The following is a 141,865-nucleotide window of genomic DNA, read 5'->3' on the forward strand; positions in this document are numbered from 1 at the left end:
GCGGGTCCAGGACCCCTCACGGATATCAGAAGCCGGTCTCCTCAAGTCCCAGGTGGCTTATGTAGGCCCCACCCCACAGATACTAATGGACATTCAGACACACACACACACACAGGATCGCAGAGGTTTGAAAAAAACACCTAGATATTATTCTTCAGCCCTTAAAAAGGAAGTCTTGTCGTTTGCAACAACATGGATGGTCTTTGAGGGCATTCTGCTAAATAAAGGAAGCCAGACAGAGACAGACAAATACTATATGAACCTACTTATATGTGAAATCTAAAATTAAAAACCAAAACAACCTCATAGAAAAAGAGATCAGACTTGTGGTTGCTGGGGATGGTGGAATGGGGAAGGTGGTGAAATGATGCAAACTTCCAATTATAAGATGACTAAGTTCTGCGTGGCGACTATAGGTGTATTTTAAAGTTGCTAAGGGGGAGGGGGGAGCAGGCCGAGGGCAGGCAGCGGGGACAGAGTGCGCGGGTCTCAGTGCCCCAGATTGGCCCGCAAACAAAACAAGTTGCAGGTCACGGCTGCTGGACCGGGTGGGCGGGCCACTCACCCTCATCCTGCTCCGCGGCCTCGGCTGCTCCAGCCACGGGTACGGGGAAGAGCAGAGGACCCCAGGTCCCAGGAAGCTCCCCACCACCAGCACACTGCCTAAGATGAACCCGGTCTTCAGCTTCAGCTTCCTCCGGCGGCCGGAGACGCAGCCCCGCCTAGTGCGCGCCCCAGCTACCCCCCTCCCCGCCTCCCTCCCCCTGCCCAGAATCAGCGGGGCAACCCCATTACCTTGTCACTAACTTACACTTTATCTAGGGCTGGCCCTGAGCCTCGGCCTCCGCCCCGCAGCTCAGCTCCCGGAGCTTGCAGGTTCCCAAACTCCGGGCCGTCGCGCCGTCCTTTCGGCCGGGGCCCCGCAGGGTGCCCCCCGCGGGCCGGCAGCCGCGCCCGCCGCCCCTCCCTCGCCCCCCAGCGCCGCGGGAGCCCCACCTCTGGTTTCACAGGAAGCGGCGGGGAGCCGGGCTGCCTCCGCGGCGGCGGCGGCAGCTGCACTCGGCTGGCTGAGATCCCTTGAGTGTTTTTTTCAGTTCTCCCCGGAGGATATGTTTTTTCACTAATTTCAGAGAAAGAGGAAGACAGGGGGGGACAGGGGAGAGAGAAACGCCCATGTGAGAGAGAAGCGAGGGTCAGTTGCGCCCACGGGCGCCCAGACCCGGGCGAACCCGCAGCGCAGCGTGTGCTCGGACCCGAGCCGAGGCCGCAGCTCTCCGCGCGGTGCCGGCCTCCCCGTCGCCGGGCCACCGGCAGGGCCCCTGGACTGTTTCTTTGTCACTGCTCGGTCTCGCTTTTTCACAGGGCTCCTTAAGGGGGATCGGCCCGGGCGAGGTGTGCAAATGCCGCAGGGCTGAGGAGCGCTCCTAGAAAGCCAGTGTTTCGCTTTTTCTTGAGCTGATTACAAGAAAGCCAATCAGCCGTATAACCCGCATTTATGCGCCGGCAAGTTTCTAGTCGGAGGACATGGTTTTTGCCACTCGATGGAGTTTCCTTGATTTCTGTTTTTTTAAATCCTCACCTGAGGATATTTTTTCCATTGCTCTTTCAGAGAGAGTGGAAGGGAGGAAGGGGGAGGAGAGAGAGAGAAAAAAAATCGATGTGAGAGAGACACATCCAGTGGTTGCCTCCCTCTTGAGCAGGGGTGGGGTGTGAACCCACAACCGAGGTACCTGCCCTTGACCGGGAGCCGAACCTTCAACCCTTCGGTGCACAGGCTGATGCTCTAACCACTAAGCAACACCAGCTAGGGTGTAAACAGCTTTACTTTTTGACTGTATGTCTTTTAATAATGACAACTTCTGTAGAAACCCAAGGTAGATAATGGGGTGAGTCATCACTCAAATCAAGGAATTATCTGTGCAATTAACAGCTCACAAAATGAAATAAAACAATTTAATGTAAAAAAAAATACAGGAAGTCAAAAGACCAACAGGAAACTGGGAGAAATGTTTGCAACAATATGAGAGACGATGTGCACATTTCCTCAACTCCTCAGCATCAAAGACAAAGAACTCAGTAGAAAGAAGAGGCAAGACAGTACTCGGCAGAAAAACAGACTGGCGTGGATAACAGATCGTTAAAAGCTCAGCCTCACTCACAATTTTTTAAATAAGTTACCACTTTTTACCTGTCAGAGTGACAAAGATCTGGGGACGTGTTGGTAAGGGTGGGGAGAAATGTCGGACTGTGGGAATGGAGATCAGGGGAGTCACTGTGCGAGGCCACCGAGCCATAGCTGCCCACAATTTCCTCGCGCATCCCAGGTGAGCCAGCACTTCGTCTAGGCATTGATTTCGCAGCATTATTGATAAGAGCAAATCACTGGGAACACCAGTGCGGCGGTCCTTGGATATGGTGACAGGAAAAGAGCTCCAGCGCACATCTTCAAGTGAAAAATGCACTGAGAGAAGTCTGCGCCATTTTTCAAGGTTACATACGGTATATACGCACAGGAATCATTGTACACATACAATATATATGATTATGTATACACACATATATAAAAATATGTAAACGCTTTGAAAAATTTTGGAAGGATACAGGAGATGCTGATTGCCTCTGGGAAGTAGGCCTGTGGGTTGGGGGTTAGGGAGAGAGGGTTCTGCCTTTGACTTTTCACCTTATAGTCTCCTTCCCTATTTGAATTTCTACCATGAGCATACATCGCTTTTGTAATTGTACCCAAACGCGCCCTTGCTGCTGCTGTCGTTGGTGATGGCTCAGGCTGCGGTGCAGGGAACTGAACACGGGGCTGGGAGTGCTTGTGGAGAGACACTGGCCGTCCAGATAGGACATCACCGCTGAGCTGGTGTCTGTGCAGCTGAAGAGGAATGGATTCCAATTTTACTTAAAAGGCAGCAGTACCAGGAAGCAGGGGGAAGGCTCTGGGCCCTCACAGCCACCCCCCACCTTTCTGCCCCATGGCATCCCATGTGCCACTAGACTATAAGGTCCGTGAGGACAGAGACTACATCTGTTTTGTTCTCCACTGCTCGGAACAGAGCCTGGAGGACCCCGGGAGGCTGGCAGGTGCCAGCACTGGATCAAAGAGCTCAGATGCTCAGCGTGGGAGACTCCCCGTGAGGTGAATGCAAGGAAAGGCATAGAGCATGGGGGGCCCAGGGATGACAGCAGGGCTTGAGCCAGCTCTGTCCACCTATCCCGACTGCACACTCTCACAGGGATGGCCTCAGCACCAGGTAGGAGTCTGCTCGCGCCTGGCATCTGCTGAACGAGTGTTTGAATGGGCACCACCTCCCCCAGATCCCAAAGGGTATGTTGCCAGGGCCCCTCCCGGCAGGTGCACTACCTACCTCCTCCGCCATTCTCTCCCCCTGCCCGGCCCCTGGTCAGCAGGAAACACAGCAGATTCTTCTGGCTGGGTGGACCTGGTCCACGAGGAGGGCGGCTCAGACTGCCCCTGCATCCCTAGGCCTGGCCACCGCGCTGCCCTTTGCACCTGCAGCTTACAGGAAGTGACCTTCCTCTAACCCTCAGCACCTGCAGGCCTCCAATCCACAGAGCAGGGAGCCACAGATGGTCCCAGGACAGCCGGGAAGGGGATGGCTTCTCAGAGGAGGCAACGTCTGTCTGAGCTGGGTCTTGAAGCATGAAGTGGAGTGAGCTTCTGCCAGATTTTTTTTTCTTTAAGGAAAAAAGAGGATCTAGGTGTCACAGGGAATTGGGGACACAGCAGACTTCCTATGGGGTGGGACCTAGGGCCTGACAGGGTTGGCTCAGAGGCAGCTGGACTGTGAAGTGCTGTAGAGACTTATAAGGGTGACCTCATCCCACGCTGCACCCCCTGTGCCCTGGTGTGCTCCCTCCACCTGCTGCTTCTCACACAGGCATTCACGTGGTCTGTCTTCTCTACCAGGCTCTGAGTTCCCCAAGGAAGGGCCACAGCTTTCATCTCTGTGCCTGAAGTGATGGCACACCCTAAGACGACAAATATTTGTTGACCTTTGAAAAAAACAAGGCCTATTTGTCATCGTGGTCACATAATCATAGACATAGGTCCAAACTCAGTGGCTTTCAATTTAAAATGGGTGAATGTTATTGTTTGTGAATTATGCCGCAGTGAAGCTGATAGGACATATATGCACACAATAGAGTATTAGTGCTTTGCCGTTCACCAGGCACTTTTTACGTCACTCATCTTGTGTAACCCCGCAAGAGCCCATTTCACAGATGGAGAAACCGAGATGTCAGTGGCTTTCCCAGATTCCACAGAGGCCAACGTGGGCCCCACCCTCAGCTTTCTGCTCTGCCCACAGGATATGCGCCTGAAGGACATTTTCAAAGGATATGGGCCAGGTGTGGTTGGGAAAAACTCCAACGTGCAGAGGTCACGGCTGCTTCTGCTGGTGCCAGTTGGTTCCCTTCTAATATCTGGGGACCAGGACAGTGACTGCAGGCTGGCTACTGCTGTGACTCCTATATCGCCCTGGGGAAGCTAGCCCCTGAAGGAGAGGTTGGGTATATGGGTTCTGCTCAGTGGGGCTCCTGGGTGGGCCTGGGGGACACTGGAGGACATTCCTTCTCCTGCCCCATTCCCATTTGACACAAGCTGCCTCACTTTCTCTGTGTTGGGGATCAGGGCTCTCAGATTTCCTCCTAAGAAGGAGTTCTGTGCAAATCAAGTTGCCAGATTTAAATAAAAACACATGACAGAATATTTGGGACATGCTTATAGCAAATAGGACGTTCTAAATAAGATATACTTGTGCTGAAAAATTACCTGTTGCTTCTCTAAAATTCAAATTTAAGTGGATATCTGGTATTTTATCTGGCAATCTTAACTGCAAAAAAATTTCAATTTAATTTAAAAATATAATAAAAACAAAGCTAAACAAAAATAATAAAATAAAAATAGAGTATAAGATACGATTTAAAATAATATTCAATAAAGTATAAAAATCAAATCTTAAAAATCACACCGCCAGCGGGAGAATGCCTGTGCCAGTGCAGGCACCTTGGCTGTGGCGTCTGCCAGGCCACCCTACCCCGAGCTTCAAGCCCTTCTCTGCAGCCTGTGACTCATCGGGGGGAGTGATGAGAGTGACGGCAGGCGACTCATCGGGGGAGTGACGAGAGTGACGAGAGTGACGCAGAGGCCCTCAGACCCTGCTGTGCCTCCCAGATGGCGATCGCCCTCAAGAAATGGGAGCCTACCCCCAACGCCCACCACCACCAGGTGCCCAAAGGACTGCAGCGCTTTATCAATCATGTTTCAATGGAACCGTGTGTTCTACAAACAGCTTTGTGGGGCTCGGAAAGGAGCACCCCCGCAGAGTGAGGGAACACTCTCTTTTTGGGAAAGTCGCCACCCAGCCCCCGCCCCCCTCCGCCTCCGCCGGGCTGGGTCGTGCCTTGCCAGGGAGTAGGTCCCAGGAGGCCCGCAGAGGCCCCGTGGCAGGGTGACAGCTCCTCTAGCTGAACTTTGCTGCCCCTGCTTTCTGCCATTCAAATCTCAGGTGACACTGTGTAGGTAGAAAGGGTGGGGTTTTCTTGTTTTTTCCCTACAAATCTGAGTGCAGCGAGGCACAGCGGAGTTCTGCCGGCTTGGGAAAAAGCCTGTCTGCACAAAAAGTGTCACTTTTTGCAGATGACATGATTCTGCACGTTAGAAAAGATGATAATAAAGATGCCATTTCAAAACCTGGCAAAGATAACACCCCCAAAAGAAAAACATAGGCCAACATCTCTGATAAATACAGATGGCAAAAACCCTAAATGTAATACCTGCAAACGAAATACAATAATACATTAAAAAGATAGTACATCAGGATCAAGTGGGGTTCATTCCAGAGGCACAAGGAAGTTTCGACATGAGCAAACCAATCAGTGTAATATCCCACATTAACAAAATATAAAAATCATATGATCTTATCAATAATGTTGAAAAAGCATTTGATAAGATACAGCATCCATTCATTTATGATTAAAATGCTCAATAAAATGGGTATTAGAAGGAAAGTACCCCAAAATAATAAAGGCCATATATGACAAACCCGCAGCTAATATCACACTCAATGGTGAAAACTGGAAGTTTTTCCTCTAAGCTCAGGAACGAGAAGGATGCCCACTATTGCCACACTTACTCAACATAGTACTGCAAGCTCTAACCAGAGCAATCAGGCCGGAGAAAGAAATAAAAGGCATCCAAATTGGGAATGAATAAGTAGAAGTGTCACTTTTTACAGATGATATAATTCTGTATTTAGAAAACCCTAAAGACTCACCAACTTTGGTCAAAGCCCTGATCTCGGCAAGGGCTGCAGGGCAGTGTCTCTGCAGGCAGGGCTCCTTCCCTCCCCAGACCCAGCCACTATCCCCACACGCGTGCAGGGGTTGGGAGCACCAGAGGCCACATGCATGACAAGAAAGTAAAACCCAGGTTTCTAGTGAGAGGGCAGAGGCTCAAGACCAGTAGCTAGAACCTGCCCCAGGTTGCAGAGGATTCGGATTCACCACTTCTAAATGCTGTAGTTCCTTCCAACACAGTCCAGGCACCTGGGACGTCAGGGTTGAACATGAGGGACTGGCTGAGGCTTGAATCCAGCTGTGAAAACTGCTGTTTTGGTTGTCTGCCTCTAAGAGGTCTTGGGCCATAACACCCCAAATCTTCAGGTACTTTCCTTCCAACCCAGCTGCACCCCCTTATAGGATCCCAGCTGACAGCAGGAAGAGGTGCCACTGGGGTGAATGGCTGTGGCCTTTTAAAGCATACTGGAGAGGCCCAGCCAGGCGTGGCTCAGCGGTTGAGCATCAACCTAAGATCCGGGAGATGCGGTTCAATTCCCGGTTGGGGCACATGCCCGGGTTGCGGGCTCGATCCCCAGTGGGGAGTGTGCAGGAGGCAGCCGATCAATGATGACTCTCTCATCATTGATATTTCTATCTCTCGCTCCCTCTCCCTTCCTCCCTCTGAGGTCAATAAAGATATATTTTTAAAAAATAAAAAAAAATAAAGTGTACTAGAGAGGAGAAGGGGCTCTTTGGGGTGGAGCCAGGACACTGTCCCAGGGGAGCCCCAACACCCTTGGGTATGATTTCTTTGTGGCCCCATCTCCAACATGCACTTTCTTTCCCTCTCTGCAGCCACTCCCCTGACCCCCACCCCCCAGGAATGACACCCACTGCCCATGCCTGCCACCTCTGGCCCTGCTATGTATGGTTTTGGCCTCACCACCCACCAGCCCCCAGTAGGCTTTTGTCTCCCTCCCTCCTCGATTCCACCCCAGAGTCAACCTTGCCAAACACAAGGAAGTTTCTCTTGAACCCACAAGCCTGGCCCTGGTGCTGCGTGGGATCTCTTCCCCACCAGGGCATACTGGGGCCTGGGACTACCCACCCGGGCAGTCTCAGTGGGCTGTGGACCCTGTCACTTCACAACTGCCTTGACTCCTCCCAGCCCTGACCCTTCCCTGTCTCTTCCTCTCCCTCCACCATCAAATGATACCTTGTTTAAATGCAGGAAGTTCACAGGATGGTCTTTATTAACAAAAATAGTCTCAGCAGCTCTCTCTCATATGCTCTGACCAGACCTCCCACACCCAGCTCAGATGACTCACGACTGTCAAAGCCAAAGGGCATCCGCTTCTCCTTAACCTTCAGTTAGAGTCTCTAAGATTCGGTCTGAGTGCCATCCCTTACCAGTCTTCCCCAGGCAGGCATGCCAGGTGAGCTGATTTTCAAAGTTTAGTGACCAAATTGTGTTGCTTCCACCACTTGCTCCCCCCAAAAGTCTTAAGTCTTTATTTCCCCACTGGGATTAACACAGGTTTCTGAATTGGATCAAACTAAAGACTATATTTGCTTTTTTCTGAACTGAGAGTTTCAGAGTTGAAGATAAGCTATGTGTTTTGACCACTGGGAGAAGTCAGGCAAATGTGTCAGGAACCGACCAAAATGTTCATCTACTTTGCCCCAATAAGTCTCATTTCTGGGACTGTATCTTAAGGAAAAAATACAAAATTTAGGGGGAAACGCCAACACAATGATATTTATTGCAGCTCTCTTTATAGCTAAAATAAAATGCACATTATATATATATAGAAACAAACATCCAACAAGAAAATGCCATGCAGACATTTAAAAAAAATTCTACATCGACACTGAAAAATATTGAAAAAAGGGTCAGATAAAAGTTAAATGTACATTTACAATTTTGTAAAGAAAAGTGCCCATGAAAAAAGCCTATTTTCTTTTTCTCAAAATTTCCCCTTTTAATGTCTTTCAAAGCTGCCAGCAAAGTGGTGTAGTCCTACACCTCTCCCCAAGTCTAACGTGGGAAAGAACTCGAATAACCCTCTGTTAGGGGAAGAAACCATTGGCAGGTCCTGCTTGGCACTAGCGGACAGAAAAACAGCATGGAATGCCTTGGGTCTTACAGCAGAGGTGTGGTGGGAAGTTTGAATTCAGTCTCATAGACGGTGGGGACAGGGAACTAGTGACTGTCAGGCAGGGTCATGGGGACGAAGGAGATATTGCGTGTGAAAGGGCTCTTGAAACCACAAGGCGCCGTGCACTTGCCAGACAGTTCCCAGGGCCAGGCAGCGAGAGGAACCCAAACTTGGGGTCTCAAGGGAGGCCAGCAGTACCTCTAATGGCGGTCTAGCACCTCTTAGCCCGCTAGGGCTCACTGCACTCCGGGCGGCCCCTTGCCCCCTTGGCCAGGGTTGAGGAGCCTTCCCAACGCAGGGCTGAATATGCCCATTTCCGCTGGCCCGCCACCTCACGCACCCACCCCAAATAACACGTCCTGGGCTGCCCGTCAGTGCCAACACCTTTTGACTCTTCCTTTAGGCCAAACGCCTCGGTTCGTTCCAGGGTCCCTTGCACACACAGTCCAGACTGTCTAACCACCCCGGCTGGTCTCCTCTTGACCACCCTCGTGTGTTGGAGAAACCAAAGCCCTCCGGCTCCTCTGACCAAGACACGGGCATGAAGCCCTCTCCTCTCCCTGCTCCAGTCTGAAAACTTCCATCGTTCAGCACAGGACAGAATTTGCTTTTCCAGCAAACCTGTCTCACTATAACTCATCTTTGAGCCTCAAGTCAATCACACTGTCCTTTTTTCCACCCAGTTTACAGGCCCTATTTAACGCTCAGACAGGTGATATTTTAAAGAGGAACTGCACTGTCTGGACCCAGGACTGGTGTTTAACCCTCCGGAGAAGGCTGCGAACAGTCATGTCAGGGGAAAGGAGACGCAAGACAAAAGGACATTATCGCGGTGCTTTTTCCATTTTTCTTTTTGCACAAAAACAGTCCATTTATTCAAGTGTTCTCCAGCACAAGTACATTAGAAAGGAGCTTTATTATATTCTTCTGGGCACAAAAAATGTGATGAAGGCGGAACTGACAGACTTTCTACATCTGCTGTACGCATTGACCTCTTTAATTATTTCATAAACAGCTATGTCACGAGCATCACACACAGAGATACAACAGAACACCGGGGGCTGGGCTGGGGACCCGCTCGGGCCCCTCGCACGTGCCCTGCCCGGATGCCCCAGAACCAGACTGTGAAATGTACATTATTATTGTCAATAAATAGAGAAGCAACCCTAAAAAAAAATACAGTGGTGAAAGGATGCTGGAACCAGGAAAAAAAAATATGAAAGAAACAAAGAGGAACTGAAGAGAAAGGGAAGGAGGGGGCTGGGGAGGGTCGGGGAGGAAGTCCTGCGTTTAGCTGCGTGGAATGTGGAGTGAAAGTGCTCTGCCAACGGGGTCAAAGCGAAATCGTCTGTAACAGTAAAAGTTATTCCCAAATCGGCTACGGAGTTTATTCTTCAGCATGAATACATGATTTCCCACAAATAAGTAAGCACCCGCTACTTCAATGCCTCAGCTAAAACACATGAAATCGCTCATTTAGTTTTCAAGTACAAAGTTAAAATGCCTTTTTAATAATAATATATCAGAGTAAAATAATAGTCTCTTTTAAACTCCACTACAAGAAAACAAAACAAACAGTCATTGTCCAGACAGCAGACTTAATTTAACAATATATATTTTTAATAAAATGTTTTAGCACCTTGTTGAGTCACCTCCTCCCTCTGCGTATTCTAAGGAATTTCGGCATTTTCTTTTTGGGGTGGTTGTTGTTGGATTCTAGGGCTGTGCAACCCAATCAGTCTGCGAAGTGAAATGGGACTAAGGTGAGGCTTTCGATCCCTGCTCATTTCCTCAGGTTCGGGCTGGAGGCCGCTAGACCGGGGTTTGAGAAAGCCGCCCTCCTGCGTCCCTCGAGGGAGCGCATGGGGGGAGTTTTCCAGTTTCAGGAGTCCTTGGGCCTCCGGGCAATTTGGCCAGTCAAGACTAGAAAAGGGACCCTCCATCCTTGTCTTCACTGCGTTTGACCTGGTATGCGGCCCTCCCCCAAACTCCACTGCCTAGAGTCAGCGAGAAGCAAGAGGTCACCAACCAAAGGCCACCTCACTGGGTCTCTGCAACACACAGGTGCAGGACGGGCTGCCCTCGCTTCCCAAAGACCCCGGCCTTTCTTTACCAAGATGTAAAGATTTGAGACCTGCTAGAACAGTGGAGTCCATCCTCACCTATGCTTTCTTCCCAGAGCCTCCAAACACTTGTCAGCAGGAAACGGCCAGCCCTCTATCACACCTGTCCCATCCTGGGGTAGGAGGGGCTTCAGCTGCTTCCTGCCAGAGGGCAGGACAGCTCCAGGGTCCCCTCTAATCACAAGGACTGGGAGCAACTAGATTGGACAACAGATGATAAATTCAGATTCCTTACCTCTTGGATCAAAATGGGGCGTGGCTAGAAACTCAGTTCTCAGCAGAACGGTGGCTCTGCTACTGCCCTGACAAAGGAAAGAGCCCTGCCCTCTTCAGACCTCAGTGCCAGTCAGGCCCCAGGCCCGAGCCCACAGCTCAAGGGGCTCCTGTAAGTTTCCTGAAAACGACACCTCTAAGAGATACCAGTGCCACAGCAACTCTGCACCAAGCAGGACAGCGACAGTTCAAAACGACTCTAGGATCCACTTCACATATACAATCAAAGGTATGGAGACTACCGGTTCCAGTTTTCCTGTATTTTTCCCAGATGGTTCCTCTCTGCTCCAGTTACAGACCTTCCTGTGTTGGAGATGGTGCCTCCCTCCCATCCAGGCTTCCCCAGAATTGCCAGCTAAGCAGGAAGAGCGGGGAGCCTGTCTTCGTTAGACTAGTTCAAAGTCCAACAGTCTTCCTGCCCACTGGGTCTGCCTGTCCCCATCTGCACCTTAATGATCGGCCAAAAATCACACAGGCATCTCCACCAGCCAACCACTCCCAAGCCTGTCCCAAAAGCTAAGAAGTCCTGGATGCTCTCCTGAGAAGTCTGCTAACAGAATGTCCAACAGCAAGAAGGTTCTGGGGTCTGGAGAAAAAAACTGATAGTAACACACTAATGTCATCTGCCAACAGCAAATCCTCCAATGCTGCTCCCCTAGCTTACTGTTTTCCAGCAGGTTCCACGGGGAAAGGCGTTAGCACCAGCCAGCCTGAGGCCCACGGGCTCAGCAGCTGCCTGTTGGAGACTAGCTTCCTCCTCAGACAGGCAACCAAGGGCTCCGCCACCCTGGCATGAGCCCCAGCTACCTCCCCCAGACCTCTTTGGCACCACAGTCCACTTGGCACCTGCAGTAATTAAGGAGGCATCATCCTCAGTCTCTAGAAGCCCTCGCTTTCAGGGGTAAACAGGCCTGCTCTTTAGAAAGAAAATCCCACTGGGAACATACCCCAAAATCTTCCCTGGGCCTTTTTGGTTTCTCCTGTTCCACTGTTCCACCCTCAGCCTCATCCACAGCTAGCGCAATCACCCCCACCTTAATCCTTGAATGGTTCTGCCTGTCGGAGCACAGCTCCCCTTTAGATGACCTGTCCCCAGAAGTGCCCCTATGGTTGGGAGTAGATTAAGAGCACCCTGGCAAGGCCAAGTGGGCATGTTCCCAAGGTCCCCTGCACCCACCAAGTTCTATTGTGGGACTGACCCCACAGGTTGGTTGGTGATCGTTAACTCTCATCTCTGCAAGGGGCACCTAGTCCATTCTAGGGCCTCGTCAGGTTGCTAGGCTGGAACAAGTGCTCTTAAGAATCAGCCCCAGCGAACCTTCTCTGAGCAAGCGGGCTGGCCTGCTAATCCTCAGGCTTGCCACATCCTTGGCTGCCAAGCCTCTTCCCCACACCACCCCTTGGGGTGGGGCTTGAGCCATTGGGAAAGGAAAACTTCACATGAGCAGTGGACAAAGGCCTAGGAGAGCCCCAAATGCTGAGTGTTTGCAGAGGAAGGCCCAGGCTGTCCTGACACTGGGGGCTGGGAAGACCTTAGCGCACTGGCCAGTGGGGGAGGGAGCACCTTGGGCTACCTGAGACAGCCCTCCTCCCCCCAGCCCTCCTAGAGTGGTGCTGGTGGTCTCCAGGCCAGGGAGATGGAGCCAGCTGGAGCACAAGGGGACAGGGTGAGCACCAGTCAGGTACAGGGACTCCAGAGAGGGAGGGGCAAAGGCATCCCCCCCTCCTGGCCACTCCAGCCCCCTGGGGGCCCACCATTACCACCTGCCACCATGTCACAGAGCTGGCAGGAAGCAACTGGGTGTGATCTTCAGGGCCAATCTGACAAGGAAATGAGTAGATTAGGGTCCAGAACTAAGCACCCCTAAAAGGAGGACACTGGCTACTGGCTGCGAGCTTAGTCCAGAGCAATGAGCAAGGGATTCAAAGCCTCGGTTTAATTTTGTCACCAATTACTAATTTGCTTTATTCAAAACATGAGGGTCACTGTCCCATTTTTTTTTTTTTTTTAAATGGAAGCCCCTTGGCCAAGACAGACCCGGATGTGAACTGTATTTTGGTGGGGGGAGAATAGGTAGGGGGAGTTGAGGGCTGACTTGACTGGTGCCTAGAGTTGCAGGTCAGTATCACAGTTGCTAACAGAAGAATCTTTTGACATCACCAGGGGCAAAAGAGAGAGAACGCTACCTGCTAGAGGAGAGCACCTGCTAAATAATCCTCCTCCTCTTCCTGCCTTCAGCACCTAGCAACTTCTGGGACTGACAGTCTACCTGCAATCAGGGCAACAGAGGTAAAGAGCTGCAGGGCCGACTCCACAAAGTCCTGAATCCTGGGAAGAGTCGCAAGCGGCACTCCCCGGCTGTGTGTGCATTCACTATGCATCGGGATAGAAATGTTCCTGCGTATGCGTGTGGGATTGATTGATTGATGTGGGGCTTATGTCTGCGGCGGGACCCGAGGCTCAGCATCCTGAGCCCCCTTCCCCCGCTCCCCACTACATAATATTTCTTATACATGACCCTATCTATTTATATAGCGCCTATCACCATAGGCCCTGTTTCTAGGGATGCGAACTCGGGACTATGTGCTTGACAGCACACCTCCCGGCACTGCCGGTCCCAGGAGGTGCTATCCCCCCTCCCATTATAAAATATATATCTCTATATGCCACATATCTACACTCCATCTATCCAGGCAAGTATCTGCCCATTGGGCCCTCACCCTGGAGCCGCCAATGCCGTTCCCGCCTACCGCCAACACCAGGCTGCTTGCCTCGGTAGGAAGTGAAACCAAGTGTTGTGCACTTGGGGCTCCAGGTGCTGCTGACTCGAGGTAAGAGCACAGCTATCATCAGACCAAAGCACTAAAAAGAAATACACACCACTCCAATCACACACACGGAGAGACGGCCAGTCCTCCCTCCAGCCCTGACACACATGACTCCAGAGGAGGGGAAGTAGAAGAGAAGAGGGACGCACCGGAAGGCGGGCCTTGGGGACAGATTCCCGGATCGCCCAGCTGTCGCTGCGCCTGGTGGCCCACCTGGCCCGAGGGGTAGGGAGCCAGGGCACCAGGGCCACCGCTAACTTAGAAGCACCCTGCTCCCCGCACCTTGGTTTGAAACCTAAAGGGAATAGGGGTTGGGTTTTTGTGTTCTTAACAAAAAATCTGAAAACAAACATAATTATAACCAGAACCATAAGAATAATTATAACAAAAGGTGTCGTCAGCCTCCCAGTATAAAACTGCAGCCTTTGGAGATGACCAAAAACATCACATTCCAGGGCCGGAAGCCACCTTGTGCACAGAGGGTGGATGGTGGGGCCTCATAAAAGAACACACAAAAGGCGACTTTAGACAGGAAAGCACCAGTACGTTTTGTATGTTTTTTTATTTGCTCCAGGTGGGGTTTGAACTGTCACTTTCCCACACTCTGGATTATTTCTGATCCCACCACGAGGAGCCCTCAAATCGGCTAATGTGAGAAACTTGGAATGAAGACCCCTCATCCTGACATCTTGTTGAGGGAGTCTCCTTTTTGAAAAAAAAAAAGTCAAAAGGTTATTGCGTGATCCTGGATGAATCCCGCTCTCAGCTGTCCACGGTCCCGACCACCTCATCTCACCCCCTTTTTGGCAGGGAGAAGCAGGGAAACGCTGTTCCCAAATTCTCCTTCACCTCGTTGAACACCAAGGGGGAAAAGCCCGCCTTGATGACAATTCACCTCCAAGCTATCTCCCTCTCTCCATCCTTGGTTAGAACCCTTTGCACATAAGGCAACGTGGAAGCTGATGTTTTTACTCATCTCGCTGTTTGAAAGCACCATTATGAAGTCAGGTTGTACAGTAGTTAACAGTACCTTTTATATATATAGCTCATATCTATCATATATATATAAACTGTAAACAAGAGGTAACAGCGGCTTCTAGAAACTGATTTTCTTCAAGGTTTCCTGTGTGGTAGGCACCTGAAATACTGTATAAAAGGGTCTTGTGTGGTGTCCTCGCCTCCCTGCTGCTAGTTGGGTTCTGTTTTGCATGACCAGGAATGGTGCTGGCAAGACAGCTCAGTGGCTGGGAGGGAACTCTGCCTCCTGAGTGTCTCTCTAGTTTCTGTCCCCTGCTTGTGCTCCTATCTGATCAGGCTAGAGACAACAACAAAAAGATATATAGTAAAAAAAAAAAAAAAAAAAAAAAAATCCAATACCAATATATAGATTTCTATAGAATTTCCTTCTTTCCTCCTCTCTTATCTTTCCTCTGCAAGGTATTGTTACTATTTTTTTGTTACCATGATTTTTGCTGCAATAAACCCTCTGTTTCCGTCACAGCAAGAAACAAAAACCCAAACAAACAGAAAACCCCTCTGAAAAGAGTAGAAAACAAAAGGTTTGACCAAAAAAAAGGGGGGGAGGGGGGAGAGGGAACTTGGTGTTGTTTTTAAATAGGACTAAAGATTAACATTGGAAAATCAAGGAGATGACGTCCAACCCTTTTCGCAAGGCAAAGCCCTCCGGTATTTCCGCCTCTGGTTTTTGTTTTAAATTCCTTTTTCTCTTCTGGGTGCTGATACTTCTCTCCATCCTCATGTTCTTGGTGTTTTGTTGTGTTTTGTGTTTTTTGTTTGTTTGTTTAACGTTTTTTCACTACCTCAGTTTGCCCTCATGTCCCTTACACACAAGCAAAATATTCCTTCAGTGGAGCGAAGAGGTGGCGGATGACCGGCACGCTCCACGACCGGCCCAGCAGTCTCTGCCTCGCCAAGCGGCTCATGTTGGAGACGTCGGTATAGTGGACAGGGAAGCCAAACACCCTGGGGAGAAAAGGCAGAGAGGCGGGGTGAGCGCGGGCACACGGGGTTCTGCACAAGCTGTAGTCCTTGGTCATCAAGACTCGGGCACTCCCCTACCTTCTGTGGATTTGAAGGTAAGTAAGATAATTGCGGACTAGAGATTCACGAACAGTAGAAGCAAAGTTAGTGTTTGTGAAAAACGCCTCCAGGACAGGCCCCACCTGAGATTTAGATCCACAGTGGGTATCTGAAGTCTGTAAGCGATAACTACACATCCCTAATACCTTCCCCACAAGGAGGAAACCCTGCAAAGGGGCCAAACTCTTGCCCGACTTCACGTGTTCCCAGTTCCTGTCTGCTTGGGCTGTTTGTGTAAACAGCCTCTTCATCTGGCTAAATCGCAGTTACACTGACAATGAGAAGGTAATCTAGCCTGTGAGTCCAGTTTGCACCAAATCAGGGTGCTCAAGCTGCAAGGCCTGCCTGGTCCTGTGCTCTTCTGGTTTGTAAAGTACATAAAATGGGCAGCATGAGTTAAGGAAGCTCCTGAAGCTACCGTGTTTCCCTGGAGTCTAGCAGGAGCTCTGGGACCCAAGGCACCATGACTGATTCCCAGATGCTTCTTACTGTGGGACCATCCCCAGGAACTGGGCATGTTGGGAAATGCCGGGGAAAACCCACTGCTCACGTGGCATCTGTGGAAGATGCCAGCCTGGCCAGAGAGACAGAGACCCCTCCCGCAAGGACAGCAATCAGAACACATCACACAGCCCACGGCCTTGGATACCTTTCCATTTCAGTGCACCATAAGATGTCCTCTTTCTCATTCATGAAGACGGGGAAATGCTGGTCTTTGCCCTGCTTTATGGAGTTCGACCTTGTAGTAATGGTCCTCACTTTGCTGAACTAGAAGATGAGGAAAGAGGAATGAGCATTGACTGGTCATGCATCTACGCCGTGTGCCAGGTGCTTGCCAGGGACTGGTGAGTCAAACCCTGACAAGGCCTGGTCTATCCAGGGGGCCGGGGAAGGCTCCCAATGGGCCTCCGCAGACCCCCCGTCTTGCTCTTCTTCCTGCTCTGAAGTCACCCAGCCATCCTTAGTCTAATCCCACTGGCCAAGGACCTGAGATATGGCAGCTTGAGCCACTGTCCTTCCTGAGTCCTCTAATAATTGCTTCTTTCAAAAGTGCAGTGACTTGCAGGCAAAAAGATGCCAAGTTACTCAGGTTTAGAGACACACAAATGCTGGCGCCTTCTCTCAAGGAACCTGATGCCCGGTGCACTCACTCGAGGAGATTTCTCCAGAGAGAAATGGAGCTTCCACATCACGAGAATCTCTGCTCTGGAGGCTTGTGCAATAGGTCCTGGCCAAAAAATGTAAATACCCTAGCAGACCTAGGTTTCTCAGTGTCTCCCTCCCATGGGACACCAAGTGATGTTTAGAGAGAAGGGCAGCAGAAGGCCAGCAAGGACTTTTGATCTCCCTCCCTGTCCTCCAGACCTTCCTCTGAATCCTCCCCTCAGGCCAACTGCGTGAATGACCCCATATCACCTCATAGATTACACCCCCCACACGAGCTGCACCCAGAGCCCTAGAGGGCGGGCACACAGCCCAGGTGTCTGCTCTACCTCATCCCGCCCTCTGTCTTTCTCTCCACCACCCAGCAGAGGGCTCCGAGGCTGGGGCTAACCTTGGCTATTCTGCCATGCTCCAGACACTCCTGCAGCTCCAGCTTATCATTCACAGTGGATGCCAACGGCCTAGGAGGCAGAAAAGAGAAGGTGACCACAGAAAGGTGACACAGCAGCCATGACTCACACAGGTAAGCAAAGAGGATCCTATCTCCCACCCATGTGTAAGCCCTTCAAACTCCCCCAGAATATGTGCACATACACAAATCCACCAAGCATTAACCCTTAAAGGTAAATTCAAAAGTGGTATCAAACTACAAATAAGCAGTTAATACCTGCCTAGAAGGGGAAAAACCCAAATACTTTTATATCAGTTATTTTAAATGAGTTTTAAAAGCTCTGGGAGTAACAGAATATTGTGTATCTCTACTATGGCAACAGTTACATGGGTGTGTACACTGAATGAAATTCATCAAACTGTACAGTTAAATGTAAAGTTAAAAAGACAAATTCTGCACAGTCCCCTGAAGACTAAAATTCTGTGGCACTGAATGTGTCACTTCCCAGAGGGCAGACCAGATCACTGAACATCACATCTGGCACAGGCCTTTTCTCACATTTAGAAATACTTAATGAAAGTTTCACAGAGAGGTTCGCCATCTCAGCATGGGAACCACAGGGACCCCAATCCAACTGTGCCTCCAGACTCCTCTCTGTTTATGCACATGCTTGGGCACACACACATGACTCTACTTGGTACGACCTGGTACCCCTGCCCCTTCTGGAAGCTCAGAGTTCTAGAATTTTAGAGTTGGGAGAAGCAGGTGGGAATAATTCCCTAGGATCGAGGTCAGTTTGGAGACACTGAGTTAGTGGCTTCATGAAAATGCTGGACTATATACACCAGTCCTTTTTTCCAATGCATGCATCCATCTTGGGAACTTTATGGGGGACACTTAAAAGTTTTCAGGTCAGCTGCCCCACTGACCCACCTCCTTCCCATCAACAAGCTCTCGCAAAAGACAGCAGTCTTGCTGACCGAACAGGTACGAGACCAGGGAAGTTCCTAGATTTTAAGCTAACGGCAGAGGGGGAGATTAGATAACTGAGGCCAGATCAAATGATGTTTCCAATTTACAGGTATTACCTAGGAGGTTTAAAATCCATGCTCAAAACATTCTGGAAATAATTTCCCTTCACAATAGATATCTAGAGTGGGTGGACTCATGCTGCTTTTCAACTGCTCACTTTCAGCCAGAATTCCTCTGTCCTCATAGGCCTTTTTTATAGTGTAATTATTACACTGAAGAAATGAAATTTTCTCCATTGCTGGATATTAAAGTCTCTATCTGTATAACCTAATGAAGAGCAAAAAGACCTGAGGCCAACTGAGTGTGGAAAAGTGAGGTAGGGCCTCGAACCTGCACAGGGCTGCTTCAAGGTTCTTTATCTGGGACCAGCACGTGGGCGGGCGTGGGCACCTCCTTCCCACCCCCAACCCCTTTCTCCAGGGCTTGACTTCAGGAGACCAAGGGCCAGTTGACTCTAAAGACATCACCAGCATAGGAGAACCAACTGTATAACTCAGCAGCACACTGATTCTTCCTTTGTATAAAGGGAGCACTTTTAAAGGTCCTAATTTCGATTGCTAGTTGTTGGTCTCTCAGCAAGTATTTTCTCTACCCTGACTCCCCTTCTTCCTCAAGAACATGGCAGAGCCTCAAGCTGGTCAGCGGGGAAGGCTGGCCCAAAAGGGCCCACTCATGCCCCCTCCCTGGGCCGTCCTGGCTGCAGACCCCAACCCATAGCCACCCCAGGCCTGGGAGCTCTCACCAACCTGTTCATACCAGGAAGGTTCCCCCAGAAGTAGCGGGCCCTGTGTGCAGCTGACACTTCTTTGGCATCAATCATCACAGGGTTGGACTATATAAAACAGGAGAGAGATTAACGATGAGCGAGAGAGAACTATGAAAGAGTGCCAGGAAATTCCGCTAGTTCAGAGCCCCGAAGCCTCAAAGGCTCCGACTTCTCTCCGAGGAGGCCACACACTGGGACGGCCTGAAGCCTCCAGGAAAAGCCAGAATGAAACCTAGCCACATTCCACATGCTCTTACTGGAAACTTCAAGAGCACAGACCAATGGAACATTCTACAGCAATGGAAATGTTCTCTATCTGCACCAATCCCTACGGTAGCCACCATCCCACCCACTGCAGGTGGCTCATGAGCACCTGAAATGAGGCTACTGTGATTGAGAAATTTAATGTGTATTTAAATACCACATGTGGCCAACAGCTACCATTATGGACCACACAGCTCTACTTCACCCAGAGGCTTTGTGAAAGAAAGTTCCAGCCAGTGTGCCCATGTTCACTGTACATCCAGATTATGAGCCAGATAGACACCAACTCGCAGTTATAGTAAGAACAGCAGCTGTTACTGATCCCAAGACTTGGGAGCGTGGGCTTGAGCTCCTGGACCACCCACCCTAAGGATGTATCTGGCTGCAGAAACTCTCTGTGCATAGCTCACCCCCGGCTCAGACCCAAGCTGGGTCCTACACTGTGAGATAAGCCGTTTCCTTTCCAGATATCATAAAGCATCTGTCTCAGCTGCCAAGGAGCGAGGATGAGCCACCGATTTTGGCATCTCCTAGGTTCCCCCCGTGAAATGCCACACAGAACCCCAGCTCCGGGAGTGGGGCACCCTGCCCGCTTTAACAGTCAGGTCCTTCAAGTCCTGAGGCCCACGTACCTCCCGAGAGTGAGATGATTAGTTCTTTTGGGGTGGGCCTCTAACAATGCTTTCTCCCTAACTGGGAAGCCCTGAGCTTCCCAAACGGGCCCCTTGCAAAGCAGAAGTCCCCAGTCCCCGGTCCCCAGCTCCGCAATGCAGATGAGACAGGGATAAAGCAGCCGTCCAAGGTAGAAGCCATTAGTGAGCTGGCCAAACCAAGGGTGCTGGCTATACCTCGAGAAATCGCGAGATGTCCCTCTTGTCACTAACGCCCATGGCCACCACATTCTCAAAGAGCCAGAAGAAGGGGCGGTCATCTCCCTCCTTGGGCCGCGCATCATGCAGGAGGCGGTAGAACTCAAAGAAGAGCCGGCCAGTGCCCTCTGAGAGGCGGAAGAAAAAGCCATTAGCTGGGCTGTCTGCAGAGACAGTGGTAGGGCTCGGGCACAGGGAGGGGAGGGGAGGGGAAGGGAGGGCAGGGTCACTGGGAGCAGCCGTCCCAGGGCAGAAATAACCGAGTAGGAAACCTACGTGCAAAAGCACCGGCTGAGAAGGTGGCAGGGCGAGCGCAGCACCTACCGTAGAGTCCCTTGCGGGCAGGGTTGACGATGGAGAGATCATTGCATGGGCTGCCCCCAATCACCAGGTCGAATGGGCCCCACTCCTGGATCTGGGAGGACAAAGGCAATGTGATGGGCCTGATGCCGGGGCAGAGGCAGAAAGGAAGAGAGGGACTACCTGTGACCTTGGCAGAAGTACTTTGACATGGGGAGAGGAGGCCTGGCTGCTCTGCACACTCACTCTAAACGCACTCGTACATACGTACTGTATACATAAATACACACGCACTGTGCAGCCACAGGGCAGTCACTGAGGCCCTCTGGGCTGCTTCCTAAACAATAAAGTAAAGGGACTGAACTGGAGAATCTGAGGCCAGCAGGGAAACCAGCATGTTCCCAGCATGAAAAGCAGCCACTCAGAGGGAAGGTGACCCCAGCCGCACAGCTGAAGGTGAAGGCACTTTGTGCTCTGCGTACTTTGGGTAGAGTGTCTGGGCCATCTGAATGCCCTTCAAACACCCTTCAGAATTCCTGAGGGTCTGTGATCTCAGGGGTAGACATAAACAACTGGAAGGGCAAAGGGCCACCTAGTCAAGACCCCGCCAGAGACCCTGAGAAACGGAGGCTGGTAGCGCTGTCATTAGAAGTATCAGGTGGACAGGCACCTCCCTGCAATCCCACATGCTCAACTAAAAACAGGCCCTGAAACTAGCCAGGGAGCAGCCTGAGCCCCAAACGGTCAGCTCCCCAGTTCCCACTTCACTCTGCCCATCGGCCTTGACACAAGGAGGAAAATGGAAGAAGAGGCAAAGAGAGGCTGGGGGGAGACGGGGAAAGGCAAAGAATAAATGAACAAAATGAAAGGGGCTGCTGCTGCCCCCAGGAGCTGAGTACGAGACGCAGAGAAGGCAGGACGGGTCCCCCAGTACTGACATACATGCTTCTGTGTGACGCTGCGGACGTCCCCGACGTACATGATCTTCCCCTGGTGCCGCACCATGCCCACAGTGATGGAGTCCTCGCACACCTCCGAGGCAATGTAGCGATCCACCTGAATGCCCAAGTCCTTCAGCACCAGAAGCCCTGCACCAGCCAGCAAAAAGCACGGTCACTGAGTCACCTCCAGCACCCTGGTCTTTGCAGGGGAGCCCTCTGGCCAGCTGGACATATGGGTCAACGACAGGCCCAAGCCCACCCTGCCCAATAAGCTGCCTTAAATCTTAAGTCCTTCTGGACCAACTGGAATATCAATGACAAAGACAACAAGGCTGTTTCAGGTCTATGCTGATCTACTTCAAAGGAGGTCAAGGCCAGGAAAGAACTACCAGACAGTAGGAGGTTTAGGATCCAGGGAGAACAGCAGCTGAGTTCTGGGTGGCCTCTTCTTTGCTATTTCTCTGTCTTGCATACATTGGTCCTTCCTTACCGCTCCTTTCCCCAAAATATGTCCTGCTGCAATTCTGCCCATCCTTCAAGACTGAACATAAATGCCACCTGCTCTAAAAATGTTTCATCAATGTCCGCTCCCCACCCCCATCCCTGAATCGCCTCCCCTCCTCTGTAAGCTGCCAGCACATGGCATCCCTCTCCATCTCATTAGAGCAGCATGTATTCCTAATTCAGCCTTTCTCTTCGGCTACAAATGGTCTTCAAGACAGAGTAGGTGGTCTCATTCATGTTTTCCCTCCTGACCTAACTACACTCACTCCTTATCATGATCCCTCCACAAACGCTTGCTGAATTGAGGCAAGGAAACAATGAGCACAGACCCTGAGAGCTTCAGGAGAAAGAGGCTACTGTGGAAACCCTTTCCAATGATCCCAACAGACCCGCACCCAAAAGCTTTTACAGCCTCTTGAGTCGTGGCATGGTTTAAGAAGGCATCAAGGTTCTAGCCTCTCTAGGTTTACAGAACATCAGCCCTGAGCTGAAAACGAAGATAACCATCAAGCCCGGGGTGCCATCCCTATGCTGGCCCTTTGGCCAAGGTCCCTGGGCTTAGACTGTCTATCTTCCTCTAGTCACATGAAAGCAAGTTCTGAGGGCGCTTCCTTTCTGAACTGAAGCCCTCAGTCTGGGAGCAGACCTGAGGGGTAGATAATGGCAGTACCACCCTTCATGAGGGCTTCTGGCAAGGTCAAGAACCACATGAAAAAACAGTACTACACAGTGACCCAGCATTTCCTAACAGATAATGCCTTAAGTATATAATGACGTATGTACAGGGAGGCTTACCACAGCACTGCTCGTAATAGTGACAAAAACAGTAAACAACCCAACAGAGGAGTAAATTAATTATGGTGCTTTCACTTGACGGAATCCTACCCAGCATTTACAATAAGGAATGTAGTTCTATACTGATTGACATGAAAAAGTAATCATAATATCAAATAAAAAGGCAAGTTACAACACTACGCATTTTACTACCCTTTTGTTTTATCTGTGTGATTATATAAACACACATGTAAATGGACACACACAAAAAGCTAAAACGACATACACCGAAACACTAATTATAGGATTATGAGCAATTTAAGTATTCTTTGCTCTTTTGCTTATAGTTTGTTTTTTACTGCGACTTAAACATCAAAGCACAATGCAAGTGCCCCTGTTTTTGTTTTGGTCCCCCCATCTGTCCTTTGAGGATTTGTGAAAACCATCAATAATCTCTACCAGTCATTCTGTCCACTGGAAAGCTTCCCCCATTAAGAAAAGTGCCCACTGGACATGCTGGTTTACCACTTATTTTACTTTCCATTGAACACAGTTTCCCCTTTAGGGTAATGCTTTAACAGTTGTAATGCTCACTACTGTTTTGTTTTGCCAGAGTTAAAGTCCTAAGCAGAGTTGCATGTCCCAGGACGAGGGGGCAGCACCTCTCCGGACCTGCGCCGCTCTCACCTGTAGCAATTCCGTCAAATAGGGACAGCACCCGGATAGGCTTCCTCTTCTCGGCTGGGACAGGTGGGTAAACCTTCGGAGGGTCCTAGGCAGTGAGCACAACAGGCCAGGTGAGCACCCAGCAGTGTTCTCCAGTTCCCCACGCAGGGCTGCCCTCCCAGCCAACTGTGAGCGTGTTCGGCTTTCTAACCCTGCACAGCAGGGTTGCAGCACAGGCACCTCTGCCCATGGCGCAGCCCCGCTACCGAGACTGCCCTCCAGCTCCGGCAGGCAGGGGGGTGCAAAGAGTTCTAGAGCAGACCCGGCCCCGCACTCACAAACTCCTGGTCGTGGTTATTGGCGAAGAACATCTGCAGCCGAGAGGGCCAGTCTTCCCGTCGCCGCAGCAGCCCGTAGGTGCCCTTGTGCCCGCACATGTAGCAGTTCCAAGGGTCTTCCTTAATGGCTGCCTGGGCAGCCCCTGGCCCCACCAAGAGATCCACACACTCCACGCAGAAGCACCTGGAAGGAAGCCCAGTGTAGCAGCAAGACTCCCAGCCCCAGGCCAGTCCTGGCTAGAGCATGGCTGGGCAGGGCAGGCAGCGAGAGCCCCAGTTCCAGCCAAGGAGGGAGGGCCAAGGGGGGACCCTCACCTGCAGCAGTTGTTGTTCCCACACATGAGCACCTCACGCCCCCCACAGCAGATCGTGCAGTAGGACTGGTAGCCGTCGTCATCATACTGGTACGCGCACTCCAGGAAGCAGTTCTAGAGGGAGGTGGTGGGTCAGACCCCCACCCCCTCGGGACCCTGGGCAGCCAGGGTAAAGGCAGGCATTGAAGCCGGCCTCAGCTTAGAACCCTGACTCAGCCCTGGAGAATGACCCCGCCACCATGCAACCAGGGTTCGGCCTGAACCACAGATCAGGGAAGGGGATGGCCGGTCTCCTGGTCCCAGGAGTGGACTGTACCAAGGCGGCCTGAGAGAAGGCCAGGGAGGGAGCTGCACCCTCTGCCCCTTGCTGCAGCCCTGGGCTTTTCTCCTGGGTCTTGAGGACACCGCACCCCCACCCCCACCTCCACCAGTCAGCCTGTCCTCTCACTTCACCTAGTGACTGTGATGCTGTGAGTTCACATCTGGGGACCAGAATGGGCTTTACAGGGGAAAAAACCTTCAGGAGGAAAAACAATGGCAAGTCAAAAGCTTGAAGCCCAAAGTCTGTTTTTTTTATGTGTGTTTTTTAAATTATTATTTTTTAATCCTCACCTGAGGATATTTTTTCCGTTGCTTTTAAGAGAGAGTGGAAGAGGGAGAGAGAGAGGAAAAAAAAAAAGTCGATGTGATTGAGACACATCAATTGGTTGCCTCCCGCACGTGCCAGGGGATCGAGCTTGCCACTGAGGCATGTGTCCCTGGCCGGAATCGAACCTGCGACCCTTCAGTCTGCAGGCTGACACTCTAACCACTGAGCCAAACCAGCTAGGGCTCAAAGTCTGTTTTATCAGGACTTTCTGCTTCCACAGCTAACCTTGGGGTCACCATCAGGCTACCCCAAGTGCTGCTTCCTACAGGCCACAGGTCAGGAGGTGGGCTCAGCCAGAGGCCAAGGGGTGCCTTCAACAACACTACCTTGCAGTTTTGGCACATTCCTCCGATGAAGAGAGGGTGTTCCAGGGTGACATTGAGGCTCCCACAAGAGATGCAAATGTCTGGAAAGCAGAGAAAGTGGAGTAAGTGACACTGCAGGGCCCCCCTCTCACCTCAGACCAAAGCCAGCTCTAGAAAAGCCTCAAAAAGGGGGTGTGCTGTGGTCCCAATCTCAGGTGCCCGTGATCTCTCAAAGGATCAACGCCACCATCCAGGAGTGGCATCATACAGGGCAAGGCACCCATGAACGAGAATAGGGCCCTGCCCCTGGGTTACTATGGAAGTTGTCCTTGGGTAGTCCTTAAGCCCTGGGCCCCTGCCCCCATCTTCCCAGGCCTGAGGGCCCTAAGCTGGACACACCATCACTAGGCCACGGGAGACAGACATGGGATGCTAATGACCGCTGGATGGGTGAAGGTGATCAGAGGCAAAAGGTCAGGTTCAGGCAAATTCAATCAAATCCAAGAGGGGCTGCCTTCTGTGAGTCAGTAAGATTATGGCACCAGAAGACAGATATGTGTGTGAAGCAGGCTGGAGGTGGTGGTTCATGCAGGACAGACCCTATCACTGAGTACTGATGTCCCATGTCATTCAAACCTTTCTCAGTAGCTATGTCTCTGCACTGGGGAGCCCACTAGGAGCCAGCCCACCTGCCCATCCCAGGGAGTCAGCGTCCAGCTGCCCCGTCAGCACTTACCCTCGATGTTCCGGCACTTCTGCCGCACCTCGTACACCAGCCGCTCTGCAGAGGGAGGGAAGCCCAGCATCAGAGGAGGCCGAGAGGGCCTCACCCACTCCTCTGAATGCTAGCCTCGCCATGCCACTCTCTCCAGAGCCAGGCCAACTACCTCTTGTGCGTTCATCAATAATCTCCTTGACCTTGGGCTTCTCAGTTGTGCTCTTTCGGGGCTTTTTGGCTGGTGGGGGTGGTGCATAGGCAGCTGCCTCCGGTTCAACCCACATGTCTGTGTAAACTTCTTTGTAGGGGTTCTTCTCCTCTGAATGGGGAAAGCAGGTAATGAGGTCATGGTTACCTGCTAACAAGGATTTCCAATCCCTTCTCCTCCCCCATTCTACATACAACGGTACAATGGGGTGCAGCCTGGTACCCCACTTGTTCCTTGCTCCCAACTCTCTGGTGCCAGCAGGCCAATGGGGAACAGGTTATGCTGACCTGTTGACCTCAAGAAAGGAAGACTGTGGTCCCTCGATGGAGGCCTTGCAGCTCTCCCTAAGCATGGCTTTCCCAGGCTAGCTGGCAGGGGTCCCAGAGGGCTAAGCCGGGCACCTGTGTTTACCTTCTGGTGGTTCCAGGCCCTTGGGGCCAGAGGGCTGGAACCCTCCAAGGGCCCACTCGATCATCTGCTTGTTCTGCACCTCCACGGCCTTGGCAGTGTCGCTCTCATCGCTGTCATGGCATGCTGGGAACAGCTTCCCAGCACGGCTGCTGGCCACCTGGAGGGCAAGGCAACATGTGTGCATGGGGTGTCAGGACAGCTGGAGGGCAGACTCTCAGCAGCGAAGGTGGGAGAAGGTACAGGGAAGGGGAGGACGGCAAGAGAACGTCTGAAGTGTGCAGAAAGGCAAGTAAGGTGGGGACAAAAGGAGTCCACAGGGCCTGGCAGGCAGACCCTCTATTCAGGTTTAATGCCTACACTCCGGCTTTTAGGCCAACTAGCGGTCCGTCAGAGGGCGCTCACCTGCAGGACTTCATAGATGGCTTTGCGGTACATGGGCTGCTTGTTGTAGGTGGCCTGGTGGAAAGCACTACAGAAGGAGCTCAGTGGCATCAGCTTTTCAACACATACCTGAAGGGACAACCACCACCCAGGTTATTCCTCCTTCCACAGTCATCAAGAACCCACCAGGTGCCTGGCAACTGGCAGGAGTTGGAGGCATGAAGATTTGGCCCCTGTCCTTGAGGAGACCAGATGCATCAATAAATAATTACATGATGCTAAGGACCTGAATGCAAGTGGGAAAGGAATTCTGGGGAAAGGGTTCCTGAAGGCAAAAACTCAGCAGGCACCCTAGCTCTCTGAGCCATCAGTACACCTACTTATCTCCCGGGCTTCTTCTAGTCACACACATACATAGTGGGGGCAAGCAAAGCCCACTTCTACCACCCCAAGTCCAGACCATGCCCTCAGCCAAAACCATAGGCCCTGGAACCAAGACCCCTTTCTCCCCCAGGCTACTGCCAAACCCCATAACTCACCACTGAGAACTTGCCGTCTCCGAACCACATGACCCAGCGGGTGCCTTCAGCTGCTCGACTCCGGCCAGTCATCCACCAAGACACAATGCGGCCTGGCCACCAGGAGAAGCCCCGCAGTTTCCCCCACACCAGCTCCCCAATGCCAAAGCCCCGGCCGTCCTGGAGCCCCAAGGAGCAGAAGTCATTAAACAGCGGTCACGAAGCCCTGACACCCTGATCCCCCCACGGCAACCCCAGCCCTGGGCATCTGAGGGTCAGGACAGCCAGGAGGGAGCTCCATCTGAATGGACCAAAACAGAGCAAAATTGGGGAGACGAGGAGGCCTGGGATCAGGTGGAGAGAGGAGAGCAGGATGGGAGGAGCTGGCAATGGAAGGACCCACGACAAAGCTGGACGAGGCAGATGAAGAAGCGAGCCGCTCACCTCGTACTCAGGTTCGTCATCGCCTGCTTTGGTGGCGTTCTTGTCCCCAGCGTCAGCCCCCACAGGCTCAGGTGTGGTGGCCACAGTGGGAGATGCGGGGTCAGTGGGCTGCTGGACTGCAGGAGGGCTGGCCTCCTCCACTTTCTGAGACTCGCCGGACCCCTGGTTTTCTTCCACAGCATTCATTACTGCAATCACCTTGGCTTTCTTCTCAGCCTGGGGAAACAAGGAACAGAAGTTACCTTGACCTCTCCAGGAATCAGCAAGGCCACCTCATACTTAGGGTGCTCTTCTCAACCTCTTTCTGGTCTGGAGACAGTGATGGGAGGTAAAGGGCTGGAGAGAGTTCTTTTCTCATCAACTCAACTGGCCTGTCATGGAAAACAGAGAGACTTGAAGTTGAGAGGTGAACTCCGATCATTTGGCTCAATTCCACCTTCTCCTCTGCCTCTTAGGAAATCTTCCTCCCTGGTCTAATCTTTCCCAACCCGTCACCATTATCATTTGCCCACCCTCTGACATGGAAAGGTTAATTCTATTCAGATACAAAACGCGCACCTTCCTTTAGGCACAGACCTTGGCTCCAGCCTCTCCTATCATATTTCCCAATCAAGAATTGGATCTTCCCGTCCTTTTCTCCACAATCTCCTTGGGCAATCAGGAAAATCTGTGTGGCTTCTAGACCACAATTCTAGTTTTGTTGTGATGTATACTAATGATGAAAATCACTGCTCTGTGTTTAGAGCCTGTCTCCTTCCCCCACCTGCTCAAACACCCCGTAAGAGCCCCGTAAGAGCCCGCCTGTTTCCACGCGCACACACCGTTCTGGAGTTCTCAGGATTAAATCCACTGTATGTTCTGTTACCAAATTCACCCCTTCCTTCTCGGTATACCTTTCAGATCCATACATAAATACACTTATTCTTTCAACAATTATTTACTGAGCACAGGCATCCTCTCTGCCAACCAAATGACAAACGCATCCAAACCCAATCACTGTCCTATCTGGACAGCCTCCATCCTTCCATTATCCCCACACTTCATCTTTCAGGCTCTGTCCCAGAGGCCCGTTCCTTTTCACAACCTGCTCCAGGATTCCCATCACCCTACAGAAGACCATAAAATCCTTGATACTTAGCTCTGAGGGCTGTTCAACCTCATCTCACCCTAGCTACTAAATCTAGAACATGTGGCCCTCAAACTCAAGGCTCTGCACTCGTTTCCACGACACTACTCAGAGAGAGAAAAATCCCATTTTCAATGTGCCTTTCAACATGAAACTTTCCCCCAGAGCTTAGAGCTGCAAATGCAAACACGTCCTCAAAATGAAAAAAAGAGCATAGAAAGCAACATAGAGTACAAAAGCTCTAGGCTGGAAGTCAGAGCATCTGTATCTCTTTCTTAGCCTTGCAACTCATGAACAGCTGACTTTGGAGCAGCCCCTTCTCTTCTAAGTTGCTCCAACCTAAAAGGGCATTTGAATCGAAGGATTTGTTAACCTTTTCTGACTCATATAATAATCTGATGTATGTATGTATCAAGAATTCCAAGGATGCTCCAAAACCTGTCATCGGACCCCCAGATTCCTGGGTTCCAGGTTAAGAACCTTGGTTTTAAACACAATTGTCTCTTGTAGATTCATTTTGTTTCATTTCATTCAATCTTCAAGTCTTTGTTTCTGGCCCAATCGGCTTCCTGTAGTGATTCCTAAAAGACTAATGATAGAAGTCCTAGTACTTTCTCTGGCTCGACGAATTCTAAAATGGGCTAATTCATTCCTTGCCCCCAGCCCCCAGCCAGCTGGGAGAAGGAGCAGGAAGAATGCAGAGTAATAGCTCACACTGCCCTAGCCCCACTCTCACCTGGAGCTCCCACCAGGCAGCAGCAGCAGCACTCTGTCCTCTCCTTCCTGCCGTCAATTATCCCCTACCTGCTCCCCCACAAAAAGGTACGCCTGGATACACACTCACCCCTAGGGGGAGGAGGATTCTCTTCTAGAACCATCAGCTGGGGCAGCCCTAACCCAGAACCAGGCCTCTTCGGATGAGCGCCATGACTAGCTGTTTCTGCTCCCTTTCCTCTGCCTCCTCCAACTCCGTCAGGATGACTGATCTAAACCAGGATGCCGCCCTGGATGACCCAAAGACCAGGTTTCCAGGGGTGGCAAGGCCCCTCAGCCAGAACAAGGTGTGCAGGTGGCAGAGGGAGAGAGGGGCCTTCTGAAGGAAGGAGATGAAGTCACCTCCACAGCAAGCAGCGGTGGGTGGGTGCCGGGCTCCCCAGGTCTAGAATGGAGTCGTGCCTGACACCCCCTCCATCCTCCCCCACAGCCCCTTTGTCTCTCTTCTCCACCCCCCACAGCCAGTTCCTGAACATTATTCTTCCCCCACAACTTCCCCCAGCTTGTCAGATGCTGCTGCTGACGGCTATGAAGCACCCCCAACCCACTAGGTGCACGAGAACATGCACCCAAAACAGTTTTTGGCAGACGGAGGAGGAGGAAGGGGGCCTCCATCGTGACTTGGCCAGCAGGGGCAGGGGAAGGAAGAAGGGGTGGGTTAGCAGCAGGAGGCAAGAGAAAAGGGGAAGAAGGGCAGAGACGAGGCTGGGTGGGGGAGGGGCCTCATTTGAGGAGTCTGCCTAGGGTAGTGAGCGAATGCTTTTTCCCATGTTCACGCCAACCCATCTCCCCAGGGCAAACAATAGGAGAAAGAAGGGTTAACTGAGCCTTGGCAAGTCTCCCACCCTCAGATCAGAAGACCCCACTTTAGGGTGGTTGAGAGATTGGGTAAGACCAGGGAGACACTACACCCCCCCCACCACTGCGGCTCAAGGAAGCCACTTTGCCTGGAGTTTGTGCAGCCTGGAAAGCCACTGGTAACTCCACTCTGGTGGAGCAGGACCTCCCCGTCCAGTCCTATCTCCTCCGGCAGCTGTCCCACTTCCACCTCCCTCTGCACTCGGGCTGCTTCCTGTTTCAAAGGTCAGAGGTCTGGGCGTCCACGCGGACGCCCCGCTGGTGAGCAGATCCTGGGCTGTCCCAGGCGCCTCTTCACATCACAGACAGGCATCAGGCTGCCCCCCAATGGCACCCGCTGAAGTGCCACAGCCCCTGTCAGGGTTGCACTGCTCCCTCCATCCCCAGCACCACTTCTTCCTGGCGGCTGCCCCGTAGCTCCCAGGGACACGCAGGAGAGGAAACTATCCCTTCTCTCAAGAGGCCGCAAGGTTGGCACGGCCTGAGGACAGCATGGTCCACCAGCCAGGAACACAGGACAGCAAGGAAATGCCAACAACCCATCTGCCAGCCACCTCAGCAAAAGCACTTCTTCCAGCCCAACTCCTAGGCTCCCAGCACCCCTGGCTAGGGCCTGCTCCCGGTCCTGACTGACCACTGCCCAGGGCTCACAGCTGGGCTGCTTTTCCTGGCCCCTGAACCGCCAGGTCCCACCTGAGCGCAGGCAGTAGTGGGGCTTGGGACCCCGGAGGAGGGAATGGGTGGGACAGCAGTAACTCAGCATCTCCAGAACTCAGGCCAGGCAGGGGAGCCAGCTCGTGCGGGCCAAAGAAACATACTTGACTCTTCCCAGCCCAGAGGGCTGCAGCGGCCCAGAGATCCTCCCACCGGCCTGCAGCCTTCCCGCCCCCAGCCTCCCCAGGGCTCCGTCCAGGAACCTACCCATAAGGCCAGGTGCAGCCCCTCTGTGGTCCGGCTCAGGTGTGAGCCTCGGCCCTGGAGCTCTGTAAGTAGCTGCCCGTCTGGGGGGAGGGGAAGGGGGCGATGGGGCTGGGGGCGGAGGGGGCCAGAGATAGGGGGAGGGGGTAGGTGGGGGGGGAGGGCTTGAACATTTTCTTTGTCTAGAACTCCAGGTCACGTGGGCCCCACTGGAGTGCTTGGTTGGCTGCGAGAGGGCCGGGGGAGGGGGCCGGCTCTCAGACGCTGGCAGTGGGCCAGCCCCTCTTCTCCCGGCCGAGGGGCGCGGGGGCCTGGGGGCGCGGCTGGGCCTCCCCGGGTTCTCAGGGCCCATCCGGGCCAGGCTGGAGGCGGTGCCCGCCCCCTCCTCCCGGGCCAGCCGTCCCCGCCCCCTCTTCCCCCCAACTCTGCAGGAGCTCCGCTCGGGGCTGGGGGGGCGAGGAGCCCTCAGGCAGCGCTGCAAGGGAAGGAGGGTAGCAGGGAGGTAAGGTGGGAGCGGAGGCGAAAAGGAGAGATGAGGTTCCGGACGGTCTGAGGGAACCAGGAGAAAGTTGTTAAAAGTGAGTCACAGAAGCACACCAAAAAAAAAAAAAAGCTTACACATGAGCGAAGAAACCCAAGAAGCTGTAGGGAAACTCCAAGCTCACAGAGATGGACAGAAGGGCCCCGCACAGAACTGAGAGCGCTCCAGAACCAGGACTGGGGGCCGGGGGCTCCCTTCACACTACAGGTGGGTAGAGAGGGGTAGAGGGGTGCCTTAAAAAGCTGGCTGACCAGTTCAGGCTTTGAAAACATCTTCCTGGCCAAGTCCCTGCGTCCCATAGGTCACTTTGGGTCTTCTCACTTCCCTGTTTGCAAGTTTGGGGAGAGGGGGCGCTAGTTCAAAAGTAGAATACTGTCCAAGATTGCCCCCCAGTAGGTGCCTGAAACTGTGGATAGTATCCAATCCTACAAGTACTGTTTCTTTTTTCTATAGGTGCACACCAGTGATGAAGTTTATAAATTAGGCACAGTAAGGGATGAACTAATAGACTGATTACACCAATATACTTGTGAATGGGATCTCTCTCGAAATATCACCGTACTTACCCTTTTTCTTGTGATGACATGAGATAATAAAATGCTTACATAATGAGATGAAGTGAGGTGAATGGCTAGGTATCGTGACCTAGTGCTGACCTTCTGATCATATGTCAGAAGGATCATCTGCTTTGGATGATCCTCGATCATGGAGCTATGACAATGTGGATGGTCGCGGAAATTTATTATTTTTGGACTGTGGTTGACCTTGGGTAACTGAAATGCAGAAAGCCAAACCCCAGATAAGGGGGGAACTACTGCATAGCAATTCCTTCATTCCCAAGTATCTGCAGCTCAAGATTACATTCCTCTTCTCTGGAGCCTCTAGGTGGAGCCTCAAGGTACAGCCTCAACCATTTCAAGCTCCCTCCTCAGCAGAGGCCCCAAGGAGGACACAGGAGGAATTGACAGATTCAACTAGACTTGGAGAGACAGGAAAAAGCCATTGAAAAGCAAACATCTGTAAAGATAACTATCATAAGTACCAAGCCCAATGGGCCAGGATGGCTTAGAAGTGAACAAAAAATGGGTAGTATGGATGATAAATGAGGTTAAAGAGGTTAGTGTGGAGCACAGACTGGACCTGGAGGAGGAATCCAATTTAGAATGAGACAGGATAGGTGGGGAGTAAGAGATGTTAGCCTTGGGGGGGACCTGTTGTCCACACCCCACCTCCAATACCACTAAAGCTAAAGGGTGGCGAGAAAAGTGTCAATAACTAGGTCCTAGAGCAGTGAAGAATTACTGCCAGGTTTTCTGACAAGAGGAGATGAATGGGTAGTTTGGAAAGATTAGCCTTGTTTCAGTTTGCAAGATGAATTAGAAAGAGCAGAGGAGCTTAAGGTGAATGCTCCCAGTGGGAAGGCTGTCTGGCCGGTGGCACTTGTCAGAAGATCTGGACTTGGGATCTGGTTCCATCATCATGACCTTGAACAAGCCACTTAACCCCAAGAAGTCTGTTTTCTCATTTGCAAAACAGGAGTGATGGCACCTGCCCTCCCAGGCCCTGGAATACCAGTATCTCTTAGGATCACTTAATACCCTAGATGCCTGGCTTCCAGTCACAGTCAGCTGGAACATACTAGCTATAACGGGTGCTGGTATGATGAAGTCAAGAGATGTGCTGTGAAGGAGAGCCCACCATCTCTCCTGGGGCTCAGTACCTTTCTGAGCAAGCAGGCCCTGCTGAGGGAGGAGGACTCCAAATCAGAGTGTGTTCTCCAAATACTTGGGAAGTACAGACTTCCCTCTCCCACCCCCAGCTGAGACCCAGAATCCGTACAGCAAGAAGGAGCCATTCGACAAAACACAGGCCCTTCTCTGTTCCAACACATCTTTCAATCCAGTCAAGGTATCTGCCTGGTACAGTTTTTCAGGAGATCCCCAAGCAGAGATGAGAAGCCCTGAATTTATACCTCTTGCCTACTCCCACCCTTTATGGAATGTAATATGACTTGCTTAGAGGCTTCTCTCACTGATGCCTCCTCCGATCCAGGCCCTTTCAACAGGCCACTTAAGAAGTCACCCCAGGCTCCTCTCAAAGTGAAGCCTGATCTGGCCTGGCTGGCTCTTTTTAATAACACTCTATCTCACCTATGGCATACCCTTTTCCATTATTATACAGCTAAACATCTTAACTTCTATACTCTGTTAGTACTGGGACTTCTTCAGCCAGAACTAAAGTGCCAGAACACCACAACCATCAGTTTCACTTTCTCTTGGCTGACTTAAAAAGTAGCATCTCCCTCCAGCTGCCAAACTTCCTCATTCTCATTCTTGAAAATTAAGCTCAAATCTTGCGTCTTCTACATGGTTTCTATCTTTAGCAAAAGGAAGCCCAAACTCAAAGGTGTCCCCTTGCTAATAACATGCAGCACTGTCCCTCTCCTGTAACTAGTGGACAGAAGTAGTTACCCTTTTCTAGTCTATCAGAGATATGTGCCTTTGTGCTCACTGGGCAGAGACCCCAAAGTGGAAAAGATGCCAAGATCTAGGGCAAGAGTGACTTTAGTCAAAGATCAGGAAAAAAACAGGCAGCCTTCTAGGATGCTCAGGTAACATTTGTCTTCAACCTTCCGGAGTAAGCCTCCCAGGGTGATTACTGGGATAGGTCTTTTGATTGAGATAAAGATAGTCAACCTAAAAAAAGCAGGGTCATGCATGTAAAACAGCCAGGTTTTTGGAAATGTTGTAAGAAGTATGTTGCAAGGAGGAACTCCTGGATGGAAAGAAGATCTGGTGGATGTCAAGAGCCTAAGAGAAATGTTTAGAGAGGAAGTATCCAGCATGGTCTAAAAGAGAGAGTGACCTGAAAGAGAGGGCACGTTTCCTATTTGGCAGGCAGAGACCAGTGATTCAACAGGCCTGATGAAAATATCCCTTAAGGACACCTGACTCTCTTAGCCCTGATCCTGTATTCATCAAGCAAACTTCTAATTTTATTACATTTTCCAGTGACTCTGATACAGGTAAGTTGCCAGAAAACTGCAGGACAAGTACAAGGATCTGTGTGGCAAGGACATGGTAAATTTAACATTCTGGTATATGTCACTGTCCCGTGTCTCTGAAGAGCATAATCAAAATAAGTGCTGTTTACTTGACTTTCCAACTCACAGAACTGCGAAGAGACACAAGGCAATGATCCCCTCCCACCCCCCACCAAAGGGCTGTAATTCCCCCAGGCCCAGGTGGGAATGCCACGCCTACCTGACTGGCTTTAACTCAAAGTTTAGCTTTCAGTTCATGCTCTGTCATAAAATCCAGGCTCACAGGATGTGGGCAGGTTATCTTGCTTCCATCAAACAGGACATTTACCACCTGAGCCCCTTGACTCGAAATCAGAGAAGCCACAATCCCTAGGAAGCCATCTGCAAAGCTACACATTGGGAAGACACTGTATACTTTCTGCTACACAAACATCCCCACTGACCCCAAGGCCAGGGAGACCTTACCAGACAAAAGACCATGAGATAAATATGGATGTCTATTTTGATCCTGTCCTCCCACCTACAGCTAAGGAGCCTCAAAGCTACACACTAGACCTCTGACTACCTGCTGATTACGTCAACAGTCTGCGTGGCACTCAAGGCCCCCGCAATCCACAGCACTTACGTCATGCAACCCACACTCTGCCTGCCTACTTGCTAGTCCCCAAATGTGTGGGGGGTTTTGTGCCTTTGCTCATGCTTTCCTTGCCCCTCCTCTTCAACTCCCACCAGCCCAGATCCTACCTATCCTTCTCGCCCACTTCACCGATTACCTCCACCATGAAAATTTCTCTAGACGTGAGCTGTCCAATAAGGTAGCCACTGGCTGCATGTGCTGTTTAAATTAAATAAAAATAATTCAGTTCCTCAGTTGCACCAGCCACATTCCAAGTATCCAAAAGCCACTTGGGGACAGGCTCCTGTACTGGATGGCACAGGTTTTAGAACATTTCTATCACTGCAGAGAGTTCCACTGGACATTGCTGCTCTGGCCCCTCACCCTATCCCCCGCTGAAAAATCATCCTGCCTCTCTTCCTCCTCCATGCTCCCGTAGCACTCTGTAATTCTTTGCACCTGCCAGTCTCTGCCTCTGCTAGGTGACTGTGTACTCATCTTTCTCCTCCACAAGATTACAAATTCGAATCTAAAGGGCACGGACTGGATCTTACTCAGCCTCATAAGGAAGCAGTGTGGACCAGAGCTCCTCGCACACTGTAGAGGATCATCCGGAATCTACTGCCCACGTTCCCACTGGGGGACAGATACTTTTCCATAGCAAAATTCTAAAGGGACTAAGATGTCCAGGTCTAGGGATCCCCAAAGAGGCAGGGATCTTTGTTTTCCTATTCCCCTGCAGTCTACACGGAGGTTGCGAGCAAATGACCAGGACTGGGCTGCTCCCGGTGAAGCTAAAAATAGCCTCGGAGCCAACAGCAAGGAGTTAGCGGACTTGTTGCTAGGGAGACCAGTGGCAGGGAAAGCAACTGAGCAGGGAAAAGTGTCAGACCTGCGCCCAGAAAGCAGAGGCCATGGTTGGGGTGGGGCTTGAAGTTGACGGGGGGCCAAGGCTCCCACCTAGAGATGATCCACCTTCTGACTAATGCTCTATGGGAAAATGTTTTCCCCAGTCCCACAGTAATCCATCTCCATGGAAAACACCATGACTGGGGTAAAGTACCAGCCCCTCAAAAGAAGGCCTCTGCCTAGAGCTGGTTGTTATGGCAACATCCCCCCCTTTCTGTCATTCCCTTCTGGCTTCTCCTGTGGGGAAAGGGTGGGAGCTTAGGCTGGGCTTAACCAGCATGAACAGGAAATACCTGCTTTCTGACAAGAGTAACCTGCAAGGGGCTCTTCAGAAGCTCCTGGGAACCCAGGAAGGTCAGTCAGTCCTCAGCACAGGGCAGAGCTTCCTTTTCTTTCCATAAGGGCCTCATAGATCATCTTGCCAAGAGAATTCCAAACTCACTCGGGTTTAAATGTATCTGGAGGTTTTTTTAAAATACAGATGCCTGGGCTCTCCTATGGAGATCAGCAGGCTTGGTAAAAAACCTCCCTAGGTAATTCTCATACTGGCCAGGTGTGGAAACCACTAATCGCCCTGGCTGTCTCTGTTATGAGGAAATAGGCCTAGAGGGATTGAGCTCACCTAAAGGGGGAGAGCCATTCATCAAAGAGGAAGTGGTCTGGGGAGAGGAGGTGTAGGCAGAAGGATATGCAGAGGGAAGCTCCCTCTGTGCACATGTCCAAGGTGAGGCCCCATCCCCTGGTCCTTTCCCTCCTGCTCCCCCTTCAAGCCAGAACATGCTGTTGTCTTGATACTGGATTGTGATTTAAAACCAAGCCTCTCAACAAGCTGTCCCCTGTGGCAGAAAGAAGGTAGAGGGGCTGAATTGTGGCAGCCCAGGCAGATGATCTGGGCTGAAAGGGAAATCCATTCTCTCTCGCAGGGAAAGCAAAAGGTCACCATGGCAAACTGCAGTGGGTTAGCCTCGTCGGGCTCTGTGCCATCATCCCAAACTCAGGCCCAGGAGAGGTGCAGCACATAGGCAAACACCATGGGGCAGGGGGACCCCACTCACCTTGCCAGTCAAACTTTAGAACCCTAAGAGGCTGTGTTCTACCTTGGAGCGCATCTCTGAGCCTGCCTGAAATGCACCTCAACACTAGGATCCAGGAGCACTAGGATTCAGGAGCACCTGAAACAGCCGGGCTCGGGGAGGACACTGAGGAGGTGCAGGACATGGTGGAGGAGATGGGCCTCCACTTTTCTGTTGCTCACAGCCTGTGTGCCCAAGACCCATCACACATGGAACCAGCCCTCGTTCAAGACAGCATGCAATTGGATAGTAAATGATGTGGCTGAGATGCTTTCTCCACGTGTGGAAGGAATTCTGGAGGCCAGGCTCAGCAAAGGCAGTGAGACTCAAGGGAGGGAGACGGTGAACAAGGACGGGTGCAACCTCCCAGGTCTCTCAGACAGGAATGGCCAGATCTCGGGGTACCTGCAATTGCATCTGCTTCCTGGTACTTGGAGTATGAGAAGTACAGGCACAGCTGTCTGCCTGTCTGTTCGGGAGGGGAGCTGCCTGGCACCTGTTGTAGGATCCGCACAGATAAATTCTGATCCAGAGAGCAAAATGAGGGGTTGGGGAGCCACCTCCTCACTGACCCTTTACTTCCTCTCTCCCCACCTCTACCCCAAACAGCCCTCCCCCCCACCAGCTCCCCCATTCTCTCCCCATCACTGCTGCATTTCCTAATGGTGTGTGCGCTCACTTGGAAGCCCGAATTTGCCAGGCCTGCCCTAGGCTTTGGAGCTCCAGCTGCTACCTCCTCCCTCACTGCGCCCATCTGCCTTCTCTTTCCCTACAGCTCCAGGCCTGCTCCACATGGAGAAGACTTCTCCACAAGCCCCACTCTGCCCTCATTTTCATCGCCCAGCCAGAAGCTGCTGGGTGTGCACAGGCCCACTTGTGAGTGAGAAGGGTGCAGGCTGGGCAGGGAGTGGGGGTGCGGGTGCTGCATGTCCCCAGATCTCACTTGCTTCTGACCAGGAAAATCAACAGAAGCATCGGATGTGATCCCGGGATCACAGCTGATGACGAAACCTTCAAGAAGTGCCTAGCTTCTTTGGATCAGTCTAATGGGACCACAAATATCTGCTGAATATTACAGATAAGATCAAAGGAAGTCAGGAGGGCGGAACATTTGAGAGGTGGAAAGAACCTTATGACAAGTTCGCATGAGGACGCGTGGATGTTGTCACTTTGCTTTAGAAACTGGACCCTGGAGAGAAGTGTTCATTTCATACCTGCTTGGGGGCGGTGGGAAGAGCGGGATGCTGGTCAAAAGGAACCCAGTAAACCCCAAAGGCTCGGCAGCTCTCTCCTCCCCTCCTCCACCCAGTTGCCTGGCTCCAGGGGTCAAAGGGAGGGGCCTCAGGAACTACCATTCAGATTCAGGGTCCAGAGAGAAGATTCAGGAGGAACTCAGTCTGAGAGCTTGGAGAGCTTGGCCGTTGCAGCAGAACACCTATCATCTCCGTCCCAAAGGAAAAATTTGAATTCCTGTACCAAGTCTCTTCCGACCTCTTGCCCCACCCAAGTTTGGAAATGGTTCCCCAGCTCTGCCTGCCTGAGAGCCTGTCCTCCTTGACTCAGTATTGAACCTTAGAATCAATCACCTGGGGGAACACCTGGCTATAGCCCTTCACTAAATTCCAGACCTAATGATGCCAGAGCAGCGGCCCAGGCAGTCAGCGGCCCAGGCAGTCGCAAGTACAACAAAGCTCCCAGGTGATTCCAATGTGCAGCGAGACCCTGGGTGTGGGTGACAGGGTGGTAGGTGATACAATAAATGCACCTTCGGGTAACTCTCTTCTGGGCCAGATTTGGTTTATTATCTGGCTCAGAAGAATTCTCTGCCTACCTCAATGTCCTGAAGATGTTCTCTTGGGCGGGGGTGGGGGGTGGGGGGTGGGGGGAGACTTTTGAGTTAGGTTTTGGGTAGGGAGTAGGGTGGGGGTCAAATTATCTGAAGCTTGAGTGTTCTCAAACTTTCACAAGCCCCAGAACTGTCTGGGCACCTATTTAGAAAATCAGATTTCTCAGGAACCTACCCACAGATTCTGCCCCCATTGGTTCAGAATGGGGCCTGGGGATGTGTGATGGAGTAAGACACAGACCCACCCTTTAAATACTGAATTCTGATAGGATCTTTGGTATGTATAAAACATGTCCAACTCAATTTCGGTTTTGGGGTGGTTTTTTCCCCCCACAAAGTTGCCTTTCAAATAGCATCTAGATTCAAATATACAAGCAACTGAACTGTTCTATCCCTATTTTTGCTTAATCCAACTGAGTTGGAATGAAAAATGAGAATATTTATACTGCCCACCATTCACTGACTAAAGAGGAATGGGGCAAGAGTCACATAGGGCATCTGTGAAGGGTTATGAAAGAATGGCAAGTGGGAAAGTGGTAAAATTCACACACACACACTCAGTTGACAGGGAGAGTGTAAACTGAGAGGTGAGGGACCCGGATGGCCACAGAGGCTTGACTAGGGTGGGGGTGGGGGGGTTAGAAAGGGCTCTACAGATTGACGAGAGGGGGGCTTTAGTGGGCCTCTAATTGGTTCCGGAACTTCTTTTGGAGTCTGTCCTGGTTGCCAGCTGCTCTCAGACACCCCAAGTCTTGTCCCTCCTATCCTGGTCCTCCCAATGCAGGGCTGCTGTCTGTTTTAGCAGTTCCCTCCCTGCTCTCCAGCCTACACTTGCCCTCCCCATAGATGACACCTTTTGAGCTGCCTGCAAACCCTCTCCCCATGGAGAGCCACCCTGCTGGCTTCTCCAAAGCAGCTTGTCCAAAACTAAACTCAAAAGCCTCCCCCCCTCCCCCCCCACCCAAGAGAACATCTTCATGACGTTGAGGTAGGCAGAGAATTCTTAGACACACACACACTAACCAGTGTAAGCTTTATTAAAATTAAAAGCTTTGGCTCATTAAAATACATCCTTAAGAGAATGGAAAGTCCATGTCACAAAGTCCATCCCCCAAATCTGCTTTTCCTCCACTATTCTCTAGTTCAGGTAATGATACCCTCCCCCCTCTCCAAATACCAGGCAGGTTTCTTCCTTCCCTCCAACCAGAGACAAGCTCTGTCACTTCTATCAAGCCTGATTCCCGTTACCTGGACCCTCAAAGCCAAAAGTAATGCCCTCCTAACTGGTCTTGCTTCCAAACTTCCTTTCTCCGGGCCCCTTACAGTGCTGCCAGGGTAATCTTCCTAATATACACACCCAGTGTTCTCACATTCCAGCTCCCTACTGCACAATGAAGCCTAAATTTCTCAATATGACAAGGCCTTTGACAATCTGACCATCTTCCTTTGTAGTTTTATCTCTTTTTACATTTCCTCCCCAGCTCCCACATCCTAGTTAACAGATCTCTTGCTGTTCCCTAAGCAACCCAGAAGCTTCATGCCTCCTTCTTTTTGTCCTTGGTGGTTCCTTTCCCTGAAATGCTTTATTTATCCCTATTGGAATTCTCAAAGCACACCTCCTCCAGGAAGCTTTCGGGGAGTTCCCCAGAAGTTCTCTGGCCTTCCTTTGTGCTCATGATACTCCACCTGACAGTGGAGCTCATGGTGAACATTAAGAACACTCCCACCTCCTCCACTAGGCAATGTGTGCCTCTAGCACAGTGTCCAGGCATCTCCTCCAGCGCCAACACAGGCTGCGTGTGTTTAGTAAGTACTGAATTCAAGTCTGTTACCTCCTTCATCTAGTGTATTGGCTCCTTATAGAGTCACAGAGTACAGCCTACCACTCGATGCTTGAATACCTCAGGGAACTCCTTGACAAATGGTCTGGTTTTGAAAGCAAAGAAGAGAAAACATTACCATTCTTTTCCATTGTCTGCCTCCTAAAAAGTGCTATGAGAATGCTTCTAAAAGTTGAACTAAATATGCAAGAAATCTTGAGGCGCTCTAGACTCCAAACTCCTAGCCGATTTCTTTGACCACCTATCTTAGGAGCCCCCTCAGTGTCCTTCCCTATAGTCTCTCTCAGGCAAACTCCTGTTTCAGTGAAGAGCCTGCATGATGTCCCTTCTTTGGCAAACTTCTCCAAGGTCCTGGGCAGGGCTAGTCAGCAGCTCCCATGGCCCTATTCCTTGTATTTCTATAATAGCCCTTACTGGGTTTCAGCAGCATAATTTATTCACTTACCTGTCTACCTCTCCCAGGGGAGGATGGCATCCCAGGGTGGGATTCTGACTTCCCTTTAAATTTGTATCCTTAGTGTCTAGAAAATGTTGGGACACAGTAGATACCCAGACACTTCTGGTGTTATCTTAAAGCCTGAGCACACAGTATTTGCTGAGTTAAAGTTCAAGAACTCTTTGAGATAATGGACGAAAAGTGTGATTAATGAAAAGAAAACTAACAGTAAGGAGCAGATCTAGGCAGAACTTTGGTGGCCAAAGCTAGAGGCAAGCTGTGAATTCCTGAGCTAAGAAAATGCCATGGAAAGCTGTGTGTGTCAGAGGGTGGGTGTTCTCTGTATCACTTTTTTAGTGATGAATTCGAGCCCCTCCCTCATGCCTAGACCTAGTGTCTAAACATGAGCATCGTGTTCCACCTTTCTGATCCAGGCAAAAAATGACAGAGGAGGAAATGGGGACAGTAGTGAAGAGGAAAGGAGCGCTAGACTTGAGCACCAAATGTGTATTTTATGGAAGTTTTTTTTTTTTTTTAAAGAATCCTTATAAGGATACTTTATGTATGTGCCTCTGGAAGATGCATTTATGTGAGGTCTGAGAATGCACTCAAATAATTCAGAATTTATGACAAGGCAGTAAGGAAGCAAGGGGAGCTACAGATCACGGTTCCAGTCCTCTTCCCCCCAGTTTATGAAATTCTAGAATCTCTGGGGTCTTATAGTCTATTTCTGTCAAATTGCTAATAAGAAAACTGAAGTGTAGAGAGGAGAATGACCCCCCTGGAACTGATCAGGAGCAGAAACTGAGACCAGAACCCAGGCCTCCTGAATCTCATTCCAATACTCTTTTACTCCAGACTCACAACAGCAAACATACAATCATGAGAAAACAGCAATTCAAGGGCAAGGGCTCAGGACCGAAGAGTGGAGCAGGGGGACTGTCCCAAGGGTTTTTAAGGACTCAAACCTGGCACAGAAGGAGCGGCCAGAACACCTGCGGCTAAAGAGAAGGCAGCTGCAGGGAGAGGCAGGCAGCTGGTGGGAGGGAGGGGCCAGCTCCACCCCTTTCTTTTAACCTTATACTTGTTTCAGAAGAAGCCAAGACAGCAAATCAAGAAGACAAGGCTCTAGTTGCGTGATCTGGGTGCAAAACTAAAGCATGAGATCTGGAGTCCAGTTCTGTCCATGCGACCTCTGCACAAGGATATCTGTGGGGCTCTTACCTACTTGCCTAGGGGAATCTTAGTTTCCTAATACTAAACGGATAAAAATAGTTTTTGTAGTAGCTCAAAATCCAGTATCTGTCAAATGACAAGAATTGTGCAATTTAATAATATGCCTGATGGCCTTTATCCAAGAGAGAACTAATCCATGGGTGGGGGGACAACAGTACCTCATGCAACTTTCTTCCTGAGGGATCTTGGGCAAGAGGGAGTTTAGGGAACTTAGGAAGTATCAGAAGAGGCAATGTGGAAACCGGGTAGGATTGGCTGGGAAGTCAGGGACTTCCTTACAAGGCCAGCAGGTCTTATTTTCTAGAGTAAGGTAAGCTAGCTGAAGCTGAGTTGGAGGGTTGATTGGTGTATGTTAGGTTTCCTTGTCAGGTGTTTCCCGTAAGTGCAGGCTAAGGGGTTTAGATTGTGATGTGGGCCGTGGGCTGGGCCACTGGGGAGGCCTCCATTTCGTGGGTCCCGAAATACAAATTAACTTTATCTTAATTTAGGATTACGGTGAAAGTAGTGCTCTTGGCACAGTGCCTGGCATGCCGTAGGTGCTCAGTAAAGTCCTTCCCCTTTGGCCTAGTTCAGGCTTTGCTGTGGCCAGCTGCCGGATCCCGGGTGAGTTACTACCACCCTCCCGCCTCTTGTTTTCTCACCACCAAAAAGTGGGGGTTGTTCTAAGAGCTTTTCTCTTAGATGAAGTGATCACTCCGGTGTGCAAACAGCCCATCCACTTAAGAGACAATGGGGCCCCTCTATGATGACAATTTCACAGCCTATCGGAAAGGCCCGCAGCCCTGGAAGCCACTACTGATTACAGCCTGTCACAGGCGCACCTTTAAAACATGTTCAGTAAAGTACACTGTCATGCCTGCTCCAAATGGCATCATCTCTTTGAAAGCTGATACTATATAAGTTCAGGTTTTCATTAGTTTATGTATGGTGAAAAAGTGAGGAATGTCCGCCAATCAGAATACCCTAAAGCTACTACTTTACATATTTTGCTAATAATTTGGTTTTAGTCCTTAATAGTCTACTTTGTGTTGCCAATTTTCATGTCTCCTATACTAAAGCCCAGGATATCACACTTAATTCATCTATTCCCAAAGCCCCCAGCACTATGCCCCCTACTCAGTAGGCGAGTAGTGATGGCTTATTAAATGGAATATAGCGCAGCAGGAGATGACCCTCTGGACATTCACAGGCTGTTCTTCCCAGGGCAGACAGGAAGCAGTCTGTTGAGACTGCAGGGTTATAAAGCAAGAGGAAGCAACATTTGCTCAGCTCACAGAAGCAGCAGCGCAAATGGCCAATAAACATATGAAAAGATGTCCAACCTCACTTATTATCTGGGAAATGCCAATTAAAATCATAACAAAATACCATTTCCTACCCATTAGATTAGCAAAATATTGATGTTGGCAAAGGTGGGAGCCTTCTCATACCCTGTTTATAGGAACATAAACTGGTGCTGCCCTTTTTGGAGGGCAATTTGGCAGATTTTGTAAAATGCAAAATACATGTTCCCTTGGACCCAGCATTTTTCTTTCTAGAGAAACACAGATGCACAAAGAAGCATGACCAAGGATGTTTACTATTGCAATGCCTATGCAGAAAAATATTGTAAACAACACAAATCCCCAAGAAGAGGATGGTTAAATAAAATCATGCCAATCCATATGGTGGAATATAACAGTAATTACGTGGCTAGATTGCCCAGACTTATTGTAAAGTGAAAAAACAAGCTGTGGTTTGAAACTACGGTGTGATTCCACTTAAATAAAAAAGGAAAAGAAAAAACAACAACTGTGAAGCAAAATTATATATTTACACACACACATAGACGGATAGAAAAAATCATGTTATATATACGCCAAACTGATAGCATCAGGTACCTGTGAAGGAGGAATTAAAATGGGAGGGGAGGGGTTTTTACAATAAGAATGTATCTGTGTAAAACTGATATAACTTAAAATTATTTTTAAAAATTATCAAGCTGCTATTATATGCTAGTCCTATGCTAGGAGTTTTAAATGTTGTCTATTACCTGATTAACCCACACAACTCTGAGATCCGAATTATTTATTTGTTCAGCAAATCTTTACCTAGTCCCTCTGAATGCCAGCCCCAGGGGCAGAGGTGTTCAGAGTGCCTGCACAGAACAAGCCAGGGGTGGGTAGAGGCAGAAAATAAACTGGTGAGTGCTACTCTCATGGAGATGAGACATGCCTGGGAGAGCAGAGTACAGCCAGGTCTAGCCACAGTGGAGAGGTCTCAGTTTGGCAAGGTTAAGTGATGCCTAAGATCCCACACCTGGAAAGAGACCGAGTCAGCACCTCCAAAGGCACCCTTCCCTTCTGGAATGTGAAGGGCTACCTGCTGGGCAGGAGGAAAGGGAAGTTGGGTCTGAATGTTGGGGGAGGGGGAGGAGAGTGTGATATTTGGATCACAGATTATTTGTTATCATCACTATTTAATATGTATTAAGCATCTAATAAGTGTAAGAATGCATGAGTTCCTCCCTTCAGGCTGGGAGCCAGGGAAGAGACCAGATCCTAGATCTGTAGGGCATGGTATCCTTGCCTTGAAGTAATTTAGAATTGGGTTGGGGTGAAGAGATCACTGAGGGAGCGATAACCTCGCAGGGCTATACCTGAGTCCTAAAATCTTAAATGAACAAATGGAGTCCCCAGCCCCTCCCCTCTGGCTGGATGGCCAGTCCGCTGCTCGGCTAGGTTAGGCCTCTGCTCTGCTCTTCCTCACAATGTTGAGGACCAATGAAGTAATATATGGGAGAAGCCCTTCCTAAACCCAAAGCACACCCTTGGGTCCTTTGGTTCTGATAATTACTAGAAAAAGGATCCCAGGACTTGCCTTCCTCTGGGAGGAGGAATTGCCTCACCTCTGCCCCCCCCCCCCCATTGCTGGAGCCTGGGACAGTTCTCCCAGGCCAGGGAAGGCTCTCCTGGGCTCAAGCACAGCGAAGGCCCAGTGGGAACAGCAAGAGCACAGGGTGGAAAGTGGAGGCACCACCTTCCCTGTGGGAGTCTGCCCATATTGGTTCCCCGGCCCCATGCTATTCTCCAGTATACCTGCCAGCATCCCTGGAAACCAAGGGTCTGGACCCTCAGGTGGAAATCCAAGGGCCGAGCTGCCTGAGAAGGCATCCCACATTCACTAACCTCCCAACTGCTTAGCAACCAACAGGTGTTCGTTGAGCCTATTCTCCCTGCCCAATATACCAGGTTGGGTACAATGGGATAAGACATGATTAACACATGAAAAGTATTGAAAAAATACTCTATGAAGTTGAGTGCTAAATCCAACAATATTATCAGTAAAGCTACAAGAGTGTAGAGAAGGGCAGAGGTCACTGTAGACTAGAGAAATCCTGCAGAGCTTCCTGGAGGCGGCGGCAGCTTTTGGACTCAACCCTGAAGAATGGCTAGGGAAAAGCACAGCAGGAAGAAAGGCAAGGAGGAGGGCAGGAGCATGGCAAGTATAACGGGGAGACTGGTGCCCCATATTAGAGAATGGCAGTGAAGTGGGATGGGATGATTGTGGAGATCACAATGAGGGGTGAAGCCTAGAGAAACAGCCGGAGGATTTCTGATGTGAAAGGGGAGACAATAGGGAGCCACTGTAAGTTCTACATCAGGGCCTGGTCTTGATTAAAGCAGTCTGATCCTTAAAAGGCTTAGTAAAGAGGTGCAGAGAATAGGAGCTGGCAGCAGAAAGAAAACAATAGCTGCCCAGCTCCAGCAGGAATTCCCACTTCAGCCTCAGGGAAGGAAGAAAAGCCCCTTTTTCTTGGCCACTTATTTTAAATTTCATTCATTTCGTCATATTCTACGTCTTCTTAAATTGCTTTGTTGGGGGGGGGGGGGCGGCAGGAAAGTCTGGGGAGACAGGTAATCTGGTATGGTCAGAAAAGTAAAGAGTAGCCCTCACTTAATAACTGTGGACTGACTGACAAGGGTGGTCATTGGAAAAGAGAATTAAGCAGAGGAGGAGTTTGGGGGGAAGAAGACCCCACAGGGAAGGGGCAAGTGCAGGCTAGAGTGTGGTGGGAGCCCCACAGCAGAGCACACAAGCCCGACCAGCCTTGGCCCCAGCCACCTTCCTGCTGCTCTCAGCCCCCTGTCCCGTGTTCCACCACCACAATCTTCCATTCCTGTGCCTTGGAACCTCTGCACATGCTGTACATTTCTTCCTGCAATGCCCTTCCCTAAATTCCAGTTTATCCCCTGAAAGCCAAAAGCCACCTCTTGCCGATGTATGGATGACCCACAGCAGAGTACGTCTAAGGCCCTCGAGGTGATGCTCCTCCTGAGGTGCCCTGAAACCTCCTCCTATCATGGGACAACTAAGAACTCCTCTAGGCTTTGGTAGCCCCTGATATCTTACACAGCACTCAGATGTGGAGGGCTCTGGGGTCAGCTCAATAACTGTGCCCTGCAGGAACTTTTCTAGCAAAAGATTTTCTAGAAAAGCTTTTGATGACTGCTGAAGCTGGGTGACAGGCTCGTGGGGGTTCATTATACTGCTCTCTCTACTTCTGTGGGGGTTAGAAAAGGTTCACGATAAACAAGTCTTTTTAATTTTAGTAAAAAGAAAAAGAAAAAAAGTAGAAAACTTAAAATTGAGGAAATATATTATCTTAATTTTTCCAGCAAGTTGAGAAAAGATCCCCCCCTTTTTTTTTATTGCAACTGAGAGCAAGTCTCCTTACTGCTTCTACAAGAGAGCACAGTTGGAGGACTACAGATGCATCTGTTATGTCAAAGCTTCTGTCCCCAAGGCTAACGGAAGGCAGAAAAAGCAGCATGCATAACAAGGGGTTAAAAAGCAAAGACCCTCCCATGGTCCCAGGGGGCCAGGAGTGGGGCAATTGACCTGAGGGGGAGAATAGACCCAGTTTCCAATTTCCATCCTAAAGATCACACTTAATGCTCAGGGTCACGGTCCCTCTCTCCTCCTAGATTTGGACTGGCAGCCCCCTTTCTGGGCTCTTCCAGGGAAAGTAATCTCTGCCTTCCTGGATCCTGAAAACACTGGAAACAATCAAGTCGCTAACCTCCCACCGTGTTTTGCACTTTCTCTAGAGCAAACCCTCGAAAAGGTACTGAGGATAACAGGATAAACGCCTTCCTCTTGCAGGCCTGGGGTAAAGACTAGTGAGAGTGAAGGTGAAATGCCCCAGGTGGTGGCAATTCACAGCATTTCACATTTCCGCTCCCTTCCCGGTGTTGGTTGGTCAACACGCTTTCTCTCAACTAATCCAAAGTACAAGAGAGCAGCCTCAGCAATGGTGCCTCCCCTCCTCTCACTGCTGAAGCCCTCCACGGGCTGGCTCCCACCCACCTCATGACCCCCATGGAAACTTCTCTTAGAAAAGTCACCAGCCACCTCCAGTTCATTCCTCAGACGCAATGAATTCAGGGCTGGTGGCCACTCTTGCTGGAAAACCCTGAGACCCCACTATCTTCCCTTGGCTTCCTCCCAGGCCCCTGCTCAGTTCCCACTGCCCGCCCTTCCTCCTCTCTATGAGGACCATAACTGTAGGGATTTCTATGGACAAAATTCACGGAACTTGGTTTCCGTGCACCCCCCCGCCCCCCTGCAGGTGCGCACAGCAGTTTCCATGGACTTAAAACACCAGGTTCTGCTCTTGACTCTCTTCCTACCTTTGTATCCACAGCCCAGACCTTCCTCCACCCAGGCTCCAGGCACCTCAGCATCTCAACCAGAACTCTTGATTCCAAAACCTGTTGCTCCCTAGTCTTCCCTATCCGAGGACATAACACAACCATCCCCAGCATTCAGGCTAGACCCCTGGGGTCGTCCTTGAGTCCTTCTGTTCCCTCCCCTGCACCCTTCCCATCCATCAGCACATCCTACTGATTCCATCTCCAGCATCCTTTCTAGATCTGTCCTCTGTCTCCACTGCTGCCCTTAAATCCACTTCAAATCATTCCTCTGCATAGAAACCTTCAAAGGCAGCCCAGTGTACTCAGAATTAAACCAGTTTTTTGGCTGGCACCTACGAGGCCCTGTATGACTGGGCCTCCTGCTAGCTCCCAGCCTCATCTGGCCCCACTTTCTCCCTTGCTCATTTCACTCTGGGCATATTGGTCTTTCATTTGGGCAAGCAAGTCAGGGCCTTGCTTGTGCTGTTTCCTCTGCCTAGAACATTCTCTCCCACCCTGCTCCTCACAGAACCACCTCTTCCATTTCTTTAGGCCTCAAATGTCATTTCCTCCAAGAAGCCTCTCCTGATCACCCCACCCAGAGCAGGCCTCTGTTAACCTCTATTTCAGCCCCTGCTTATTTTTTTCCTGTCCATCTCCCCCATCAGAATGTCAACTCCATGAAGACAGGAATTATATATGCACGGAGCCTAGTACACTGCCTGATACTTGGTAAGTGTTCAATAAACATTTGTTGAAAGAACAAAGGAACCAGTCACTGCCTAGGGATTAAGCAGTTCCCTGAAAGTACAAGAGGTTAACCTGCAGGGGAAACTGAGCCTCAGCCAGGACCCGACAACAGCCTCAGGGAGTGGCTGAAGCTAACTTCTGGTTTTCCAATACTGTGGGACTGGTTGGGGCCCAGGACAGAAGGCACCTCACCTCCCTTTTCCAGCGTGCCAGCCACTCGTCCCGCTTGCGCTTGCTGATGTAGTAAGGGTCCCCCGCCTGGAAGGTGAGCCGCGGCATGGGCCGCTGGCGGAGGCTGGACTCCCAGCCCAAGCCACCCCGGAGCCGGCCCCGGGAGCCCTAGGACAGAGAGACAACAGAGAGATAGACTGGCATTAAGATGGGCACTGACAGCCCCACTGCAGGGTTTGTTCCTCGTGGAGGGGAAACTGAGGAGGCACTCACCTCGAACAGAACATAGAGGCTCTAGCTCCTGGCCAGAGATGTCAACCCTGCGAGTGCTAGGCAAGCCCCATGTGGGCTGGAGATTGAGGGACTGGGGTGTGGGGACACACGGACATAAACCAGGAGGGGAGGTTCTTGGTCTCAGAAAGGGACTAGATGACTGCCTGGGGGACTTCCAACCTCCACACCCACTTCCTCTCCTCCTCACAGAGGGATGTGTAAAGAAGGGGACAGGGGCCACCTCAGGCTCCCCTCACACACACTCGCCAAAGTTGGTCAGAGCAGTGGCCTTCTTCTAGAATCAGGATCCACAGAGCCCCTGGGGGTTGAGGAAAACACTTGCCTCCATTTTCATAGATTCGATGTTGGTCTCCTTCTGTTCTTTGCCTGTGGAGAGGGAAGAACAAAGGGACTGTCGGCAGAGTTACAGGAGTGGCTCAGAGGCCCCACCTTGCATCTGGGGTGCCTGTCATGGAGACAGGAGTCCTCCAACTACTTAGTTGTTCATGTGTCAAACCTGATGGCCCATCATGTGCCCAGCACCATGCTGACCTTGAGGACTCAGAGCATGACCAGGCCAGAGAAGGGACTGGGGCAGGGTTGGAGGCCCAAATCCAGACAACAAAAGCCAGGGCTGTAGTTTCTGGCCCACTGACTCTGTCCTAGGCACACAGAAGGAGTCATCTAAAAGTAGCCCCACTCAGTTCCTCCCAGTCAACAGAGCTCTCTTCCCAGAGGAGGGGGCCAGACTGCACAGTCTCCCCTAGCCCTGGAATGGAACATTTGCTTCTATGCGTGGGGCCCTGGGTGGGAGAGTGGTGGGGTACAGAGCCACTGGAGCAAGACTCCAGTGAATCAAATTCATTTCTATGAGACTCAGTTTCCTCATCTGGAAAATAAAGATGCTGGAGATAATTTCTAAGGTCCTCTTGCAGTCTTCAACATCATGGTTCTATTATTAATATCTGCCTCTGTACCCCATTCCCCTCCCCATTCTCAGGTTCCTAAGCCCAGCCTTTCTTCTAGAAGACTTGGATTCCAACTGTCTCAATGATATCTCTGTAACCTCTCCTAGCCTGTTCCTCGCTGAATTAAGGTAGCTAACCCTTCTAAAATCTTTAGGCTATTGGGAACATTAAATGCCTAGAGCAGGGCTTGGCATACAGTAAGGCTCAATAAAAGTTAAGTTTGGTTCCCCTTCCCTGAGGCAGCAGTTCCCGGCTCCTCTTCGCTGCAACTCAACTGGAGCCTGACTCCAGCTTCTGGAAGGGAAGGTTCCACTGCGGGCAGAAGTCCCAGCAGGGCTGTCCTTGGGAGAGCCTTCTCCTCAACCTTCCTGCGCCCGGCCCCAAGCAGGAGGGCAGCCACATGCCTTCAAAGTACCCCAGCCCTCCTACCCTGGTCCTCTCAGGGTCCTCACCTCCCAGATGCCAGGCCCCAGGCCCAGCACAACCCGCAGAGGGCGGGCCCTGGCCGTGGGGCTGGGTCATTGCGCCTTTCTGAGCTTCCTACCGGAGGTCAGGGGGAGTGCGCCCTCCTCCTACTTGAGCCCCAGAACTCCTTTCTCTGAAGCCAAGAGTATTGAGTGTGGACCCAAAGGCAGGAAGGTCATTAAGGCTGGTTCATGGTAGCTGGGGGGAGGGCAGCGGCGAAGGGGGACACAAAGAGCCAAAAACGGAAAAAACAGCCCCTATTTCATCTCCCGGCTCAGAAGCGGAAACCAGCCGGGGCACTGCAGGCTGCTGAATGCGCAGCCCCCGAGAGGCTGCCTCTTTCCCTCCCGCTCACCGGAGAAGACCTGGGCGGCTCGGCTGCGCCGGCCGGGCACTGCCAGCACCTGCAGGGGCGGGGGCGGGGGCGCCCTGCAGGCGTGGCCACCCGGGACTACGCGTGGGCGTGTCGCCCCAGCACGGACTAGCTGGCTGCGGAGGGGCGGAGGCGCCCGGGGCCAGAGGGAGGAAGCACGTAGGCCCGCCGCCGTCGCGGGGGCGTGGGTGCGCGCATGTACTCGCTGACGCTTTGCACACGACTGGCCGGTTAAAGTTCGTCTCACCGGACTTTTGTCTCTTTCAACTTGTTTCCTTTAGCCCTTCTCGCCTCACCATTGCCCGCTCCCCAACATTTCCTCCGGTGTCAGGGGCTGGGCTCCCTATCCTGCCAGCCGGAGCCCCGCTCCCCCGCCCCCCTCCCCGCGTCCTCTCCAACCCGCGCACTCCGCTCCATGAGGCTTGGCGCTGTCAGAAGGGCGCCCTCAGATCTGACTGCACCCTCAGGACCTCAGGGGTTTCCTACCAGGGACCCTCCGTGCCATCTGATCTATGGGAAATCATTATTCATTCAAGTGAAGGAAAATCAGCCGCTGAAAGAAAGGAACCATAAGGACGATGGAGTAATCCTCCAGCCCCTAGATTTTGCCGATGGGGAAACTGAGGCCTGGACAGCTCACTGTATACTGCACCACCTTCCCCGATGTTCCCCCTCTCGTAATCCCTGGCCCATACTTCCCCAAACAGAATTACTTTTCCTTATGTAGTTTCTAATCGCCGCCTTTCTGGAATTTTCTCCCAGATGGACTCTGCGCATGCCCAGTTAAGTGATATCGCACACACTTGAGCAAGCAAAACAACAAACTAGGCTGCCTCAGAATCTTGCACTTGTCCGGAGTCAAGGAGGGTCAGCTGCTCTCTCAACACTCCCCAGCAGTCCATCTGTTCCTGGCCTCGACCCAGGGTCACAGGCTGGGCCAGGTGGCTGCGTGCCTTCCAGGGTGGCCCTGGCAGGCTTGGGCATGACCCTAGGGCATCTCAGGTCCTAGAGGCAGCTGGAGGCCAGGGTGCTTCTAACACTTACCTGTTAGTCTAGGACTATACTCAGCAGGGGGCCACCCAAAATTCTCTTTAAAATGAACCTAAATCTCAGTGACAGAGCTGAGGCCAGGCTTGCCCCAGAGGACACTCACCAGCCCAACACTGAGCGCTCATTCTGAGAGAGGAGCTCTGTGCTGACCCTAATCTGGTCCTTTATTAGTTGTATAATCTTGGGTAGGTAACTGAACTCTCTAAATCCTCAATCTCCCCATCTGAAAAATGGGGATAATCAGGCCGGGTGGCTCAGCTGGTTGGAGCGTCATCTGGTGCACCAAAAGGTGGGGGGTTCTAATCCTGATCAGGGCACATACCCGAGGTTGCAATTCAATCCCTGGTCAGGGTGCATATGGAAGGCAACTGATTGATGTTTCTCTCTTACATTGATGTTTCTCTCTCTCCCTTCCTCTCTCTCTAAAATCAATTTAAAAAACAAAACATCCTCAGGTGAGGATTTTTAAAAAGGTGGAATAAAACAGTCTTCCTTAAATGATAACAAAAATTAAAGAATACATGAAGAGCAGGACTTCTCAAACTTTAATTTGCATTGAAATCATGAGGCTCTCTTTAATGCAGATTCTGATTCAGTAGGTCTAGGGTGTAGACTGGGAGTCTGCATTCCTAACTTCTCAGGTGATGCTGGGTGATGGGTGGACCACTTGGAGGAGTGAGGCTATAACACACGCAACACATTCAGTAAAAGAAAGCCACTCTAGCATCGTTACCGTCAGCATCATGACAGCATCAGTGCTGGGAGGTCAGGAGCCTCCGTAAGGCCACCACCTGCCTGTCCAGGTGGCTCCTGTCCTGATTACTCATCATCTCCCCTGTTCCTCCTTGTTTCTCCTGGCTGTTCCCTCAGTGCACACAGGAGGGTACCCAGGCCACAGGAACTCTGCCTTAGAGCCCTCCATTTCTCCTGTATAGGACCTAATGAGAGGCAGATGGGGTCCCCTGAAAAGAGACCTAGAATGAAATGAACTGAAAGGAGACCACAGCCCAGTCCCTTCCTCCCTGGGGCCTTAGTCTCCTTCCTCCTCAGAACCAAGCAGCTGAGTATGTATTCTATGTGGCTGATGCTGGCATGGTGGCCACTGCCCACCCCTCTGGGTAACCCCTCACCAGTCTCTGCATCAGACATTTCACAGTAGCCTCCAGGGATCCCACCAGCTCTAACCCCGCCAGCATCTCCACTGCCTGGACTGCTGCAGCCACACAGGAGTGCTCTGAGGCCAAATTTTGGAGACCAAGGAAACTTGGAGCATTTTTGCCCACCATGCTCAGCACTAAGGTTCTGAGAAAGATCCACCTACTGCAGGAGTCACCCTTGAGCCATCTCCCCCCTTTCCTCTCACATCCCTGGCACTTGTCCACCTCCATCCATCTCTGCTGCCACCTCCCTCTTCAGAGCGACACCCCTCCCCCCTGTTTGCAGCAGCTCCTAAGCCCTCATCCTGCCTCCCAGCCGCTTTGTTCATTCCATTCCACGATCCAGATGGCAAACTGATCTTTCCAAATGTAAAGCACATTATGTCAGCCCCTGGAAGGGTGGCCTCAAAGGCTGCCCTGGCCCTGTCTGCTCTCCCCTCATCTCACGCCCTTCTCCCTTGCTCTCTTCACTCCAGCCTTGTGGGTTTCCGTCAGGTCCCTCAGTGCCCTGCTCCTGCCCACCTGGGAGCCCTTATACCTGTTCTCACTCCCTCCCTGCACCACCCCTCACCTGGTGTAACAGCCCAGGCCATCTGGGTTGCTCTGTTATAGTCCCTCCTAGAACCATGTATATTTTCCCCTAGGGAACTCATCTCTGTGTATAATCACACCCTTTTCAATGCAGATTTCTCATTAGTGACTCTCTCCAACAAGACTGTGAGGTCGTTAAGGGCAAGAACCAGACTTTTGTTCAAGAGGATTTTCCCAGATCCTGGCACAGACCAAAGGGGTATTTAATAAATACCCGTTGACTGACTGAAGGAGCTCCTGAGAACAAGCAGAAATGGAGACAGGAAAATCCCAAACCGAAAGCAAACCCTTAAGGTGAAAAGCAGCCTTGGAGCTATGGTTCCATTCAGCCAGTCAGAAAGGGCTGCCTGGGCCCTGGGCAGCAGCTGGGCTCCAGTGGTGGTGGGGTCGCAGGAACCTGAGAGTGAGCCAAGATCTGCCCCTGGGACCAGCATACTTGGTGGGAAAGGCTGACAGGCTCTGTTCTTGCACAGCTGGCCTTTTTTAACAGGAGGATGATAGCTCCTCCCTTTCCTCCTCTGTTTTACTCCACTCAGGCCCCTTGACCACTCTCACCAAGTGCCAGGACACGTCCCAGGAGAGGCTAGGAGCCCTGGCCAGGTCAGGGCCAGGCCTCCCAAGCCACACTGCAAAATAGAGGGGACAGCGGAAAGGCAGAGACTAGGACAGACTAAATCCTGGACCTGCCACTTATGGGTTTGGGGTCCCTGAGCAAGTCACTTCATCTCGCTAAGCCTCAATTTTTCCACCTTAAAATAGGGATAATAATTCCTCTTGAAGAAGACTGGAGGAGTAAAACAATGAACACAGAGTACCTCAGAAAACGCTTTGCACGTAGCAGGAACATCACAGATATCAGTTGAGTAACAGACGCATGAAAGATATCTTTTAGTAAATCTGGAGATCTCTTTTTTGGAGATGCTCTCAACCCTGCATGAATATTAGGTTTGGATCCGAGCAAAATGAGTTATGCCAATTAATCAACTTACTCATTCCATCATACACACTTGGAAGGAAGAACTTTTGAAACTGAAATGCACATATGCGAAACGACCAGCAGGGCCCTGGGAGGGTCAAATGTGGTAATGATGAGAAGCGCCTAGTAAACTGTGAAACCTGGTACAAACACTAGTGTGCTCATTGCTAACATGCTTACAGCTCAGTTGGCCCTGAAATCGCTGGCTTAACCTGAAAGGGAAAAGTGGGCAACTTGCCAAGACTCCAGGGCTAGGCCAAGAAATCCCCAGAGGAAGAAGAGGCCTGGGCTGGGTTGTGTACCAGCTACTTGCCCCTCCCCACCCAGTCTGCCACAACCGGAGTTTAGTCCAGTTATCCAAACTGTGGTGGGCTCGGGACATCTGCTCTGGGGAAGGCTCACTGGGCTTTTAACGCCCACAAGGGCATTACTGCCCTGGAGCACCCAGCCCAGGGGCTACGAACACAGCGATCCCTAAGAGCTGCAGGTCTTATGGGATCGCAAGCAGGCCAGGTGGGGGCTGAGGGAAACAGGTGCACAGCCAGTCTGATGGGGGGGGACCTATGGGAGGATGGGGTCCGCCATCACCCCAGTCGGGCAACCATTGGCATTCTGCAAACCCACTGTTGCCAGGTCTGGCTTTTAAATTTTTTCACAATAAGCCAAAACTCTAGATTTTTATGTGAAATGTCTTGATTTTAAAATATTGACAACTAATTTTTTTTAATGTTTAAAATATTACGTGGGCTGCATCCAGCTAGTAGCCTCCAGGGCACAACCTGGGCAAGGAGACCTTCAGCTACCATGCCCAGCCCACGCTTCCAGGGACCCACTAGGCCCCAAGTCTCCAGCCCTCAGGAGAGCCCAAAAGAGGCTGCCCCTTGAGCCAGGGACTCACCTTCTGCAGCGGCTCCTCGGCCATCCTTGGGGGTGCAGCAGCCATTCTCCACAGCTCGGGAGGCTTCAGGTGGGGTCTCAGCCGCACCCTCTCCCTCTGCTGGGGCACCACCCTTCTGTCCCCCAGCAGGGCTCCCCTCCTCTGGCTGGGGCTCACTCCGCTTCTCCAAGTCCCCATTGGGTAACAGCTCTGAGGGGCCTGAGTCCTGGGCCATGGACAAGGACTTAGAGGTCACCGCAGGGTCCTTGGGTGTGTCACTGCTCTCCACCTGGAAAGATGAAGAAACACAGGAGAGAGTTAGACCTGTGGTCTAGCCTCCTTTGGATCACTCACCCCTCTGAAATTCTGGTGATTATAAATTCTCTGTCCAGATAATTTTGTTCACATAAACGTTCATGCAATTTTGCATGACGTTCATACACTCACAATCTTGCTCTCAGTTTCAAGGGGTTCATGGGTTTGACCCCCTGAAGTCAAGGGGTCTGTGGACTCCAGCTTAAGAAATGGGAGGAGTCCAGCCACTTTTGCCAGCCTGGTTCCAAAGCCCAAGTTGCACCCCCCACACATACCCTCACTGAGGTGGCACAGGGCTCCCCAGTCTTTTGCAGCCCCCATTAAAAACAAATGCTCCTTGGGGTATCCCTACTTCTAACCAGGACCCTTCCTGAGACCAGCCTGGGCTGATCTTACTTCTGTGATAGACCCTCCCAGCTTTCTTCTTGGTCTCTAAACCCAGTGAGGAGCTTCCAGAGTGGGAGGGTCAAAGGGGGTTCCCAATGAAGCATTCCTCTGAGCCCCAAAGCCCAGCACATTCTTTCCCTCAGCTTTGGCCCCCATGGGTTCTCCCAGGTGCTTAGACCCCAGGAGAACCAAGCCCCCAGCAAGCAATATGCAGTCTGTACAGTGCACCCTCCCAAGCACGTGGTCCCAGGTACCCCTCCAAGAGTCCCCAAGAGTCTAAGAATTGAACTTGCTACAAGAATCACATCAAGAGTAATCATAACTGTCCTGTTTAAAAATATGTTTTTATTGATTTTAGAGAGAAAGGAAGAGAGAGAAAGAAACAACGATGAGAGAGAAACATTGATCGGCTGCCTCCTGCATGACCCCCTACTGGGGATCGAGCCCACAACCTTGGCATGTGTCCTGATCGGGAATCAAACAGGTGACCTCTTGGATCATGGGTCGATGCTCAACCACTGACCCACACTGGCCGGGCCATAAATGTCCCTTTTAAATGGCACTGCTTGGTGAGTAAAACTCATCCATTACACCTTTAGAGCCACTCAACCTCCCTGGGAGGCTCTAAGAGAATTTTGTGATTTGCTTGAGGTCACACACTTTGTGAGGACAGAATGAGAGCATGGTGTGAGGACAGAGCAAGCACAGGAGAGCCTGGAGAGCACTCTGTTCTTGGTCATCTGGGGGCAAGTAGGCCTGGATATCTCAGAAGGAACGGAGGTATCCTTGGGGCCGAAGAGGCAAGTGTCCCCTGTGCTCAGCGCTCTGTCATGCCCTCGGCTACCAGGATGCCCTCTGTGACCCTGCCTGCTGGTGGCTTCATCTGCAGAATGTCTGCCCTGAGAAGGCCAGGTGGTATGGGCTCAGCAAACACACTGCTGGCCTGCGACCTCAGGTAAGGTACCGCCCAAGAGGGGCCTCAGTTTCCCCACCTGTATCATGAGATGCCTAGGCTAGACCAGCGATTTTCAACCAGTGTGCCCCAAGAATTTTTAAAACATGCACCACCTAACTATTTAGGGGCATTGACTTCTTTTCCCTTACATTGTCAAATAAAAAGGACAACAGACAACACAACAATAGCCATTAGGTGTGAAGGAATCAAAATTATATCTATTTTGGGGGCCAATGGGAGGAAAAGGGGGACATCTGTAATACTTGCAACAATAAAGATAAATTTTAAAAAGATTAAATCCTAAAAAAAATTACATATTTTTTGTCAGATCAGCAAAAGATACATTTTTTTCGGTGTGCCACAGAATTTTAGGAATTAGTTCATGTGTGCTAGGAGATAAAAAAGGTTGAAAATCGCTGGGCTAGACCAATGGAGGTATTTACCTTCTTTTTAGGTCTTTATTTATAAAAGTCAGACACATGTTACAAAAATTCAAACCATACAAAAACGAATAGCATTAAAATAAAACTCCCATCCCTACCTTCAAAATCAGCCTCCCTACACGTAAACCATTACTAACAGTTTGGTAAGTATCTTTCCTAGACTTGTTTTTCATATGCACCTACCACCATGTGTCAGGTACATGTTTATACATATGTATTCACACACTGGTCCAGAATTGTTTTTTTCTAAAAGAATATCACACTTCCCATACTGTTCTGCAGCTTGCTCTGCACTTAACATGCAGAGTGGGCACCTCTCCATCCCTGTGCACACGGATCTGTCTTGTTCTACGTCACGGCTGCTCAGCACTCTACTGAGTGGATGCCCAAGTTATTCCCTCAGTTCCCTCATGGTGGGCCTTTGGGCTGATTTGCTTTTTGCTATAGCGAACCCTTGCACTTAGAGCTCTGTGCACCTGCGGATTTCTACAGGCCCGAGTCCCAGAAGTAGACTGGCTGGGGGGAGGGCCTGCCCATCTAAACGTAAGTAGAAACGGCCAACCCTCCAAAGAGCTGTACCACTCAAGTGCACCCTGAAAGCCTGAGAGAGACCTCGTTTCCCCAGGCCTGCCCTGCAAGCCCTGCAATCTCCAAGGCGGCTTCTGCTTTAAGGATCTATGACCTCCACTCTAAGCCTGCTACTATTTGGTGAGAAACCCCCAGAGGTGGCAAATAGAGACAAGGGCATTGGAGAAAACATAAAAATAAAAATAAAAACCAGAACTAAACCAGAGTCCTCCTTGGGACGAGGCTGCAGGCACATGGCGCAGCATGAGCGCGAGCAGAGGGAACTCCAGGCCCCTTGCCAAGCTGCTCTCCTGGCTGTGTGGCAGCCTGGGACAGGCCTGCTTCCAGGAAGAGAGCTCCCATGGAAAGCTGCAAATGTGTGCAGTCCTCAGCAGTGGGGGCGGGAGGCTGCAGCAAGAGGAAGAGGAGGCCTCCAGCGGAAGGGGAAGCGGAAGCGAGAATTCTTCCACCAGGCCTGGGCACTGAGGGCCAAGGCCAGCAGAGCCAGGAAGTCAGACACAGGAATGCGAGTCGAGCAAGAGGCCCTGTCTCTCCCCTCAGCTGCCATCCCCACATGTCGGGACCCACACACTCTGTCCGGGACTCAGACGGTCTTTCCCATCTCCCAGCTCAAAGCAACAGGGCTCCCTGGCCTAGAAGGCCCCGCCCTGGGGTAAATCCTCTCACCTCCAAGGCTCCCTCATGTGTGTGAGCAAGCCAGCTGGCCTGGGCAGCCTGGAGAGTGGGGCAAGCCTGGGCGCCCACAGCCGCCCCAGAGCCTCCAGCGCGGCACTCGCAGGGAGGTGGGTGTGGGGTTCCTGCTGGCCCACTTGGGCTGAGAAGTTTAGGTCACAACCAGTTCCTTACCATGGCAGTGTTCTCCTTTACTCGAGCCACTTGCTGCCCTACAGACACCTCAAGTTGGAGCCATCTCCTGGGGGCCCTCAGAATTTGTTGACTGATGCTTTCCTTCCTGGCAAGACCCCTCCACCCTGGGACAACTGCCTCCTGCTTCTCGGTTGCCTACTACCCAATCCTTGGGCTTCTCCTGTGAAGGCAGTGGTTGTATATGCGGGGGGAGGGGTGCAATTTTGCCCCAGAGGGCATCTGGCAATGTGTCTGAGACATTTTCAGTGGTCACACTAGGGTGGGGTGGACTGCTGGCTTCTTGTGGGTAGGGGCCAGGGGTACTGCTAAGCACTCCAAGATACAGGACAGTGCGCACAACAAAGAATTATTTATTCAGCCCAAAAGGTCAATGTCAAAATGTGCTGTTGTTGAAAACCCTGGCTGAAGGTAGGGGCACTGACCAGGGGCTGCATTTTTTCTAAGGACTATTTTTAAAAAAAAAAACAGTTTTATCCTGGCTGGACTGGCTCAGTTGGTTGAGTTTTATGCACTGAAAGGTTGCAGGTTCAATTCCCAGTCAGGGCACATACCTGGGTTGTGGGTTTGATCCCCAGTGAGGGAGTGTACAGAGGGCAACTGATTGATGTATCTCTCTCACATCGAAGTTTCTCTCTCTCTCTCTCTCTCAGCATGTCCTCTGGTGAGGATTTAAAATAAAACAACAACTTTAAAAAAGCTTTTAAAACAACATTGTGGTAAAATATACATAACCTGAAATTTACCATTTTCACCATTTTCAAGTATAAATTGTTGACCAACCATCATGACCATCCATCTTCAGAGCTTTTCATCAACCCAAACAGAAACTTTGAACCCATTAAACAACTTCCCATTCCCCCTGCCCCAGACCCCGGTAACCACTATTTTACTTTCCATCTTCTAAGGAACATTTTAAAGTCGCCTGCATGTCTGTCTCTCATACACACAAACCTGGATCTGTGCTAGGCCCTGGTCTTTGGAGACCTCAGCCTCACCCCCACCCTCAGCTCCCAACAGCAGAGTTGGCAGGCTGCTGGTTTCCGCTGGGCCCCAGGAGTGGGTTAAAGTCCACTCCAGTGTTCCCTCTGTCCCCCAGCCCACTGCTTGTCTCGTTTGTTTACAGAGTACTCTCACATCCTCTCATTATAGCCCTCCTCACACTGTTTACCTAATTGTTTACTGTGTCTCTCTCCTAGACTGTGAGCATTGCCTCATTTATCTTTTCATTTCTCTCCCTTCTGACCAGTACTAAGCACAGAACCCAGCATAAATATGCTTATACGATTAATAAATTTAATTATCACAATTATCCTGATGGGTAGTGTTACCCACACTTTCCCAAGGACGAAGGCTCCAAGGCTCACCTCAGGTCACACACCTTCTAAGTGGTAAAGCTTCCAGAATGACCCAGGTACAGGAGAGGCATTTGAAAGCCAGCTCCTGCTCTGGGTTGAGTCTCCGGAAAAGCCCAACCTCAAATCCCAAAGGTTCCAAGGAGGAAAGGAGGCTTTGATGGACCTAAGCAGGGCCTGGGGAAGGCTGGGGGAAGGCTGCCGGCTGTTTCCCTGGCAGCAGCCACTGCAAGGAAAAGCCAGCGGCCAAACAAGGCAAAGCAAGTAGGAGCCTTCTGCAGTATACCTGTCCAGGCCAAAGCCAATTCCTCAGCACTGCCCCCCAGGCTTGTCCTCTCTATTTGCTGGAAGTCTAGTCTGAAACCCAGAACTCCCACCCCTCCCTCACAGGTAAGGCCTTGTCTCCCAAGGTAGACAGAGTGTGAAGGCTCCACAAAGGGTAGTGATTTTTGAGAGGCCCTTTACTATAGTTATAATATTTACACATAAAAAATTAAAGCCTGGCAAATAAGACGTAAGGGAAACAATACAAGGGAAATGGGACCCAGGCATCTATGGGTGCAGGAGCCCATTCACCTGGGCCCAGGTGTGGAGGGGCCTCAGGCCCAAAGCCCCTGGAGATAGAAGCCTGTCTGTCTCTCACACACACAAACCTGGGAGGGATCTGTGCTAGGCCCTGTGGCTGTGGCTGTGGCTGAAAGGGGCCTTCTCCCTCTGAACCCTGGGGAGCCCTGGGGAGGGAGGTCCAAAGGCCAGCAGTTGTAGGGAATCGCCCTTCACCTGCCATCCTTGGCATCACCTCACCCTCCCTGGCCTTCCCCATGTTACTGCCATTGTACCTTTAAGGCCTTTGGCAGTGCTCAGCTCTGTGCCAGCCGGGAACTCTGGTGTCAGGCCAGCATTGGCCTCTTGATTAAAGACACACACACACACACACACACACACACACACACACACACACACGGTTGTGCACCACCACCCAGAGATTCCTGCCTACCCCACAGGACCAAGATGCCGCAAAGTGATGCAACAAAATCACAGTCCCCTTCCACTTACACCTGCAGCTGACTCCAGTTCCTTGGCTCCTGCAGGCCCATCAGCCCCCAGGACTAAACCTTGGATTTTCCCAGGTTGACTCAGTTTCAGGAAACAGCCACACAGTCCACTTAAGCAGCGTAGCCCTGCCCCACGAGTGTTGGCACTGGGCCTTAGCTCCTCCACCCTCTGCTCCAGGCCTTCCTGCAGCCCCTTCCCTGGCAGCCCTCTGATCAGATTGGCCAGAAGTGGCCTTGAGACAGGGAGAGCCAGAGTGGTCCACCCCATGCCTATTCCCAAGAGAGGTCCCAAACACCTCCCTACTCAGCCTCCCTGGGGCAAATGGCTCCAGGCTCCAATACTGTGGAGCTAGGAGTCTGACCCCTCCAATTTCCTTCTCCCTAGTGGAGCTACTAAAAGGGCCACCAGTAGAGTCAAGGGACCAAAGACCAGAGATCAAAGAGGGCCAACTCTGGAGAGTTTGGCCCCAGCCTGGGCACCCACCTCTAGGTTCCATTTCTCTCACAAGTGAGGCTGGGAGCTGCCTTCCCACCCTCCCCCAGAGATGTCTCCAACATGTGTGTTCCTGCGTGTGTGCATACATGCATGTGTGTGTGTGTGTATGTATGAGACTCAGTTGAGAATTTCAGGGCTCAGCAGAGCCTTTGAGGTCAGTCACTCAGTCTCTGCCCCTGTGGGTCACGGCAAACAGATGCAAGAATGAACATGCCTAGAGAGTTGCCAGCACACTCGGGGTTCCGCTTCCAGCAGGGACACCTGTCTACCTGGAAGAGGGCCTGGCTGTGCTCTTTGAAGTCAACCTCAAAGGATTTCAGGGTGAGCTGAAGGCTCCCTTGCAAAAGCCATTATGTATAGAAGATCCATGTATTTAAGTAAATCGCTTTTGAAGTTCTCTATTTTCAACCTCTACTATCCATGCCTAGGGTGACAGGTTTGGTAAGAAGGGAACGCACCATGGGAAACAGCGTTCTTTTCTGTGCTTCATGTACCTTGCTAAAGTTTCTAATGAGTACCCCCACCCCCACCTCAGCACTGAGGTGTGCTCATCCTGCCCTACCCTGTGACATGATTTCATAGCTTTAATCACATCCCCTCTTGGCCTTTGTCTCTCCAGACTCGAGAGGCATAATCTCTTTAGTCTGTCCTCGCTTGGCAGCCTTGCCTCCCCCTTGATCAATTTAGCTGCCCTTCTCTGGAGCTTTTCCAGCTTGGTTATATCTTTCTTGAGGTGGCAGAACCGAAACACAAAATTCCCTAGGTGAGGATGATGAAAGAAAACCAGTGTCAACAACTCTGCCCAGATGCGTGTGCCTGCGAGTTCCTGCCGAAGCAGGAGGGGTGCAGGTGCAGCAGTAGCTCCAGAGCGGCCAGGGGGGCTGCGACCAGAGGGAATGACAGACTGGCTGGAGGTGGCCCTGGAATGTATGACTCTGAGGAAGGGGCAAGGAAGGGATGAAGATAAACAGGGGTTTCTGAAACAATGAAACAGAGATTTTGGGATTTCACTGAGTTGCTTCCCCAATAAGACTGGCAATCTTGAATGACCTTTGAAAGGGCTCCTGACAAATCTGCTCCCTTCCAGAAGTCTCGGTCTCTGACAATAACCCTGACGCCATGTCTCAGGTCTGGAAACATCTGTTCTCGCCCCTTCCTCTCCCCCCTCTGGAGCAGCCAGAGGCGCTGGCCCTGCCAATTCTGTCCCACACTGCCTCCCTGCAGCGGGCTCTGGGGGTGTTTCCTGGCATCACTCCAGCTCCCCTCCTATCTCCCTGCATTCTTCTGTGCTCAACCCATCATGCTCACGAGTGCCAGAGCCAGCTTCCCAAACATGACTCCCATCACTTCACGCCCCCCCACCCCCAAAAACCTGCCAGACAAACACAACATGTTTTGGAGAGGGTAAAGTGTAAACTACTCAGGCTGCCTGCAAACTGCCTCTGTGACTGCAGTGGAGACTGTTGTTCTCAAATGAAACCCTTCTTCACTCGGCCTTCGGGCCTCCCCACATGTCGGGCCCGTGGGCTCATTCCCCTCACACCTGCACTCAGGAAGGTCCCAAGGTAGGACAGTCCCCCATTTTTCCCTTGATTACTAAATGTCACTTCCCTTCTAAGGCCCAAGTCCAGCCCCACCTCCAACATGTCTTCATACTTGATGTCCAGCCCATGGGACTGGATGTCATTAATGGGTGCTGATCTGACCAGTCAGGTGGGAAATGAGCAGGTGAACCTGCAGGGCACAGTCACAAGAAAAGCCTCTAACCTGGTGAGAAATACGGCAGCCCTGTTTTCTTCACACCTCCAAAAACATGGTGAGACGGGGAGTGGGCAGTAGGGTGCTGACAAGGGCTCAGAGGTAGGAAAGCCCCCTGAGGGGCTGGCCAAGAGCTGGGGCCCAGGAAGGAGAGAGACTCTTTCAGGAAGTTGGATTTTCATTATGTGTGTTTTTTTTAAGGTTTATGAAGGAAATGTAAGTTAATATATCAGCACAAATACCCCAGGTATAATTCAGCTTCGTTTTCATTTCACAGGTTGCCTTACACAAATATTTTTGTAGTGAAAAGTCACGATTTTGCTATGGAGTGCCACGCATCGTGCTTTGACTCATATTTCTTCCAGGCTCATCAAAAGGTGGGAGGATGCCCACCGGGCACTGCACAAATGTGCGTGGCATCGTTGCGTAGGGGCCATGTTAATCTCTGTATCCTTCCAATTTTAGTGTGTGTGCTGCCAAAGCGGGCACTCTTTCAGGAGGTTTTGTGCATAAAAACAAGAGGGTTCCAAGTCACCGAGTCAGGGTTCCAGGGGTGAGCAGAGGAACTGTTCTGACCTGGACACAGAGAGGGGATTTGAGCTGTCTTAACTTGGAGACGAATCAAAAGGTCGTATCAGGTTGGAAGAAGAGCCAGTACTGCAGACTCCCAATAGCTGAGTTAAACTATACCCGGCTGGCTTCCACTGCAGAGTGGTTCCCCAACTCCCCAAGTCTGTACCCCAGTCTTTGGCTCTGAAGTGGGGCAGTTTTGCCCTCTGGGACTCACTCAGGCATTGTGTGGGAGGTTCTGTTTCAATGTGGAGTAACTGCTGGCTTTGGGCCGGCCTGGCTGAGCTCGGCGCCTGCTTCCAGCCCCCTCCTTCCCCTCCTCCTCCCCCTTCCCCTCCCCTGCCCTCCCTTTCTGGGTTATTCTTAGCAAGAGGTGACCTCAGAGTGCTCCCACTGAGCAAAATTAACCCTGGAGGAAGTTGGTGGGTATAAATCTTCAATGAATAAATACATACAGCTAGTAAATAGGGCATGGAGCCCCGAACGGCTGGCTGGTCATCCCCTAGGATGTGGTGGGCAAGGGCAGAAACTATCCTGCCTAATACCCCAGCTGTAACCAGCACGAAGGACAAAGGCAGTCACAGGGCTTGTCTGGGCTTGTGACCAGGCAGGAACCAGCTTCGGACACCCTCACTTCTTACTCCGTGATGTCCTTGGGAGCTGGTGAACAGGAAGATGCCTCTTCCGCCCACCCCCAACGCTCACACCCACACGCGGCTGACACTCTTGGCCAGCAGAGACCAGCCCAGGCTGCCACTGTCCCCTCCTCCCTATCGTAGGCACCAGCCAGCTCTGCCTGCCCGCAGGCCCTGAGTCCAGGTGCCAGCTCCCTTCCTAAGCCCCGCCCAGCCCAGCAGCTTCCTGTTTCCTGTCCCCTGCTCAGATCTCAAGCATCTTGGCTCTGAGACCAGTGCCGCAGACCAAGCAGTGCCCAGTTTTAATGGGCCCACCTCTCACTCCTCAGACCACCACAGCCTTACCCACTTCCCCATGGGCTCCCCGGTATTTGGGTCAATCACCCTCCTCAGTTATATTTCCTCTGTACACTTTTTGGACCAGGTCTACACACTTTTTCAGACAGCCCTGCGATCATATCTTAACAATTAAAATTTTGGATACCCCGTTTTCTGGATCGCGTGACTGGAGGGGTGAGGAGAGATGAGCACTGTGGGCTTTGCAGTTGGGGGTGTGGAGTCCATCCTCACTGAACCTCAGTCTCTTTATCTGAATGTGAGGAGGGTAGTAACAGGGGCCCCCACCTACCTCTCACAGGTCTGTTGTCAGCATCACATGAAGTCATTGTTGTAAAGGCCTTGTAGGCCATAAAGTGCTGCACAGCTCTGAGCATTCATTCATCATCTCTGCCCTCAGTGAGGTGGGTCCACAGCGCACTATGGCTCAGTCAGCGACTGCAATGCTGGGGGCACTAAACATCAAATCTCGTGGAAGTGACAGGCTCTTTCCACCTGCTTTTCCAACTGTCTCGGGTAAAAGGCTAGGTTTTTGTTTTTGTTTTAATTCCCAATCCATGAAGAAATGTTACTTTTGTGAAATATAAAATGATGTATTTGGATGTAGCCACAGTATCAAATTGATATAAAAGTTTCTAAATGCTTATTCTCAAATTCTTTACAGACAGGTGACAGTTTGCAGACCGATGTGAGATCTACAGACTACTGTCATCCAAGCACATGATGGGGGGGGGGGGTGCTTATAGTTTGTCTTTTATTTCTTGGTGTTCATTTCGCTTACTTTTACAAACAGTTCAAAAGGGAGAGTCAGTGTGGGTCGTGTTGGCTGTAAGACAGGCATTGATGGGCTGTGGCTCTGGGGCAGGCAGAGGAAAGAGAAGGCTGTCAAACATGCCTGATGTGTTCAGGGAGCAGCAAGAAGAAAGGGTTTCCGTGTTTCTGTGGCAAGAGGTGGATACCGAGAACCAGTACAGGGGCAGGAAAGACCCCACGGTGAGGAGCTGGATGGAGTATTCCAGATCTTGTTCCATACGAAAGAGAGTCCATAGAGAGTCTTGAGCAGAGATTTGCCACGGATTGTACTTAGTAGAATTACATGTGGCCTCCTTTCTAGCTTACTAGGTTGAAAGGTAAGTCTTATTGATCTGTGTGGCCTCCCCCGCCCTGGTAGGTGCTCAGTAGGTATAAAGTATTGTCCTTGAGGGAGAAAGGGCTGGGGGTTGGGAAACTATCCTGGGGAAGGTGGGGTCTGGTCTGGGTGAGGGTGCAGCCAGAGGCAGGTGCAGGAGCAGGAATGAGTGGAAGGCACCTAAGGACAGAGAGGCCTTGGGGGCAAAGATTTTCTAACCTTGGGGCCAGGGGGGATGGTGAGGACACTAGTAGATGCATCTCATGCAACCTTTGCACAAATAAGGAGCCCAGCCTGCAGCCAGGTTTTCCTCTCTTGCTTCCCAGCACTTCTCCCTCTATCCCTCTATTCCACCTGTTGGGAACTGAGCCAAGCTCCCTCTCCTTTCCAGGCTTAGCTGGATAACACACACTCCTCAGCCTAAAGCTCCCTGGCCAATCCTTCTCAGGGCCACAGCTGCACCAGGTCCCCAAGAAAGCCTCCCTGCTGTGCTCCTCTGCCAGGGAAGGCAGGAGGCCAGGGCAAGTACTTGTTCCACAAGTGAGCCAGATGCCTGTGGGCCAGGGGACCATGGGTTGACTGACCTCTAGCTGCAGCACGAATTTCCTCCTCTGCACACACACTGCCCCACCCCCCACCCCCGGGCCTGCTGCCCAGGAAGGGCTCTGCTGGCAGTTTTCTCTGGGTCAGTCTTCCTGTCCCCCCAATTGCAAGGGGTCCTTTCATGACAGCTGCCTCAGGCCCCTTCCTCCCCAATCAGCCTTGCCTTCCCCACGCTCTCTCTCCTATCCTGGACCACATGCAGACTGACCTGCAGAGCCTCCTAGGGCTGTTGAGAAGCCCGTGCTAGGCTCCCGCCTGAAAGGCCCTGCAGACACTGGCCTCATCGGCCCCTGCAGGGGAACAGGGATAGTATACTGTCAGCCCTGTGCATTTGGACTCCACTTTGCTGTTTGCAAAGCATCACTGGAGTGGCCAGGGCAGGTATTACTGGTGGCCATATTTTACAACATGCAGAAGTTCAGAGAGGTTCGGTAACTTGCTCAAGATCACACAGCTGGGAAGCTGTCAATCCAGTGCTGTTTCTTCTGTCAAACTGAGGTTGCTGTGGCCTCCTGAAGAGGAGAGGTTTGGCCGGCCAAGGACAGGACCAACCTTCGCTGAGCACTAGCTCTTTGGTGACTGAGCCCGTTTAATTCTCACAGGGGTCTAGGAAGAACCCTAGAGATGCTTATCATCTCTATTTTTCAGAAGGGAACCCAAGGTTCCAGGTTACACAGGTGGTCAGTGGTGGAGACGGGATTTAAACCCAGGTCTGCTGGACTCCAAAGACAGAGCTCTTCCTTCCCCCACTCAGCTGTGCCCCTTTCACCTCTCCTTTGTACATCTCCAGACACATTTCCACAGACCTGCTCTGATTTCCTAGCACCCTCTGCCCCGGGGTTTCACCCGGCCTTTTGGTGACATACCTTCCTGCTCCTTCCAGGGACTCACAAGGAGGGGTCAAAGGATTGCAACATTTTTATTTGCTGAAGGTGGGAGCTTTTGTCCCCTGCACCCAGATCAGGGAAGGTGGGTCATGGGCACACATGCAGATGTGGAATTAATAGTGGTCCCTGACTCAGCCTGGCTCCCCCACCCACTCCAGCCTGCACTGTACCCCCACCTTCTCACACTAGGTGCCTTATGGGGGAGGAGAGTGGAGGGGCACCCTGGGAATCTGCACCCTGGGGTGCAGCCTGGAGTCTGCTGCAAGTTGGACATTCCTTTGAAGTCCCCTGTTTTATCTTTCACTTCATGTGAATTTTTCATTCCAGGCCATAAAATATCCATGTTTGCTTTAGTATTAAAATACCGAAAATTACTTACCAGTTAAATGACTTCCCTTCTGCCCCACCCCTCCCCTTCCCCTCCAAATCTTCAAGCAGAATTGGGAGTGGTGCACGTTAGTACCCGGAGGCTCCCAAAGCCCCTGGCTCTGAGAGCCACCCCCTCAGGTCCAGCTGTTGCAGCCCTCTCTCCCTCAGCTGTCTCCTTTTCACCATTCACCCTGACAGCCCAAGGGAGAAAAACCCTGCCCCGCTGAGAACATTTCCTTGAAGGGCACAGTTACAAATCCAGAGCTCCTGGCTCCTCTCCTTACCTTCATGCTTCAAGTTTCCCATTCTCAGCTGGAAGGGGCTAAAAGAAAGGAGCCAGCTGTCTTTGGTGCTGGCAGATAGCTATTGCTCTGCTTCTGAATTTAAGGCATAGGAAGGCAGGCTCCTACAGACTGCAGGCCTTGCCCTGCAGAGCACTCCTCATCTGGGGCAACCCCAGAGCTCCCCCTAGACTCAGAGGCAATGGCACCCAGCTACATGGGTCTTGCGAGCGGCCTGTGGCCCACACTTTTAAGGGACTTAAACAGAGCCCAGCTCTCCTTTTACCAAGGGACTCCTCAGCCTGCATCTCTTCCCTACTCATTTTGATCGGACTCCTAGACCTCAGTTCCCTTCCTCCAGGTTCTCCAGATGGGGCTGAGGCCCAGGGTGGGTGTGTGGATGGGGAGAGGAGGAGGGGCCTGTGCAGGCAGGTTAGGCAGAAGCAAGTTCTGCCCTGTCAGGATTCTTGCTGCCCTTTCAGAAGGAAGGCGGGAGTCAGGGGCCTGGTTCAAGGGCTTGCTCTGCCCGAACCCCACAATTCGATGTAGAAAAGGGAAATCGTAAGAGTGGTTGAGGGGCTCAAAGAATGGGGAAGTGGCCACGCCACATCTCAACATACCCAGGGCTCTGCAAGACACACATCACTGCGTGTGTGCATGCGTGTGTGCTGCGGGGTTGCCAAGACACTTACCAGGGGGTGCTTGCGTTTCCTCCCAGGCCGCCCCACCTTCCGTGCAGTTGTGCTGGGCTCCTGACGCTCCTCCTTGCCACGTGCCTCCTCCTGCTCCTCTCCCTCCTGCGGGCACAGACACAGCCTGTGAAGCCATGGCTGGATCCAACAGGCCTCTTTCCCATCCCACCCCCACCACAGCCACACTCCCTAGCCTGTGCCATGTGGTCCCCACGGCAGGGATGAACTTTACCCCCTTTGGCCTGGAGAAGCTTGAGCCACCTTACAGCCTCATTTAAATATACCCTTGGGGGACTCAGGACCAGACTCTGATGCCCCAGCAAATGCCGCTCTCCCTCCCGGTGGCCACATTTCTGAACTGTAGAATCATGACACGCACTGACGAAGAATTTGTTTCTGGGTATGCATTTATTTAAATAGGGGGGGGAAATCTTACACAGTACAAAAATTAAATTAGATATGCATTTAATGAATCTTTATTGAAAAGAATGACATCACAAGAAAAGCAATATTGAACTTAGTAATGAATATTGGAACTACATGCAACACTTGGAATGAGGACTAGTATAGGCAATGGAGACTTTTACAGCCCCTGTAAATAGAAAATATATCCTGAAGGGCCTGCCATTTGGCACTGGCATTGCATGTGCCTGTCACCTCACAGGAGCATCTCAGGGTCGGTGTCTTGGTTCACCTTGATCCCCTCATTCACCAAGTTCAGGACCAGAAGTTTGGTTTGGTTACCCATACCTCACTCAGCACCTGCCAGGTCTAGGTCTGGGGTACAGAGACATAAACATAGAAAGTCCTCCTGCTTTACTGCTCAGCCTGGCCACAATCACCCACTCGAGTCACTCAGTTCTGACTCAGCCGCTCCAGCATGACTAATCAGGAGGGAAGCGATGTTGAGGAAGGACAGAGAAAGGGACCCTGATGCCCTCTGTATGCAAGGAGGCAAAGATGGCTTCAGGGTCTCCCTGGAGAGGGCACCAACTCAGGAGCGGTGCTGGTGCCAGGGAGAAGAGAGGGCAGGTACACAGGTTCCCTGAGGAATTGATCGAGATGGCCCTCCATGTCCTACTCAACTTCCATTTCCTGTGATTTCAAAACAGCTTGTCGTTTGCGATATTAATTTTCAGGTGATGGTGGGATATGCAGAAACCTACTGGACCATCAATGCATTCAAGGCATGTAGCGGGACAGACCCTCCCGGAGGAAGATCTGGGGGTGTCGTAGCTGAGGTCCCAGGAGTCCTTCAAAGAGATTCATGTGGAAAATGAATAGAGGTGCCAGGCCTTAGCACCTAGTGGAGGCTGCATTCAAGTTGGAGGGAGGGCAGAGTACATAAAGGAGATGGAGTGTTCAGAGGAGCAAAAAGAGGACACTGGGGTATTATGAATGCAAGGAAGGAGAGAGCTGCCAGCCCAAGAGGTCAAAGTGACCAGATGCAAAGAATTCAAGGACAAAGCAATATGGCTAGGGGTAGGCATGGTCAACATTATAGAGAATGCTGTCCATAAGCTGTGCAATGAGGACTGAGGGGCTGGACAGGGGCGAAAGAGACAATTTAAGGAGCCCAGCTAAGAAAGGTCTGAAAGAGAAGCCAGGGAGCTTGGTGCCTGTCTGTGGGTAAGAGGGGAGGGCACCAGGCCAAATGGTGAGCTCTGGGAGTCTGTGAGAACTCTGGGAGGCCCAGGCTGATGGGGTCCAAGGGTACATGCCCCAAGGTAGGCCAGGCGTGCTGGTTCCGAGCTGTCTTCTGAGACCCCACAGACACTCTTGCTTAAGAAAAGATCGCTTGGATCTCAAAGAGTAAATGTTACCAATGCAGCTTAATATTTGTAAGGTTTTCAATTGGATCTATAAAACTATAATGAATGCCAAGCTGAGGTGGTGTTTCTGGTGTGGTTCCACCACTGCTGAATGGGCGCACTCTTGATCCTTCTGACCAGGTAACTCAGCACTTACTAAATAATCAAAGTCAATGTGAAGTCATGGAAGGGACAGGGCCTACAGCAAACCACAGTGCACATGAGCCCATATGCTAGTTACAGGACCATCCTCTCTGAGCCTTAGTTTCCTCATCCATAAAATGGGTGTCCATTCTGCCTATTTCTCAGATTTTTAAGGACAGATGAACAAATGATTTGTCTCTTGTCTATTTTGTTTACTGCTGGATCCCCAGAGCCTAGAACAGGCCTAGCACTGAGGTGGTGTTCCACATGGCCCTCAGATGAAAGGGCTTACATATTCCTGGGCAGCCGAAGGCCTGCCCAGCCCCCGTACTTGCCTGGAGAGCACTAGGCAAGACCCAGTACAGCCTCTGGCCATTCCTAGTGGCCAGGCCCATGGGACTGGAATGCACAGGACAGAAGAGGCAGTGCCAAAGTGGACCAGGATCAGCCTGGGCAGCATGGGATCCAGAAAGACTCCTTCTGCCCAGCAATCCTGGCTCTGAACCATTTCTTTATAACAAACTGCACTTCTTATGAGGGTTCATTTGATTTTTATCACTTTTATTCTGAACGAATCAGAGACGTGAAAGCCAATCAGAGCCTCTGATCAGCAAAAAAGAACCACGATTACCACGCAGAAATGCCCCCAAAACAAAGGCACTTCACATTTCAGGACCTGCAAGCCCCAGCTTCCATTAGCATGTGGAGAAAGCCTTTGGGGGCCTCTGATAGGCAATCCCCATGCCATCTGCAGCCTTACTGTTATTCCTCACCTTACACCACACGTGCTCAGCACATTTTTCCCCCTGTTGAATTCAATTCAGTACAACACAGCCCAGGAGGAAGGAGTGGAATGCCCTGATGCCACACCACCTGTCCAGGTCCTGATCTGTTTAGAGTGTGGGATCTCCAGGGAGGCTGCCTTGTACTGAGCCTATGCCTCAGACCATGTGGGGCAAGGTGCTTTATGCCTGGCCCAGCATTCAGGCACCCCTGGGCTGTGCTTGAGGAACCAAAAGTCCATAAGAGACTGGGTTAGGACTCACACCCAGGCCTGAGTGACCCCATGCCCTTTCCATCAGGCCCTGAAGCATGGCTTTGGGAAAAGCATGTCACTCCTGGTCAACATATCATTCTTCCTCGATGTAGTCACAAGTCACAGGGCAAAGAGGAAGGCAATATCTTCTGCTCCAGGCCTGAGTTCACACGACCAGTTAGGGGGCTAACACACTGAGAAGGGTGAGCAGGTGGCTCCATCCCTCTAGGAGGCGAGGCGTAGCAAGGGGTTCATTCTCGCATCTGTCATGGGACCCGTTTCATTCAATATCTTTGCCGATGCATTGAGCAAAGGAATTTAAAATACGCTTATCAAATCTGCAAGTAGCACTGAATCAGGGGGCGTCGCTAATACTCTGAAAGGGGAGAATCTGACCCACAGGGACTCAGAGCAGCTGGAAACTAGTAACAAGTTTAGCAGAACATATCTGAGCCCAGATTGGTTTCCTCATCTGTCAAGTAAGGGAACTAATTAGTCAATCCTTTCAGTGGGAAGTAGCAGGAGGGGCTGAACTTCTACGTAGGTGGGCTTTGGGAGGGCAGAGGCGGGCTGGACTTTGAGGTCTGTTCTTTATTCACAAATAACTTCAAGAATATTTAACCTCTCTGGGTCTTGCTTTTCTCGCCTTCAAAATGGGGATAATAATATCTACCTCATAGCAATGCTACAATTAAATGAGGTAATATATGGGAAGTTGACATGTGATACTCAAGAATTGCTAACCTCCTCCACTCCCACAGCACATCCTGACCAGAACTATTCACAAAAGTGCATCCCTCCCTCCTACCCCATCTTCCCTCCTGCCCGTGCAGATCCCAGCTCACTGCCCTGCAGATGCAGGCATCACTCATTGTACAGACACACCCCAACATCTGGCTGGTGTTGTGGCAGAGATACTCAGAACACTGGGGCTCCGTGATCTTTCCAAAATGCAAAGCCGATTATGTCACTCTGCAGAGCTTAAGCCCTTGCTGAGGAGCTCCCAGGAGCCTGCAGGACCAAGCCAAGCTCCTTAGCCTGTGTGAAGGAAGGCCCCTCAGGGTCTGGTCTGCAGCCCTGGACTTGTATGTCCACTGCCTTCCTCTCACCTGTGTGCAAACAGACGGCGCCAGGTGCAAAAGAGGGCCGCGTCCCTCCCCAGCACCTTGGCACAGACCTTTCCTTCTATCCCAACTACCTTTCCCTCAGGTTGATCAGTAAATCCTCAGTTTTCCAGCTTACTTCCTCAATCCCCTTCCCCTGGGCTCTCCTCCCATCTCCCATCTACAATGAGTTCCTAGTCCTCCTATAGTTCCCACTACCTAGCACTGCAACTGCCAGCTACTGTCCTGGCCAGGCCACCAACTCCTTGAGGTAGGGGCCTGTCTTATTCACCTTGATACCTCCACTGGTATGTGTCTAGACCGATGCACCTGACACAGGGAAGGCACTCAAAATTACTTGATGTGTGACTGTCACGTAGTAGGTGCTCAATAAGTGAGTCCACACACACACAGAGGCACACACACAAATCCACAAACCTGTACAAGTACAACCATGCACAAGGTTCCCATGCCGCTCTGATCATTATGACCCCAAATCAGGAAACAGGGTGACTAAAATGTACTCTCTGGGCTTAAACATAATCATGTCACTTTACATTTATGTAACTCTTTACAGCTTTCAAAGCACCTCCACATTTGGTGGCCTGTTAGATTATGTAGCTACCGTCAGCCCCTCTCAATGTCTGAGGCTATGCTTTGACCTACATTTTAACTCAGTTCACTGGATAGATTATTTTAAGCCATACAACTTCTCATTCTGATGAGCTGGGCTACGATGATAATAATCTCTTGCATTTGTACAGTATGTGGTAATTAACAAAGCATTTTCACATATGTTACCTCATTTTTATTCTTACACTTTACAGAGAGCAGAGCTGGTACTATTTTTTTCCCATTAGACAGGTGGGAAATCTGAAGCTCAGAGAGGTTATCTAACCAGCAGAGATCAGAGAGCCAGGAAGTGAGGCCTTTAGAATCAAAATTTATATCTTTTTATTCCCAGCCCCTGGGTCTTTCCACTGCAACATGCCACTATACCCTACTATGCAGTGTGCTACTGACACACCTGAGTACGAGTGTGTGCACACAGTGAAACTACAAGCATGCAGGCAAACCAAGGTAAAGGCATACACCAGCATTCACGTGCACACATCACACACAGCTGTCCCAGGGGCCTCACACCTGGACACAGTACCAATCTCTCCAAGAGAGATACATCCCACGAGGCCTCCCCCAGAAACAGCCACCCAGATGTACGTGCTCCCTGGTGCTCCCTTCAGAATGTACACCGGATGCTACTGACCCAGCATCCGCTGAGCAGATGTCTCAAGTTGGTGTTTGAGTAGAGGGGATGAACTTGCCGGATCTAGCCAGACACTTGCCCGGGCCCCCTGGGACAAGAAGCACGTACAGCCTTTGCCAGCTGGCTGGCTGGTGTCCCAGGGCCTGTCTGTGATTGTGAAATTCAGTGAAGCGAACTGGCTCCTCCGGCCGGCAGACCCCATTCTGGGCGGCCTGAGTACCAGGTCTGCAGAGCTGCAGCCACAGGACCCCGCATGGCACACTGTGCACACGCACTCACGTACACACACATTCACATACATGGCCGGCCCAGGTTGGGCCTGCAGACAGATAAGCGGCAGGGTGTGCTGCTGGAGGATGGGCAGGGACAAAGGCTGACGGTGTGAATGGCCACATTCCACACAGTGCCACTAGAATCACTGTAGGTGATCACACTTCCACACAGCCCTCCAAAGCCCCTGCTTTTCCCCATCTCAGTCACCTCCCAAAGCTTATCACCCCTTTATTTCAATTATTCAACAGTATTCAACAAATATTCATTGGCTGCCTAGTGGACCTCATAATAATGATTGATGAAAGCCTCCCATCCCTCCCAAAACACCAGGCTCCTAGAGGGCAGCAGCCATGTCCTGTTGGCCCCTCTGAGTCTCCTACAGGTTCTCAGTCCCTGCATACTGCTGGTGCTCTGTAAATGCTATATGGCTGAAGATGACCATGCCTGTGGGTTTTCCAGGCCCTCCTCTGCACCCTGTGTGCCATGCTGGGGCCTCACTGTCTTCCAGAATGAGAACCCACCAAGCACATACCCAGCAGACTGCAGCCCCACAGTGCTCACCTCTGTGGTCCCTGGGCAGCTGGGAGGCCAGGACCACAGGTGTGCTCAAAAACATTTATTGTGTACCTACTGGGTACTGGATATAAAGATAAGCAAATAGGGTGCTCAATTTAGAGGGAAAGACAACATGTAAACAGATAAGTACCTGACACTGTGCTGAGGGTCAATGTGGAGCGTGCCCACTCCCTGCCAGCAGCCCTGTGCACCCCCAGACCACTCACATTTACTCCCTCAGCAGCCCACCCAGGCTCTGCACAGCCCACCACCTCCTCTCCACCCCACCAGGCACCCTTGCTTTATGGAGGTAAAGAATCCAGATAAAACCACTTCACAGCCATGTGACCTTTGCCAAATTTCTTAACCTCATCTGTAAAATGGGATAATGACAGTAGGTGCCTCCTGAGTTATTGTGAGGATCAAGTGAGTTGATTGCTGGGCAAAGAAAATTCTTTTATATGCCCTTCTACCCTGTGCAAATGTTAAGTGGGATGATTACAAGCAATATCCCTAATTGCCCTGTGGCTCTCCACAGAGGCAGCTGCTGGGCATGACCAGGCCCTGTGCCCTGTCTAGGTGCCAGAAAGGGCATTCCCCCATTTCCCAATCGTCCTAGGACACCCCACTGCAGCTCACTTCACTGCCTGCCCTCTTCCCTTCTGCAGAGCTGAGCTCAGCTCCCCTGCCCAACCCCGCCCTGGCCCCATGGGGCCCACTTCTTGGCAGGGATGGATTCCATCTCCTGCCAGATCACTTAGGGCAGGAGGGATCCAAGGGACATTGGTCCCAGCTGTGGCTCCTCACCTGGGCCTCTGAACCACAGCCCTGCCCATCAGAAGTTAGGTCTCCTGCCACTTGCCTCAGTTTTGCTTCTGTTCAATGGGTGAAGGGAGAAGGGACCTCAGGCCTGCCTGTGCCTGCAGATCCAGAAAGAAATAGCCTTCTGCCCACATGCTGGGTTCTCTGCAGACTTTAAGCCCACACCATTCCCACTCCTGTCTGCGTTTTCTGCATTCTCCCATGGCAATCCTTCGGGCTTTGGTAGACCTATACTGCAAATGTGCAGACAGACAGAGAAGTAGGCAGATAGGTAGATATCCAAAATAAATCATAAGACTAGTTTAATATGTGCCAGGGCCTGTGTTAAGCACTCACACATCATTTCATGTAAACCTCCCGTTTCCCTGCTTGGAGGTCACATCACTGAGTCACACAGCAGAGTCCAGGTTCAAACACAGGTCTCTCTCCAGAGCTCAACTGACCCTCACTCAAGACTATTGATTGCAAGGTTAGCTAAACTTGACATGTGATAATATCTAACTTAGAGAATTTTAGAGAACCTGCAGCCTAAAATGTAGGTCCTGGTCAGCTTAGCGGTGGACACAGTTGACATCACATGTCTGCTCTACATGCCCAAGCACCTAATGACTCCCCTGAGCTAAAAATGGATGTGCCATTATTAGCTGTGTTCCTGAAGAGGTAAATGTAAAGCTGCCTTTTCTATAACTGTTTAAATGTACTAAGAGGAATGCTATTTAAGCGACCCCTAAAGTGACTCTTATAAAGCAAAGAGCCTGCCCCAAGTGAAATGTGTGGGCATCTGAGTATAATAAAGGCAGAGCTGCCCAGGGGCAGACAACAGACCTGTGGGTCAGCAAGAACAACTGAGAGTAGGGCTGGGGGAAACCCCACCCAAAGATGCCCCTAAGCTTTCGTACCAGAGCACTGAAAGTGGTTGGTGTCCAAGAGAAATCAGTACTCAACAGGCCTATGGGTTGGACTTAGGTGAGGAGGGAGGAGCACTGGCCACAGCAATGGCCCTATATGAGAGTACACATGCACGCATACACAGACGCACACACTTGCTGTGCTCCCCCAGGGCCAGTGTGCTCCCCTTGCTGCGGTTTCTACCACCCAGCAGGCAAGTATCTTCCTGTCTTCTTCCCTTTACTGGGTCCTCCAGGAATGTTAACTCAGTTTTTGCAACAGACTTGTGAAGCCCTACCAGGGACCTGGAAAGGTACCTAAGACTGAAGAAAGACAAAGAGGGAGGGGGGGAAGAAGAGAAGCAATGTGTGCATAACAGTGTACTCATTGAAGAGTAGGTATATGTGTGTGGGGGGGTGCGTGCACGCACACATACATATGAACCCACAATCATGCATGCTAGCCTGTGTATGTGAGTTCCTGCTGGAGATGAAAATGCCTCTGACATCCACCCCAGGGAAAGAGTACTGTTACACAGACCAAAGCATTCTCTGACCACCCTTTCAGTCTTAAACAAACACACTTGAACTTGCAGCAGAAGAAATGTGGGTGGGACTATGAAGCATCACAGCTAGGAGGCGCCATTTACTTTATCTCCCTTAATGCAGAAGGGAGTCTGAAGAGCACAGAAGCCAACAGCACAGGCTGCCTTGGGTTCCAATCCCAGCACCACCACTTACTAGCTGTGTGGCCTTAGGCAAGCAAAATAACCTCTCTGAGCAACAGTTTAGTCTTTAATAAGATTAAGTGATGAAAATAGCACCTACTTTATAAAGCAATTCTAGGAATAAAACAAGAGAATGCAAGTACAGAGCTTAAAAGAGCACCTGGCAGATAATCAGCACTGAATGTATCTTGGCCAAAAGAAACTGGGAAGCAGAAGATAGGGACCTAGCCAGAGGCTTGGATTCCTGGCCAGTCACCGATTCATATTTGGGTATCTGAGGAGGTCCTTCCAGCCCCAGGGCTTGGAATGCTCTTGGTCCCCTCTGCCCCTCTCTTTCCCCTCCACACAGGACCTAGAACCCTCCTCAATAATCCCCTCTAAGCCAGCACCAAGACTCCTGGCTTCCCTGCTGCTCACCTCCCACCCATCTCCCATAAAGCCAGCTCCTGCTCCCTCTGCTGTGGCCCACATTTACTCAGCTGACCCACCCTGGCCAGAGCATAGGAGCTCATATCCCCAAAGCTTGCCTCCTCCCAGCTTCCCCAAGAAGCCCCCCATATGGCTGGCGGGGCTGCAGGGAAAAGGGATGGTGGGCAGGTGCCAGGCGGATACCACATATACAGACCTCTCTGTGCATGCCCAGCCACAGCGTGGCCACCTCAGCCCATCACCCACAGCTCTGCACCCCGCCCGCCTGATCCTGGGCTCTAGGATTGCTCTCCTGTGAAGGGGCCTTACCCACTCTCATTTTCTTTTCTATTTTATCTGCAAAATATTTCCTGAGCACCTACTCTGTGTTAGTTAGGCCTGGGGCCCTGCCCTCCACGGGGCTGGTTACTATCCACACCAGTATTTCTCCAATTCCCTAGAGGGCTGGTTACAACATAGAATCCTGGGCCTTTTCCCCAGAGCCTCTGATTCAGCAGGTCTGGGGTGGGGCCTGAGCTTTTGCATTTCTAACCTTTCCAGGTGCTGCTGGTTTAGGAATTACATTTTTAAAATTATTATGTAAGTTTCAAGTGTACAACATTGTAATTTGACACCTGTATACATTACAAAGTGATCACCCCCAAAAGTCTAGTTATTACACATCACCATATAATTAACCCCTCCCCCTTTGCCTACCCCTCAAGCTTTTTATCCTCTGGTTCTCTGAGTTTGTTTTGGTTTTGGTTTGTTTGTTCAGTTTTTTTTAAGATTCCACATGAGTGGATTCATACGGTTTTGTCTTTCCCTTTCTGACTTACTTCCCTTAGCATTATGCCCTCATACACCCCTAGTTCATTGCAACATTACGTACAATGGCTAAGAAACAACCTAAGTATTCATCTATGGGAGAATGGATTGGAATCACATCCTGAGAACCACTGGTTTACAACAAACTGTAATTCAAGGCAGACTGAAGCAAGGGCTTTGACCAGAGGAGAGAGAAAATTAGGGAAAGGGCATTGCAGGCAGAGGAAACAGCATAAACAAAGGCCTGGCAGCTCCAGGAAGTACAGGAGTGAAAGGTGCATGGAGGCGTGGTCTGGAGGGTGGCTGGAAGGGCACGTGGGGCCAGGCAGTGAAGGGGCCAGTGGGTGGCCACACCCCTTCCCTCTGGCTCCCAAGTAGTTGCTTTGTGCCAGGTACCCCTGGCAACTCTGCCAGGCTCCTTGGGCTCCAAGCCCATCTTCCTCCTCTGTAGCAACAAGGCACCCTAGGCCTGCCTTTCATAGGCAGCAGTGGGCAGCTGTCAGTATCTCTACCCACCCTTCCTGGGTGACTCCCTGGAGCTTTGGGAGCCAGCCCAGAGGTGCCAGGGAGGTGTTCCAGGTGAGCCAGCATGTGTGCTGTGGGCGTGCCGTGCCCCAGCCCCTGTCTACCAGCTCGTTCTATCTGCACCGGGATCTGGGGCTGGGTATGTGTTTGTTGCCACTTGAGCCAGAGCAGTTACTATGGGTAGATAATAATAGCAATCGTAATCCCTCATAATTGGACCAGACTTTGCTGTCTGCAGGGCACTTCCATGCCCATGACCTCATCTGACTTCCACAACTACCCTGTAGAACAGGCACAGCTAGAGTTACTATCCCCACTTCACAGCTGAGCAAACGCAAGCCCAGATGGCCTGAAGTTACATCTTCGGAAAGTGGCATGCGCAGGGCTGAGACCTGGGACTACTGACTCTTTACCCAGTGCTCTTTCTCTATTCTGAACTGTCATAATAGAGAGCCCCATCTATTGCTCCTCCTGGAAGGGCAGGGGCTCTGCTGCTCAGGGCAGCATAGTCTAGTACCAGGAAGAGTTTAGTTCGGCTGTTCCCACCTTCCCCACCTGTGGGGGACAGCTGATCACCAACTGCAGGTGCATGGACACAAAGCTGTGTCAGCACCAGTCAGGACATTGGACCAGGGGAGGAGGGTCAGGGTCACCTAATCCAACAGAGGAGCGAAGCCAGGCTCAAGGAGGAATGGAGTTATCCACGGCCACAGCTGCCATTCAAGAGCACAGGTGGCCACAGATGGCCCCAACTCTATGGCGGCAGGACCTGTAGCCCCTAGAAGCCCTGCCCAGAGGGCTGCACCAGGCACTTTCTTTCCAGCTTGTTGGGTATGCGCTCCTCCATGGCACCCAGTAGGTTTCCAGGCTGGGAAGGCAGGTGTCTGGGCTTCATGCTCCCACGCACCCGTGTGTGTGTGTGTTTGTGTGTGTGTGTGTGTGTGCATGTGTGTGTGTGTGTCCATACCAGGACCCACACAGGCAGGCTCTGTGGGAAAGGCTCTGATCCAGGAGGAGGGAGACCAGGCTCCCATCTGGACCCACCACTGAGTAGCTGGGCTCAGCTTCCTCATCTGCAAACTAGGGCCATCTGTCCTTGCCCCACTTGTTACAAGGGTTGTCCCTAAAGGACCAAATTGATGGAAACTACCCAGAAAACAGAAACACACTCTAAAAATGAGCAAGCCCAGGAAGAAGGTGAGCAGGGAGCAGGTCTCAGAGCTGCCACTCCTCAGAGTGCTCAGGGCCCCGCACCTGGTACTAGGTATCCACCCTGATTCCAGAAAGACAAACTGTGCCCCACGAACACGCCCTACTACTCCCTGGTACCACCAAAAACCACCACCCCTCACCCCTGCTCAGGGAAAGAGTAGCAGGCAGAGAGAACTGTGGGGACCAGGGCATGGCAGATAAGACACCCCAGGAAGGCCAGTGGCTGGCACAGCTTCCCCAGAAGGTTGGGGGTGGGGTTTACTATTCCACTGCCTGAGGGGGGTGCAGTGGGCTTTGCCTGTAGGTGGCACAGTTTCGTGAGGTCCTAAGGCAGCCTGTAGAGACCCAGCAGCACTCCCTCCCACCAGTTTTGAGCCTGTCTATCTGACTTAGGCCCACCCGGAAGTTCGGCAGAAGGGCCAAGAGGTCACCCCTCGTGGAGCTCTAAAAACAAGGAAGTCACTAGCTCCACGGGCAGCCTGGGGTGGGGGTGGGGGATAGGAAATCACCATCTCCATGGTGACTGGTATCACTGAGCACAGCACAACGCAGCCCTGTGCCTGACTGTCTGTGCAGGAGGGGGTGCCCTCAATGACTTCACATCTACCGAGCCCCTCTGAACTTGTCTTTGGCCTTCCAGAAGCTAGTGGATCCCTTGGAGAAACAGAGGCAGCTAAAACAGGTAAAGTGACTCACCTGAGGACACAGCTAGTAAAAGGAATCCAGGTTTGGGGACTCTGCAAGGCCGACCCAACAACTGCACAGATCTAGGGTTTGAACCTCTGCTCACACACCACGGGGCATGGGGGTGGGAGGGGGAGTCTGGGTCCTGAAGCCTGACTACCTGGCTCAAATCCCCACTCTACCACCAGGATCTGACTGACCTCTCCAAGCCGGTTTCCTCGTCACCAAAATAGGGCTACCAGTCCTGGCTGTGCCCTGTGTGAAGACTGAGTGGCGCGGTCCAGCGCTCAGCACACCTGAGCTGTTGTGACTTGGGAAGAGGCCCTCCCCCACCTGGGCTCTGGCTAGAAGGTCCCCAGCAGAGCCAGCTGCTCACCTTGCGGTCCTCCTCCCGCTCCAGAGTGGAGCTGCTGGTGTCCCCGGGGCCGCTGGAGGGCATTGCGGGCAGCTGGGTGGTGGGAGGCAGGCTGGGGCTGCGCGGGGCTGGAGGGCTGCTTGGTTTTGCGGAAGGAATTCTCGTAGTCTTTGTAAGCAAGAGTTAAAACTTAGACATAGATCCGAGTGCTGAGTGGAAAAGGCCGGTGAAACTCTGCCTCAGGCTGCCTGGGTTTGGGGTTCTGATGGCTCCACCTGTTGGGGGAGAGAAGAGGGGTCAGCAGGGTAGGACACCCCCAACCCGGCCCGCCTGACCCCACCCCCTCCTCAAGGCTAGGCCCTCAGCCCCAGGGCTGTGCTGGCCTGCAAGGACTGTTCCTCTGACCTCACGCCTCTTCCCAGTCTCACCAGCAGCGCAGGCCAGCCTAGCCCTCCAGGGAGCGGGGGAAACAGAGGCACGGCACTGCCTGGCTTCCTTCAGGGCCACCTCCTGCCTCTGAGGCAGCAGCAACAGTCTCCCCGGGTGTCCACGTTGCTGTGGCTCAGTGGGAGCCACTTCTGGGACTTCAGCTGCCTTCCGCCTCCTCCCTTCACTTCATTCACTTCTATTCTTTCCTTTGAAAGGTTCCCATAACCCTCCCACCCCAACCACCCCCTGGGAAATCCCAGAGGTCCCCAGCCCAGCTACATTTTCCTCCTGATCTCCAAGCGCCACCCCCACACCGCTCGCACCCCATGTGGAGGAAGTGAATGAGCACGGCAGTATACAGGATGTAGCGAAATGAATGTCACCTTACTTTAGGACCAGCGCTTGGGCTCAGAGAAATCTAAGAGTGAACTCTGGCTGCAGCCAGGCTAAGGGCCTAGGTCTGTAGTGCTTTGGGGTGAGAACACCCCGGTATGCTGGAGAAGCCACGGCCACGCAGAGAGAGGATGCGAGGCCCGCTCTCTGCCACCCCATTTGCTTTCAGAAACTGGTAGGCTTGAGGGGGGGCCCTCGAACCCACACAGCTGAATTTTAGGGGATTTTCACCCTCCCTGCCTCAGGTGTGGGCCTCATGCCAGTGAAATAACAAAGCCGCAGGCCTCAGCTGGGGGTTGGAGTGCTGCGGGCTTCAACCCTCTGCACTTAGACACAGGAGATGTGGGCCAAACCCCTGCCTCCAGAGCGCCAGCCAGGGCCGGGGAGGGGATTGGCAGGGGGAGGAAAGTGGGAGGCAGGCTGGATCTGAGCCCACCCACACCCTTCCCCTTCCAGTTCCTGTTCTGCTTCCCTGGGCTCCCCCTCCCTCCAGGGCTTCTCCTCCCATCCCCCTCCAGCCAGGCTCCCTGGAAAACCAGGAAGCAGAGAAAGCACAGGCTTGGGTCTCCCTGGGGCACAGCTCCTTCCCCAGGGACAGGCACTTGGCTGGGAGGTGGGTGCCCCAGTCCTGGCTCTGCCCAGGGTGTGGAGGGGGAAGCTGAAGCTGGGGGGGCCTCCTTAGGACCAGGACAGTTAAAACCCAGAGAGGCTGCAGGTGCTCCACGCCCCACAGGTGAGCCCTAGGAAGCCTGAGGTGCAATGCATGCTTCCAAGTTTAGCACAGTGCTGGCTCAGTGAATGTCCACTGCCCCAATCACAGGAGGGGGGAGATGGCGATGGTGAGAGCTCCATGTGTCAGACACTATGCTAAGCACATGACAGGTCTTCCTCCCTTGGGCAGCTACTAGTATTATTACTGTCCCTCATTTACAGATGAATCTGGGCTTGGAAAGGTTAGGATTTGTCCATATTCAGTGTCAAAGCAGAGGCTCGGATCCAGGGCTCTCTCTCTCCAAAGCTCTGAGGGGTCTCCATGACATCTGTCCCCACAACTTACACCACCTACAGAAACAACTCCTGCAAGCCAACTCGAGAACTGGTCCAACCCAGAACTCCACTCCACGAGGCTTCCATCCATTATAAACCAGCAAGTCCCCCTCAAACCCACTCCGTCTGTTAGCACAAACACCCCCAACCACCCCCACATCAAAACCTTCAAAAGGATGTGGAAGCTAAGAGAGGCAGAGTCTGGTGAGAAAACAGAGCCCGGAGTCAGCAGGCTGTGTCCTAGTCCTGACTCAGGTTTCTCTGGCCGTTTCCTCATCCGCAGATTGGACAGTTGCGCTAGATGATCTACAAGACTGTCTTCTACCTCAGCCCAGCCAAACTGCTGGAGGCCCCAAGGGCAAAAGAGAGCTCAAGAGCCCCAGAATGGAATCCAAGGAGACCCAGGCCCAAAGTAAAGAGGCAAATAATGTTGCCCTGAGGCCTAGAAACATCCAGGGAGCTTCTGTAAGAAAACAACACTTTCAGCAAAACTCTGGCTGTCAGTGAGAAGAGAAAGGACGCAGGAGGAAAAGGCAGAAGACAGTAAGGCACTAACCTGACAACAGACACCCTGGAAAGGAAAGGAAAGGAAATGCTTTTCTCTTCCCCTCCCTCCACATGCACCCCAACATCTGAGCTGCATACACTGTTCTCACAGCAAATACAGCTGACATGGGTCAATCTTTAGGTTCCTCTATGTTACTCAATGGAACTTGCCTGTCAGTAAGTGTCCTGCATAATCATCCAGCACCATCTAAAACCATCTAGCACGTGGCCAGGCAGGCCATGCCCTGCACCACTCCAGGGACCCACTGCGGTAGCCAAGGTCCAGGCCTAGGCACAGTACTTCCCACTTGGCCTTTAGAAGCTTCCCTTTTTCCCTGAAGTGTCCCTGCCAAGGGAAGTGACCTGCTCCTGGTCCCACAGTCCAAACACAGAGGCATGCGTCCACCATGACATTTCTTGCAAGGCATGGCCCTGCTGCTCCTCCACACCCACACCAAAGACTACACCCAAACACACCACCAGAGGGAAATCCTTGCCAAGACCCTACCACCAGGAGAAGCAGCTTTTATTTCCTTCCTTATATTTCTAATGTCCACAGTGGCCATGAATAATGTTTATAACAACAACTTAAAAACACTTTTTTAAAGGAATCCCATCATCCTGGTATCACAATGGACATGGTCACCGTCATTACTATTCAATGAGAAATCTGTTGTGGAAAAGGAATTGGGATTTTGAATATACACACCAAATTTCAGGATCTTCTAAATCCAACTTAGTGGAAAGAGTTTTTAAATAAGATGTAAAGTCACAGATTGGGCTGAACAGAGGGGAGACACCACCAGTGACATTTCGGAGTCTGGAAAGCAGACTTGTGACAGGCCAATTTCAGGCGGCACATGGAAACTGATTTACAACAGAGTCCTTAAAAGACACTTGATATGACAGCACCAGGTACCTCCGGGAACAGGGATGAAGAGGATGGATGTGTGAAAACAAAGAGGATGGCATAAAAGAAGCAAAACCCCTAGATCCACCTCCCCCAGAAGTCAGAAGGGTTATTCCATGGAGAGCACAAAACAGAGGGTCTTTGCACAAAGAGTTGACTAGCCAATTGAGAACAAAGGTATTATACCAAAACCAAAGACATGAAGGTTATTATAAATGTGATGTTGTGAGCTACCAGCTACTCCCCCACTGGGGTCCTAGAACACTGGCAGCCAAACCAGTATCTTCTTTTCAGTCTAAGAGGAAAGGCCTAAGGATACAGACACTGACACCAGAACCCAAATGGTGTCCACTTGGCTTGTGTAGGTCAACCAGTGGATCTGCAAGTCAACAAGCCCCACCATCATGCTTGTATATTCCAATCAGCTTTTTAGACCCCTGTTCATAACCTTAAAAGGACAACCAAGGGCAACTAAACATCTAAGGAAAGTCTCTAACTTGGAAGAGAGAGACCAGGACAAATAAACCAAAAAAAACCAAAAACACCCAACACAAAACCAAACACAACTTGGAGGAAACACATTTTATGCACAGAAGCGATACTACATTCATGAAAAAAGAACCTGATGCTACTAAAAAAGAACATTCAGAGAACATAAAAGAACTCTAGAAATAAAAATCATGTTAGCAGAAATACAAAACTCAACAGAAGGAGTATATTAAAAGGAAAAATAAGCCTGGACAGGTAGCTCAGTTGGTTAGAGCGCCAAGGTTGTAGGTTCGATTCCCGTTCAGGACACATACAAGATGCAACAAATGAATGTGTAAATAAATGGAATAATAAACTGATGTCTCTGTCTCTTCCTCTCTCTCTCTCTCTCTCTCTCCCCTCTCTCAAATCAATAAATAATTTTTTTTATCCTAAGAATCCTGAAACACTAATCAGAAAGAATATATGCACCCCGATGTTCATAGCAGCACAATTTACAATAGCTAAGATCTGGAAACAGCCCAAGTGCCCATCAGTAGATGAGTGGATAAAAAAGCTGTGGGACATTTACACCATGGAATACTACGCAGCTATAAAGAAGAAGGCTCTTTTATCCTTTGGGACAGTATGGATGGAGAAAATTATGCTAAGTGAAATAAGCCAGGCAGAGAAAGACAAACATAATATGATCTCACTTATATGTGGAATCTAAAGAACTCAATAAACTGATGAACAGAACAGATTCAATGACATGGAAGCATGGATCAGACTGACGAATGTCAGAGGGATGGAGGAGGGCGGGTGGGTAGAGGAGGGAAGAGTAACCAAAGAATTTACATGCATATATGCACAACCCAAGGACACAGACAATGGTGGGGAGGGGGACTGAAGAGGGGGGTGGGATGGGGTGGAACAGGTCATTGGGGAGATAAAGGGACATTTGTAATATTTAAAATAAATAAATAAAAAACGTGAAGAGACTCTAAAAATAAATAAATATTTATTTATTTATTTAATTATAAAAAAGAAAAATAGAAAATAGCAGAGGATGGAAAAGAGAATTTGAAAACTGGTACAGAGGTTTCCAGATCTGAAAAATAGGAGTTATGAAAGAAAATAAAAAGAGGAGAAAATTACCAATGAAATAACTTGAGAGAATTTCCCCAAACTGAAAGACATGCGTTGCCTGATTGAAAGAGCCCACTGAATGTCCCGCACAATGGATGAAAGCAGATCCCCACCAAGGCACATCCCTGTGAATTCCAGAACACGGCCACACAGAGAGCCCACACATTTCTAGAAAGGGAGGAAACAGCGACATATAAGGGTTCGGGAATCAGAATGGCTTCACATTGCTCAACATTAATATGAAAAGCGAGAAGACAAAGGACCGATACTCTTGAAATTCTGAAAATAATTCTCTAATTAAAACTCTTTATCCAGCCTAATTATTGTTTAAGTGTGAGAGTAGAATAAAGGTATATTCAAACACTCCTTTCTCAGGAAGCATGGAGAGATGTCCTCTAGACATAGGAGAAAAGAAAAGGCACTAAGATGAAAGAGGCAGGTGAAGCCATGGAAGGCCGCTGTTCAGTCTAAGCAGTACCCTCAAGACTCAGGCATGGTCAGTCCCCTCTCCCACTGAACCTCTTTTCAACCTGACAGAACCACAGGTGTCACTCACTGTTCCTACTCTACTACCTGAATTCAGAAACTGAATGGATTTGGATACTGACAGACATCTGTCCTGAATGATGTGCTCCAAGTTGAGGGGTAAACCGAGCAAGAGGAAGACACGACACCCAGAAAAGAGAAACTCCAACCAGACGAAGGGCAAAAGGGATGCAAAGGATGACCACAAAGAAAGTTACAGGACAGCAGCTACAACATGCCACACGTGCAGAGAGCAAGAGAATGGGTAACCAAAAAAATGGCACTGAAACATGTAATACGTGACATGACCGGCCTTGTGAAAGCCATACTGACAGCTATTAGAAGGTGTAGCAGGAATTAGCAAAAGGGACAAAGAAAATAAGGCAGAGGAAAACACAAGGTAATTATTAACTTCAAAACAAAAAGAAAGTTAACTTTTGTAGTACACTATAAGGCTCAGCTGTTGCATTAGCTGATTTAACAAGTACATGTATATACACACACATATGTATGTACGTATGTGGGTGATACTACATAGTATATTAATTTCTTATTTGCTGCTGTTACAAATTAGCACAAAATTAATGGCTTAAAACAACACAAATTTGTTATCTTGCAGCTCTGGAAGTCAGAAGTCCAAAATGGTTCTCATCACTGGGCTAAAATCAAGGTGTTGGCAGGGCTGCATTCTTTTCTGGGGGCTCTGGGGAAAATCTACTTTCTAGAGGCTGCTCACATTCCTTGGCTCATGGCCTCCTTACATCCTCAAAGCCAGCAATGGCCAGTCTTCCTTCTGCTGCATTACTCTGACCCTGTTTCCTTGACTCACATCTCTTTCTCTGACTCTCCTGCCTGTCTTTCACTTCTAAGGACCCTTGTTGATTATGTTAGGCCCACCCAAAAAATCCAGGATAATCTCCCATCTCAAGATCCTTAACTTAATCACATTTGCAAAGTCCCTTTTTCCATGTAAGGCAGTATATCCACAGCTTCAGAGGATTAGGATGTGGCTGTCTTTGGGGGGGCTCTTCTCCTGCCTACAACATGCTTACCTATATATTAATATATGGATAAAACATTTCTGAAGGAATGCTGCTAGGTCACTGTTAATAGTATGCCTGTGAGAACTATGTAGGAGGATGGTTGGAGAGTGGAAAGGGTGGCCATCTATGAGAACTAAATTCTTATTTACTAAACAGGAAATTGATGAAAAATGTCTAAAATGGAAGAGTCAAAAGATAGGCACATTACTCAGAAATGTAAGTATAAAATTGCTAGAAGAAATGGTTAAAAGCGGTTGCCTCTGAGGACAAGGGTGGGAGCAGGCCAGGAACAACTGCATTTGGTGAAGAGGCGTTAGTGCCATTTGACGTCTCAAATTATATGCATGTACTACTGTGAGGAAATAAAAGTGATTTTTTAAAAGAGAGGATGGGGATGAGACTGAGGCCTCCGCCCAATTGCAACCATTGTTTGGGCGTGGCCCCCACCCTCCTCCGTAAGAGTACAGCTCAGGCCCCACCACCTCTGCTGCTCTATGAAACCATCGCACCCTACAGAGTAATCATATCAGCTCCTTACACCCACAGAGCTCCTTCGCAAGCTATAAAAGTTGTACTTCTCTCCCCGCCCCTCCACACCCCCCTCGCAAAATACTTAATTCTTGCAATACGTCATTTCCACCCAGTCCAGACTACGCGCAGCATGGTGCACCTCCCTCACATCCCTCCCAAACTGCACCTGTGCATACCATTGCCTATCCCCTAACCACGACCCTGGCTCACTCGTTAGCCCACCTCAGACCAAAGGCCCACAATTCAACCATCTCCTGTAGCCTCTAGACGGCCCCCTGCCATGTCCCCTCCCACCCTCACCATTACACTGTCCCTAGCGCCATTCCCACCTTCCTCACCAACACCGACACCATCAGCATCCCCCAAGCTCATCACCCCGAGTCTCAACTCCAAGCATACTTCAACCAGCAACAACTAGATTGTCACCTCACAGTCTCACCTCAACAAGGGCCTGCAGAGAAATATCTTCTTCCAGAAACAAAACCATAATTGCCCACAACCTGAATCCTTGCTCCATCAAAAACAGTCCTTGTATTATCACCATAAGAGCTCCTCCCGCCCCATCTCAAGTCTCTATCCAAACTGCTGAAAAATACTTACCATCTCTTAGTGGGTCCTTCTTCTTACCTGAAGTCTACTTTTCTTGCAGTGGACTTTGCTTAAGTCTATCTAGTTACCTTCCCCCCCTTCCCAGGGGGTGTTGTTTGTTTGTGCTGACCCCCCCCCACACACACACACTTCAGTTAGAGGGAGCATGTGACAAGGCAGGGCCAATCAGAGGCCTCCCAGGAAGGCTTTGGCACAGTGGAAAGATGCTAATATCATAGGATGTGAGTCAGGAGCTGCTGGTTGGGGGGGCGGGAGCTCACCTGAGAACAAAGGGTTGAAGACTGAGGGCTGGAACACTCAAGTCATTGTCTGGGCCCCTGGATCTAGCTGTACCTGGAGGCAGGGCATCTGCCAACCTCTCATAATGTGAGTGGGTCTGTGCCTTGCAGATGACAGTCCTGACTCATATGCTAATCTCCAGCCTGTAAATCTTCCCTAGGAGGCCTGGTAAGTGGGTTCAAGTCCTGGCAGTTGTGTGATGATTACTTATCATCTTTGTGACCTGAGGCAAAACTGTGCCTCAGTTTTCTCAGCTGTAAAATGGGGAAAATAGTAACCACTTCACGGGGCTATTGTGAGAATTAAAATGAAGTGCATTAAAAATGCTTACAAGAGAGCCTGACACAGAAAACATACTCCATAAATTTTAACAATTAGTTGTTCCTGACTAATCCAGCCCACGGCTTTCCCTTCGTTTTGAAATCCCGGGAGTGCCGTGAGTGCACGCTGCTCAAACAGGAGTCGCATATATCACGCTCCTGTGACAAGCCGGGTCCTGTGAAGAGCCTTACAATGTCAACATCTCCCTCATCCTCACCTCCAGCCAACCCTCTGTAGTGGGTACGATTTTTATCCCCATTTTCCAGGTGAGAAAAATGAAGTATAGAGAGGTTAACGAAGCTGCCGAAGGACAGTTAGTAAGTGGCAGAGCCAGATATAAAGCCAGATCTGTCCCACCCACAGCCCAGTTTTCTCCTCCATCATGATCTCTTACAATTAGCATGTAACTGCTGTATTAACTTTGGGCACAGATTGGTCAGAAAACAAAATTTCCAGTTAGTCTCCCTTTCCCGGTTAGGTCTGTCTGCCGTGGGGCAGGAGCAGGGGTGGTGATAGGCACACAACCTTATGATCAGTGCCCTGCCCAAGGCAGGAGCCATTCATTCATTATTCATTCACCTGTTTATTGAGCGCCTACCAGGTGCCAGGCACTGTGCTAAGGGACATGCATTGTCCTATTTCACCCTCTAACGATCCTATAAAGTTTATGAAGTTAGGTTCTATTTTTATTTCATAGGAGAAACTAAGGCTTAAAGAGGTTTATTACCTCTCCAACATAGCCCCGGTAGAAAGTCCCAGGGCAGGACGACAAATCCAGGTCTGTCTAACTCCGGAGTTTTTATGCACCTGGCAGCACTCAGTCATGTGTAAGCATGCTGAACACAGACCCCAGATTGTATCTGTGCCCCTGATGTAACACCAGCCACAGATAACAGCCTCATGGCTGAATTTCCTATTTGAGCTTAGGGGCAGGTACAAATGAGTCCTGTGGGTGACAGAAGGTAGGAGAGTATCTGGTACCCACGTTATCCAATCATCTGCCAGGGTGGTGATAAGCTCCAGGCCTGGTGAGCTGGGGGTCAGCAGAAAGTAGAGGGGAGACATCGGGGCCTCCTAGAGAGAGATTTCTACCTGCCACAGCCTCTCTCAGTGACAAGACTGGGGCCGGATAAGGAGGGAGAGGTCTCAGTGCCACCTTCCCACTACTCATTCCCTCACAACACGAGCGAGATGCTCACCACCCTACGGTTACTGACTTTCACCCAAACCACCAGCTGCCCATAGAACACCAAAAGTCACCGGTAACAGGCCAAGGATCCTGCCATCCTATTCCCCACTTTAAAGCCTATGTGTCTCACTCTGGAGTCATAGCAGGATGATGTGTGGCTCTTCCACCACCCTCGAGGCCAGGGCACCACCAGCATGAGTATTTATGGTCACACCAAACCAGAGATGAGTAGAATCAGACGCTTCTGCTCATCCTAATGGTTACCATGACACAGCCCCAAAAGCAGAGAAGGGAAAAAAGGTTTATACCCAAAATAGACACTGTGAGCTGAAGTTGTTCTTGGGAGCCAAAATGAGCCAATACAGCCTTACACAAAGGAGCACGCACTTCTGAGGGTGGCGAGTCAGAAGCCCTGCCATGTGTGCTGCGGCTGTCAGATGGACTTCCCACGCCCTGGGAGTCAGGCGCACAGGGTGGCCAGGCTGGAAGCCCATGTGAGAACCAGCCACGTGGACCCTGATGGGCCTGCTGTCGGGTGCAGACAGCCATGAGCACGGGTCTGACTCCGTCCTTCCCTAGAGGTGGCTCATGGTCTACATCTGCGTGTTTCTCTGCCTTTCCAGCGTTTCTAAAGAATGGCCCACACCTGCCGGCTGCGGAGCCTCTTTACTTACCGGCCCCTTGACCCCTGCATCTGGTCCCCACCCCATCCCATATCTCTGAACCCTCTAGGGGCACTGAATGCTGTAATCCCCAAAGGGGACACCACAATGGTTCCTCTGGAAGATAAGTCATCCGCCAGCCTTTTCAGGATCCCTTACGCCACTGAACCAACAGACCAAAAAAAAAAAAAAGAGAGAGAGAGAGACTTACTCCACTGGCTGGAGTGATTGATCCTAGTTCCCAAGGAGAAACTGTGTGGCTGGGAAGACTGTCTAGAACCCAGGAGATTCTCTCAGGTCCCTCTTAGAGCTTCCATGCCCAAAAGTAAGGGTTAATGGAAAACTACAGAAGCCAAAAAAGGAGGTGGGGGGGTACCACTGAGGATTTAGATCCTTCAAGAATCAAGGTCCGGGTCACCACCAGGTGAAAGCAGCCTGACCTGCTGAAGTCCTAGCTGAGCACAGAGGGAACACAGGATGGGTAATGGGAGAAGGAAGCGGCGACCGAATGTGGCCTTGTGAACAAAAATAGAAATGAGAACTGTAATAGTTTTGTGTATTTTCTATTTACTTGATATATATGTGTACATGGTAATTGTCCTCCTTTTCCTCTTTCTTCCCATTATTTTATATACAAGTTATTGGAACTTAAGCCAATAATTGAGTCTTTGGGTAACAGAATATTCGGTGGGACTGTGACTGAATTTGAGGTTATCCATGTAGACAGAGATTGACATAATTATTGGTGAGACGCCTCATTTGGGGAAAAGTAGTTAAAGTACCCTTCAGTAAGGATAGCTTGTCTCAATAGGTAGAAATAGGGCTACTTTGTTGTTACAGGGGAGTTCAGGTGTGTGTAAAAGGGTGCAATGAAAGCTTTGTAGCCAAAGCAGGAACCTGTGCCAGTATACCTATTCACCCTTCATAGCCTGCTCTGTGAGAACAGATGGGCCCTTCAGATTCCTCCTCTGCAGTGGGTACATGAGACTGGCAGTAGAGGGAACTAGAGAGACACTGAAAGATGTCTCTTTTCTTCAGATCCAGTGTGTTCTCTTGGAGGGGTCCTTCGCTGTATACATCTTGAGGAGCCAGCTCCTGCTGCCTCGGTGGCTTCCCCAGTGCCCAGTCCTGTCCTGTCCCAGCTTCTTCAGTGCCAGGCTCCTGAGCCACACACAGCTTCACCAGTGCCTGGCTCTCCCAGTGTGACAGTCAGCAGCAGGCAGCACTTCACCCAACACTCCCCTTGGGTAGTTTCGTAGCAGTGTGCTCCAGTGACACACTTCCTCATGAACAACTTTCCTTGGGACCCAAAAGGATGGATTTCCAGTGAGTTCCAGAGGACAGGTATCCAGCAAGTTCTGCCAACATGGCACTTTCCTGTCATCCAGGCAGCCATGGCCATGCCCTCTCCATTAAGATCAGGATCTCAGCCCTTGGGGCCTCTTCCTTGGGCACTCCATGGTAACCCTGGGGGTAGTGGCTATTCTCATATATGCCATTTTTACATTCTTTGCAGTTCTTTTCGCTTCTTACTAGCCAATCTCTTATTACACCAATCACCTATTATAGTTAATAGGCCTTTACATTAAACTTTTCCTGTTCAAATCACTATGTGGTTTCCGTCTCCTGAATGCACCCTGACTGATAGTCACCCACAGCTTCAAAGGGCCTTTTTCCATTCTCAAGGTCCTTGAGCTCAATTCAGCATCCTTGCCAGCTAATCACTGACTGCTTCAAGCACTCACTGCACAATCATGCACTGAGTGCCATTGCAGAGCAGGGCACTGGGGTGAAGAGACCCCTGCTTCTGGAAGTTCACAAGCAAGTGGAGTCTCTGGCTCTCTCCCCCATCCAGGACTCCACTTGGCTCCATGCTCTTGGTTCTCTCCCACCCCTGGGGCTTCTCTGCTCTGTCTCCTGGACTGGCTGCGATCTTGCTCCCACGACTACACAGCGGGTGCCCGTCACGCGTTGCACTCTACCTTCAGCTGTACTCTAAGTTCTCCTCTGCTGAGATATCTGGGCTAAATTAGCACAGACCTCCTTCTGCAACCTCCATCTTTAGTTTCTGGGCATCCCCACCTGGACAACTTGCAGTCCCCTAAAATTCTACTCTTCTAGAGCCAGAAGCCTCAGGTCTCCTTGGGCTTCTCTCTACATGGAGGCGGCACCACCCTCCCCTCAGCTGCCAAAGCCCAAAACCCCAGAGAGAAGGTCTCGCCTTCCCCTCAGTCCCCACCCTCCATGGGATGCCTGATCCTCGGGCGTCTATCCTCTCAGCTCCCCAGGCCCTTTGGACCGTAGGTCTAGACCTTGGTTGTTGTTCCGCATTGGTTTCCCTGACCCTGGTGTCTCTACCTGCACCCAAGCCTCTCGGCAAAGATTTCCCACGCAGGGCTTCCTCAACCAAAACCTGTGATGCTGATGAAAATGTTCTAAAATTGACTGTGGTGATGGTTCCACAGCTCTGGGAAAGCACTAGAACCATCATACTGCATACTTTAAATGGATGAATTGTATGGTATGTAAACTGTATTTCAATAAAGCTGTTGTTTTTAAAAAAAGAAAAACAACCTGTGATGCCAATGATGTTCACACACAGTAAAATCTAAACTCTGGTCTGGTCCTACACCCCTATCTATAGATTGCTCAGATCTTGCCCCCCAGCTCTCCCAGCTGACCCCATCATTCCAGGGCCAGTCATTGTCCCCCAGCTTACATCCCCTATGTCTACACTTGTGTCTACACTCACACCATTCTCTCCTCCAGAGGACTCATCCACCCCACTTCTCCCCAATCCCTTAGTAACCCTCCCAACCTCCTCTATCACTTCTCCTCAACCACCCACCCAGGAGTCTTTAATCAGTTTCTCTTGTGCTCATTTAGCTTTTCCTTTGTATATATAGATGTGTCTGTTTCCCCAAAGAGATGAGGTCAGAGTTCATGTCTTGCACCTTGCTGCCCCCCAGAGCTCAGTGCTTCTCCCCCTCCTGCCCCACCTTGTTCCGGGTGACCCTGGAGGCAGAGAGGACTGTGTGAAATCACTCCCAGGCAGCTGCAACATCCCCAGCACAGTGCTGCGGTGCCTAGAGTGACTGCCCACAACCCCCATTCTAGGGGTCGCTTGGCAGAGTTCCCCAAGGCACTGTGCCAATGGAAGGGCTCTGCAGGAGCTCCTAGGCTCCAGCTTCACCTTTCCTGGGCCAGGACGTACACCTGCTGTGGGGTGTGCAGGCCCCACTAACGCCCAGATGCCCCAGCATGAAGGGGGTCGTGAGGGTCCTAGGTCAGGGTGCCAGTGGACCACAGGAAGCAAGGAGGCTGGCCCCCACCCCTCCAGGCCCTTGGGGCCTGAGTCCGTGGCTAGCCTGTGACCGCTCTTGTCCACACATCCATGCATATGCTTTCCCCACCTGCACCTTTTCACCCTCTTGCCTGACCAAGTGACCACTCAGCTGACCCCTCCCAGGCCAGAACTAGGAGGTCCCCAAAGAGTCTTCAGGACTTGGGAGCTGCTGTTCGAGCATAGCCCCTCCCCACCCATGAAAGAAGGAAAGAGTCTGCTGCTAGCAGAATCACCCACTGGTTTTTGGTTGGCTTTTCCTCACCTTCTGCCCCAATGAAAACCAAACCATTTGTGGAGGGTCAGGGAAGGAAGATGAGCCCCAGGGTGCTGGGCAGCACATCCTAGAATCACGAGCCCCTGGCCCAGAGGCCCTGGTACAGTTCATCTATTCCTTTAGGCCTAAGGAGGTTCAGCTGGAACCCACCTCCAACCCTGGCCCTGTGACTCAGAGATGTAGACCTCACTTTCCCAATCTGTGCAATGGGGTACTGGGTCCCTACCTCAGAAGTCTATGTTAAGCTATGAGAGAATCTGAATTGAGTGTTAAGCACAGTGCCTGGTACACTCCATAAATGTTAGTTTTTTAAAAAAGTATTATGTGATTAATCAGGGCAGAAGGCCAGTCAAGTGTCCTTAGGAAACCTAGACTCCGGCTAAGACCACACCCAGGAGTGGCTCTTGCTCACTCCTGGGAACAGCTGCTGTGGCCTCACCCAGAGTCCTCTCTCTTAGCTAATGCCCCAAGTCTCCCCCTGACACTCCAGCCTAAGGCCCCTTGCCACCAGAATGGGTAACCCCTTTCGCAGAGCCCTTAACCTGCCATCATGGCCTTAGGGGCTTCTCAGAGCCACATACACAGACAAACACACACATACAAACACACACAGACAAAGACAGACACAGAGGCACATACAGACACACAAAGACACATAGACACACACCCCGACACACACACACACACACACACACACACACACACACACACACACTCCTCTCCTGCTCAGGGCTCCGGGCTTCAGGAGGATTCCAGGCAGGGCCTCCCCGCACATGCGTCGCACATTTCACCTACAGCACGGGCCAAAGAGGCATTTGGAAACCAGCTTGGGAACCTCATAACCATTCATAACATTGTTCTGAGAGAAAATACAAAACATTGCCCTATAAACAAACATTTGCAACAGGATTCCTCTAAGAGCTAGGAATCGCCTGTGCTAGGAAACTAACAGAGCAAGAAGAGAGAAACCGCATAAACTCAGTTTGCCTTTGCAAAATTAATACCAATTACAAAAACATTTATGTGAACTGCTTACCATTTACACTTAATTACCATGCAGCACAATTATGTATACCATTAAGGGTATGCCAGATTAATTAAACTGTATGTTTCATTTGATTACACCCCCACGCCCTCAGTCCATATATGCCCAACTTCCAGAGGGCTGGCCCTGTGACAGGTATGTGCAAACCAGAGAAAGGTTGGTTTCTACACTCAAGTCGACAGTGGTCCCTCCCACCCCACCCCCAGGCAGACTGCCTGACTCTGTCCCAGGCCTTCTTGCCAACATCACCACCAGAGGAGCCCCTGCTGAGAAGCCACCTTCCCCTAGGCCTCCTCTGGAAGGCAGTGACACTTCAAAGGTCTCCCCATGGGTGTGGCTGCATGCCACGGGGGCAACCATACAGCCCAATAGCCACCACGTGTGCGGGCTCACAGAGGAAGCTGGCCTCACCATCCAGACCAACGTCTCCCCAAGCTCATTTCCCAGACACCTCTAGGGCCCTGCTCCCCTTTCCCCAGCAAACCGAGCCAGCTAGCAGGCAAGGTCCCAGCTGTGGTCTGCCCAGGCCCTGCAGGGTTCAGAGCCTCTTCCTGCCTCTCCCTCTGCTCTCCACACAGCCATGGATAGGCAGCTCTGACCCCCCTAATTCCCATTTAGCTCAGCAGATACTCTTCAAATACACTGGGGTTATCCAGATTTGGGGAATAAGAGAGTCAATGGAACATGACAAATGGACCTTCCAGGGAAAGTGGAACTTACTGACCGAGGGGCCAGGCGGGCCAGAAGCTCAGTGAGAAAGGGGCGTGTGCATATGCGCATGCGCCTCCTGGGTGCCAGGCAGGAAAACGCATGGCTGAACTGTAATCCTCAAACACCTGTGAGGCCAACTGCATAGGATTTTTTTAAACGAGTGACATAAAATATCCAGGTTTAGTGCAAGCAGCAGTGTTTGAAACAAGCAAACAAGCAAAAACACAAGCCTGTGAGATTATCCCCACTTTGCAGATGGCAAAACGGAGGCTAAGAGAAGTTACATGATCTGCCCAAGGTTACAGTTAGGAGGTGGCAGGGTAGAGGGGCCATGCTGCCTCTTGCACCAGTGATGCTGACATGGCTCATGACATTTTTCTAGAAATTCTTTCTCAACTGCCCTTCCTTTGACACTCAAAAGACTCACTTCTCTTTTAGAGAAACAGTTTTGGTTGCTTCTTTTCTGTTTGCTTACTCAAACTGCTGCCCTCCGCTTATCCCCACCTAACTTAGCAGACCTGCTTCTCAATGGAGGGTGGATGTCAATTTGGTAATTCACATACCCATCTCAGAGGGTGACAGGACATACCCCAGGTCGTGCAGCTGGAGGTCTGGGCCTTGCAGCTCATCATTGTGGGGAGCTTCTGAGAAGCACAGGCCCCAGCTTAGGGCCCCAAACATCAGCACCCCTGATACATGTGGAATGAACGCCTGCTTAAGTCACTTCCCTGCTCAAAAATATCCACGTATTATGACCAGTTATGGAACAAAATGTGCCTGTCTTTCTAATCCATCACACTGGCCCCTGCCCCTCCTGGGCCCCCACCTCCAGGCCTGGTGACACAGGCTCTCTCCTTCTGTCAGCTGGCCCAACCAAGGCTCCACCTGGGCAAATTCTAACCACCCTCAAGTGCCCACTCCACTCCCTCCTCCCACGTGAAGCATTCCGGGGTTTATCGAGACTCCCCCCCAACCTGTACCCTCACAGTGAATGGCTTCTCCACCCACACAGCTGGCTGAGCCAGAAACCAAAGGGTTCCCCCTGGCTTCCCTTACCCCCTCCGTTGCCCAGCTGTTCCTACCAGCTCTGCTTCCTAAATGCCTCGCAAAGCACTCCTCCTCCTCGCCCACACTCCTGCTCCCTGATTTCTGCACCAGCCTTCTGCCTGGGCTCCCTGCTCCCATCCTCACCTGTCCAATTTCTCTTCCTTGATGCCTCAGGATGATCTTCCTCAGATATAAATATGGGCATGTTACTCCAAGCCCAACACCTATCAATGGGTAATATCCCAGCTTTCCATGGTCTAGCTCTGGCCCAGCCCTCAAGCCTCACATCTCATCATTCCTCATATGCCATCACTCTGGCCACATCAGGTCAGAATATGCCCTTGACCACCTGGCTAACTGCTCCCCACCCTTCAAGACTCAGCTCAAGCATCACCTCCTTTAGAAAGCCTTTCCTGATCTTCCCTCCCCCTGAATGAGATGTCCCTTCCCCCAGCCCTCGTGATGCCCCAGGCACATGCTGCCAGGGCTCTCTCCATCTACCTATAATGTAACGGTTGCCCTCTCCGGACTCTCACCTCTGCTTTGGGCTCCCTGAGAACCAACTAGTCCCTTTCATCTTTGTAGCCAGTGCCTGGCACATAGTAAGTCTTTAGTAAAAAAAGAGACAAACTTTATTTGTGGGTCTGAAGCAAGGGACCTCCAAAGAGAGAGAACCTGACAGCTGCCAGGCCTGCCAACTTGGGGCCCTGACATCTCACCACCTGAACCCCAGCTCTCTGTGTCTAGGCTGCGTGGAGGATGCTGACAGAAGAAAATGCAGAGGCAACTGCCCAGCCCCACTGGGCCTCCCAGCTGAGCTTCCAGTACCAGGCAGGCCCGCAGGCCACCACCAGTTGGGCTGGGAACCACCAGCCTGCTTGAGGATGGCAACAAGCACCACATTGTTGCTGGTAATAAAACTATTAGGAACCGGTGCTGTGTGCCAGCTGCCAGGCCCGGCTGTGGTCTGGACCCTCCCATGCCTCTAGGTCAGGGGGCAGAGCCAACCCTGCCAGCAGGCCCAGAACCCAGAAGAGAAGCCACTGCTGGCTCTGGGCCCAAAGAGACCAGAGGGCAAGGAGGGAGAGGGCTCAGGGCTTGGGGGACCTGCTGGGTCACCAGTGAGCACAGACTTTAAGAGACTGATGAAGTACATCAAGATTAAAGTTCCAGAGATCAAATGGCCAGGGTTGGGGGACTCGGAGATCAACCAGCCAAATCCTGGCTTTACAGAGGCAGGAACAGAGGCCCTAAGACCCCTAAAGAGTGAGAAAAACCATAGGCAACATTTGTAGGGTCTTATAGTGCACAGGGGCCTCCATGGGGGTCATCACACACAGTCCTGAAAGTCACCCTCATGCAGCCCTGACATGACCCCACTTAAAGAAAAGGAACTCAAGTCTCCTAGCACCTACTACGTGCCGGCAAAGTGCTGGCTGCTTTCCTAACATACTCCATTTGATTCATGTAAGATGTGGATCCTCTTCTTATCTCTGATGGAAAACCTGCAGCTCAAAGATGTTTATGTCTCGAAGTAACTGAGTAGTAGTGGGGCTGAGACACTAATCAAGGCCTGCCTGCCCTGGCGGTCTCTTCTTTGCCCTGCACGCCTGACCCCTACCAGCCTGGGGTTGTCCCCTACCAGCCTGGGGTGGAGGGGAGGTCCACAGAGGGACACAGAGGGCAGCTCTAGCTTGCCTCCATGCTACTGTTCTTTTATTTATCTTCCTGCCTTATTCCAGGGCAGAACAGGGCAGGGTCAAAGAATTATAAACCCTTCCTCATGTCCTATTCAACAGGGGCAGCCTCAGAGGGGAAAGCAAGCTCCAAGAGAGTACTCAAGGGTAGAGGCTGGGGTTGGGGGAGGGAACTGTGGAAGGGGGAGATGGGTGCTGTTGCCAAGCAACAGGCAGAGGGATTCCTATCTGTCCCTCCTCACCTCTCCACCCTGTCACCTGGGTCACTGCCACCTGCTCATGGCCTTCAGATCACAGAGCTGGGTACAGCTTGAGCCCACACGCCCGACAAGTTCCCCAGGCATCCCTTCCACTCCCTGGTGGGGCCCCCTGAAACACCACTTGGCCCTCTATGCGTCACCCTATGCTCCATACCTGGCTCAGGCCCTAGCCATACCTCCAGTTCCCAGGGAACCATAGATTGAAGCCCTTTGGGAAGATCCTCGATGATCTGTTTCCCATCCTGAGTCAGAACTGAGAGTTTCAAATCACAGTCCTATAAAACTAACTTGGTCCACTGCCCCTGGTATACCTGGGTATAGCCGGCTGCCTGTTTGCCACTCTCGCCCCGGCCCCTCCAAGCACAGGCCTTTGCTTGGAGGCCTCAGTGTCTGCAATATTCTTCCCTGCAACCTTCCCAGAGAAGAGGAGTTCCTGAGTAGCCCTACCCTTTGCTGTCAGTCTCCAAGCCAGTTTCTTATCCATCATAAAAAGAGCCCATCCTTCCAGGCCTAGGGTGACTCAAATTTTTTTCATGTTCTTATCCAGAAGCTTTAAAAAGTGTGGTTTTATTTTAGTTGTCATGAACAAAGTAGCATGTGTGCATTTGCATTTTTTCAAAGGTACAAAGTACATAAAGTGTATAAAGTAAAAAGGCAGTCTTTGCTGACAGGTTTGCTGTGACTTTTTCTATGCATGTACAGCCTATAAATGTGTACATTTGTATATATTTTTTAGAAATTTTACAAAAACAAAATTATAATCCCATATGATGGACATCTACATGTCAGAATAGACATGCTTACTACCCCATTTCAAAGGCTTTGGGGACTCTAAACATCCCCCTTTATCCATAAATTTATTTCTCCTTTCAGAATCTATAATAATAATCACACAGCACCATTCCTTCAAGAGGCCCTCTCCCAACAGTCTCCACTTGCTGGAGCGTTGGAGGATCCCCCGCCCCCCGAGCATCCTCACCTGCTCCTCCCTGGATCCTCCGGGGAACCTCTAAGGGGACGCTTGTTCCCAGGTCCCCCAGATCCCCAGCCTCCCACTGCAAGACATTCACTATGACTCAGCCCACATGCAACCCACAGTTCAGTAAACCACAGATCTGACCCCACCATCCCATAATGTACCCTCTAAGCATCTGTTAACCTTTTCAAGTAAGGACCACTGGAACACTGGGATCTAGCTGATCTATTAGGTCTAGAACATCTTCTGCACCGACCCCCAGATTCACCCACATAGTAACACAGCAGGAAGAGCACCAGGCTCAGAGTCAGGACACCCAAGTCCCAGCCCTCTGGTTACTAGCTGTTTCAGATAGTCCTTTGTCCCCTCTGAGCACCCGGACAGGACAGCTAACAACGGGCTCAGAATTGAAAATGACCTTGACATTTGAAACAGAAACACAGAGGGAAGATCAATAGGGATGACAAGGAGCAGGGCCATGACCGCACAGAGAAAATAGGAACCTGGTTATAGATACAAATAAGGCTGGGAAGCTGTAAGGGTCAGAGGGCAGCACAGCAGGATGGGAGTGGGCAATGCTCAGTTACAGCTGAAAAAAATTCCACTCCCCACTGGGATTTGGCTAGGAAAGCCCCAGGCTCTGCACCTCCTCCCCCTGTCGCTGTCCTCCAGACAGGTCTGCGATGTGTCCAGCAAGGGAGATGTGGCCTGGCGGGCCCTGACCACTGGCTGTCCTTGTTCCGGGCTGCCAGGCACCTGGGGGCACAGCTGCCAGGCGGGGGCACATCCCCTCCGAGTTGGGGGCTCAGTTCTGTTGCATGTAAAAGAGGGAGAGGGAGAGCAGGGCAGAGTCAGGTTCTGCACCCCCATCACAGCCCCTTGCGAGAATGTTCTGGAAGCTGGGGCACCTCAGCCTGGGGAGGGGATGTAAAGTGGGACGACACAGAGACCTCTGGGAGACCAGGTAAGGGACCCTCCCCCCACCCCCTATTCCCACCATAATGCCATCACTGGCACACAGACCTGACCCTAGCTGGTGCTCCCCTTAATGGCCACAACCCCTGGGGTTGGTGAAATTTAAACCCTGCTCTGTTTCTCTCCAAGTCTGAGCTTTTAAGTTCAGAATATAAAGGAATCATCAAGATCCTATACCAAATGAGCTCACTGGACCCTTTCCCTCTCTCCCTTTCCTCCTTCTGTCCTGTCCCCACCCTATCCCCCAAAGTAACAAGCATAGCCATTCAGAGTGATTCTCCGATGGCCACACAGGCGTTGCAGAGCACAGGGGCCCACTCTCCCCCAATCAACACGGGGCCTCAGCCTGGCCCCTAGCACACCTGAGGCCCTGTTCTGTCTCTCTAGTGGCTCCCCCACACTTCAGTCACCTCATCTCCGACTACTTGGCTTCCTCCTCTCAGTCTGGAAGCCCTATCTCTGCATGTTAAAGCCTATTTTACATGCCACCTCCTCAAAGAAGTCCCCCCAGTTGGTTGTGACTTGTCATTTGAGCACTTTATTTCTTCCTGTCCTGTGACCTTAGTCTGCGGTCATTAGTTGGGCACACCTTAAACTCACTCTGTGCCCTTAAAGCCTAGCACATGGCCTTGCCCACAGGAAATGCTCAGTAAGTCTCTGGAAGCAAATATACTGCGCTCAGAACAGAATCATAATAAAGAGCCGAAACTGCACTGTGAGGGATTTAAGGTGGATACAAAGACAACCTGTTGACAATGCAACTTGTTAAATTCTGGAACAGACTGCTAAGTGGCGCTGAAGAGCAGCCCACCTCGGAAGATTTTTCAATCAGAAACAGCACTTTCGTCATCCGTCCAAGATTTTGCAAAAGAGGCAGGAAGGTGGACAAGACTTCTCAGGGCACTTCCTGCAGTGCCGGTCCACGTAAGCTGCCCATATGACGAAAGTAATCACAGCTGGCTAACAGTGGGCACATTATCTCTTTTAATCCTCACAACCACCTGAGCACAGCCTGGTTTTACTCCCCTGTACAGGTGAGGAAGCTGAGGCTCAGAAAGATTAAGTCAGCTGCCCCAGATCCCACAGCTAGGAAGTGTCAGGACGCAGCTCCTTCTGACTCCGTGGCCCTCACTGAAACAGACTTGACTCCATGGCCTTGAAACAGACTTACGTCTAAGCAAGTTGTATCTATCCCCACATAGCTGCACACAGTGTATACAGAAAGATGTGTACACAAAAATATGCACAGAGGACCACATGCACCACACCCTGTCCTGCCCACACACTTAGCCAAATGGAGGCAGGCCTGGACACACTCACATCCCTGATACTGCATGGATCTCAGGTTTTGTAGCTTTTTTGGGGGGGGGATAGTCAAGGAGAGAAATGCTGAAAACGAACCCTCAGGATTTGAGTGGAGAGGAATCTGGCACCCTTAGTTTACTACGAAAGCCCTGTGCAGGAGCAGCAAAGCACACAGGCCCACGGAAACACCCGGCCTCAAAGGGCAAGCAGGTTCCTGACAGGCTCCAGTGTGTATTACATACTCAAATGTAAGCAGAATAGATTCCCACAGGCCGTGCCTTGGCCCTAACTGTTGCCTGTTCCCAAGCTAGAGACCAGAGACACACTTACTATCAGTGGGGCATGGAGTGGGTAATGGGGACATGGGCACCAAGTCAGGGACCCCAGCCCACACAAGGAGAAGGCAGCAGGAAGTGCAGAGGGAGAGGAGCATGTGACAGGCACACAACTGGCCTTCTGGCCTCAAGCTCAGGGTAGCACTTTCAACTCTGGGAGAAAAGGGGCCCGGCCCCATGCGCAAACAGCCCCCAACCCAGCTCCAAGTATTCTCAGGGCTCAAAGTTCTCTTTCAACCCTAAATTCAAAGGCTTGGATTTTAATGGTAACATTTCAGGCCCAAGGATGGGGCAGAGGGTGGTCTACTTTCACCCCCATTAGACTGCTCTCAGAGTTCTCTTTCTATTTGGTTTCCCCAAAAAGGAGCTTTGAGGGAGTCTGGGCTCTTGCTGGGAAAGAACTTGGGTGTTATGGGGAAGCTTGAGCCTAAGGAACTAACCTAAAAGCAGGTGATGGCCATTCGGGGACAGCAGAGCAACAGCAAGCAGAAGAAGAGCATGGCCACCAAATCCTCTGCCACTAGAGACAGGACAGGGACAAAGCACACAGGTGTGCAGCAAGCTTCCTCACCATTCAGCAGACATCCATGGTGGCCCCATGAAATGTCCAGTGGGGGAACCCAGAGGTAGCTGAGGCAAGGTCCATGGTCCCATGGACACCACAAACTGATAGGAGAGAAAACAAACATGCATAGCAGCAGCTCAGGAGAGCTGTGCAGAGCACAGTCTAAGTTCCCTAGAGGGTAGGCCTCGCTCCCTTCTTCTCGGCCAGATCACCCTGGGCAAGTATTTTCCAGCTTGTCCTGTCTTCCTTGCAGGCTTTTACAGAAGACAATGGCACTGATGTGTGACTATGATAGTAAAACATCCATAAGGGATTCAAGTGCTTACTCTAAACTGAACCTGGGGAAGAAACCTCAGGAATTATGCATACACAGGATGACAGAACCTGGGGAAGAAACCTCAGGAATTATGCATACACAGAATGACAAGTAAACCTACACAAGGACACATACATGTGAAGGCTTAATCAGAAGCTGAACTTTTACACCCTCTGTAGAGTCAGATGTGGCAACCTGTCTCCTGCAGGGTCCCCACCCCTCACACCACCTCTGCTTTCAAAGGTCCATCCCCCAGGGAGGGGGGCAGCTCTCTCTCAGACCTCCTCTCCTTGGGAGACTTTCCTGATTACTGCTGTGTGGTGGGGAAAAAAAGACCACCCCTTCCCCATTCCTGGGCTGGAAATTCTACCATGAACCATACAGTTTAAAAGCTGGAATGGACCTTCAAGCTCCAGTCCAACTCCCATCCCACAGAGGAATCTTGTCCACAGACACCCTGACAGATGGTCAATCGGTCATCCTCTCCTATGCTTCTCCAGTGCTTGGGGAGCAGTCCTTGCACTGTGCACTCACTCCTTGAATCTAGAAGGAATTCACTTTTTCTAAGGTCGGCCTCCTATTTACAGGCCCACGTGCCTGGGAAGGAGAGCAAAGAGAGCCTCAGTCCACCTGAGCCTGGAGCTCTGCCTTTGATGAGCTGAAGACAAGCACCCAGAAACTGGACAAGAGGCTAGAGAGGGAGCCAGGGCTCAGAAAAGTGAGGCCTGGAAGGGAAGCAGGCAGGTGCCAGACCCGCTGTGCAAGTTTGCCTGGGGCCCCTGCCTGGGTGCAGCACATGTGCACACATGCACACACATGCACACAGACTCACACTTCCACAGAGCTGCCTGTCAATCAACCCAGCCAGGGTCTCCGTGTGACCTGGAGGTACAGGGGGACCACCTTGCCCCAGAAACCTAGCAGGAACTCTGACAACCGAAGCTTCCAAGCCCAGGCAGTTCCAGCAAACCACCAGGAACTGCCTCTGCCAACAGAGGGGACAGCCCAAAGAGGGTCCGCCTGACAGCTGGGTTCCCCGAATCCCACAGGCCAGTCCTCACACTCCAGCAACGCTCAAGGAGAAAAGCTTCCCCGGCTGCAGCTGTCACATCTGCCGGGGAGGGAGGAGGCACAGCGGCGCAGCACCTGATCCCAGGATCCCTTCGCAGGGGCCAGCGCGGGAGGCCAGTCCAGCCGCTGGCAGCCCGGGGTGAAACATGAAGACTCAACAGTCCCCCAGGGATGCTGGTGGCAGTCTCTGGGCACAGCAGTGAGGGGCAAGCTGGGTCACAGGGCAGAGGGCGCTTCTCAGGCAGGCTCCTGTCCCCGCCGGCCTGGGAGGGGGCGAATTGTGTGGTTCTGGGCCCGGCCCTCCCTCCGGCCCGACGCAGCCCAGGCTGCCCAGCTGGGTGCGGGACGCCATCTTGGGTCAAGGTGCAGCCACAGGGGGCTCCCCTCGGGGGCTGGGGGAGGGGGCCCCTGAGAACCGGCGGGCCCCCGCACCCCACCCAAGGCGCCAACACCTACTCAGCTGGCTTTGCAGTGCAGAGAGGAGGCGGAAGGACGGAGGGGACGAAGAGAAAAGGGGGAAAGCAGAGGTGGGGTGGGAAGGGAGTGGGTTCCCCCAAGAAGGGAGGCTCCAGGAAAGCAAAGCGAAGTTTGGCAGCCGGAGGGCGGCGGGCCCCAGCGACGGGGGACTGGGGGAGGCCGGGGGCGGGCCCTGGACCCACGCCAGCCCGGTCCGCGCCGAGGGGGAGGGAGGTCCGGGCGGCCTGGGGGAGGGGAGCCGGGGTGAGGGCGGGACACGGACCGGGGCGCCCGCGGCTCCGAAGCTCCGGGACTCCCGGGGCGCAGGGACTTGGGCCCGAAGACCCCGATCTGCAGCCTCGGCGAGGCCTCGTCCTTCACTGTGCAGATGCTAAATTTCAAGGACACGTCTGCACCGGCCCAGCGGGGGTGCGTGTGTCCGCGTGAGTGTTAAGTGTGTGCGGAGGGGGTGTTTCTGCTGCAGGGGGCGGCCCAGGACGCCCCCACCCGCGAGCCTCCCGGCCCGCCCCTCAGCCCCCACCCGCCCGTTTTCCGGCCCCCGCGGCCCGGGCTCGGGATATTCGCCCGCCCCCGCCCCGCCCCCACACTGCGGCGCCGCCGCCACAGCCGCCGCCGCCGCCGCCGCCCGGCTCCCACGGCCCGCGGCGGGGGCAGGGAGGAGCCAGGCACGACGTGCCCCCCCCGCCCCGCGCACTGCCCTGCCTTCGGCGGGGAGGTGTGCCCCCCAAGTGCCACTCTCCCCACCCCCGTCGCCCCTCCCAGATCCACTGGCACCCCGCACCCCCAGCCACAGGTGGCCGAAGGAGGATCGCTGCGCAATGTTCCCCGGCCCGGCCCCCCGATTACCCCTCGGACCGCCCCCGGGGGCCTCGCGTGTCCCCCGCCCTGCCGGGCCGTGGAGGACCGGGAACCGGGGGGAGGGGAGGGTCGAGGCTGCCATTTTCTTTTGCGGCGTTGCCTGCGCGGGGCCAGGCCCCCGCCACCTTCCTCTGCTCCCTGCGGGCCGCGGCGGGAGCCGATTATTCCGGGTCGGGGTCCGCGCCCTCCAGTGCTCCGGCCGCAGGCCCCAGGCGGGGCTCCAGGGCGGGGACAGGGCCGGAAGGCGGGGGTGGCCGGTCCGGAGACCCTGCGGCAGCGCAAAGCCCGGCACCGCGGCAGCGGCCAACGTAGGAGGGGGGCCCCCCCGCGGCATTGTATAGACTTGAACTTGAGCCCGGAGCGGGGCGGGGGCGGGGAGGGGGCTCCGCGCAGGGAGCAGGCGGGACAGGAGGGGGCGCCTGCCGAGCCCACAGTGACATAAACAAACCCTCAAATGCCCCGCGCCGCCCCGGCCAACCCAGCCCGCCGTCTCCGCCCGCAGCCCTGGCCCCGCGAGCGCACGGCGCCGAGTTGCAGGGGTCTGGGAGCGTGCTCCGAGCCGGGCACTGCCCGCCACCGTGCCCCCCGCCCGGCCTCCCCTCCTCCTCGCCCGCCTCCGGGCCGTCCGCCGGGACCGCCAGTAGCAGCGCTCATTACCGTGTGGCCGGTGGGGTCGGGCCGGCCCGGCTGCGCGCCCTGGTGTCGCGGCGCCGAGTCCCGGCTCGCCTCTGGTCTCGACGCCGCCGCCCGCGCGCCCTCCCTCCCTCCCTCCGCTCGCTGTCGCGCTCCCTCTCTCCGCCTCCTCCGCCGGGTCCCCCCCTCCCACCCCTTCTCTCCGCCTTCCTCCTTCCCTCCCTCCGGCCGCCCGCGGGCCCAGGCCTCCGCCCGCTGCTCGCCCCCCGCGGCCGAGCTGGCCCGGGCCCCGGCGCTGCGGAGCCGGGCCGGGAGGCAGCGCCGACTGGGGGGCCCCGGGGCGCCTCGGCGCGAGCGGCCTGGGCGCGCGGCCGGTCCTAGCGCCCTCGGTCCGACTTCCCGGCCTCAGCCGCTGCGCTGGGGATCCCCGCACTCTGATAGACCGAGGGCTGGACCCCGCAGCACCCCGACCCTGCGCTGGGCCTGGGCATCACGCCTCGGCCGCGCTCCGGCCACTCCACCGGGGGGCCCTTGCTGCAGCTCCCTCACCACCACCACCCGCGGGGTGCTCGGCTACCTGGCGCTGCCTCTGCGCTGGGTCCCCGCATCCAGCACTGGCCGCAGGGACAGCGGCCCCTCCTCTCCCCGGCCGGTGTCAAGTGCCTCCCTCCCCGGCAGCCCGCGAAGCCCCCGGCGGCCTTCGCCCTGCAGTTCTCCCGACCTCCACCAGAGCCCACTGCACTCTGCCTGCCTCAGCACTGGGGCTGGGGACAGCAGCGCCGGCCCATCGGCCCCACAATCCCCACCCCACCCGCCACCCCCTCCAGGTGCGGCGGCCCAGTGGAGGCCGCCCACTCAACAGGGCCAAGGTCAGGGCACCAGGCCCATCCAGGCCGTCCTGGAGGCTTGAGGGCCTCTATAGGATGAGCCCCCTTGAAGGGAGTGAGCTCCCTGTACCTTGAGGTGTCCAAGTAGTTCCCTCAGTTGGGCAGTGGAAGACTGGAAGAGTTCATGGAGTTGGAGGTTGAACTAAATGACATTGAAGATCCCTTCCAGCTCTAAGATTCTCTGCACACTTACACTCAACCTCACACTTACCCCTTTGTCATGGGGGTTGTTTTTATTTCTCTTAGAGTTCTCAAACTCCAGGTTTCTGATTTGGGGCATCTCTGTCCACTTCCAACGGCACAGCCACCCTCTGATCATCACTCTCCCAAGTGCCACCTTTGGGGCTTGGTGCTGGGCCCCCTTGACCCCCAGCCTGGCTCCCTGCTTCTGCTTTCATCTCCACCAGCCATTTCCCCCTGTGCACCCCCATTCCACCCAGCGCTTCAGCTACGTGGAAGTGCCCTGAGCCCCCTAACCCAGGACATGGTGTGTCCCTTCCCCAGGCACCCACCACCAGACTTGTGGGCAGGGAAAACTGAAGAGGGTATCTAGGCCATCACCACTGAAAAGAGTGCTTTTTCTTTTGCCCCCACCAGCCTCACCCCTTCGAGGGTCACAGGAACAGAGTTACCGAACTCTTTGGGACACAGAGCTGACCTTTCATCCAAGAGGTTTTCCTTCTGGAAGCCCTCTGATGCTCCCAGGTCCTTTATTCTGCTCCACTTCCCGAACCTCAAGGTCAGAGGCCACTCTCCACACAATTTTCTGGCCTTTTTCAGTGTCACCTTCACTCAAGTAGTCACCCTATGCCACTGATGATAAGCCCTGCTATCTATGGTCTCCATCTGGCTAGTTCCAGAGATTCATGATGTTCCTTCCATGAGGACAGGGACCTCATCTGTCATCTCTATAGCCCAGCACTCAGCACATAGTAGGCTCTCAATAAACCTTGGTTAAAGGAATATGTGCATTGCAGGCCCCTTGCCATCTTGCTTTTGACATCAAGATGGGCATCCACAAACACTAAAGCTTGGCTAAGGCGACGACCATGTTTAGAAAGATGGCTGCCATTCCTCTCCCTTCCTCAAGGGCTAATATAATACTGCCTCCAAATAGCAGCGACTGTTTACTGAGTATCTCTGTGTGCCAGACACCAGAGTTGGCGTTTCCCCCTTAGTCCTTACCAACCCTGTGAGGTAGTTTATATTACCCTCACTCTACAGATGAAGAAACTGAGGCTTAGTCAAAGCCACACAGCTTGCAAGTGCTACAGCCGGGATTCAAGATGCACAATGTAGGTTTCTATTCAGGAGAACTATTTATGATGAAATCATTGGGTGCCCAATGATTTGTGACCTTGAATGTCTATGTTACTGGGGCCAAGCAGTCCAAGGTGACCATGTTAGGGGGTTTGTGTCCAGTAAGAAGCAACCATGTGGCAACAGGGTTGGTTCCAGAGCCTGGCCCTGATGTCTTTGGCATGAGGAGGTCCCTCCAGGCGGTCCCAAGAAAAGGCATATCAGTGCTGGCTAACCCTGCTGAACCTTCCTCACTGCGCATTACACTGGGTCCAGCCTACATTGGTTTAGCCTTTAGGCGCCTGTACCTCCCTCATTTGTGGCTGCCCCACTATGGCCTGACCAGAATCCTGGTTGACTAGATCATCTGGGGTAAGGGGCAGTATCAGGAAGAACAGGTTAGGTTATCCTGTGGTAACAGACGACCCTGAGTCTCAGTGAGGTAAAACTACAAAGGTTCTGTGGAACAGTATGGTGGTTCCTCACAAAAATGAAACACAGGATTACTATATGACCCAGCAACTCCACTCCCAGGTTTATACCCGAGAGAATTGAAATCAGACACTCGAATAGACACTTGGACACCGGTTCCTAACATTAGTCACAACAGCCAAAAGGTAAAGACAACCCAGATGCTCACCAACTGCTAAGTGGATAAATAAAATGTGCCATATATATAACAATGGAATATTATACAGCCTTAAACAGGAAGGAAATTCTACATACTACAAAATGGATGAACCTTGAGGACATGCTGAGTGAAATAAGTCAAACACAAAAGGACAAATACTGTATGAGGTACCTAGAGAAGTCAAATTCATAGAGAGAAAGTAGAAGAGTGGCTCCCAGGGACTGGGGGAGGGAGGAGGGAGGAGTTAGTGTTCAATGGGTAGAGTTTTAGTTCAGGAAGATGAAAAATTCTAGAGATGAACAGTGGTGATGGTTGCACAACATGTGAATGTATTTAATGCCTCTGAACTATACACTTACAATGGTTAAAATGGTACATTTTATATTATGTATATTATACCATAATAAAAATAGAGCATAGCACAATTGTAAATTAAATTTATTAAATATATTATTAAAAACATAAAGTTTCTTTTCTTGCTCCTGCTACATGTCTGTGGCAGGTCTGCAGAGGGGTCGAGCTCATTGAATATTCTGGGACTTTGGCTGGCAGAAGAGCCACCGCCTCAAGGAGAGCACTGGAGGGTATCACATTGACAGCAGCCATTTGTCACTCATTGGCTGGAACCAGTCATACAGCATCATTCAACTATAAGGATCCAGGAAGTGAATGCTACCATAGCCCTCAAAGTGGGGAGAACCAGATATATTTAGCACCCGGGACCAGTGACTACCACAGGGGCCCTTCCCACTTCTTCACCAAAAACATGTTCCTCTAACATCCTCCACACAGGGACTCCAGCAGAAGACTCGGTACCCACACTCCTGACTGAGATGAGAGAACTAGTGGTGTATCGTCCCTTGGCCTCAGCACCCTGCTGGACTTTATGCCCTCTCCATCGGTCCACTTCTGAAACCAGACCACTTGCCTTTACACCTCCTCCCTGACTTCCAGACCTGGCTCACCTACCACTGTGCTTAGTGACCTCAACCCCACAGTGACTCACCACTCAGGTCATCTTAATATGCACTGCTTGTCACACCCACTAGGAGAGCTATCTCCTGGACCAGTGACCATGTAGGTTCTCCATTTATACCAAATGGCGATACTTATACCTACCTTTCAGGTAGAGTGGTTAGGTTAGTCCAGATTCTCTCAGAAGCAAGTGACAGAATCCCAGCCTAAACTACAAACAGAGGGATTCAGTAGTTTAGAGTGTAGATGATTGGGAAGCCCAGGGGATTCAGGAATGGATAGATCTAGAGACTCAAATGCCAGCTCCAGGGCTTGCTCTCCATCACTCTCATCTGCTTGCCCTCCTAACTCGAACAAACTCCAAGATGGCAGCCAGCAATCTCAGGCTTACAATCTCCCAGTTTAGAATCCCAGTGGAAAAACACTTTCCTTCCCTCAGGAAGCCCCGTAATGCTTCCAGTACATGAGGTTCTGTGTCCTTTAACAACACTCCCCCTCTCCAACCCTGAGACTCAAGGTCTAAGACACATAATTGTCTTGTTTTGTTTTTCAGTGTCACCCTCACTCAAGGTGCTGTCCCCAGCAGAAAAGCCCTAAGGGTTATTTCCATTGTTCTGGCTTTGATCACAAGCCCACCCTAAACCAGGTTCTACAGCCAGTGGTAGTGTGTGGGTCACATGCCCAACCTCATACCTGGGTATGGAAGGTGGCATTGGGACTGACAGATTCAGACAGCACCCCATGGAGTAGGGGCAGGGTTGTTCCCCAAAGCAGGGGGTGCTAGGCAAACACATTAGGTTTCCCCCAATGGCCACCCAGCATCCATGTGTACCTCCTTTCCCAGTGTACCCACTTTCAAAATGCAGAACCTTCATGATTAGGATGAGTGCCCATAGTAAAAAGACTGGAGAGAGCTAGTTTGTTCCTTCTACCATGTGAGGACACAGAGAAAAGATGGCTGTCTCCAAACCAGGACGCCGTTCCCAAACATGATTTTGAATTTTCCAGCTGCAAACTGTGAAAAATAAATGTTTGCTGCTTATAAACCACCCAGTCTGGTACTCTGTTATAGTGGCCCAAAAGGACCATGCCAGGATTTGTCTGACATCTAAGATTAGCTTCAGGTGATGCATCTCTGGCTGGAATGTCACAGAAACGATGCTGTGTTGTTTCACTGCATCCTGTTAGGTGGGAGCCATTGCCATTTGGCCCGTTACTAATGATAACTTTGATGGCTTGATTAAAAGGGTGTGTGCCAGGCTTTTCCATTGTAAAGTCCCCCTTTTCCCCTTTGTACTTAGTAACTATTTTGTGGGGAACTTCTTTGACACTATGTAAATATCCCACTCCTCATTAAACTTGCAATTGATTCATCATATTTATTTCTAACAGTGTGGACTCAGCTTCCTATTTTATTCAGTGGGTTATAATCTGCTGGTGTCATCATTTATTTTAATGCTCAAAATTTCCCATATTTTGCCAAAGGAAGTCCTTTCTGAATCCCACCATTCTTTGTGCACTTCCTTCCTTTAAAGTGTGACCTATTCCAGACTCATCTTGTTCCTTGCTTGACCCAACTCTGGAATCTGCCATTTTCCCAAAAAAATCCAGTTCCTTTAGTAAAGGATGGTATTTAGAAACCAAGATTTTGGCCAAGGTGTACTCCTTGCTATTGAGATTTCATTCCTGGCAGGTGCTCTCAGTGGACAGAAAAAGGGACTATATGTGTGTATATACACACATACCTTTTACATCTATATTTACTTCCACATCTGTCAATATTACATGAGGCTCATGCTAGAGTGAGAGGCAGAGGCTGAGTTATCTGCTAGGGGAAGGGGCTGAATCAGTATCTAGGAATGGGGGGAAGTTTACAGGAGTTGCTGTGGGAAATCCAGTAAGAGGGTAAAAAAAAGGAACTGAATAAAAGAGCTGTGCTCTGGAACACATAAAACTATGCAGAATGAATTTGTGTCTTTATGATTTTCTCTGTGAATGAGGATAATTACATTTCATGGGTTACAAAGCACTCTCATACCCACTCTGTTTTAATGCTCACAACTTCTGTGGTGGGTACACAGAGTCGTCCACTAGCAGCTCTGTGTCTTTGCAGGGCTAGTTAGTTATTAGCCCATGGAGTTCCTGGGAAATGAGCTGACTGGCAGCTGGCTGAGGCTTTAAGGACTCCAGGGTCTGGGAATTGCCTACCCCAGACCCAGGGATTGCTCAAACTCTGAAGGAATCCCCAGGAGCCATGACCATCCCAACAGGAAGTTGGCCCTCCCCAAAGGGGACTTCTTCCCTGCAGGCCCTCAGGCACAGCCATGGAGACAATGAATCAGGGAGATTCTCCCGGAAGCTGGACCAAGATCTGGCTCCACTGTGGAGAAGTGAGCCCTGGCCAACATGCCAGCCAGCAGGGTATTATGTAGGCTGTGGACTGACAATCCCTGTGTGCTCCTTCCCTTCTCCCCGCTTCCAAGGTCGGTCTTCATTGTGGATAATCTATTTTCTCTTCACCATCATAGATTTGGTGTTTGGGGGTGATTACGTTTATAATTCAGCCACCGTTACAGAAAGTAAGAAGGAGCATCTAGGTCTCATTGAGAGGAATGCACATTACTCAGAGGCCCTGATCTTAGAACTGCTTATGACATGGATTATGTTCCTTTGGGAGGAAGAGTAAGTGCATTTTTAGTTATAGATAAAGTGTATTCTTTATTCTAGTAGGAACATTTAAAAAATATCTTTTTTATTGAGGTGAAATTCACATAACATTATATTAACCATTTAGAAATATACAGTTGAGTGGCCTTTAGTACATTTGCAATGTTGTGCAAACACCACCTCTATCAGGTGGCAAAAGCACTTGGAAAGTGCCTACATAGGAAAGGGCACACATGGGTACCAGTGGCCATCGGAGCTAGGTAATGCATTTGCCCAGCACCCCTTGCTTTGGGGAACAACCCTGCCCCTGGATCTGTCAGTCCCGATGACACCTCCTGCACCCAGGTGTGGGGTTGAGCATGTGATCCAATGTGATCCACGCTGTCCCACCAGCTGTAGAACCTGGTTTGGGGTGGGCTTGTGATCAAAGCCACAACAATGGAACTAACCTTCATCTGTTGAAGGACATCTGGAGTGTTTCCAGTCTTTAACATCTGTCAGGAACCTGAGGTCAGGGGGTTGAACCAACTTGCACCAGGGTACTCAGGCAGCATATGATAAACCTGGCATTCAAACCCTGGTCCGTCTGCTACAGTCACATGGGGCTATTGGTGGGAAACATCAGGCAGGTTCATTGGCAAATATGGAGACTTGAGAGTCACTGATAATCTGACATCTTGAGAGTCATGCTTAAAGAAGGTAAGTCTGAAGCAGACGGGGGACAGCTCAGTGGTGAGCAGGTTTGTGTTCAGCTCCAGCATAGGGTTTGGGGAAGCAACAAGCCACCTTCCAAAGGGAACATCTATTGCTGACTGAAAACAGAGATGACGAGGAGAAACACATTCACTGATTTGGGTTGTTATAGTAACATCCAGATAAAATATATATTCAGGGGCCGGAAGAGAAGTGGAGCTGCACACAGATGAGCTGGTGGAATGGGGAAAACTACTGGAAGAATATCGCCATAAACACAGTACTGACTAATTGTTAAAGCCACAAACGGATGGGCTCTCTCTCTGAGGAGCATGGGGACCAGAGATGCTGGGGTAGGCCACAGTTTGGGGGAGGGAAGAGATGATGGCAATGCAGAGAGAAGGGGGTTCAGGAACCTGTGTCAGGAATCTGTGGGTTGCTTAGTATGGTTCTCTCTCTCAGGGTCTTTCACAGGCTGCAATCCGGGGGTCTGGCTACAGTCATCTCAAGGTTTCATGGGGAAAGGATCATTTCCAAGCTTACTCACGTGGTGGTTGTTTACAGGCTTCAGTCCCTTATGGGACTAGGGCTTCAATTCAATGATGACTGTTGGCCAGAGGCTGCTCTCAGCTCCTAGGCATGTGGGTCTCTCCATACCGCACCTCACAAGATGGCAGCTGGCTTCATCAGAGGGAGCAGGCAGGAGACAGTGAGAGAGCGTTAGGGAAAGGTGGGAGATGCAGACGGGTATAACCAAATCTGAAAAGCTTTTGCCCTATTCTCTGTGTAAACAGCAAGTCGCTAGGACCAGCCTGCACTCAAGTGGAGAGAATTATTCATAAGGGTCTGAACACCAGGAAGCCATTCAGAAGCTGCTACTACAGGGTGCAAAGATAAGATGGCTGGATTTGACCTAAGTCTCCCCCAGATGGCCCCTGAAAGGACAGTGTCAAGAGGGTACAAGAGGCAGAAGACAGAAAAGAGGGAGACATTGGCGATGCCCAAATCTTAGCTGCCCAGCACTTCAGGGAGACAAGGACAAACTCGGGGCCTGCACCCCTCTTCAGGTAGACAGAGCCCCCACCAGTTTCCCGAAGATCCCAGTTTAGTCATGTGCCTCGGCCTGCTTCCTCCACCCACCCCTCGCCCCCTTAGCAGAGCAGAGCCACACAGAAGGCAGTGCCTGGCTCACCGTCTCCATTTCACCAACTAGCACTTGTCATCGAGGCACAGGAAACTTTCCAGGGCTTGGAAGGATGGGAGCCAATAGCCCTTCCCACACTCCAAGACTGGCACAGTCCAAACTGCCGCAGCCAGCAGCAACCAGCTCCCTGTCCCATCTGGAGAGCAATCCCCATTCCCCTGCTGAGCTTGGCCAGCAACCTGAGCCGTTTCCCTGTCCCTACTCCAGCTTGGGGCTGTCTGGCTCAGAGGTAATGGGTCCACTTGTGTAAGAGACAGAGAGGTGCTGAGAAGGTAGGCACCAGGGAGGCAGGAAATGGAATGAAAGGGAAATTCTCAAGGGATAAGGGTGGGGTTGAACACAGACTTTTTGGGAGATGCATAGGAGAGAGTAGCAGGTATACATCTCAACCCACATGTTGGATGTGCAGGAAATATAACTATTTTTAAAAGTCCCCTTTGGGACAAGGGGCATGTGGTAGGCAGAACAATGGCCCCCAATGATGTCCACATCCTAATCCTTGAACCCAGGCCACATGGCAAGGGGAACAGAGGTTGCAGATGGAATTAAGGTTGCTAATCAGCCGACCTAGAGATGGAGAGGTACCTTGGATTATCGGGGTGGGTCCAATGTAATCACAAGGGTCCTCAGAACTAGAGGAGGGAGGCAGAATAGCCGTCAGAGTGATGCAATGAGGACTCGATCGGCCTTTATGGGCTTTGAAGACAGAGGAAGGGGCCATGAGCCAAGGAATGTGGGCAGCCTCTGGATGCCAGCAAAGGCAAGAAAATGGATTCTCCCTTAGGGCTTTCAGAAAGGACCACAGTCCTGCGGATACTCCCCTTTTCTCATTATTCCCCCCACTGCTCCACACTGAAGCCTGAGCCCAGGGACCTGCGAGCAGCCTGGTCTAAGGGCTGGAAGATCTGAATTCTAACTTCCTCTTTGACCCTGAGGAGTCATTTTACCTCATTTGAACTTAGCTTTCTGAAACATAGACTTGGTAACAGGCTCCCTGCCACCCTCCTGGGGTGGCTGACTCTCATCCACATGTAGGGATGCTCAAAGGCTGAGAAAATCCCAAGGCCCACTTTAGGCCTCCCCTCCAGGTCTGACTCCTTTTTGCACTTTTCTTTCTTTTCTAACCCAACATAGGATCAGGGCCAGGGATGATAGAAATGACCCTCAAGGACCTGTCAGGGGACTCAGAGAGCAAAACCCCTTGTTAAACAAAAGAGGAGGCAGAGGACCAGAGAAGTTAAGTAAGTTGCTCAAGTCTACACAGTGAGCTGGGGTAAAGCACTAATCCCAGGTCAGACTTCCAGGCAAGGCATTTCCCCAGGCCAGGGGGGTCTCCCTTGGAAACTTTAGCCCCAGGACGGTGTTGGGGTGCAGGGCAGGATCCTTGCTTCAGACAGATATGGATTTGAGTGCCGGCCTGGCCACTCACCAGATGGCGTGAGCTTGGGAGGAATGATTCCAGGAGTGATGTTCCCGTCTGATTCATGCAGTTGCTGGGAGAATTAAATGAGATAATGCTGGTGCCTAGTAGAGAGCCTGGCATGCAGCACGTACTGCACAAATGTCAGCTACTGGTGCTTTTATGAATTACCTCCTCACTTCCCCCTATCCCTTGTCTCACAGAGGGAAAGAAGAGGGAGGAAAACCCCCTCAGTAGGGCATGATGCTTCCAGTGGACTTTCAGACTGAGCTCTCATTAGGTCCTAATCACCAACCTGAAGGCACAAAGGCCAGTGACAACTGTGTCATTTTTAAGGTCTCTTAGCAATTCCGAGGCCATGCAGGACCTGACCTGGACTCCCAGCTCCACTCTGTGCCCACAAGGAGTTTCCCAGACCAGGGGCCAGAGCTGAGAATGGCTGAGGCAGTGGACCCGGGCTTGTCTGCTCACCTGTTGCCATGCAGTGTGTGAGACTTTGACTCACAGCTCTGTCCCTGGGCAGGTCTAACCCAGCCCTGCCTTTGCCATGTCCTCCCTCCACAGCATCGCAGGTTCCCAGGATCCAAGGAACATTTAGAAACCCTCCTGCCCCAGACAGACATCTTGCAATTTCTTTACTTAGAGACCATGCCTTTTATTCCACAATTAATGAATTCCCAGGAACTGAATGTGACCTGTAGCCCTGGGGATACTGGGAGCCATGAACAGGGCAGGAGAGCAGTGGAGAGGGAAAGACAGGCTTGGGACAGGGACAGGTCGGGGTGGGGTGGGGAGAGCCTGGGACATGGGAGCCAATTTTCCTTACCAAAACTGGGGTTTGCATGTTCCTGGGGACAAGGGAACTAGGAGTAAATGGAACTAAGAGGGGAAATAGAGGCCAGGTGTTCGGCTATTCCAGAGAGGGAAAGGATACTCCTCGGCTCACCTCCAGAACAGGCTACTTTACTTCGACACTCAGGGACCCCAAGGTTTGGGGGCTTTCGCTCAGGGAGTGGCAGGAAGAGTATGCAGCATGCTTTAGGTCTTAGGGTGGCTGCTGGCTTTACCAGGGCGGATGTGGGTGACTGAGAAGCCAGCCTTCTCTCACCGCCATGATGGTCTTGGACAACGTGGCTCCCCCCAGCCCCGTTGAGCCATAACTCAGCAGATTTCCTGAATTGGTGGGTGACCTAGACCTTCCCTTCCCAGCAACCAGCCGGGAACAGGGCCCATGGAGTTGCCCTGTCCATTCCCCTCCTCTTATCTCGGGATTTCCAGAGCCAGTTTTTCAGAAATCTCGAGCTTTTTCCTCACCCACCGGGGAGAGGCCTGGACCTGTATTTCCAGTTCTCACAATTCCTCTGGTGCTAATCAGACCAGGATCTCTTCTCCCTTCCATTTTTTTTGGACACAGAGGAGAGAAGCAGGGCCAAGGGGTAGGAAAAGAACCTAAAGGGATATTCTCCTCTGTATAAAATTGACGTGGCATCCAAATGATACATAACTATATTCTTAAAACCATATTTCTTGGGCCTCTGTGAGGAAGGTGCTTCCTGGTGAGAAATGTAACTTGGTAGTTGGCACATGGTAGGTGCTCAATAAAACGAAGACTCCTCCTCCTGGAATGCGCCCCTCCCCCGCCCGCCCGCTGTGGGGGGCGGAAGGCGTCTGGACTCGCGGATGCCCCGCTGCTCTCAGCCACCCCACCTGACTGAAAACCCCGCCCCTCCGCCCCCACCTGACTGAAAACCCCGCCCCCCCGCCCCCACCTGACTGAAAACCCCGACCCCTCCGCCCCCACCTGACTGAAAACCCCGACCCCTCCGCCCCCACCTGACTGAAAACCCCACCACCCCGCCCCCCACCTGACTGAAAACCCTGACTCCTCCACCTCCACCTGACTGAAAACCCTGACCCCTTCGAAAACCCCGACCCCTCCGCCCAGCCTGACTGAAAACCCTGACCCCTCCACCCCCACCTGACTGAAAACCCCGACCCCTCCACCCCCACCTGACTGAAAACCCTGACCCCTGCACCCAGCCTGAAAGCCCTGACCCCTGCACCCAGCCTGACTGAAAGCCCTGACCCCTGCACCCAGCCTGACCGAAAGCCCTGACCCCTCCTCCTGAAGGACCCCTACTGCAGAGGCCGGCGGGCAGTGTCCCGGGCCGGCTCCGAGGGCCACTGAGCCAGCGACACAGGGAAAGATCCACCTTGAGCCAAGCAGGTCTTCAGCGGGGATTCTCCTCAGGTTTCCTTGCAAATCAGGAACAAGGACCATGAAATGATTATTTCGGTTCTGTGCCCCGCAGGTGAGGAAGAGCAGGGCCGATGGTCGCCCAGTCGGGTCCGAAGAGCGGGGGAGCCGAGGCCGCCTTGGCCGTGAGACCTGGAGGTCGGCGCAGTGGCAGCAGCCGGGCCCTCCTGGGACCTCTGGGCCACAGTTGGAGGTGGGGGGCAGCCCCTGCACCCCGTCCCAGTGACTGGGGACCAGGGAAAGGAGCCACGCCCTCTCTACATCCATCTGCTTAATGGAGGATGTTACTGAAGCATTTATAGCCACTACTGGGTCTCTTTTTAGAGCCACTTTTCCTAGTCAAACCCATTCTTCTGGTTAAACAGGGATAATTTACGACAGAAATGAGGGGAAAGTTGTGGGAAAACTCACTTGAGTAAAGAAGTTAAAAATCGTCGTTGGCAGCTCCTCAGCGGCTCCGCCCTGTACGACCCCACGGCGGCCCCCATAAGGTCTGACTGGTGCGGGGTGAGGAGGCCGCACGCACGGCCACCGGCCACAGACACTCCCGGGCGAGCGACTCCGCCGGCAGGGGACGCTCCCAGCAGGCGCGGCGCCTGCACTTCTCGCCTCTAGGTGGCGCCGGGTTGGGGCCGGAAAGTGCTGTCCGTCACCCATGTGAAGGGGCGGGGCCTTAGAAATGCTATCTTCTGATTGGTGGGGCTCTGTCTCGCTTTCTTTCCGCATCCAGAGCAGGTGTTAAGGTCCCCAGTCAAGGTGCCGAGTCACTCCGGGTGTGTGTGCGTGTATTTTTTTCTTTGCAATTAAAAAACTGAGTTTCCATTTCTTTATAACTTTATAAGACACCTCATAAATTTGCACACCAGGGGGAAAAACCCTTGGTCAGATACATCGTTTAGAGCTAAGGTTTAGGGCCTACCACTCAGCCAGACCTTTTCTTGTTTGAGTGTTGTATGTATATTACCAATATAATTGAATCTGCGGGTGTATGTTATTTGCACATTTGACAGCTGTTTGTTAAGCTTCCAATTTCTGCCAGGCGTTGGGCAGGGTTCGGTGGAGTCAGTGGTGAGCAAAAACAGACCTGGCCCTACCCGCAAGGAGCTCCCAGACTTGGATCAGCAATCACGCACCTGTCAAATTTAGAAGCCCCTGCGAGGAAGAGAGAAGTGGCTGCTGGCTTGGGAGAGGAGCGGGGAGTTTTGAGTAAGTGCGGGGCAGCACGGCCACTTTCCCAAGGATCACAGTACTGAAGTGAAATTGGTCTCACAGGACCTGGTGGGCTCCCTTGTGAAGGTGGGGAAGCTGCGTCACAGGAGATTCGAGACATTAGGGGAACACCCTGGGGCAACCAGCCTGGGCTCCCGGCCTCCTGTCTGGTTGGCGTGGAGGAAAGCACTAAAAAGGGTGTAACTTCCAGAATATTCTTTTCTTGCTCCAGACAGAAAACCATCTTTTGGGATCGGATGTGATAGAGGGACTGTAAACTTTGCTACTGGAGAAAATGGCCAAAGGCGGCCTGGCAAGACAAATAAGCCAAAACACACCAGTCTGTGAACCAAAGGCTTGGAGTCCCGAACACCGCGGGGACTCCAGAGGGAAGGAGAAAAGGAGGGTGTGAGCCTGAGGCTGGATTAGCTGCTGGGGAAGTCTGGCCCAGGCGGCTGGCAGTGACATGGCCCAGAGGGTCATAAACTGCCAGGGCAAAACAGTTTAGACTCAACTGGAGACCTACCAGAGGGATTTCCTGCTGCGGATCATTGTGATTTTTCTTTGTTCACCTAAAAAGTTTCCAGTGTCTGTAGATACTGAAGAGCTCACACAGCACCCTCACCCCCGTGACTCACTCTCTAAACCTTTACCAGGCCTCCCCCTCCCTCCCGTGAGCATTTACCACCCCCTGACGTTACACAATCCTGTGTCTCCAATGTCAACTTCCTGAAGGCAGGCACCTGGTCCTGCTTTGCCATATCCCCGGGGCCTAGAACATGTCTGACCCGTTGTAGGTGCTCTCTAAATATTTGTCAGATGAATGAATGCAGCAGATTCTTCTTGGCCTGTAGAGAAACCTCCCTCAGTCTAAAGGCAGAGTGTGCGCAGCGCCCTCTAGTCTGCAGCAAACAAGCCTCTTTATCCCAAGAAAAGGTGGGGGTGAGACCCTGATGTTTCAGAGACTTGAAAGGTAGGTGTTTTTTGTTTTGTTTTTTAAAAGCAATAAAATGGCAATATTATTTGTAAACTTTGTTCAGACACATTTCAGGGGTGTCAACTGATGGGCAGAAATGTTCTTTTCTGTGGCATATCTGTCTATACTTAATAAATCCTTGTACTTTCGGTGTTTGTCCATAAGCACTCATTTTAGTCACCAGGAATGTTGGAGAACATAGTACTCACGACATGTTGTAAGGAGACCTAGAGAAATGTGTTCCCATCCCTGCCCTCAGGGAGCTCACAGTCCAGTCAGGAAGGTGCGAAGAGCCCGTGCTAGAAAGCTCCAAGGCTCGGGGTCCTGTTAACTGAACAAAGAAACTAAACAGACGTGTAAGGAAGGGGAGCATCTGGGCTGGGTGGGTGCTCACTTCATGACTGTGACGCTGAGGGGTCTCTCCTCAAACTCTTCACCCCGTTGTGGGGAAGCCCGCCCCAGCTCTGTGGGCCCTCTGCATCTTGCTTTGCCCTTGCAATTTTGAAGGTAAATCTAAGGACCGATGCACTTATTTGCTTTGTATGAGTTTTAAGTTGACTTGATTTTGTTTTGACACGTTGTTTCAAAATGAGGTTGACCTTTGGGAAATCAACTTGTTAGAGCTGTTTGCTCAGCCTGAGCTTGAGGGGTTTAATTAAAAACAGCCCAGGCACATGGACACCCCAACAGCCTCCAGACAGAAAGACCTCAGAGGCGGCGCTGGCTCGGAGAAGGGGATGTGTGGCTTCAAAGGCAAGAGCCAGCAAAGGGAAGTTTTATTCGAGGAGGAAGGCTTTGCTTCAGAAATAGTTTTTAGTATGTGTTTTTAAAAAATGAAGATGCCCAAGGAGCTGACCAGGCATTTTTAAGACCTTACAAGTGTAACAGTAACAGAACTCTCTGGAACTCTCTGTAAGAGCAGCCCTGGGCAGGCTATGTGAGCAACTCCATGGCATGAGCGACGGTGTGTTTCCAGTTATTTCGTATTTGTATCACTTCAGCTACGTGTGGTTGAACTCTTCCTCCTTCCGATTCCCTAGTGCTTTTCCGAATGTTGTGTCTGATAATTAACACGCATTGCTTTGCATTATTGCCTTTCTACATATACGCCCTCCTGCCTTGGGCTGCAGCCTCTTGAGGGCAATGACATTTTACACACAGGACCAAGTGTGGATGGCAAATGAAGCACTCTGTTTCATCTAATTTTACAGGGGACGTAAAGCAGAGAGGAGGCGGTCCCCTCTGTTTGGCCAGATTGGCTCAGGTCAGTCACTGGATGGCAGAGCTCCAGGCCGACCTTCTCTGGCAGGGTGGATATTGTGTGCGGAGGGGGCCTTCCATCCCGTGGCTGGGGAAGCCTGGTGATTAGACAGCATCACTGTCAGTTGATGAAGATGCTCTGTCACGTGGCTCAGGCAGCAAGAGCGGGTTGGATGCTCATTTAGCCTAATACCAAGATATCGAGTGAAGCATCGTGTGATCTCATACGTTCTCACGGAGGAGTGTCCTGAAATACCCTGCTTAAGGTTCAGGATGATCTTACGCAGCAGGACAAGTTCCCTGGGTACACATGAACAGAAGGAAGCCTGGAGGACCAGGCACATCCCTCCAGGGGCTGCTCCACCACCTCCCTATATGCACCGACCATCTGACTTCCTTGGCATCAGTTTCACCCACTAAAGCTCTCTGACTTATCCTAAGCCTGGAACAGCAGTGGGGCTCATGATTGAGTTCCTGTTGGTGCCCCTCCTCTACCTGATCTCCTGGGGGGTCTCTGCCACGCAGGGCTGTGGGTGGAGCCCCCTACAAAGCTCTTTAGTGTGAGGCCTGGTCAGGACTGAATACAACAGGTGGGATGGGAAACTCAGGGTGGAGGCTGAGGAGCCCCAAGTATTAATATTGGTCCATGTGAGTAAGGCGTCCAAAATGCAGAGTGAGCCTAGTGAGAGACCACCCACCCTAACCAAAGGCCGAACCTCTGCCATTCCTTTCCTCCAAGCATCAGATGATACGTAGGAGGAACACCACAGCACCAGGCCCAGAGATCTTGCTCAGTGTCTGCTGGCTGCAGAGGCAGAATAGGTGAGTGGTCAGGAGGTGCCTTCGGAGATGGTTTACCTGGGATCAAATCACTGCAACCGGCTGCCTGTGACCCTGAGCAAAATACTCTGGTTGTCCCAGACGCCTCATCTGCCAACAGGGATGAAGGTTCTAGCAGTTCCTTTTAGGAAAAACTGTGGGATGAAGTCAATGTGCTTCGGATGGTGCCCGCACGTGTGTGCACCACATGTGTTGCCTCACACTGTTGCTCCTACCTTCTCTCCGTGCTGGGTTTGCTTCAACGGAGCCTATGTTTGGGGGAAAACAAACAAGTGTCTGTGACAGGAACAGGTTGGTTCTGCACTGACTAGGGGACATAGGAGAAAGGTATGTCTGGGGTGGAGGTGGCATTAGGAATTAGACGCTCTCTTGGTTGTTTCAAGATTTTTAAAAAAATCAGTAAATCTGGGTGATCATTCTCCATGGTGGTTTCTGAAGTAGGTTTCAAATCAATGGGCTCAACACTCCACTTCCCTCCATGAGCTGTCTCCCTGCTCCACCCCCGCAAACTTGGACTGCTCTTCCCTTCCCGTGAAGTTTTGCTGAAGCTCTGCAAGTCAGCCGTGTCACACAGGGAAGGGTTGCATCACAGTGACACGGAGATGAGATGGCACCTCACTCCCCAAGTGTGTGATCTCGGGCAAGTGCTCGACTTCTCAGAGCCTTGCTCCCCTGTGAATCGGTAATGCCCTCATCCCAGCTTTGTTGATCAGATGACAATGAGATCACATATGTAAACACACCTGGCACACAGTAGGTACTTAATATATGCTCGTTGCCCCCCCCTTCCAAGCAAAGCTGTCTTGAAGAAGCCCACTTGGTTCTCATGACCCAGTGATGTCTGCAAGCCCTACATCCACGCATCTTACAGAACAGCTAGTTATGTGTGTAATCATCTTGCTGTTTTTTGTTCTGGGGTCTTCATTTACTCCCTCCTAGATGTCGCAAGCAGCTCTGTTGGCTGGCTTGTCTTTTCTTCCTCTGTACCTCTCTGCGGAGCCTGCACAGTGCTCTGCGGGGTGACTGTGACTTCTGAGCTCCTCCACCGCCCTGCTGGAAGGGAGTTCCTGTCTTGGGTGTGCCTAGGTGTGCCAAGTTGAAAGGCCTTTTTGAGGTTCTGTGTGTACAATACAGCTAGAGAGTGACCTTGTCCGGGGAGCCCTCTCCCTTGAAAGAATGTGCAGGGGGGAAAAGGCCCAAAATGGGAGCAGGAAAAGCCCAGCTAGGAATAGGGTGAGGTGGGCTGTGGGCGGGTCGGGAGGGTAGGGGCCTCGGCAAACAGAAACGTTAAACAAGGGCCTCTCCCAGCTCCACCCTGGCTTTAAACCCCAGTTTGCAAAGTTTGGCTCCAGAGGCCTTCCAATGACCCCGTCTAATTTCCCTCTCCAGTGATGGCTGAAGGCAAGAAGATAAGTGACTCCTTGAACCAGACAACCCCAGGGGGAATTCCATCAACCTCCTCTGAGGCTGTAGCTGAGCTCTAGAAACCAGGCTGGGGTCAGAGTAGGCTGTGGAGGGGAGGCAGGGGCTGGGGAGATAAGGCCTCTGCCTTCTGGGACCAAGGCCTGTGCCTGGAGGAGGGGCCAGGGGTTAGGGATTCCAGCCGAAGGTTGTGTAGCTCGATCCGCAGCCTAGCTAGAGGTGGAAAGCCAGTGGGGATGTAATTAGGGTAAAATCTCGGGCTTGTGAGTTGTGGCCACACAGGACACAGGAATGAGATACCCTAAGCCGAGGACTGAGGAGAATCCACCCGACCCTGCCTCCGACCCAGCCTTCCTGGCCTTACCCGTGTCCACCCGCAGTCCATCTACTGGATCCCAGTGTCACACATCCCTCCTCAGCCTCGCTCAGGCTCCTCCCATCCGCCTTGCTCTTCTGCGCTCTGCTCCTCCACCCTTCAGCCCACCTGCCCTCCTGCCCCCTACTGCTCCGAATCCCTCGGTCCTTTGCTCCCTCCTCTGAGTGGGCTCCCAGGGTGGGTTGGGTAGCAAAGGGTGAACCGGGGACGGTTGCCTAGGAAACGAGGAAAGTAGGATAAACACCCACAGCAGCCGAGGGAAGAGGGGGACCAGCAGAGGCTTCAAGCCAGGAGGCCGCCTTCCCCACATTCACCTGCTGTCCAGCCGCACTCCCCTCGCGAGGGGCTGGTCCAGAGGAGCCTCGGGCTGCCTCCCTCACAGCCAGCACCTGCTGGCTCCTACGGTCCCAGAGCTGCTCCCCTGCACCCCGCCTCCCCGCTCTCTCCTTCCTCTCTGCATGGCTTCCTCCTCGGCAGCCCTAGAGGCATAGACCTTCCAAAATACCCACCCCATCAGGGGAGCCCCAAAGAGGCAACACCTCAGAGGTCACCACCCAGCCCAGCCGGCGTGGCTCAGTGGTTGAGCATTGACCTAGGATCTAGGAGGTGGCGGTTTGATTCCTGGTCAGGGCACATGCCCGGGTTTTGGGCTTGATCCCCAGCAGGGGACGTGCAGGAGGCAGCTGATCAATGCTTCTCTCATAGTTGATATTTCTCTCCCCCTTCCTCTTCCTGAAATCAATTATATATATATATGTGTGGTATATATATATATATTTAAAAAGGTCATCACCCAGGCACAATTCCTCAGGCTATTTGTGACCTGATGAACAAAAGACCCAGTGCCTACTTGGCCTTGTGGAGGAGCCACCATAGGGCCTGCTTTCTGAGGGTGCAAAATGCCAGACTACCTAGCCTGGGATTTTGAGGCGGTGTGGGTGGGGAGGACTTCTAGAGGCTGTAGACCCAGGACCCAGACTGGATTTTGTTTGGGGACGGATGCCTGGTGCACAAGGATGCTACCTCTGATAGGGAGGCTGAGACTAAGGAACAAATGTCTTGGGACCAGGCCATGGTGGAGCTGGCATGACCCATGAACTGGGACCTGAGTGCAAAGCCCCAAGAGTCAGGTGCCGAATCTAAGGCTTTGCGCTCCTCAGGGGAAGCCCTAGCACCTGTGCCCTAAACTTCGCAAGCCAGGAGGTCCCACTAGCGTGCGTGCACATGCATGTGCTGAGGACGCACTGTGCCCACCAACACTACTGGGTGGAGGAGTCTGCCCTCCCACCCTCCCACAGGTCGCAGCCTCTGAACTGACTGGAGATGTGGCAAACGGCTGAGGGCTGACATGCTAACAGGTTTTTCTCTTCCTTGACTGAGGACTCTTGCTGAGGCTAAAGGAGATTCAAGCTATAATTGGTTATGAATTATAATTAACTCCTTATTAGGTAATGTGCCTGGGCCCCAGGGGCTCTAATGTTTCTCTATATTAGTGATGACCCTTAAACTCATGGGGACACTTCCCAGTCTCTTCTCCCATTCACTGGCCCCAAGACCAACACTTCTAAGTGACTAGAACTCATGGAGCAGTGACCATTTATTTCCCTTCCTCCCTGAAGTGGCCTCAGTTGGCACCCACTGTCCCGTCATTTGGGCTTCAGAGGACAAGGCGATACTCCAAGCCCACTGTTCACTCCCTGGTTGTGACAAAGACCCGGCTTCAACCTTAACCCCTAAGGCCCCCCATTCAGTTAAGTCGGAAGACCCGGAGAGGGGGCCTGGGGCCCAGCCCATAGTCAGCATTCATCAAATGCCTTCTGGAATGAATGAGCCCACCCTAGGCTCCTTGTCCCTTCTTAATCTCTACCTCTTGGTAGCGCTCGGATCCACTGATGTGTCTGCCTCTTCAAAGGACTCTCCTCTCCCCAGCAAGTCCCAGTTTGCCTTCTGGTCTCCCCCACAGATTCTACATCTTCAAAATGACTCACCCCCCCACCCCCAATCTTCACAGAACTGGGAAACTGATACTGCTTTCTGGAACTGGTAAACCAATTTGATGCCCACTTCTTTTATGCCACAATCCTACCCCCAGCTGTCCCCTTTTGGGGTAGGAGGCAGAAGGGAGATGGCATGTTCCACCTGTTTGCAGACAATCCTGTGCAAGAGACCCAAGCCTGCCACCCAGAGACCTGGCTTTCTGGTCAGGGTGAAGTGCAGAGAAGACATCTGAATCCCTGGCACCTGCTACCCATAGCAAGGTAGGCCTGCCTCACCTACCTTAGGCCCTCTAGCAATCTTTTCCTCTTAGGAGGATAATACCCACGGGAGTTGGAGCTTTAGGTGGGCTAAGGGTAAGTAGTCCAGCTGGGGCCTGAATACTGTTTAGTGTGGAATATGATCTTTGCATTCTGGGGAAACTTCTTGGTGTAAAAGCTCCAACTGTGGGGGCTGGGGGCCTGTGACCCCCTCCTTCACTCCTCCCTCTTGAGCCAGGCAGGCTGCTGACCTCTTGGACAACTAAGACACTATATCCCTCAGCCACAAGGCATCCATGAGGTTATTCTGTAAGTTCAAGGCCTTGCTTGGGTGGCTGCCCCCTCCTTCACATCTAGGGGAATGTCTTAATTTTTTTAAAAATAAAAAAATATATATATGTCTTTATTGATTTCAGAGAGAGGAAAGGAAAGGGGGAGAGAGATAGAAACATCAATGATGAGTCATTGATCAAGCCCACAACCCGGGCATGTGCCCTGACTGGGAATCGAACCCTGATCGCCTGGATCCTAGGTCAATGCTCAGCCACTGAGCCATGCCCGGCCAGGCGGGAATGTCTTTATTGATTGTTGGGGACCAAAAAGAAACAGTGTAGGATCACTAGTCCCAGCACCTGTTCCCCAGGAGCCCTGGCAAGAAGTATGCTTGCAGAGTCCCCACCCCATTCCCTTCCTCTAGGATAGACAGCCGACTCTCCCCACCCGGCTGGCAGGGGATTCTTGCACTGATGTGGATGTGCTTCTCCTCCTCATAAATGGTACTGTGGTCCTCACAGGTGGACTTGGGCCCCACAGCAGCACCACCACTCAGCAGCTTGTCAGAAATGCAAAATTTTCAGCTCCACCCAAGAGCTACTGAGTGAGAAACTCTTGGGGTGGGACCCAGCTATCCACATAGTAACAAGCCTCGGGGGGGTTCTAAGTTTGAGAACTGCTGGTGTTGCATGTTACCTAAGAGCCCCAGATAGGAAGCCTCACTTAGTTTTCTGATTCACACATGAAGAACCTGTCCAGGTGCATGTGGCTCACACCTATAGAGCATATATTCCCAGGGAAGACAGGCTACGCACATCCCACACTTCCAGCCATCGGACCCTGGCTGAGGAGAGGCCAGGGAAGGCGAGATGTGCAAGGCCATTTCTTCCAGAAGGTGCAGCAGGAATTCAGATGGCTCTAGGCATTGCCATAGCAACTGTACCTTTTTGAAGCTGTCACGGGCTACAGGAGCAGGGCGGAAGCAATGCAGAAGAGGGGGAGCCTGCCAGTGGATGAAGCACACTGCAGACAAGGCTGTGAAAATAAATGGAACCTCAGCATGGCTGGGATTTATGGACCTGAGCTTGGCGGGGCATTGACTCCCTCCGGGCCGAGGGTGCGTTGGGATCTCTCGAGGGGTCTTCACAGCTACAAACCAGCACCAACCAACCCTAAGGGGCCCATGATGTCGACAGCATATGCCAGTTATCTCAAAAGATCACCTCCCTAGGTTAAATTAGGTTCCTCAAGGACAGAATTAGGAAGGAAGTGCCCACTATAGGATGGCCACTTGTGTTTGCAGTCAGGGGTGAGGAAAGGGACCCAGCTTTAAGCTTCTGATATAAAACGGATGACAAGAAGTTAGGAAGCTCTGCGGGGGCCTTAGATAATGGTGGCTATTCTAGCTCTCAAAGAAATAAACTGTCAACAGGAATTTATAGAAGAATGGAACACCCCATGCACTGTCATGCGGCATCTGGGTCCATCCCCGTGGCTCTCTCCAATCCCGCTTTTCCTGCAGGTGCTTGTAAACAGTGGGAGGCTGGGAGTCCTGACCTCTCCTTCACAAAGGCGAGCAGACAGTGGGACAGGCCTGCTGAGAGGTGATCAGCCTCACTGAGTTGGGGAAGCTCCAGGTGCAGAGTGGCGCACATGGGGCCCAGGAGGCCACGTGCACCTCAGCTGGTCTGAGCACCTGGCTGCGGCACTTGCTCATGTCAGGAGCGGGGAGGTGGGATTCTGCCCTGTCCTCAGGGTGAGAAGTCAGGGCTGTGGGGGAAGCACAGTTACCCAACAGTGTCATCTCCGAGATCGTGTCGCAGCCCCCCCATACCCAACCTCGCCATTGTTTGGCACTGCCCCCCAGAACTTTCCATAGGTTACACTTACCCTTGTCCCTCCTGGCCCTCCACGCAAGCCCGGATCCCACTTTCTGAAAGTGTGGGAGCCCATTTTCACTGATGTCTTTCTTTTACCAGAGCCCCCCGCTGAATCCCCAGGGCCTCAGCTCACTGCTGGTGACGGTGTGAACACAGGCAGCATGCGAGAGCTGTTGGCGGGGCAAACCCTCCACCAGGCGTGGGGACTCCTCTTGAGGCTTGGAAGGGGAGAGACTTTACACCCGAGGGGAAGCCAGCTCCTGGCTCCCACCTCCCTTCTTGCTGTCATCTAGCTGGAGCCGCCTTCGTTGCACCTGCCCCTCATCCTAGTACTTATGACACGGAGGAGCTGGGCCTCACTTCCCCACACAAGCCCGCCTCCTTCAGGAATGAGAGCAATGGGGGGGGGGGGGCGCGGGCGGGCCTTAATCTCGTCCCTCTCTTACCCTGGCTGCTCCCTTGGGAGTTTCCACGTGACTCTCCCTGTATGGCTGGGCTGAGCCCACTGGCTCTTCAGACCTCCTCAGGCAGTGGGCAGGGGTCTGCAGAGGCATGTGTTGGGGGGATGAGAGAACCAGCTGTGGGGCCTCTCACTTCATTCCAGTCGCTGCCCTTTATAAATATTTATAGAAGTTCTTCTACTAAAAATAACATCCTGGAGCCCAGGGAGGAAAAAGAAATAAATGCAAAGCCCCGGGACTTGGGACTGAAGATGGTGTAGAGCGGAGCCCTGGCCTGGGCACCGCCTGCGCGAGCACAGCACCCAGGCGGGGCTCCCCCTGGCGGCCGCGGGTCAGAGCTCCCTGCTGCTGTGCTGCGCAGAACCCTCACACCGCTGGAGGAGGAACCACAGGGCTGCAGCGAAGAGCTCTGCTCCCCCTTCCCGCCCAGGCTGCAGAGGCAGCGGAAGCCTAACCAGCGAGAGGGAAAGGAAGACTATTTTTAGCACTGCGGCCAGGGCGTGAATGTCTGTAGAACTGAGCAAGGCCTGAAGCTCTTTACATGACAGAGGGAAGAAAACCTGTTTGTTTTTAAAGGTCAAAGGTAGGGAGGAAACTTGTGCCCCCACCTTGGGAGCACCCCACATGCTGGCAAGACACCAGCAAGAACCATCAGGTCACACACACAGGTGACTTGGGCTGTTTCTTTTCTCTTTTCAACCTCACAACAGATTCCTGGGCAGAGATGAGACCCTGCCTGAGGGGTGGTGAAGATACCAGTTCATGCAGGGCTGTGCGAGGGGGCTGCCTGCCAGCAGGGCACCAAGTGGTCCCTCCCACTTCCCACTGGCTCTGGGTGCTCCTCTCCCTGGCGCGTGGTGACATCTGGCAGCCTGTGAGCCTGATCCAGGTGTGCAGTGGGAAGAGGGACAGGAATGCGTCTCCGGGGGAGGGCCCCGCCATCCTCAGGTCGATGTCAGCTCGTTCCACGTCCCTGTGCCTGTGCAGGACAGATGCAGTTACTCCCGGGCTCTGCTGAGAACCTCAGAGCAAACACTGCTAACATCTGCTGGGGTTGAGACTGTGTGTAGGGATGGGCTGCGGGGGCGTTTCCTTTCACCCCAGAGGGATGCAAAGGGCTGACAAAACTCACACCCCTTTTCTGGGGGCATCTACAATCTTTGGAGTCCTTGCTTAGGTCACTGGGTCGGGAAATGTTTTCAGAGAAGAAAAACTGGGCTCGCAGTGCAAGGTTTGGAATGTGGTGGTCTCTTGGAAAGAACTGTGACTGGGAGGAGGGCAGGGAGGCCAGAGACATGCCTGTAAACACTGAGCTGGGAAGAAAGCCTTCGCATCACTGAAGACAGCAGACCTTAAGGCTCCCTGAAATGGAGCCACCTGAATTTTTATGCTTTTCACCTGACTCTCTACCATTGGTGGGTTTCTCCTAACTTTTGACAGGGTCAGAGAGCAGCACTAGGAGCAGAAGACCCAGTGCCGTCTACTTCTGGCACCAAGTTCCAGGGTTGTGGGCCTTAAGTTTCCTCATCTGCATGAACAGAGGTGAGCCAGATGGCTCTGACCCACCTGTCTCCCAGCTCCAGTGCTCCAGGGAGAGGGGCTCTGGCAGGCTCCCCAAGGGCAAGTCAGCTCCTGAATCCCTCACTAGCTGGGGCAGCCTCAGGCTGCTGTTGGGAAGGGCCTGGCCTTAGTGTGCAGTGAGTTTAGGTGAAAGCCTGCCCAAACCCCGAGGCTCTGTGATTTCCAGGGCAGCAAGAGAATTTCTGTAGCTTGGGCACTGCCCATCTGTAGCCTGCAGGGTCCCTGAGTCAGTGCAGGCTCACAGACAGCAGGTGCGAGTGGGACAGATGCCCTGAAGGGCCTGGTGCAGATAGGGAGGGGGAGTCAGGAAAGGCCTGGGGGCTGCTCCAGGATGAGACTACTTGGAAGCGTCTGGGAAAGTTCCTTTTCTGAATCATGGGGCTGCAGTCCTGGCTTTTCCGCCTGAAAGATCTGTAGCTAAGCAAGATGGCCTAACTTTAAAACACAAGAAGGAGGGGAGGGGAGGGAAGGAAAGATTGAAAAACAAAGAGAACTCTTCTGGCTGCACAAAAGGCATCTATCTTTGAAAGGACTCTTCTCTGGAACAGACTGGTTGTCCAATTATTTCTGCCCTGTCCTCCTAGCAAGCGTGGCCAGAAGTGGCAATCTTGTAACTGGAACTAGGTAAGAATTAAGGTCCTAAGATGGAAAAAATGTGAAAGACTAATTCCCAAAGGCATGGGCATTTGCCTCGGGGAAATCTGTACTTTCATTTTTTTAAGGAAGTGAGAAGGTGCAGCCTGGCCAGGCGCTCCGGGAAATGGCAGATAGGCTATGGAGTCAGTGTGATCCTGCACAATGGAAACAGGTGTCTGTGGCGAGGAACTGCCGCAGGCTACAGCTGTGGGTGACGAAATCTCAGGGGCACATGGGCTCAAGTTTGGGTACCCAGGGAAAAATGACAGTGGCCATAGGAAAGCAGGAGCAAGGAGGCAGAGGCAGCCCCAGGATGCCGGCGGCTCCCAGCAGACCTCTGAGGACACAGCCTGTTCAGCCAATTGCACCATGACACAGGTGACACCAAGCCCTGCCTAAGCTTAGACCCAGGAGCAGCACATGAGGGGTCAGGGCCCGGGACCCGGGCCAAATGGGTAGGCTGGTGGGGCCTGGCAAAGGGAACAGGTGCTGTTGGGCTCTTTAAAGAAAACCCTAACCTGAGTCTCCACCTGTTAGGATGGGTCTGGCTTGGGAGGTGTGGTTGAAGAGAGGGAGGAGAGAAAGGCAGACCATAGACGGCAGACCCTAGACCATAGCTATGGAGGGAAAGGGGCTATGGGGAGAGTAGAGCACACTCCATACTCACCACACTTTCTCTCTGTCCCGGCTCCTCAGCTAACCTGTGCAGCATGGACACAAACAACACACCGAGGTCACAAACCAGGGTCTTCTCACCCCCTGGATCTTCTCCCGGGGGCCTCCCTGACCCCCACACCTGTGGGCCTCTGGACTCGCCTCTCCCCCTGTTCCTTGTAGGCCGACTTTCCCGACCAGGTATGAAGACAGAGGAACACCATGCTACCTACAACCAGCAACCACACCGGCCATAAAACAGCCACGGAGACCAGCGCCTCTCTGGAGGAGGGCATACTAATGCTAAACTGGAAAGGAAGCCACCTTAAATCTAGGGAGCAGTTACACCGGGGGGCACAGCCCGTCTGGCCCTGAGAGCGAGCACGGTGAAGGTGAATTACACTTTACAAAGGCAGCATTTCCCTCCCGCAGACGTAGCTGTTTGGGAATATGCCGAGTCACACCCTCACTCAGCCTGGAATAAGAACTCTGCCTGGACCCTCAAACGCCTGCCTGCTCCCACAGAGGGCCACTGCCGCTGGTCTAGCAGACGCACGCCAGTGTTCTCTAAGTGTGCAAACTGGACTTACAGCTCTCAACACCAGGATGGCAGGTGCTGGGAGAGGGGACACAGGAGCACCAAACGAGGCTCTGGAGTAGCCGAGGCAAATTTAGGGCGGAAGTGACATGGGGGAAGTTCTGCCCCTAGTCTTGGTTAAAAGTACTCACCACTCATGGGGAGGGGGGAGGGGATGCAAAGTAGGAAGGGTACCCCAATAGAGCAGAAGCATTCCCCAGGATGCAGAGGGATAAAGGCAGGGCAGGGAAGCCAGCTCAGTCATGAATTCTTCAGAAGTGTCCACTTGGCTCTCAAGGTTCTTGCACTGAGCAGACTATGTTTGCCTGGCAGGGTGCTGACCAAGTTGTGTTCATATTATGTCAGCACGATCTCAACCCCAAAGGAGCAAATCTCTCTGTGGCTGATGGTGACTGCTCTCTGCTGCCCAGGTAACAGTTGCGACTTCAATGTCAGCCTATATTAAAAACTCACGCCCAGGTCATGCCAGAGAATCCCAAGGTCTGGCCATAAAAACACTTGGTTACAGAACTACACCCACGTAACAGCTACATTGTAGCTACAGGGACATATCCTAGGACCTTTACAATGTTAAAAGTCAAACATTTTTTTTAAACTCTATCCATCTTTCACCCCAACTCCTAACACTCTTCCCCTCGGGGATGACACCTAAAAGCCACAGAAATAGAAATTTAGGCGTTTCCACAAAAAGATTTCACATAGATATAAACTATGGTATATGCACTGAAAGAGACAGGAGATACTAAGAGCAAGAGGAACAGAAAGGCCCAGCCGGGCGTGGCTCAGCGGTTGAGCACTGACCTAGGATCCAGGAGATCAAAGTTCGATTCCCGGTCAGGGCACATGCCCGAGTTGTGGGCTTGATCCCCAGTCGGGGGTGTGCAGGAGGCAGCTGATCAATGACTCTCTCATCATTGATGTTTCTCTCTCTCTCCCTCTCCCTTCCTCTCTTTGAAATCAATAAAGATATATTTAAAAAAAAAAAAAAAAGAGGAACAGAAAGAAGAGCTGTGATAGGGCAACACAGGTGTAAAGACAAAGGCCCCCAAGACCAGGAGACACCAGGCAAGGGAAACCACACCCAGGCCATATGAGACAAAGCCTACATCCAGACTTGGACCAGGACTGAGGGCTGAAGCCCATGGCCAGGGCAAGGCACAGCGGTCAGGGCAGAGTCCTCTGTGCTTCGGGGGAGCAAAGGGAGGCCATGGGAAAGGCTATTGGGGAAGGGAGGGTATATGGGAGGAGAGGCCAAAGCAGCAGCTGTTATGTCTTCAGCCAAGAACATTCCACACGAATGCCAGGATCTGGCTGGACTGTGTGCATGCATGCATGCTTGTGTTTGGAGCATGTGTTTACATAAGTGTAAATTTATCTCCTTGTATCTGCTTTTCACCTCCTGTACTACAGCCCTCCTGCCTTCTTCCTAGTCTCCTCTGGGCACAGGGAAGTCAGTCTTCCCTACATTTCTCTGTAGCACTTCCAGATGTTTCAAACACCACCACTCTGTACTTCTGACCTTTGACACCCACACCAAACATGCCATCCATCCTAGCTCGTGTCCACCTTCTCCCCGGCCTTGTTCTGGCTCACTAGACAATTTCAGCACCTGAAGGATGTTTTTCTCCACCCTGTTTCTTCCTTGGCAGTTTCTGTGTCCTTGCTGATACACCCCAAAGCCCTCCCTCTCTTATTCACACTAGTCTCTGTGGGCAAACAACACTGCGGACCCCAACCCACCAGGTTTCCCCCCATCACAGCTTCCTGGCCTGGACCGACCTCCTTCTACCCTCCCTTTCTTCACTTCGCTTAGTCTACGCATCTGCTCGGACTAAAGCATGGCTGTTGGAGGCAGAGAAGCCTGGGTTGAGTCCAGGCTCTGCCACGTTCTACCTGTGCAAGTTCTTTAACTGCTCCGAGTCTTGTCTAGAATCCTTCCCTCACGGGGCTGAGGAATCAAACAGGAGGGGTGTGTTTGGCGCAGAGCCGCCAACAGGGGCCTTGCATGCCTTCGCCACCACAGGACGGCACGCTGCTCCTCTCCGACAAAGTGCTCTCTAGCACATCACCCTGTGTATTTCCTTAGGTTTGTTCATTTATTGACATCCTGCTACATGCCAGGCACTGTTCTAGGCACTGGGGATACAACATGCACAAAACAGACAAGATCTCTGCCTTGTGGAGCTTACGTTTTGGAAGGACGCAGCAACAGACATATTGATATGTAACAGAAATAACAGCTAACTCTCAAATGTCCAAAGGGAATTTTGTTGTCTGTTCAGTGTAACAAAAGCACGAAGATTAAGAGCTTAAAGTTAGGAGTCAGAAAGACCCAGTTCAAACCCAGTATCGCCATTGAATAACTATGTAATCTAAATCTCTCTGAGCCTATTTCCTCATTGGTAAGATGGGAATGTTATTATATATCTCACAGGGTGGTTAAGGGTTAAATGAGATTATACGTGGCAATTATGTAGCACAGTTTTATATACAGTCAAGACCAGGAAGGTATTACAGGCGCACCGCATCTTACTGCGCTTCCCTTTCTGGTGCTTCACAGGTGTTGTGCTTTTTACAAATTGAAGGCAAGACCCTCCACAAGCAAAAAGATGAGGACCGACTTTATTGTGATACTTGCTTTACTGTGCTGCCTGGAGCAGATCCCACAGGGTCTCCGAGGTACACCTCTGCTGACCTCTGCTGATGCCTCTCTTCACTGCTTTTCGCTCTTCTGTGAAGCCACAGAACCATTCGGCCATTCTGCCCACAATCGCCTCTTCCTTTTCAAAACCTGTCCCTGTATTTATAACCATAAACTCAAAGTCTGACGATTAACTTTTCCTGCCGCTTCATTTTGCCCCGTTTATGCTGCATCTTGCTTTCCTAACTGTATGATAAACTCCTGGAGGCGAGGGGTCATGTTTTGTTTCACTATCTATTTCCTGATTTCCGACCACCTACCACTGTATCAGAATTCAGGAGGCCTTGCTGACCCACTGACACTAGCGCCTCGAGGGAAACCGTGAGGGTCGGTTGGGAAAGCAGGGGGAAGGAGCTGTGGGGCCCGAAAGCTCTGGGGCCAGGCGGCAGCAGGAAGGAAAGCGCGAACAAGAGGGAGGGCGAGTTCGTCAGGGGCTGCAGGGCTCTGGCTCCCATTCACACGAGGGGCCCTGCTGAGCTGCCTTTACCTCTGTCTTTCCCATCCTGCATCTTCTGCTCTTCTTCCTCTGCACCTTCCTCTGCTGTGAAAACAAGTCCGAGGACGCCCGTGACCCTTGAGCACAGGACAAGCACAGAAGGGGGTGAAGGGAGTCACTCAGGAGGCCTGGGATGAGACCGAGCTCACAGCTCATGGCCGCAGCCTCCGAGGGTGCTGCCTCGCCTCGTCCGCGCCCTGTGGCCCGGGCCCTGCACTGTCCCATAGGACCTCCTCAGAGTCCCGAGTCCACGGAAGCAGGCAGAGCAGCCTGATGTCGCTACACTGCTGCTGGCCTCCCTGGTGACCGAGGGGGATGCGGCTGCCCCTTCATTCAAAATGAAGCGGCAGGAAAATGAAGTATGCCTACTTTCCCTGAGGTGATGACATCTACTAGGGATACATCTAATATCTTGCATTCGGGTTAAAGAAAGCAACCATAAAAGCGCGGGGTGGGGAATACCTAGATTAACACTGGCTCCCGTGAAAACAAACGAACAAAAAAACTAGAGGTTTTAGCTGACTACAGTCTTAAAGTGACTGAACAGTGTAATGTGCGAGGGGAAAAAAAGCCATCTAAGGTTGCTTTTGCAGGGGCCGCTCAGGGAGGTCACAGTTCACTGTGCTCTGCCTGGAGAGCCCCCCACCCCTGCGGCATGGACAAGCACGCTTGGCCCTGGGAACTCACTTTGAACTGGGCCCTTGACTCACTCGGCCACATCCCAGTGTGGACGAGCAGGAGGGTAAAGTGAAAACCACGCCACGTTCGGAACAGCTGAGGGAACCACAAACGTTGTCTAAAGAGGGATGAGGCGTCAGAGGAGCCCTGTTATCTGCCGCCGGGCACTTGAAAGGCAACAGAAACAGGAGGAACTGAGCCGACTTTGGGTAGGTTTAGGATAAACTGGTTACAGAAAGGGAGATTTTGGCTCCCTGAAAAGGAAGAACTTCCCAATGACGAGGGCCAGTCATGAATGAGCCCCCTGGAAACAGTCAAACGGAGAACTTTTATATCGGGAGGCAAGCTGGAGTAAATGACTCCGGAGATCCTGTCCAGCTCTAAGACTCCATTATTTGTGAAAATATCTCAAAAAAGATGAGGAGGGCAAGCTAGGGATATAACTAGTACATCCATACTTCACAGGATATATGTAAAGATAATGTGAATATCTAATCTCTTCCCAACAGAAGCCTCCACAGTGACAGTGAAAAAGGCTGGTGTTGGGTACGACCCTTCCATTCACCGAGACACTGGAAGCCTCGCATGCATAAAGGTTTATTTCTGCATTTTATGCAGACACTGTGCCACACTGGACTTGGTCCGCATCTACTTATGGACTTCAGTGTTTGCGAGAGCAGAGATTCAGTGGAGGGGCCCTCGTGGACTGCAGATTTGACACTGTGTCCTGTGTGGGGACGAGGGCAGTGGTAAGAGCACTGACCTAAAGTTCTTAAGACTTGAGCTCTAGGACCAGCTTTGCCCATTCAAGCTGCATAACTTTTCTGCAAATACTTTTCTAATAACTACTCACTGCATTTCTAAAGTAAGGTGACTGGACAACATGATCTCTAAGGTACCTTTCAAATAACACTGTTAACACCACTCTTTCCTACTGGGAGAGATTGCCAAGCATCCTTCTAAACGTCTAGCTTTTGTGAAGCTCTTTGGTCTGCACGTGCTTTGTGTTTAATGATGTCCAGTTACCTCTCATCCTCGTGTGATGAGCTCATGAGCCACTTATTCTGCATAAACCCCAAGTAAGTGGACAACAGGCATGAGTGCTTAATTTCCATGGCCTGGAATCCCTTAAGAAATTCCCTTTAAAAGCGGGATTTCTGAAATCCATGGGGAGCTATAATAGGGAAGGCGCTTTCTAATCACTTATGAAGTCATCTCAAAGGCAGTCGCCTCTTCTGTTTGTGTGTGTGGAGAGGGCAGTACTTTGACAGGGACTGAGAAATAGTATAAGAATAGGGACAGTGTCACCATAACACTCCCTACACAAGAGAACTGGCATCTCATTGTAACTGCACTGGAAAAACCAACCCGGCGACACATTTATTCTCTTCTGAAAAAAATCAGCAGGTTTGGGAGTGAAGCCATGGGCTGGACCCTGACCTGGTCCCATGACAACACTAAAGGTGCGTGCTCTGTCCTACAGTCTGCAGAACTACAGGGCTGGCTGTCCTTAAGAGCATGGACTGATGGTTTCAATGTATATGTCTGAATGAGTCTATATGTTTGAATAGTCCACAGAAAAACTGCTTTATATTTTTAATTAATAACCTAAGCTACTTCAAGGCATTTAAAAGCATTACATTAGAGCAAAAGAAATATCTGCATGAGTAACCTATCGTTTGTTTAGTACATAGCATGGGAATCTGACCACTGTAAAAAAATTGGCAAATATCTGGCAGCTATAGAACTGATGGAGTCATAGGATTCTTAAAGATATGAGGATATGGGAATGGCCTTCTATTTTTTTCTTTCTTTCCACAGTTTTATGTAAGGGGAGAAATGCTAAGAGGAAAGGGTCTCTGGAAAAATCAATGCAATAGCCAAGTAACAGAAACACTTAGAGAGAAGGCATAGATGAGACTGAACACGAGAAGAGGAGGAAGCAATAGGCTCAGGTCACGAACTTTAAGTGAAATCAGAGCCTAGTCAGGAACAAAAGGAGACAATACGGTTTCACAACCAAATCAAAGAGGAGGGAGCAGAAAGGCAGCTGGGAGAGAGTCCAGAAACATTTGTGGCTGGTTCAGTGCCAGTCATCCAGGAAAGCTGCAGATGAGATGGTGGGTCAGGGCCTAGGAGAGAGCAGCTGTGGACGGAGCATAGATGGAAGACATGCAGTGGGAAAGGAGCCTCACTGTACTTAAGGATCTAAATTTATTTGAATTCTGAACTGTGTTTGCTCCACAAAGTGTACTCTTAAGAGAAACCTCAATGTATAATTATCTCTATGTGATCACAGGTGGGAGAGAGACTGGGTGAAGACATCAGGGTGTTCCTAGAAGGCAAAAGGGTTGAGTGGTGAAATGAGGTGGTCTCTGCTCTGTGATGATGTTTTACCAGGTGGTGAGGAAGTAAGGAGAGCATGCAGAAGGGGCGGTGTAAGGCCGGGTGGGAGCTCTGGGCGTCACCTGAGTGGAGCTCCTTCACCAGGGATGACATGGTGTTGGTGATGGAGTCAGCAGCCACCAGCAGGTCATTGCGGAGGTTTCTCCTCGTACCTGAGGAGAGTCAGAGCAGATGGCGATGCCATGTGGGTGGGTGTGGATAAGAGAGAGCAGAGCCAATGACTCAGTCAGCCAGGCCCTTGGACACAGTGCAGAATACCTAAAGGGACACGGGCCACGGCAGCTCCACCGGCTCCCAGGCACATCAGCAACACGAGGTACCCAAGTCCACTGTTCTCCTCCCTCTCCCACTCTACCTGAAAAGCAAGACCCTGTCAACTCCACATTTCTTAGCTATAGTCAAGAGGTGAGTTCCAGAACGAACACTGCTCCAAGGCACTCCTTAGTCCTGGGCTCCTCTCTCCAATACCAGCACCTCCCTGTTCTCTGTCTC

The 141,865-nt window shown here is 51.7% G+C and overlaps 2 protein-coding genes and 1 long non-coding RNA gene across 29 annotated transcripts in view; 1 reads left to right on the top strand and 2 right to left on the bottom strand.

Moving 5' to 3' along the window:
- Positions 1 to 9,449: 9,449 nt before the first annotated feature.
- Positions 9,450 to 108,777, bottom strand: DNMT3A (DNA methyltransferase 3 alpha). 3 transcript variants are annotated; one of them, XM_081156552.1, is made up of 23 exons: positions 108,663 to 108,777; positions 82,668 to 82,921; positions 70,012 to 70,116; positions 56,315 to 56,582; positions 50,180 to 50,223; positions 49,585 to 49,731; positions 27,751 to 27,966; positions 27,328 to 27,486; positions 26,810 to 26,917; positions 26,408 to 26,564; positions 25,958 to 26,107; positions 25,807 to 25,851; positions 25,092 to 25,171; positions 24,118 to 24,230; positions 23,803 to 23,986; positions 23,486 to 23,570; positions 21,522 to 21,667; positions 20,604 to 20,694; positions 20,259 to 20,407; positions 19,127 to 19,212; positions 17,349 to 17,418; positions 16,443 to 16,561; positions 9,450 to 15,676 (listed from the first exon to the last, which is right to left on the bottom strand). In XM_081156552.1, exons 2-23 carry the CDS (start codon positions 82,728 to 82,730, stop codon positions 15,535 to 15,537), a joined length of 2,727 nt encoding a protein of 908 aa, XP_081012678.1. In that variant the 5' UTR covers positions 82,731 to 82,921; positions 108,663 to 108,777; the 3' UTR covers positions 9,450 to 15,534. The 3 variants fall into 3 exon arrangements, with proteins under 3 accessions (XP_081012678.1, XP_081012679.1, XP_081012680.1); XM_081156553.1 differs by lacking the exons at positions 49,585 to 49,731; positions 50,180 to 50,223; positions 56,315 to 56,582; ... (1 more) ...; positions 82,668 to 82,921; positions 108,663 to 108,777 and adding exons at positions 28,049 to 28,121; positions 31,430 to 31,514; XM_081156554.1 differs by lacking the exons at positions 49,585 to 49,731; positions 50,180 to 50,223; positions 56,315 to 56,582; ... (1 more) ...; positions 82,668 to 82,921; positions 108,663 to 108,777 and adding an exon at positions 31,430 to 31,508.
- On the top strand, positions 31,431 to 39,201 carry LOC308566351. Its single transcript, XR_014000149.1, has 4 exons — positions 31,431 to 31,493; positions 32,040 to 32,174; positions 38,384 to 38,484; positions 38,566 to 39,201. It is a non-coding gene; the product is annotated as an uncharacterized lncRNA (long non-coding RNA).
- Positions 108,778 to 132,162: 23,385 nt separating the features above from the next.
- The window catches only part of DTNB (dystrobrevin beta), a 142,874-nt gene continuing 133,171 nt past the window's right edge, over positions 132,163 to 141,865 (bottom strand). For 8 of the 25 annotated variants that reach the window (XM_081156770.1, XM_081156779.1, XM_081156783.1 and 5 more), the window contains 4 exons: positions 141,436 to 141,525; positions 138,281 to 138,366; positions 134,508 to 134,541; positions 132,294 to 132,602 (listed from right to left, as the gene is read on the bottom strand). In XM_081156770.1, the coding sequence (XP_081012896.1) occupies positions 134,533 to 134,541; positions 138,281 to 138,366; positions 141,436 to 141,525 (185 nt within the window). In that variant the 3' untranslated portion in view covers positions 132,294 to 132,602; positions 134,508 to 134,532. Of the gene's footprint in view, positions 132,603 to 134,507; positions 134,542 to 138,280; positions 138,367 to 141,435; positions 141,526 to 141,865 lie in introns of all 25 variants that reach the window. The other 17 variants (XM_081156777.1, XM_081156772.1, XM_081156769.1 and 14 more) reach the window with 6 other exon arrangements.

Source organism: Miniopterus schreibersii, assembly GCF_964146895.1.
Source record: "Miniopterus schreibersii genome assembly, chromosome: 13".
NCBI lineage: Eukaryota > Metazoa > Chordata > Mammalia > Chiroptera > Miniopteridae > Miniopterus > Miniopterus schreibersii.

Coding starts and splice junctions, on each gene's coding strand:
- DNMT3A (XM_081156552.1), bottom strand. CDS start 82,730: ATGCCCTCCAGCGGCCCCGGGGACACCAGCAGCTCCACTCTGGAGCGG. Junction 26,565..26,809: donor CCATCTATGAAGTCCTGCAG/GTGAGCGCCCTC, acceptor CTTGCCCTCCAG/GTGGCCAGCAGCCGTGCTGG. Junction 19,213..20,258: donor ACATCTCGCGATTTCTCGAG/GTATAGCCAGCA, acceptor TGTTTTATATAG/TCCAACCCTGTGATGATTGA.